Raw genomic sequence first — 144,179 nt, forward strand, 5'->3', positions numbered from 1 at the left:
AAGATCACATCTGAGTCCAACTCCATCACACTCAGGAACACAAATTCCAAAGTAGGGCCAACTGACATTGCACTGAACTCCATCTGCCATGACCATAGAACCTGTGGGTCTCTGTAGCCCTCAAAAGAACCAATACCTGGGGTTGTACTTACTTTAGCTGTCTCTGGGACTCTGCTGAGGTGTGCATAAGGGTGACCCCTCTGATGATCTCCTGGCTCTTTTTTGGAGGCTCATAGCCATATAAACTCATTTGTTCTTTCCATTTCCTCCTTTTATTCAAGGTCAAAAAGCATTTTTAACTCCTGATATTAAATGTAAGCTGAGATATTCTGCTTGTCTGAGTTGACCCTTTTATTCAAGGTCATTTTCTAGTTACATCATCAGCTGGTACTTGGTAGTAATCCCTCAGTATCAGGGAGGCTCATCCCTGGGAGTCATGTTCCACGCTGGGGGAAGGCAATGCATTCACATGCTGAGTTTGACTTTGAGACTGGCCACATTTGAGCCACATGGAGGCTCTCAGGAGGTCACTCTTAGGCAGCCTGCAACTCCAGGCCTAGTTCTTATTTCAGGCACACAGGCTCACAAGAATAGTCATTAGTATCAAGGGCTCATTGTGGGACCATCCTTCTTTTTTGGTCTTTGCTATTGCACTGGGGGATTGTTGCTGTTCCATTAGGAAATGTGATAGAGCTCCCCTGGCTAGGAACTCAGCACTCCCTCGGTTGTCATTTTTAACTGTAACCACTATGAAAATATCCAAACATTTTTATGTACCCTGTATATATGCCCTGGAGAACTCCCTCCCAACCATGAGCCCCCTATCAATAACATTCCACACCAGTATTACTCCTCTGCCATTGCTGAACCTCTCTGTGGTCCAAAACTTCTTCAAAAATGAAGCCTAATATATTGTGAGGTTCCATTAATAGTAAAATGGAATATAGTGATGGGTTTAAAGGTTAGACATAGAATACATACTAATTTAGAAAAATTAAAGTAAAAATAAATTGGGGTATCAAAAAATTTAATGAAAAAGCTTAGTTTTTGATGTTTTGCCTTCCATCACCGCAGTAAGTGTTGCCCTGTATGCCCATTGGCAAGACAACTTCTTCCATCTCTTCCTCAGTGTTTATGTCCTTTCTTTTTCTTTTTTCTTTTTTTTCTAATTATTAAGCTTGTCTTCACTAAAGTTTTAGATCACAGTAATTCATATATACAATATACGGTACTCCCACATATTCAACATAAGACACTTTGTCTCTTCCCAGCAATAATCTTTTTACATGTTCACACTATATTTGTTGCAACTGATGTATAGATATTGAGACAATAGCTTTCAAACAAGGTTACACTTGGGTTTACATAATGGTTTATATTTTAGACTAAACTATTTTCTAAATTTTTACTTATCTTATGTTTTATATTATGATTTACATTTAGCCTATAGGCCCCTATACATTTTTGGTGTAATTTAACATGTCCTATATCCATCCTTGCATCATCTAGTGGAACACTTCCATTGTCCCACAGTTACACTGATTCCATCTATTCAATACCTCTTTTCCCCTCCCCTCAGGGCCCACAGTGACAATCAATCTTCATTGCTTGACAGGCCATGTTCAGAGATACTTGAAACGATGTTGAGGGCTTGACATGATCGACTGCCCTAATGCATTGGGAGTCACATTTTCTCTCGAGAGATACAGTTCCCTCTATTTGAGAACATCAATCCTCCCCAGGATGTGAGTATACCTTCACTTTCATTGTATGGGTCTCCATCCAATGACATAACCCACTATGAAAAAATGAGCACTCACACACTCCCTGGAAGCCTGTCCTGTGTCAGATTCTCCCCTTTAAGCATCTTAAACAGGTAACTTTCCTTATAATATTTTTTAAAAAGTTTTTTCAACATTATACTCTCAATCACATACCTGACAATCTCCTATGTTCATATGTTCCCCCACCCTCTCCCCCAATTTTTTGGGCCATATTAAACATCCTCCTGTCCCTATCCCCCCTCAAGCCCACAAAGCACACCCAAATGTATCCCTATGCTCCCATTTTATCCCTTCCCTGTAAAAATACTTACCTCCAGCTTATCATAGATTTCACCCAGGTAGGTGTCAGCTCACAACCTTCCTCTACCCCCCAAATCCAGTCTCTAGCGCTCCAAGGCAGCTTGGTTTACTTATTTCATATCACTGAGGTCATGTAATATCTGTCCTTCAATGCTTGGGTTGCTTCACTCAACATAAGGTTCTCAAGATTCATCTATGTTATTAATGTGTTTGTAGTGTATTCATTTTTTAAAGCTGAGTAGTATTCCATTGTATGTATATACCACATTTTATTTATCCATTCATTTGTTGATGGGCATTTGGGTTGATTCCAGCTCTTGGCAATAGTGAACAATGCTGCTGTGAATATTGGTGTGCATATATTGGTTTGTGTTCTTGTTTTCAGTTCCTCTGGGTATATACCCAGCAGTGGAATTGCTGGGTCATATGGTGCGGTCACCCCTCAGGCTGAAGTGTGGTTTGCTGGCCTGGCGAGGGGAGCGGCCGCGGTAGGCCTAATTCCGCTGCCCCCATAATAGGGTGGCTGGTCGGACTCACCGCCACCCCTGAAGGAAGCTCGGCATGGGCGCAGAGTGCCCTCAGGTCTCCCCTTCTCGGCAGCCATGCTTCCACGGCCACCCCTCCTCCCGGATGGCGCCAAACGATGCCTTGTGGGGCGGCACCCTTCTTCTTCTTTCTCCCTGCGCAGGCGCAGGGCGGAAAATTCCAGTCTGCCCTTTTCCCCTCCCCCGACAGCAGCAACAGCCAGGTGTGGGCGGAAAAATCCAGTCTGCCCTTTTCCCTCCCCCCACAGCAGCAACAGCCAGGCATGGGCGGGAAACTCCAGTCTGCCCTCCACCCCAGCAACAGCAGCCACCAATCCCTAAACCCTGCCCCTTCCCCCAGCAACAGCGACAGCCAATCCCTAACCACCACCCCTCCCCCGTCCGGTACCGCCCACTGACCTTTCGCCAGCAACCAATCAGAACAGGGCGTGGCTTCGACCAATCAGCCTTCCCCAGCCCCTATAAAACTGTTGCCTCTCCCTCAATAAAGTGGACTTGCGTGTTTACCTTGTCTCCGCGGTAGTTCTTCTGCCGTGCGCCCTCCAGTCCTGAGAGCCCCCGACAAGGGCCTGGCCTCCCTTGTCCCCAGTTCATCGCCTGCTTCTCCGGGCGACCCCCTCATCGCCAGCTTCGCCGGGCGACCCCGTCAGCCGAACCGCGCAACCCCTTGTGAGACCGATCCCTCGTCTGCTGCCGGACCGACCCCTCGTCCCAAGCGGGACCGACCCCTCGTCCAGAGCTGGACCGACCCCTCGTCCGCAGCCAGACCCCACCTCTACCGACCGAGCAAGCCGTCGCAATATGGCAAATCTATAGCTAGTTTTTTGAAAGACTGTCAAACTATCCTCCAGAATGGCTGGATCCTTCTGCATTCCCACCAGCAGTGGATGAGTGTTCTCATTCCTCCACATCCTCTCCAGCACTTGTAGTCTTCTGTTTTTTTCATTGCTGCCAATCTTATGGGAGTAAGATGGTATTTCATTGTAGTTTTGATTTGCATTTCCCTAATAGCTAGAGATCTGGAGCATTTTTTCATGTGCTTTTTAGCCATTTGTATTTCTTCTTTGGAGAAGTGTCTGTTTAACTCTTTTTCCCATTTTTTAAATGGGTTGTCTTTTAATTTTCAAGATATAGGAGTTCTTTATATATGCAGGATATAAGTCTCCTATCAGATATATGGTTACCAAATATTTTCTCCCATTATGTAGGCTCTCTTTGCACTTTCTTGACATACTCCTTTGAGGTGCAGAACATTTAATTTTGAGGAAGTTCCATTTATCTATTTATTCTTTTGCTGCTCATGCTTTGGGTGTGAAGTTCATGAAACCATTTCCTATTACAAGGTCCTGTAAATGGTTCCCTACATTGCTTTCCAAAGTCTTTATGGTCTTGGCTCTTATATTTAGGTCTTTGATCCACCTTGAGTTGATTTTTGTATAAGGTGTAAGTTGGTAATCCTCTTTCATTCTTTTACATATAGATACCCAGTTCTCCAGGCACCATTTGTTGAAGAGGCCATTCTCTCCCATTTGAGAGGGTTTGGTGGCCTTATTGAATATTATATGACTGTATATATGAGGATCTATATCAGAACTCTCAATTCGGTTCCACTGGTCAGTGTGCCTATCCTTGTGCCAATACCATGCTGTTTTCACTACTGTAGCTTTGTAGTATGTTTTGAAGTCAGGTAGCGTGATTCCTCCAATTCCATTTTTCTTTTTCAATATGACTTTGGCTATTCGGGGCCTCTTTCCTTTCCAAATAAATTTCATAGCTAGTTTTTCTAGTTCCTTAAAGAATGCTGTGTTGATTTTTATTGGGATTGCATTGAATATGTAGATCAATTTTGGTAGGATAGACATCTTAATAATATTTAGTCTTCCTTTCCATGAGCAGGGAATAGTCTTCCATTTATTTAGGTCTTCTTTGATTTCCTTGAACAGTGTTGTGTAGTTCTCTGTGTATAAGTTTTTTACATCTTTAGTTAAATTTATTCCTAGTTATTTGATTTTTTAATTTACTATTGTAAATGGTATTTGTTTCTTGATTTCCTCCTGAGATTGCTCATTATTGGTGTACAGAAATGCTACTGATTTTTGCACATTGATCTTATAACCTGTGACTTTACTGAACTCATTTATGAGTTCTAGAAGCTTTCTTGTATACCTCTCAGGGTTTTCTATGTATGGGATCGTGTCATCTGCAAGTAATGAAATTATGACTTCTTCCTTCCCAATTTGGATGCCTTTTATATCTGGTTCTTGTCTCAGTGCTCAAGCAAGTACTTTTAAGGCATTGTTAAATAGAATGGGTGATAGTGGGCATCCTTGTCTTGTTCCTGATCTTAGAGGGAAAGATTTTAGGATTTCACCATTGTAAATGATGTTAGCTGTGGGTTTTTCATATATACCCTTTATCATGTTCAGAAAATTTTCTTGTATTCCTATCTTTTGCAGTGTTTTTATCTTTTTCTGCATCTATAGATATGATCATGTGATTTTTTTCCTTCAATCTGTTTATATGGTGTATTACATTGATTGATTTTCTTATGTTGAACCATCCTTGCATATCTGGAATGAATCCCACTTGGACATAGTGTATAATTTGCTTAATGTGTCATTGAATATGATTAGCAAGTATTTTGTTGAGGATTTTTGTGTCTAGGTTCATTAGAGAAATTGGTCTGTAATATTTCTTTCCTGCAGTGTCTTTGTTTGGCTTTGATACTAGGGTAATGTTGGCATCATAGAATGAGTTAGGCAATGTTCCTTCTATTTTGATTTTTTGGAAGAGTTTCAGCAAGATTGGCGTTAGTTCTTTCTGGAATGTTTTGTAGAATTCACCTGTAAAGCCATCTGGCCCAGGGATCTTCTTAGTTAGGAGGTTTTTAAATACTGATTCTATCTCTTTACTTGTGATTGGTTTGTTGAGATTGTCAATTTCTTCTTTCATCAATATAGGCTGCTTATGTGTTTCTAGGAATTTGTTCATTTCTTCTAAATGGTCATTTTTGTTGGAATATAGTTTGTCAAAGTATCCTCTTATGATAGTCTTTATTTCTGTGGGGTCAGTGGTGATGTCTCCTTTCTCATTTCTTATTTTGTGTATTTGTATCGTCTATCTTTTTTTCTTTGTTAGTCTAGTGAAGAATTTGTCAATTTTATTGATCTTCTCAAAGAACCAGCTCTTGGTTTTGTTTATATTTTCAAATGCTTTCTTATTTTATATTTCATTTAGTTCTGCTCTTATCTTTGTTATTTTCTTCTTTCCTCTTCCTTTGGGGTTACTTTGTTTTTGTTTTTTTCCAGTTCCTCCAAGTGTGCAGTTGGTTCTTCAATTTTAGCTCTTTCTTCTTTTTTGATGTATGAATTTATGGCTATAAATTTCCTCTCAGTACAGCTTTTGCTGCATCCCATAATTTTCAGTATGTTGTGTTATCATTTTCATTAGTATCAAGGTAGTTATTCATTTCTTTTGAGATTTCCTCCTTGACCCACTGTTTTTCTAAGAGTGTGCTGTTTGATTTCCATATCTTGGTGTGAAATATGGGCCTCTGGCCCTTGCAGATTTCCAGCCTCACTCCACTGTAATCAGAGAAATTATTTTGTACGATTTTGATTTTTCTGAATTCATTGAGACTTTCTTTGTGGCCTAGCATATGGTCTATCTTGGAGAATGATCATGTGCACTTGAGAAAAATGTATACCCTCCTGTATTCGGGTGTAATGTTCTGTATATATCTATTAGGTCCTGCTCCTCTAATATACTGTTCAAAGTTGTTTTTACTTTATTGATTCTCTGTTGAGATGTTCTGTCCAAAGTTGATAGTGGTGTATTAAAGTCCCCCACTATAATTGTAGAGGCATCTATTCTTTCACTTAGTTTTTCCAGTTTTTGCCTCATGTATTTGGAGGTGCCCTTGTTAGGAGAATAAATGTTTATGATTGTTCATTCTTTTTGAAAGATTATTCCTTTCACTAATATGTAGTGTCCATCTTTGTCTCTCACAATTGTTTTGCATTTAATGTCTATTTTGTCTGATATTAATATAGCTACTCCTGTCCTTTTTTGGTTATTGTTTGCTTGTAAGATTGTTTTCCAGCCATTCACTTTCAACCTCCTTGAATCCCTGGGTCTAAGATGTGTTTCTTGTAGACAGCATATAGATGAGTCTTATTCCTTATCCAATCTTCCAATCTGAATCTTTTGACAGGTGAGTTTAATCCATTGACATTCAGTGTAATTACTTTCAAGGAATTTATATTAACCATATTTTCTTTGGACTTGTGTTTGTCTTTTTTTTTTTTCTTCCTTTTGTCTTTTTAGTTGCTCTTACACTCTCTTCAAACTCTGCCTCTCCTGTTTTCTTCTTTCTTCCTGCAGAACTCCCTTTAGTATTTCTTGAAGGGCAGGATTCTTGTTGGCATACTATCTTTGTTCCTGTTTATCTGTGAATATTTTGAACTCTCCATCATTTTTGAATGCTAGTTTAGCTGGGTAGATTATTCTTGGTTGGAAATTTTTTTCTTTTAGTACCTTGACTATATCATACCACTGCTTTCTTACCTCCATGGTTTCAGATGAGAAATCAGCACTTATTCTTATGGAGCCTCCTTTGTATGTGATGGTTCTCTTTTCTCTTGCTGCTTTTAGAATTTTCTCTTTGTCTTGACCATTGAATAATTTTACCAGTATATGTCTTGGGGTAGGCCTGTTAGGATTTATGCTGTTTGGGGCGCATTGTGTTTCCTGGACATATACATCCATCTCCCTCAGTAGATTTGGGAAGTTTTCAGCTATTATTTCCTCCAACACTCCTCCTGTATCCTTTCCCTTCTCTTCTCCTTCTGGGATGTTTATAATCCTTATGCTTGTGCATTTTGCATTGTCATTCAGGTCCCTAAGTCCCAGCTGGATTTTTTCTATCTTTTTATCAATCAGTTCTACTATCTCTTTGATTTCAGATGTACTGTCTTCCACATCACTAATTCTCTCTTCTGCCTCTTCTAATCTGCTGTTATTTGCTGAGAGTATATTTTTTATTTCTTGAATTGTGCTGTTCATCACCATTATAACTGTATCTTTTCGTGTATGATTGCTATTTCTTCTGTATTCTCTCCAAGTGTTTTCTTCACATTTTTAATCTCTTCCTTTACTTTATTAAATTGGTCTCTAATATATGTTTGATGTTCTGCTCCTCTTCCTGGTTTTTAGTTTGTTCACTGGATTGGGCCATGTTTCCCTGATTATTGATTTGATTTGTAGTTTTTTGTTGCTGTCTGGTCATCATTTTATCTTGATGTGTTTAATGAGTTCCTTAGCTTCTTTGTCTAGTCTTGAGGCTTAATTAGTTGTTGTTTTATGTCTTTTCTTTTTCACTTTGTTCTTCTTATTCTATTTTCTTGTTGCTGGCTATGTTCATTTTGAAGGAAAATATTAAGGCCAGGGAAAGCAAAATGAATAAGAAAAGAAAATGTATAATGGTAGTACTGATAATAAATGTTAACCGAGGAAAAAAGTGAGATCTAGGAAAATGGATATTAGACTCATGTAAGGTGTGTAGAGTTTTAACAGTAATTAGAGTACCTATAATAAGACAGTCAACTAAACATGGGGAGGAATATAGTATGAATTAAAAGGCCAGTGTTTTCATGAGAGAGGGAAAGAGAAAAGAAAGACAATAATATAAAGAGTGAATAAAAGACAGAAAACAGAACAAAGGTATTAGATATAAAAAAAGTCAGACAATTTGGGGGCCAAACAAAGGGAGGTGGAATGTAAAAGAAACAATAAATGATGGAGGATAGAAAGATGTAGAGGAAAGGGAATAGTGTTGGTGGCCAAAATCAATACACACAGAAAAGAGGAAATGGAGGATGAGGAAACAAAGGGAAATGTGAAGCACTCCCTGTACCACCTATTATATTTAAAAAATAAAAATAAAAAAGAAGAGAAAGGAAGAAAAAGAGAAAAAAAGAGGAAGGACAAAAAAAGGGGTGGGAGCAAGCAAAAGAAAGAGAGAAAAAAAGAAAAGAAAAAGGGCCTTGGGGGGATAAAGAGGAAGAAAAAACCAGAAGACAATGCAGCAATAACAACAACAACAACAACAAAAAAAAAAAAAACACTGAAATTTCAAGCTAGGAATCCTCTTTGCAGTTAAATAAAATGCTTAGGAATCTGATGTTCCCCCTTTCTCCCTTCCTCACTTCCCTCTCTCCTAGGGCAGCAGGAAAGCTGCATGAGGGGTCCATTAGGAGATTCAAGTGGGTCCTTAGTGAACTAACTCAACACAGAAGACAATGACTCTTTATTTCCAATGAGAGAGCACCTATACCTCACCAGAAACCCCCAATATGCTATTGGATGCTTGGAAAGCATATTCTACAGTCCCTCCCCCTTAGGTGTGCTAGGGGAGGGCTAATTGATTTTCTGACTCCACCTTCTCCCAGACCAAGTTTCCTATGCCAGGGCATTTAGGTAAATTGGGCTTTCTCAGCAGATCCGCCTCTCCTTTCTTCCCAGGCTCTCCCTAAGCCAGCTGGTATGCTCCTCCAAGCTCAAAGAAAAAAAAAGTGGACCTCAGGGCACACTGGATTCGGGAATGGGAAATCCGGGATATTGTGGACTCAAGTTATGTGAGTCTGTGGAGCATGGGCTACAGAGATTTAGGGGATACGGACCTGGGAACCACACATCCAGTAAACATGGGGATTGGGAACACCACAGCACAATCAACGGTTTTCAGGGATCACCGCAGCTCCAGCCCTAGGGGGAAGGGTCCCACCCACAACTTCTGACCTCCGTGTCAGAAACCCAAAATTCTACCTCTTGTAAGAAACTTTTCTGTCACTGTCTCACCAAATCGACCTCCAGACACCTCCTGCCCTGCAAGCCCCCAAAACAGTCCACTCCAGCAGGATTCTGATGTTACTCAGCCGCTTCTTTGCAGAAGAGATTATGAGGTACAGTCACTCAGATGCCATCTTGCCACCATGGCTTTTTAATGAGTTTTAATATTGGGAAGTGTGAGTTCTTGTTTTTCGAGATAGCTTTGGCTATTCAGTGTCCCTTATCCTTCCATATTAACTTGATGATTGGCTTTTCCATTTCTGCAAAGAACGTATTTGGAACTGGGGGTTGGGGGAGGCTGGGGGATTGCATTGAATCTATAAATCACTCTAGGTAGGATTGATGTCTTAACAATACTTAGTCTTTCAATCCATGAACACAGAGTGTACTCCACTTATTTATGTCTTCTTTGATTCCTTTTAGCAATGTTTTATAGTTTTCCACATACAAGTCCTTTACATCCTTGGTTAGATTTATTCCTGATGTGTGATTTTTTTAGTTGTTATGGTAAATGGAATTTTTTCTTGATTTCTATTTTATACACTGTTAATAGGTTAAATTTTCTGGAACATAACTCTGGTCGCACATGCCCAGAAATGCTCAGAAATTTTCATTGGCTCCCAAGTGCTTACAGAGTCCCAAGGATCTCTAACATCTGGCTTCAGTCCATCTGACCAACTTTCCACAACTGCTCTTCACCCAGTTTATGCTCTAGCTAACCTGAACCATGGGCTGTTCCTTTATGCTTTCTTACTTCCATGATTTGACTTATACTCTCACATCCACCTAGGATATCTTCCCCCCTACTCCATATGTCTGTTTATGACTAGCTCAAGTAGTGTTTTTCCATTAAGTCTTCTCTTTTATCCTCATTTAAAATAATATTTCCTATCACCCAATTCCCATTGCTACATATTTGAATCTCTGTTAAGACTCTTTCAATTATTTCTTCTTTAGAAGTTATTTTTATAAAAGTATTTTTCCTTCTGCTAGACTACAACCCTTAATTGTAGGGTAGGGGTCATATTTGATTTAAGTCATTTACTTCACAAAGTCTTAAATACAGTTAGTATTGCTTAATGAACAATTCTTTCCAAGAGAAGCTCAATCTTGCCCTCCTACAGGGCTGCAATCTGTGGGAAGAAGAATTTGAGTCTTTGCCCCAATGTCTGCTAGTTCTGTGTCCAAGGGCAAGCCACTTAGTTTCATCCATCTAATCTATTTACCAGGTCATTATGATGAGCTAATCAGATAATGTATTGAAAGTGCTTTGAAAACTGCAAATTCCTACACTAGACTTTCATTCCTCAAAGTCACTGTGTGCCATAAGCTTTTGAAATACATACAATTTAATACATTGTCACTAAAAGTATTAGATACATAGAACCATCATAAAATTAGGGTAGCTCAGTACCATCTCATCCAATACTCTTAAAAGCAGACAAGGTTTTATTCCTAAATAGTATCAAAGATATAACTACAAGGACTTAGTCTTGTCCTATTTCCATTAACAAGCCTTGTATAGTAGACATTCAAAAATACTTTGCTGAACTAAATAGATTCTGTGACGTTTTGCCTTAAAATTTTTAAAAAGCACTATATCTTAGGGTTCCCTGTAGAATTTTCCTAAAAAGATAATATTGAAACCTAGTGGTGGGAGCACATGCTCTGTGAACCACCATCCAATACCTGCAAAATATTAGACAATATCGCAAAACCTGTCTGAGCTGCCACTAGAATGTAAACCCTAGGAATCTGGGGACTTTTTATCTTTGTTCATTGCTGTTTCCCCAAGCTTAGATCAGTGCCTGGTACATAGTATGTGTTCAACAAATATTTGTTAAAGAATGAAGGAGCCTCAGTTTTCTCTAAAGTAAAATAATAATCTTATAAGGTTCTACTGTGATTTAAATGAAGAGAAGCATTAAAACTCTTCAGAGTGTCTGGAGACACTTTTACTATCTCGAAAACAAACCTGTCCAGATCTCTTCCAATAGGCTCTAGGGGTGGGGATGGTCCAAAAGGATGGGTTTTCTAATCTGAAAACCCAATTTTCATTACTGTGGATTACAATCCTAGAAATAATTAGAAAGTGCATTCTGACAAAGTTGGTTTTCCAGAGATGTCTTTACCAAAACAAGCATTATCACTAAAGATCCGAACTTTGAACATCTAAAAAAGAGGGCTAGCTAGTGCCATTTTTTTTCTTAAAGCAAAGAAATATTTTTCCTACCAGTTGCCTCCAAAATTTAAGATGAAAGTGAACATATAAATAAGGCAATAGTAGGGCATGTAAAGGTACATTTCTTTTATACTCGAGGATGTTTTATTAAATGCAACATTTACACTCACACCTGAAGATCACATGAAATTAAATGTATATACTAACTCCCTTTTACACAAATATTTACACATAGCAAATTAAAGCAATAGTTAATTTAATATTTAGGTCAAAGGAGAATAACAATGTATAACACAGGGATTGCCAATATTCAAATAATACGGTAAAATAAAATTGAATAAAGAATATGGGGTTTGGTTTTGTGAGATATGAATATAATTAAACATTTTTTTCTCTTCATTGTTCTCATTTACAAGGAGACCTTGACTATTTCATTTAAATAATTGTATTCATCCGTGCATCTTTCTGAACACTGGAGGAACAATTGATTTGGTTGTTGGAATTATATGAACTAAAATTGCCTGGATATACAGAATATCATTCAGCTGTAAGAAGGGATGAAGTATTGGCACAAGCAACAACAGGGATGAACCTCGAAAACCTTATGTTGAGTGAAGTAAGGCAGTGAGTAAAGGACAAATATTGCATGATCTCACTGATATTAACTAAGGATACAGAGGAGACTCAGAGGTAGAGTCTGGAAGATAAGTTACCAGGAGACAGAAAGGGAATAGAGAGTGGTGAACTGATTATCAATCTGGTCAGAATTTATAAGGTTGATGGTGGTGGTGTGGCAGTGGACAGGGGTGGTGGTGGTGCAGTGGTATGAGTGTGGTCAACAGTGCTGGAGTGTGAGCATGTTTGGGGGGGGATGGCTATACAGAGAGCTGGCAGAGAGCTGAAGGAACAGGTGGATGTGTGACTCAGTGAACTCTGGGAGGCCAAGGAGTGTGGTTGAGAATACAATCGTGGGAGTGTTCTTTTAGTATCTGTGGCAGGGGAGGGTCACTGGTACTTGGTGTTGGTGGTGGGGGAATGTGTGGGGAGGGGTGCAAATGGGGCATGCCTCTATGGAATATGAATGTTAAAGTTGTCATTGAGTATTTTCTCACTGGGTGGAAACCCAGACAATAACCAACAAAATATTAAACTCCCATCCTGAAGAGTCCCGCTAATTTCTCAAATAGAGTGCCAGAAATCTCTGGAGTATATAGGCAGTGCTTAATAAAAGAAAACAGGCCAATATGCTAAGGCTTCATTATTAATTCTTACACTTATGAACTTTATTCCTTGAAACTTAGCCTAATAATAACTAATGCCTGAGAGTTACCTCATGAAAACTTCCTGGTTACTCAATTGTGGCCTTTCTGTAAGCCAAATTCAGCAAATAAACTCACTACCTTCTTCCTAATGTGGGACATGACTCCCAGGAATGAACTTACCCTGGCACGAAGGGATTAATACCAAGGGCCAACCAGCAATGCATTTGGAAAAAAAGACATTGACCAAAAGGAGGAAACATTAAATACAAAGTGTTTTTGTGAATAAGAGATTTCAAAGTCAGTCAGGAGGTCATTTCAGAAGTTATACTTACGCATGCCTCTGGCAGATCTCACTAACGGCTGGAGTAAACAAAGCCTCAAATGGGGATGCTCTTGAGGACTCTAGAGACATCTGGATACTAAAAGCAAGGCACACAAGCCCATGAAATCAGCACCTCATTGGCGGGCCTTATCTTGGAATATATGATAATCTATTTCCCCAATGTAAAAAAGGTAGATTCATTTATAATTTTCCCACTTATGATTCTTCTACCTCTTTTATTTGAACCTATAATTAGCACTATACCCATTATTTACATGCCCCGAGACTTGTATCCTCAGTCTGTTCACGTCAGTTGATCCCTGAATCTCAGCAAGCTGCAATCAATACCTATTGTCCAGTTCATCAGACTCATCCAGGAAAACTGATAAAATGATGATGATGGACGATTTCCAACCCAAAAAAAAAGAGTATCTGTAACTTCAGGCAAAACAGTTCCTTGCACCTGCCCCATAAGATCCAAGTCCACTCTCAATCTTAAGTAGAGTGAACAACGTCATCCCCAAATCCTCAAGACAGGGGAATGAACAAACATGGGGGGAATGCAACCACAGACCAACGTAGACTTATTGTTATTACAGTAAGAGAAGAATTTGCAACACTGATATAAAGAGAGTGGTTACCAGAGGTTCTGATGGGGAAGGAGAGGGAAAAATTAGTGGAACATGGGTCATTGTAATTGTTCTGCATGGTATTGCAATGGCAGATACAGGCCATTACACATTTTGTCAAAAACTATAAAACTATACTGTGTGAAGTAAACATAATGTAAACTACAGATTTTGGTTAGTAGCAATGCTCCAATATTGGTTCATCAATTGTAACAATGTACCAAACCAATGTAAGATATTAATAGGGAAAAATGTGGAGGAGGATGAGTGGATTATATGGGAATTCCCTGTACCATAAAAGTAATTTTTCAGTAACCTAAAACTTCTCTAAAATGAAGTTTATTGTTCTAAAAAACACACCTGGACAGAACTTTTTAGGAGTGATGCTGCCATAATTTTTTTTTTTAAGATTTACTTTTTTGTCTCCCCCTCCCTCCCCTCCCCACTCCCGTTGTCTGTTCTCTGTGCCCATTCACTGTGTGTTCTTCTGCATCCGCTTGTATTATCAGGTGGCACTGGGAAACTGCATCTCTTTTTTGTTGTGTCATCTTGCTGTGTCAGCTCTCTGTGTGTGCAGCGCTGCTCCTGGGCAGGCTGTGTCCCCGCCCCCCCCCCCCCCCCGCCATTTGGTGGCTTCCTTGTGGTGCGCACTCCTTGCACATGGGGCTCCCCTACACGGGGGCATCCCTGTGTGGCACAGCACTCCTTGTGCACAGCAGCACTGCACATGGACCAGCTCACCACATGGGTCAGGAAGCCCTGGGTATGGAACCCTGGATCCTCCACATGGTAGGCGGACACTCTATCAGTTGAGCCACATCCACTTCCCCCATAATATGCTGAGCTGCCTTTTTGTCTGTTATTTCATATTTTAAATTTAAAATAAAGATTGAATAAAAAATGGAAAATATCAAGGGTTGGCAAGGATGCAGAAAAATTGGAATGCTTGTGCACTGTTAGTGAATGTAAAATGCTGCAGCCACTGTAGAAAGCAGTATGGCAGTTCCTCAAAGAGTTAAATATAAAATTACCACGTGACCTGGAAGCATATTCGTAAATACCTGAAGAAATTGAAAACAAGGACTCAAAAAGATATTTGTAAACCAAAGTTCATAGCAAGATTATTCTTAATAGCTGAAAGATGAAAGCAACCATACTGTCCATCAGTGGATGAATGGATATATAAAATAAGGTATATATACACAAACACACACACACACAATGGAATACTTTTCAGCTTCAAAAAGGAATGAAGTTCTGATGCATGCTACAACACGGAAGAACCTTGAAGACATCATGCTGAGTTAACAGAACGAAAAAGACAAAATGTATGATCTCACTTATATGAAATATCTAGAAGCCAATTTCATCAAGACAGATGGTGGTGTATAGGTTGCCAGGCTTGAGAGGTGGGGGCATAAGCCAGGAGAGGGAGATACAGATGAATAGGTTAACACTTTCTGTTTGAAGCATTGAGAATGTTGGGATAATGGATATCAGTGATGGTAGGATAATAATTGTGAATATATTAATACTACTAATTTGTACACTTGAATATGGTTAAAAGGGGATTTTGTACTGTATTTTTGTTAAAGTAAAAAGTTTAAAATTCAAAAGAAAATATATAATACTGATCTTGACATAATTTAAGACATCCTTGAGTATCCCAGAGGCATGTGAAGATCCCTAAGGGGCCCAGAATCTCCAGTAAAAGTTCCAATGATATTTGTGTAGTATTGATATTGGCTATCTGAGCTTTCTGGTTTGTTTGAATTCTGGATAGTAGATATTTGTTATGTAGGTATATGAAGGCAGATGTGTGTGTTTACACATACAGCATAACTAGTGTGAATAAAGAATGTATATATTTCTTTCCTGCCTTGCCTTCCTTTTCTAGAACAATGCCTCCATTTTTCCCTAAAAAACCATAGCATATTCTAAATAAAACATTTTTACCAGTTTTGAAAAGGGCTCAAGGCAGTAATTTTGAAATTCAGCATGTACTTTGACTCATAGACTTCACTTTATACTTCTAAATGTTTATTTTAAAACAATAATGTTTTATCCCTTGCAGATCCATCCAAATAACGGTAAAAATGACAAAACAAATGCAGAACTACTCAAATGACAATGAATTTAATTTTTAAAAATTTTAACTTAATCCCCCATGTCCTCCCCGCCCCGCCCCCCCCATCATTTGTGCTTGCTGTCTGCTCTGTTCTTTTTTTTTTTTTTTTAATAGAAGGCACCAGAAACTGAATGTGGGAACTCTCATGTGGGAGAGAGGCACCCAAACACTTGAACCACCTCTGCTCCCTGCTTGTAATGTCTCTCATTGTGTTTCCTCACTATGTCTCCACTATGTCTCTTCATGTGTTTTATCAGTTTGCTGTCTCCCTCATCTTCTTTAGGGGGCACTGGGAACCAAACCTGGGACCTCACATGTGGTAGGCAGGTCCAACTGCTTGAGCCACATCTGCTCCCCTCAACATTTATTTTCAATTGTATCCTGTTTTCAGTCAACAAGATTGTATCTTCTGGTGATTACCTGTCCATTATCCACCAACTGCATCAGTTTTTTTTATGTGCATTAACACTGTAAAACTGAGCTCCTTTATTTCATTACTTTTAGGATAGATCTTAAATAAAGGAACCACTGTCCTTCATTGGAAGGTTTGCATGTCGAAGTACACTATAATTTTGTTTTTCCTAAATTAAATTCTTGAAACAAAACAATACTGATTTTAATCCAGTCAGCTTTTCCCAAAACTTAAATTTTTGTGGCAAATATAAACCTAATAGTTTGGAAAGTATTAATTCTTTCAAGCAATGAATATCAGCTTACAATCACAACACTGAATCTTCAACAAACCTAAAAAATATGATGATTGTGGTCTAACCTCCATCTTGTTGTCCAAGCCAAAAATCCTGGAATAATCCCCAACTCCCCTTTTCCTACCTCATAACTAAACTCTTATTCACATCTTGCCAAGAAAAGGTACTCTCACCCTGCTGGTTCCTCTGCACATGCGGCTGTCTCTGTTCTGAAGGGCCTTGCTGTCCTCTACAGCTGATAGGAAATCTAACCATCAGAATGAGAACATTTACAGAAAAACAGGATGGGAAAACTTACCTGATTCTGCTCCTGAAAGAGACTCTCTCTTCAGCATCCCCACAGCACAGTGCAGAGCTCATGTCTGCCCCAGAGTAAGTGTTCATTAAGTGTCGACTATTATGGCTATATCTGATGGAGTTTTAAACATATTTATAGCCCCAGAGTGATTCAAGCTCTTTGAGGGCAGACACTGTGTCTCACTCTGTTTAATATCCTCCAGGTGTAATACACGGTTCCTGGAACATAATGCATGGTTGACAAATGACTGTTGAATGACCAGCCACTGGAATACGAGTCAGAAAACCTATTTATGACATTTAATAGCTCTGTAGTTGTGCTACCTCTCTGAACCTCAATTTCCTGAACTATAAAACAGGGAGTATGACAGGCTATCGATCAGGGTTGTGAGGAACACATAGTACACACACTGTGAAATGTTTGCTGGGCCAAACCACCATTCTCATTCAGCTGCTTTTTGCAGCTATGCTAGTAGGAGCTGAAGAATGAGATGATGACAAAAGTCAGACCTTTTCCTTTGGATTCCCCTCAGGTTTGCAAAGCCAGAGCAGTGAGCTTGAGACTATTTCTTGAAATGAAGTTTTTAACTTTATGCTTTGATGGAGGAGCAAAAGGAGGAGGGAATGGAAACTGGGAGGGAAGTATTCATCAAAGCACCTCTGAGTTGGTAAAATACCTTCTTGATTAGGGTGAGAGGATGGGGGACTGAAAAACACATTCCATCCAAGTTTTACATTTATCACATGACTTAAATTTTGGCTGTTAGCATTATCTTAAAAAGAATGTATAGTTCATCATAGAGGCACAGTGATAATATTCCATCATGTGGCCTGAACATATATATTAAGATAGTTCTCAAGCCTTTTAATATGATCTACAGTAAGAAATCCGTTTACATTCCAATACAGCACAAAACAGTAATTACCATAATCATATGCACTGAAATATGTTATTTTCTGTTCCATTCTATTCTATTTAAAGTTTCTTAACATGTTGGTTGCAACCAAGACAGATGGAGGTGAGGGTACAGAGATGCGGGAAAATGGAAAAAATCAGTAGAAATTATGTAAGTCCTGTGGGCCCAAAAGAGTTCAGACACAAATCCCATGTAAAATTTTTCAGCTTGCCCACCATTGCTAGGGGATGAGAGGGTGAAGTTTTTACACCTGAAACTGCTCTTAGTTGTCCTGGTCTTCACCCACAAATTGATTTCACGACCCACTAATGGGCATATGACCCATGGGTTGAAAGAAGAGCGCACACAAAAACAAAACAAAACATTACAAGACAATGTTGCCTGGAGTATCCCAGGAATTAATATTTTATGATGAATTCTATAATTATCTTGGGCAGTGTGAAAATAATTATATTGCATTGTATGTTTGCACTAAAGGAATTAATCAAAAGTAAATTTTCAAAATACACCACAATATTTGTAATACTGTATTAGCGTTTTTCATTTTAAAATATACTGGGGATCTTAGAAAACAATAATAATAAAAAAACAAAGTGGTTAAGGCCTCCTGACCTCTGAAAGGTCCTTCTCATACCTGTAGGTGATAAAGAGTTACTCCTAATGACTTGAAACAAAAGAAAAAAGATTGACCTCTTAAAGTTAAACATGCACATTTACTGAAAGAGAGCAGACTAGGTTCACAGGAGCAGAAGTTGGCTGCAGGTAATCAGTAATAATGGCATATCTAAAAAACAAGCAGGTTATCAAAGGGGCACAGAATCCCAGCTGGCAGGATACCTGTGCCCAACCTGCTCAAGTAGGGAACATCTCTGACCTCAAAGATCAGAGAGGAGACGTTTTCTTGGCAGCATCTCTCTATGATTTTCCATAGCCTGGGAACAAGTTACCTCCAAACTCTCCACTTTCATTTTCCCCAAAAATACCATCATCAAATGAAAGAAGATACCCTGGGTAGGCTCACTTTAGATGCAAGTGACTGGAAAGGGATTTCCCTCTTTGAAAATCCATGAATTCACAGTCTTATTTCAGTATCAGTCATTGGCTAGTGTTTTAGTTTCCTAGGATTGCCATACAAAGTACACAAAGTAGATGGCTTAAAACAATATAAATTTATTGTCTCAAGTTCAGAAGGCTAGAGATCCAAAATCAAGGTGTTGGTAGGGCCATGCTTCCTCTGTATTCTGTAGGGAAGAATCTGTTCCATGCCTCTCTCCTGGCCTCACAATCCATGGCATTCTCCCCTTGGTCTGTGTCCAGATTTCCTCTTCTTTATAAGAAGAAACCAATCATATTGCATTAAGGGTCCACGCTACTCCAGTATGACCTTAATTTTAACTTCCTTAATTCCATCTGAAATGAGTCTATTTCTTCAAAAGGCCATGTGCTGAGGTACTGCAGAGAAGGACTTCCACATAACTTTTTGGGGGACACAAATCAATTCAATCCACAACAGTGAGTCTAATTAAGGTGAGTGTGAGGAATATGGACTGTACTGACATTTCCATTGTCCAGAATTTCAAGGGTGAGATCAGAACCTTAAAGCAAGTTAAGGTGGCCAAATAATAGCACCTATGAAGCCTTGTGACAGACTATTCATTTTGTTCCCCTGGCACTTCTATTCATTTTGAAAATCACTTGAGTGCCCCATCAGCATTTCCTTAGCCACATACACCCTCCCTAAAACCATGAGGAATTTATCTAATAATTATTTCTATGCAATAATTAGATTTAGCAATTAGACCCAATTTTTTAGACTTTTTGAGACCCCAAAGACTCTTCAGAAATTATTTTGTCCAATTGTCCTTGCATACCAATGAGCGAACCAAGACCCAGAGGTCAAAAGGACTTACTCAAGGTCATGCAGACAGCTATGTGCAGTGCCAGGATTAGCATCTACCCCCGTGACTCCAGGGCAGTCATCTCTGAGATTACTGTGAATTAAATGTGTGGACAATCATCTCTTGGTAAAATACCTTTAGATTGTGCCAATGTAGGGGTCGGAGAGAGAATATATAAAGAGGGGTAGGATATTTCAATGAAAAGAAGAACATGGGAAAGGAAAGTTATGAGTTTAAGTGCTGCCAGGCCCACCTAGCAAAGCCCAGTGTCAAACATGTTTATGTGGAATCTGCGGCAGTGGGAGAGGAAAGAACTTCAAGTTGGAAATTATCCTCAGTTCTCAATCTCTCTCTCTTCCTCCTTTCTTTCCTTTCTGTTGTTGTTGTTTTTTTCTTAAATCCAGTGATGTCTTCATAGAATTATTAGGGAGGGTCCTTGAAACCAGGAACAGATACACAGATAATTAAACATACATGCCCATTCATACACACACACACACACCATACACACCTCTCTTTCTTTAAAGATAGATATGTTGTCACAGGTTAAAGTCTCTGGAAAAAGAAACTGAGTTGAGTGTGCGGGTTTGTCGGGAAGTGCCGTGGTGATCACCACCTGTGGAAGGAAGTAGGCTTGGGCAAATGAAGAAGTCAGGCTAGGATGCAGGTCCATCAACTTCTCAGTAGAACCCAGGGGGAGCTCTGGAGCTAAACTGGCCCTTCAGAGTCATCCTGTATTGGTCTGAAATGGCAGATTTTAATGTCCCTGCCATGTCACTGGATATGAGCCACTTTAGGAAGGAAATGACATTGGTTGAGACAGGTCTCTGTAGTTGAGGCAATCCCTGAGGGGCTGAGAGCCAAAACTGTCTGCTGACAATACTTCTAACAACGGGGCAACAAGATCCCCCAAAAAAGACATCTGATTGTTTTATCTATGTGTCCACCACACATATATTCCCAAGTAAGGGCTAACCTGTATTGTATTACAGATAAACATTCACTCACATACACACTCACACACATTCACACAAAATGAGTACTTAAGAGGGCAGGGATGTTGTATCATGAGGATGGGCTAGGATTAGCGGCTATTAAAAAAACAAAAACAACACTCGACAGTCTCAGTGGCTTTTAAGAACAAGTAAAGTCATGTATAAGGTCCGTGCAGGTAGTCTGAGGCTCTCTCTCCCTTGTCTTCACCCCGGGACCCAGGCTAACAGAGCAGCCACCACTGAACCTTCCAGTACTCAGAGCAAAAGCAAAAGAGACACAATAAAGCAAACACTGACTCTTAAAGCTTCTTCATGGAAGAGAATTATGTTACTTCTGCTCATATTTCACTGGCAACAGAATGTCACATGATCAAGCCTCAGTTCAATGAAAGAGTAAAAAGTATAATCCTCTTCCAGGAAGAAAAAGGAGAGAAGATATTGGTGAACAATAATACAATTCACCACAGTTACATTAACTGCAAGGAACGCTCTAAGAACAATTGTGCAAGTCACAATTTTTAGTTCCTAAAGGACTGTCAGTTTTGTTTATCAAAGTACAGAAATGGTGAGTGTTATAATTAAAAGCGAGAAATTTGAGTGAGGCCCTTCTGGAAAGCAGCTGTTAAGAGCTGCGGCTAAACAGAGCCGGCCCTCAATACATTTCTATGAAGTTGAACTGAATTGAAGTTTTCATGTGAGTTTCTTTTGAATCTAGTTCATTGCAAAGATAACTTAGGTAGTGCAGCCACTAAAATATATGGTATAATGACCCAGGCTTTGAAAGCTGATTTCGTTTAATGTTAAAACTTTTATGATTATAGAGGTATTTTTTAAGTTTAAGAAAATCAGTAAAGTAAAATAAGAAAAAAGTATAATTTAAAAAAGTATAAATGAGTACCAATAAGAAAAAAGTATAAATAATTTTTAAAAGATAAAAACATTAATAAAAGAAAAATAAATCATAACTCTAAAACTCATATCAGTCAAGAGAGGCCAGGTTATGCTATGGTAACACATCCTAGCAGTGTATAATAACAAGGATTTATTTCTTATTCAGTCTATTACCCATCAAGAGTCCACTTCACTCTTAGGGAGCAGGAACCATCTTAATATTATTGGTCACCAAAGCAGAGGGAAAGAGAGCTCTAGACAATCTCAAACAGGCAATGGAATTCTCCAGCCAAGAAGTGAGCGCATTACTTCTGTTCACTCCTTATTCACCACCTTGAGCCCCACCAGAGGCAGAAGGGCCAGGCAGGGTAGAGAGCTGGATATAATTATGAACAGTACGGATACCTACCAGAGTAACTAGCTTGCCACAAGAAGTTGAGGTGACATGCAACTATGGACTAAAGTAGACATTATTCTTCTAACAATGGAAGAACTTATAACATTGAAATAAAGGCAGGGACCATGAGAGGTTCTGAGGGGAGGGAGAGGGAAGAATAGCTATACCATGGGGCACTGTTGGGACATTAGATATGTCTTGCATGACACTGCAAAGACAGAAACAGGCCATTATACATTTTGTCAAAGCCTCTAAAAATGTGTAGTGGAAAGTATAAACTATAATGTAACTACTGACCATGGTTAATAGCAATGCTTCAATATGTGTTCATCAAATGTAACAAAAGTATCACACTAATCTAAAATGTTAATGAAGAAAAGTGTGGGAGGGGGAAGGCAGTGGGGTATATGGGAATCCCCTATATTTCTGATGTATCATTTACGTAATCTAAAGCTTCTTTAAAAATAAAATTTTAGGAAAAATCAGATTATGGGAAGCGGACCTGGCCCAATGGATAGGGCGTCTGCCTATTATATGGGAGGTCCATGGTTCAAACCTGAGGCCTCCTTGACCCGTGTGGAGCTGGCCCATGTGCAGTGCTGATGCGCGCAAGGAGTGCCGCGCCATGCAGGGGTGTCCCCTGCGTAGGGGAGCCCCACGTGCAAGGAGTGCACCCCGTAAAGAGAGCCGCCCGGCGCGAAATAAAGTGCGCCTGCCTAGGAGTGGTGCCACACACACAGAGAGCTGATACAACAGGATGATGCAACAAAAAGAAACACAGATTCCCAGTGCCGCTGATAAGGATAGAAGCGGTCACAGAAGAACACACAGCGAATGGACACAGAGAGCAGACAACAGGGGTCAGGGGGGGAAGGGGAGAGAAATAAGTAAAAAATAAATCTTTTTTAAAAAAATCAGATTATACCATTAATTTATGGTATAGAAGACTGTGTTTGCCCATGCCCTTGTTCACACCAGGTATTATCCTGTCTAGAGACAAAAGTTATATTCTAACAAACAGCCATGCCTTCACTAAACCATGCCTGAGGAATGGAAGAACTATGAATTTGAGTTCCCAGATAACTATGATTTAACCATTAAATTATCACTCCTTCAAAATTGCTTTCTGTAGGAGGCAGTTCTAAAGTGATCACGTAATTTTATGCTTTAATGGCAAAGCAACTTGGAGGAACTCCATTGGCATTGTGGGGGCTACTTCAATTTTCTAGGAATGGAAGGACAGCAATCTCTAAGGGAGGTGAATAAAGACAGTGGAAGTAGTTGGTGGAGGAAGAGGAAAAGAAAGGCTCTTTATATGTGATGAGCCCCTAGCTGTTCTCTAAGAAAATATAATTCATTACTTACTCTGTTATGTGGATGAACCTTTTCTTCTAAATTGAATTTAATTGCTATATAGCAGACGAGGCCATTTTCCTAGCCTACTCTGCAGGACTCTTCCCCATGACTTTGTGATTCTGAGCTAAAGATACAGAGATGATAGATTACTAATCGATTAATCATTACTTACTGAGATCCACTATGGACTTGGCACTCTATCAGGCATGTATAATGTTGGATTTCCCATGCTCAGAGATCTTTGGTCTGCTTTGGGGGAGATTTTTTAAAATGTAGAGAACAATAGAAGGTGTATAAGCCTCTGCACATGGCTGAGTTAGGTGCTCTCACTCTCCACTCCTGCAGAAATTAACTCACTGTATAATTGTTATCTACTAATATATCAGCCTTCTTGAGCTAGACAGTAACCTTCACCAGGACAGGGTTGGACTTGTTCAACTTTTTAGCTTTAGCATTGATCGTAGTGCTTGGCCCTAGTTTACGTTAAACAAATGTTTCTAAAATAAATGCATGATGTAAAAAAAAAATAAAGATTTGAAAGGCCAGGGAATTTTGAGGAAGGTGGAACAGACAGGATAAGCATCATGAAAGAGATGAAACAGACCAGTCAAAAATGAATGGTGTGAAGTGAAAAGATCAAAGAGTTGAGGAGGTGATCTGGGGAAATTAATCCATACCTTAAATAGCACTTGTAATAAATGATTTTGCTTCTAAAACAATTGCTGGATGTGTTGAGAGTTTAAAAGAGGTATTGGGCCCTTTATCCAGGTGTGGTGGTTTGAAGCTATATGAGTCCCAGAAAAACATGTTCTTAAATTTAATCCATTCCTGTGGGTGTGCACTCATTATATGTGGGACCTAACAATGAACCTGCTTCAGTTTGGGTGTGACCCACCTCAGTCAGGACTGGTTTTAATACTAGTAGGAGTTCTTTATAAGCAGAATGAAACTGAGATGGAGAGAGCCACAGGAAGCAAAAGGTGGGTATCAATGGAACCTGAAAGAGAAGGGAGAGACCAGGAGACCACCATGAACCTTACCATGGGACAGAGGAGCAAGGATCCCTGGCAGTCAGTCCCAGAATGCAGTCTTTGAGAATAAAGCATTGCCTTGTGGTAACTTGATTTGGACTTTCTCCTAGTTCACATCGTGACTTAGTAAGTTACCATTGTTTAAGTCAACCTATTTCATGGCTATTTGCTTGAGCAGCCTAGGAGTAAAACAACTTGAAACAACTTGGCAAGACTCCAGACAGCGGCTGAGGGCGCCAGGGCCAAGCTCAGGATGCTTTTGAGGGAGAGATACCTCTCATAGAATGCATTTATTTGTAGGGCTTCAGTAAATAGGGTGAAACATTAGCTATATTTAAAGGACCTAGCTTTGGGTTCCTGTGTGTGTGTGTGGGGGGGGTGTCTCACTTTGGAATGTATGCTCACACCTAATGTAAGGGCAGGAAGAAAATGAAGGTGCTCTCTGAAAAAAAAGCAGTTAAGAATCTCAGAGCTGGATTCCCTATTCTGCTGCTTTGGTAAGTCCCATAACTTCTGTGTATTTGTGATATTTCCTTTATTTATTCTCTAGCATTCCACAAACATTTGTGAAGCACCACCTAGCCATAGGTGGGATAAAACATTATTTTAAAAATTACCTAATATAAAATAATCACCCAATTTGAAACATTTTAAAATATTTAAAATCATAACTTAGTATGTCACAATGGCCACATGCTACCTAACAATAAGACCTTCCAGAAGAGAACTTACTATAGAAATAGGCATTTTATGATGGAATAGGAGAGTCAGACTCAGTTGTTCCATTTATAAAGTGGCTCACTAATAGTACCGTGGCTGGTACATAATTGGTAGTCAATAAAATATTTGTTAAAAAAAATAAGTGGAGGCATTTATTTTTTTGCCTTGTCTGATTCACAGCTGTATACCCAGTTCTTAGACCAGTGCCTGGCACATAAAAAATTAAATATTGGAGGAATGAAAAAACAACTAGTTAAATTTATATATTAACTATGCAATCATTTGTATTGTGATTATACACTAACTTGATGTGCAGGTTCATTACTAAAACCTCTACTGCTACTCAAGAGGCAAAGATTTGAGACCTGGCCAGTGCAGCAAAACTTTCCCACTAGAACAGAAACTCTTTGAGAGGGAACTTTGTCTGGGTTAGTTGTTCATTAACATATTTTAATAAAAATATATTTTAGTAGTTTGATATCATTTATGAATTCCAAAAAAGATAATGTTTGTAAACTGGTCTGTTCCTCTGGGCCTGATACCCTTTGATTGTATTAAATTCAGCTGAGATGTCTTTGATTAACTTATGTTAAGATTAGGGCTTTGATTCAACCAAGTCAGTACAGTGTAACTCAGTTTAAGTCCCTTTACGATGCTCATGCAAGAAGACATATGGAAGAAGACAGAAGAGGAATGAACTTTGGTCCTGCCATGTGATAGAAAGAAGGCTCAAACAGCTAAAGCCCCAGGGAGAGCTGAGCCATTCACCTGACTGTTTGTAGCTGAAGAGACCAAAGCACTGAGCAGCTGAAAAGCCCCAGAAAGAAATGAGTGTTGCAGCCTACAGCTGAGATCAGAAGTTGGGCCCATGGAGCTTTAAGAAGAAGGCTGAACCCGTGAAGACACTGGCAACCATCTTGCATCAACACGTGGCAACAGACTTTGGTGAGAAAACACCTCTTATGCTAACATGAGTTGGACTCTTTAGGGCCTTATAACTACTACTGGTACTCTGCATCAGCACCCCTTTGGCCGACTGATAATACATTAAATGAATGAATGTTAACTTCCAGCTGTTTCACACTGAAAGTATCAATCTATTCTAGAAAAACCATTGTGCAAGACAAACCCTAGTTCCTTGCTATAGCTGAGATGCATCTGTCATGCTACCATCTTGGACATTTGAGCTCTGAATTCCCACCTCCTGCCCGTCAGAGGATGGTGCCATGCCTGATGTCCACACTGGGCCAGCACCTCTGATTAATTTTTAATACAACTTTTTAGGAGTTTTCTCAGTGTTAACCACAATCCAGGTGGGGGCATATAAATTTAAAACAAAAAAGATTGTCTTTCAGAAATGAAAAATAAATGTAATCTGAGATCAATATTTATGAAGTTGTGATTAATTGACTGATGACCAAATGATTACAAAACGTCTGTCTGAAACATCTACTCAAATTTATTAGCTTTGACCAAAAAGTTAAAAAACAATCTGAACTGGGTCAATGAAAGAATAATGCATTCCTAATCAATTTTTAATAGCACTTAAGATTTTATATTTTTTTAAACTTGCTTTTAAATAATTTATCATAAAAATGAATCTGATTTAAACAAGGGGTAAAAGGTGTTCCATAGCTATTTGACGGTTTTCTTAGCAATGAAATTCAATTATGACTGACTTTTTATTACCAAACTACTTTATTAATAATAATACATCTTGCACTTACACAACGGCATTGGGCCAACATTCTCAGAGACTTGATCAACTGAGATTAAGGATTTAGCTCCAACTCTACCATTATCTACTTTATCCAGGCCTCAATTTCCTCATTTGGGGGGTGGGGGGGGGGAGCCTTTGTAACAACTGTAAGATCCTTTCCACCTCTACAATTTTATGGTTCTAAAGATCTAGGAAGTTTTAACCCAAACCAAGTGCTATATCTGAAAGTATTCCTCAGATCACAGGGCCTCCAATAAAGCTAGTAAGAAAGTGAGAATGAAATTGAGTAGAAAGTCAATGAGCCATTTAATCTTTGTTTTTCTATTGGAGTAATGTAGCATCATTTAATGACTGGAACTATATAAAATGTATTTAGAATATGATTTGATTAAAAAAAAAAAAAGAAAGAAAGAGAAATGGGAAATGCTCTTCACAGAAGAAAGAATAGTTCCTGACCTAAAACCACCTGCATTATTTAAAGCAAAGCTTGAAACTGGTCTGTAATCAACCTAGACCTAGAGAGTCTTAATTATCCTGCACTGCTATAGAATATTATTTGGATATAAACTGAATATAATCTTTGATTTGGATATACAAAATCTACACAAAACACTATATGAACAAGGCAGGTATGTTAAGATCCTTTTTGTACTTATGCTTATGATAATATATGAATTAAAATGCTTGTAAAGATATGCTCTAGAATATCAAAAATGCTTACTTCATGGGGTAGTATAGAGAAACTTTTCTTATTATTTTATTTTTGTCACAGTTTAATATTTTTAAGATGAGCCTTTATTTTTATAATTAGCAGAAAGCAATACAACCTTCCATTCTGAAGTGAAAATCAAGTCAAGACAATGTTTAAAATAAAACAGCCTGGGTCTATAATAAACTTAGACTATAGCTAAAGAAAAGATTATTATTTGTGGAATGAGATACTAGATAAATTAGAAACATTCCCTGACCTCAAGAAACAGGCAGTCTGACTTGTATCTGGGATATTCAAAGAACTCTTACAACTCAATAACAAAAGACAACAATTAAAAATGAACAAAGGACCTGAAAAAAAAAAAAAGACATACAAATGGCCAATAAGCATATAAAAAGATGCTCAACATCATTAAGTTTTCCAAGAAATGTAAATCAAAACCACAGTGAGATATCACTTCATACCCAGTAAGATGGTCAGAATCCAAGTGTCAGATAATAAGTGTTGGTGGGACTGTGTCAAAATAGGAACCCTTATACACTGCTGGTGGGAATTTAAAATAGCGCAGCTGCTTTGGAAAAGAGCCTAGCAGTTCCTCATATGTTTAAACAGAGTTACCGTATGACCCAGCAATTCTTCTCATAGATATGAGAGTAATGAAATATATGTTCAAAAGAATACTTGTATGCTAATGTTCATAGCAGCATTATTCATCATAGACAGAAGGTGGAAACAACCCCAATATCTATTAATTGATGAGTGGATGAACAAAATGTGGTATAGCCATACAATAGAATATTATTTGGCCATAAAAAGGAATGCAGTACTGATATATGCTATAACATGGATGAACCTTGAAAACATCGTACTGAGTGAAAGGAAAAAAGTCACAAAAGACCAGGCATTATATGACTCCATTTATAAGAAAACTCTCATAATAGGCAAATCTATAGAGATAGAAAGTAGATTAGGGATTGGCTAGGGCTGGGGGAATGGAGGTTTAAAAAAAAAGTGTGGGGTGGGGAGGGAGTGATAGCTAAAGGGTATGGGTTTCTTTATGAGGAGATGAAAAGTTCTAAAATCGAATGTGGTAATGGCTGCACACATCTGTGAATATACTAAAACCTACTGAATTTACAGTTTAAATGACGGCAATTGTATGGCAGGTAAAATTATAAGCTATTAAAACAGTTAAAAGAAAAGAAACATATAGTCTATTGTATGGGCAGCACATAAACAATGGATTATAATACAATATGAACAGTGCAGAAATAGCCACATAGACAAAGCACTGAAGCAACACTGAGAAGCTGCTCTAAAGACAATGATAGTAAATGTAGAAAAAGATGTTGGAAATAGACTACATTTTAATATTCTACTTAAATTGCAGGTCATGATGTTTAAAATTTACTTTGTGACTAGGCACTGGCACCAATCATCAGGAGCATTTATAAGAAATGGACTTGCCCCAGTAAGTAATGGAAAAGTCTTAAAAGGATTTTCAACATGTCTTCCTGCCACACTGTTTCCAGAGATTGATGTGAGAAACAGAACATTCTCAGTCCTACACTCCAGAGGGTAGGAATGACAAGCCCTAAAATATCATAGTGGGGATAAGCCTGGGCAAAGTGAGAAGAGGGAAGAAAACAGTGGGGTGGGAAAAAGGCAAAGGAAGAATGACAGGGATAGCTTTCTCACTCTGACAGCCTGAGGTCTACAGGCAGGAGCATAAAAGATGCATTAGCAAAACATGTACATTCTAGACCCCATATAAATATGACCTTGTCTTCCAACATCCAGGAAATAGCCAACCAAGATGACTTTTATACCTGGTATTTTGGAAAGGGGGCCATTTAACAGAAAATTATAATATGGTTCTTTTGCCCAGTTCCTAGGAAAAGCAGTAAGAATTCTCCCTGTCAACTGTGAGCAAAGTGTGAACTTGACTTGGACTTCAAGTGAACTACTGAATGCTCGAATCTCATTATTGCCTGGTCCTTTTATAAACATGTTAGTATAAATACATTGACCTCATTTAATCCTCACAAAAAACATTTTACCAATGCGGAAGCTAAGAAGCAGAGAGGTTAAATAACTTGACTATTACCACACAGCTAGTAAGCTGTTGGGACTGGGATTTCTACCGCAGCTGTCCCAGTCGGGAACGCTTGCTCTTAACCAAGAGGCTGCCTGTCTTTTCGAAAGAATAATAAAAGTATTTCCATTAGTTTTGTTTCTGCATTTCCCAGCTCAGACAGTTTCAGTTAGCAAAAATTTATTACATCAGTTCTCCCTAACTTAAAGCAAGTTGCAGTTAAATTCCAAGTCTGATATATTTAAGATTCATTTAGGAATTTTAAAAGTGTCTCTTTCGTTAGTTTAGGAAACGCTATTTTATAACCTTACAAATTCCCCATTTGAGTTCAAGAGCACAGTGTTACACTGCATATCCAACCATGCACCCAGAAACGAAGACGTTAAAACGCATTGTGCAAGTGTTTTCAGAGAGCGTGGTTGGTTCACACAACCTGCAGCTTCATCTCGTCTACGGGTGGAAATGAGTCCGTGCTCCCACCCTTAAAAGTCTCCGTTAAGGTAGAAACCATAGAAGGGTCAACAGAGAAAGCGTGTCTTCAGGGAAAGCTGTGATTAAATATATCCAGACTGTCTCGGAAATAGAGAAGATCATCGTTTTTCAAGTGAATAAACGCGCCCTCTTGAAGCATATTACATCACCGAAGAATGAAAGGGAGCCAGAAAGAGGAGAAAAGCTGTTGTGAAAAACTAAAATGGAAAGATAACGTCTTTTCTCCAAGTTTTCTACTGCTCTGTTTAAAGACTGTCCAGGGCTTAACTTTTAGGTGATAAACTCTCTTCCCACCCCACCCTACCCACCGGAAAGATCCGGAGATTTTAAATCACATTTCTATGTCTTCCTCTCCTTCTCCACTAAGTACGCTTTCCTTTAAACTCGCCAGATCCTCAGTGCTTGTAGTAAACTACCTTCCTTCCCATTCTATGGAATCTTCCCAACCGAGGAAACTTTAAAAATGGAAAGGAAAGGAAAAAACCCTCGGCGTTCGGGACTTTCGAGAGCGCGTTTTCGTTTCCTCTCCCTGGCGGACTGTGGCCCTACCGAGCCTCCGTAGCCGGCCTCGCGCGGCCCCAGTCGCAACGAGGAGCCGAGGTCGGCGGGACTTCCGTGTTGGCGGGATTCTGAACGCTGCCATGGCTCAGACCGTGCAGAACGTTACATTGTCGCTCACTCTGCCCATCACGTGCCACATTTGCTTGGGGAAGGTAATGGGTAATTCGGAGCACAACTAGGAAACAGGGTCTGGTAGGAAGTCGCCCGCCAAAGTCGACAGCGGTTTCCGTGCGGGGCGGGGAAGGGGCGTGAGGCGCCGAGATGGGAGAAGACCGTCACCCGCGTTCTCACGGGATGGGAGGCTGCGTTCTGGGGGGTCGGAACCAGTACGCGGTGATTATTGGGTTCCTCTGGACGCCTTTAGGTTGAAGATGACAGAGACCGGGTGTCTGCAGGGAAGGCATCGACTGCTCTTCTGCCACGGCCGGTGGCCTCGCGCGGGCCGGCGCCGGCGTAGAAGGAGGCGCAGTCAGAAAGGAATCGTGACTTTTTTCTTTTTTTTTTGCCCCTATGCAACCCAGTATGGTATATAGGGAGTGCACTAAAGCACATTTCCTGGGAGCATTAACTTAATGGTTCTCCGCCCACTACACCAGTGTTTATGTTATTGGGCCTACGGTGCTAATTGGGGCGTCATTTTCATTTCCAGCATCCTTTCCTTTTAACTGGGCCTTGAGGATAGCCTTTGTTCTGGGTTTGGGTTCTCAAGGTGAAAAGTAAATACTACGTGCCCCAAAGTGGTGTTTACAATAAGAGGTGCGGTCCTTAATTCCAAGGTCGGATCAGTGTGGAGATAGAATATCCTATCTTTGCGGGGCAAGAGGTGCTTAATGTGTTTGTAAAACAAGGTGGAGAAAGTAGTTTTGAATGTTCCAATGCATTGGCCTCCAGTCTTTTATTTCCCTTCGAGCCTCGATTCGCTTTCTTATAGAGCATTTCTTTAAGGCGAGATCAAGGAGAGAGGAGATAATGAGTACGTGCAGATTTTTGTCCACCCTGATTTGTTTTTACGTTTGTTGTGTGTGTGTGTGTGTGTGTTTACTCCCAAAGTGCAGATTGTGAAACCACAGCTGGAGGCTTAGACTTGATATATACAAACTTCATGGAGCACTTAGTTCCAGCCAGTAGGAGCATCTGTCTTATGTGTTGGGGTCTGTGTGAATTTACTGAGTTCAAGAAGTAGTAGGAAGCCAGGCTTGGGAGCAGTTGATAACTCTTAAAGCAGTCGGAAAGAAATGCCAGCGAGATAAATGTCTGTGAGAGCGTATAAGAGATGGCTTAATCACTAGAGAGATCATGGGAAGCCTCCTGGAGGGTGGTACTGGAGCTGACACTTGATATTGCTACTTATATACCTGCTAATGGGGGTAGGGATGTGGGAAGGAGGTGATGGTTCTGTTTGCTACAGTGCTCTACATTGGATTCCTGACGTGAAGTTCCCAGAAGTATTTTTTAGTTCTGAGTTAATCTCCTCCACCACTAACCTTAAAGACTGACAAAAAAATATCCTTGGGCAATAATTTTCTCATGCCCTAATTTCCATTACTCACTGGTGTGTCTTTTGCAATTGTGTTGAAAATGTATTCATTTGCACAAAAGAGCAAAGGTATTTCCCAAAACCTTTGCCCTTTTTACTTAACAAAAATGATGCTTAATAGGAGGTAGTGCTGAACAGATTACAGAATGCTTTTGTACTTATTAAATTATTTCATTACTGTTCATCTCAGTCCCATGAGATAGGTCGTCAATTTTAAATTTCAAGGATACTAAGGCTTAGAGTCTATGATGGTTGAACTTACATGGTTATCATTTATGTCTTCGGTAGATTACTTTCTGAAACACTCACTTGAACTCATTCATGACAGCAGAGACTGTACCAGACCTTCAATCTCAAAGGATAGATAAATTTCAGTGCAGGAGACAAAGTGGATGCCAGTATATCCTTAGACCATCCCTGGGTGTGGATGAGGGTAGGACAGGGGAAATGTATTCTCTCTCCTTTGCCTAGATAAGAATGAAGACCCAGTCCAATAGGCATTAAGTAATGTTGTACTCAGGATCATGTGGTTTTAATGTTCTAGGACCTAACTCTGACCCAGAAGGAGAGGTTTCTTATAAAAAGGAGCCCTGACCAAGATGATGGAGTAAGACTCTACAGGGCTCTGTCCCTCCACACAAATTTTGAACAACCAGCAAGAACTGGCAGAAACATCTTTCTAAAAGCTCTCGAAAACAGTTAAAGCATTTCAGTAACAGGTCAAGCACCGAATCAAGAAAAAGTCCACTTACAAGCAGTAGGATCTATTAATAATAGCATCCTGTTTGGCCCTTCCTCAGTACCATCACCAGCCAGGCTTGGAGCTGGCCTGTGCTCCCAGTATGGATCCCTGGTCCTGGTTCTGGAGGGAGCAGAGTAATAACCATTTTGCACATATTGGGGGAGTATATACGCCTGGCCCTATCTGTCTGATGTTGGCCTGGGGGACTCTTTATCCCAGAACTTGCCCTGTGTGTAGACGGTGGCTCACCAAGCTCTACTACAAAATGCTGTGGGAGAGCAGTCAATTTGTGTTGCCTGGGATTGGTGACTGTAGAATATACAGTGCAGTAGTCCAGACCATGAAGAAACTGTTTCCTAGGGAAGAGGGGACAAGTTATCCCTGTAAATGGGGTAATTCCTAGTACCACAAGTATATGCCCAAGACAAGGGACATGCACAGAAAGGAAAGACTGGGAAAGGTGTTTTCTATTCTTTAATGCTACCTGTGTACAAGATTAAGGAACAGGCACTTCAGAGTCTAAATTCCAGCAATAATACAATAAAATGTCAGAATGTCCATATTTCAACAATAGAGTATCACAGTAACAAATAAGAAATTCCCTAGAGCAGATTGAAGTTGGTAGAAGAAAGAATCAAAGAACTTGAAGATAAGACAGTTGAAATCATCCAATCCGAGGGGGAGAATGAGGGAAAAATGAAGAAAAGTAAACAGAGACCAAGGAACCTGTGGGACACAATTAAGTGTACTAATATATGCATTGTGGGAGTTGTAGAAGGAGAGAAAGGGACAGAGAGAATATTCCAAGAAATAATGATTGAAAGCTTCCCAAATTTAATGAAAGACGTGAATATACACATCCCAGATGTTCAGTGAATTCCAAACAGAGTAAACCCAAATAGACTCACATCATGCCATGTTATACTCAAACTGTCCAATGACAAAGATAGAGAATTCTGTAAGCCACAAAGGAGAAGCAACATGTTACATACAAGGGAACCTTGATAAAATTAAGTGCCAACTTGTCATTGGAAACCACAGAAGCAAGAAGGCAGTGGGAAAACATATTGAAAGTGCTGAAAGCCAAAAAAAAGTCAACCAAGAATTCTGTATTCAGCAAAACTGTCTTTCAAAAATGAGGGAGAAATTAAGACTTTCTCAGATAAACAAAAGCTGAGAGACTTCGTCACCACTAGACTGACCCTAGAAGACATGCTAAAGGGAGTTCTGCAGGTTGAAAGGAAAGGACACCAGACAATTGACTAAACCCACATGAAGAAATAAAGATCTCTGGTAAAGATAATGACATGGGTAAATATAAATACCATTATGTTGTATTTTTTATTTGTATCTCCACCTTTTACTTTCTATAGGACATAAGAGGCAAATACGTAAAATATAATGGTTTTGAACTAATGATGCATAAGTATGTAATTTGTGACAAGAACTATATAAAGGTGGAGAAGAAATGGAGGGGTATAGGAACATAGTTTATGTATGCCATTGAAATTAAGTTGGTTTAAAAGTAAATGAGATTGTTAGAGATTAAGGATAAAAGTTTAAGCCCCATGGTAACCACAAAGAAAATGTCAGAGAATAGGCAAACTCATAGAGACAGAAAGTGGAGTACAGATTACCAGGGCTGGGGCAGGGGCAATGAGGAGTTAATGCAAAATATAACATTTCTGTTTGAGGTGAAAAGTGATAGTAATGGATGTTGTTGAGAGTACTGCAATATTATGAATGTGATTAATCGCATTGAATGATATGCTTGGGAAGGGTTGGGATGGGAATGTTTTGTTGTATTTGCTTCCCCAATTAAAAGAAAGAGAAATGTAGTACATGAGCCTGGATGGTATCTCAGAATGGAGGACAAAAGAGTCAAAACAATATTATTGGGACATAAAATTGGAATATAAAATGTAGGTTTTATATCAGTGCTAAGTTTCTTGAACTTGATAGCTACACTTAAGGTGATTACGTTGGTGATTATTCTTGTTTGTAGGAAATACACGTGGAAGTATTATATATTTAGGCAGTGTGATATGTGTACCTGTTCTCAGAGGTGGAGGTGGCAAAATGTTAAAATTGGTGGATCTGGGTATCTGTGGAAGGGGGTTATTAGAATTCTCTGTGTGGTATGTGCTATTTTTGCAACTGTCCTGTAAGTATGAAGTAATTTTCAAAATAAAAATTCAAAACAAAAGAAGACAACAACCAACAACCAACAGCAAGGACTATCCAGGAATTTTATTTTGAATAATTTTGAAATTCCCAAGGTGAAGTAGTAGACTCTTGGTACTAAGTCATTTCTGCATTGCACCTAAATTCTTTTTCACAGTCCTTCTAGTCCTTCACTAGGCAGCAAAGTTTTAACACAGGTGCAAGAAAGATTATTATTCTTTCAAGAAAAAGGACTGGCTATTGACTCTAGCAAGGGTACCAAAAGGGCAGAGGAGTTGATTTTAAGTGTAATTGCCAGGCAAGTTGGTGAAGTTGGTCTATAGCCTCTTTCGTCCATGGTCTCCATCAGTTCCACTTTTCTTCAGCCCTGCCCATCCCAGCCTCTTGCTTCTTTCAGACATGTGTCCTCTATAGCTGTCTTACTCCAAGATGATTCTTAACTAACTCTTTTCTGAGGAAGAAAGAACTCTTAGTTTAAAGAGCAACTTGATTTGCGGTTGAATCACATTGAATGTAGATGTTGGCTATGCCACTTATAAACTCTTTTATAATTTCCTTGAGTCTCAGTTTCCACAGCTGAAACTAGATTTGTTACTACCAATATCACTGGATTGTTGGGAAGATTCATGTGACTAGCCTAGGCATAGTGGTTCTCATGGAGTGAGGGTGGGGGATTATAGGGAGGATTTTGCCGCCGCCCTCTCCCACCTGCCCCCCGGAGATATTTGCCAAGTCCTGAGACATTTCTGATTGTCTTCAGGGGAATGCTACTGGCATCTAGTGGGTAGAGGCATGGGATGCTGCTTTGCATCCCACAATATACAGGACTATCTTCTACAATAAAAAAATTATTCTGTCTGAAATATCAGTAGTATCAAAATTGAGAAGCCCTGTCCTAACCAATATAAAACTCTTAAGTAGGTGAGTGTAGGATGATATGAATATTAATGGACAGTAGCCTTCGGATTTTATACCTTATGGTATATTTACTAATGGATAATATCCTCCCAACTACATTTACTTTTTTAAGAAAGGAGTTTTGGAAGTAAAGTCAAGTTTTTTAAGCCTGAAATAGCTTCATAAAAAACAAATTAAACTATATGGTAGAATAACAGATTACGGGACTAATTTTTCTGCACTAAGAACTGCCTTTACAGGCCCATATCAGTAAGAAGAAACTTCCTTTTCAAATCTTTCTCTTTTCCCCTTTTTCCTTCTTCTCTTCACCAGCATCAATGAGCATTACTCTAGGACATCACTTCAACATGCTTACTCCAGATGAGTTGGGAATTGTATATGTCATTTATCCTTGTCATTGTTGTCTTAGAATTATATTTCATGAGTACTGTTTTATTGCCACAGATCTTGTTTAAGAGTAGATTGGATATATACAATAATAATTTAGGCAAATTATGACCTTTTCTGTGTCTTGGGAAGATTTTATTAAAGAAAATTAATGTGTGTGTTTCAGTTTTGTATTATAGCAGGATCTGGGTAGAGAGGATGGGTGGACAAGAATCGAGGGAAGGCTGGATTCTTTATATTTTACTCCTGCAGGTTATAGCGAAATAATTAACAAGCTATTTCTTTTAGAACATATAGTTCTTTCTCTTTTTTGGATTTCTGTTCTCCTAAATCAAATTGAGAATGCTATTGAGAAATCATCATCATATGATAAATACTAGGGCCAAAGAAATGAATTAGTAAACATTTTAAAAATCCAACACAATGACAGTGATAGTACTAGGTATCGAACAGTGAAAATGATTCTCTAGTGGGTGACATTGACAGTGGCTCTTAACAGACAGAGCCAAGGTATCTGCCTGTGGTTGTTCTTCTGTATCCTTTTGGCAGTTTAAATGGAGAAGTTAAACTTTTGCTTTTTCACAGTTTGGCAGTGGCCATTGACCTTTTGCTTCTTGAGATGCTTGTGGGAACATTACCTCCACCTTTCATTTTAGCACTTCAAAATTCACTTTTATTAATCTTACAGTATGCCATTGTACATGTGCTCTAGGTAGATACAAAGATGAACAGGACATAGTGCCCGTGCTTCCATGGAGCCTGACATCTAATAGGGAAGACAGGATATAAACAATTTTCTAAATACAGCACAATGCAGAAAGGAGTGAACATTAAGTGTCAAGGAGTGCCTTATGAGAATCAAAGACACTAATTCTAGAAAGAATTAGTGAAGACCCTGTACAGGTGGTAGCATTTGATTTACATGTTAAAAGATGGGAAACATTTGATTTTGATTATCTGGGAGGGTAGAGAGGCCAGCGAGATATATCGAGCTAAGAGATGAGAGCAGGTAAACAGAGAGGCCCCCATTTTCCATGTCCTTTTTGGTCAACATCAAGTAGATCATTGTGGCTGAAATATAGGTTTTGTCAAATTAAAATGGGAGATCAAGGGAAATGGCTGATTAATAACCAGATTATGTTGTTGTTTGAATGCTACACTTAGAACTGTGAGCAGGGAAAAAAACTATTGCTGCTTAGTAGGAGAGTTGTGAAACTGCTGATGCATATTTTAGGAAGATAGCTCTGGCTTCAATATGAAAGGTGGATAGGAGAAGAAAACATTTGGAAGCAAGGAAACTTGGGAGGAGGTTATTGCAATATATAAGGAGTAAAAGAATGAGAACCTAAACTCATTAGTGGGGTAAGGATGAGAAAGGAAGGGATAGATAATAGGTGAAGGAATATTTGAAGGTAGATTTGCCATATTTCTGCTATTTTGAGATGCATATACTTTTTTCATATTATAACATCTCTGAAATCTGGTTGCATCTTACAAGTGATGGCATCTTAAAATTGTAATTAGAAGTGTTTTTCATTCTTTTTCCTTAGCGATATATAAAATATTGGTTCATCTTAAAATCTGTGGCTTCTTAGACTTGATATACAATATCAGGGTTTGGTGACAGATTGGATGGTGAGAATAAGTAAAAAAGGGTGAGTCAGAGATAGCTCTTAGTGTTCTAGCCAAGTGGTGAGATGGTGGTACCATTTACTTAGACCAGAGGGAGGGTAGGAGGAAGCGCAGATATGTGGAGGAGGCCCAGTTTGGTTTGGGACATGTTATGGTGACAATTACAGAATCCCCATGTAGAGTGTAGAGATGATTCCAGGGCACTAAGATATGGAATGCTGGTGCTGCTGTTTTGAGGGATTACTGTATGGAAGTCACTATGCTAACATCCATTTTCTTAATTAATCTTACCTGTAATTTTCAATTCAGTAACAGTTTTCAGAGGAAGTTGACAGCCAGGGAAATCAAATGGCTTGCCCAAGGTCCAACAGCTCAATAAATAGCAGAGCTGGAATTGACCCTAGGTCTGTCTGTTGAAGTCTAAACTTTGCTACTTACTGAGTTCCAGTTGCAGAGGGAGATTCAAGTGTCCTCAGTATAGAACCGAAATTAATATCATATGACACATGAGATTCAGAGAGAAAGTAGAGCTAGATCAGACAAGATGGACCAAGAGAAAAGGTTAGAGAAAGCAGTCATGCCACCTCCAGGGTTTTGACCCTAAGCATGTCACTCTGATCATATTTCCTTCATACTTACTCTCCACCAGTACCTCAGTCTCATCGAGACCCATCCATTTATTCACTTTTCCACTACCATCATAACCACTCATGTCTACATTTCCCTTATTAGCCATAGTCATTTATTATCACCAGTCTCTTGTCTTTCTCTTCATCTGGCAAAACCCCAACTCTGAGTAAACCCAACCAACTCTTCTTCCTATACCTAAGCAGTTAAATACTACCAAGAAAAATACACACCTACATTAATTAGTCTTTCTTTAAGTTCAAAACCACAGACCTCATACAGGAACTCAACAATGTCTGACAATCATACTACATGTCCCTAGTAAAATTACTTTTTCACTTCTCAGAATAACTGCTTTATTCCTCTGTTTTATCAAATCTATATCCCTTCCCTTTCTCATTTTCAGCTAATAACCTCACCTCATACTCAATGACAAAAATATAATTGACTAAAACAGTGGAACCTCATCCTTCCATCAACAGATCCTCCAACTTCCCTGTATTTGTTCCTAGACTCTTTGCCTTCCCTTCTGTTTCAAAGGTAGGCCAGTTCTCACTCCTAAGTCAAACCCTCCCCTTGTGCTTTGGATCCCATATTCTCCTTGACTTCTTAGGGACTTTGCTGTCTGTGGCTATTACCCCTCTCCTCTTCACTGTTTCATTAATAGCCCCCTCTTTATTGTATCATTTCCATTGGCATTCCTAGCCATGATCTCATTTTTATGCTCCCTCCTTTATAGCAAAACATGAAGGAATTGTCAGTATTCTGTCTTCACTTCTTCATCTCCCATGGTTTCTTAATCTCTAGTCAAGTTTGCATCCCCCACTATTTATTGAAATTGTGCTTGTCAGTAATAGATCACAGTGACTTCCATGCAGTCATATCCCATAACCACATTTCTGTCAACATCAAATTCAGTCTCTCACCAACATCTGGCAAACCTGGCCACTCTCTCCCTCTTGAAAAACTTGGCCCTTTCCAAATCAGTTTCCTCTGCTGGTTCCTCCTCGTCGTCTTCTGCTTGATTTCTACATATTGGAACAACCTAGGTCATGGCACTAGAACACTTTTATTTTTTCCTCCAAGTCTTCAGGCTGGGTGGGGATCTCATCCAATCCAGTGACTTTAAATGACATTATCTTTTTTTTTTTTTGAGTTATTTATTTCTCCCCCCTCTCCATTGTCTGCTCTCTGTGTCCATTCGCTGTGTATTTGTCTGTGTCTGCTTGTATTCTCATTAGACGGCTCCAGGAACCTATCCTGGGACCTTCCAGAGTGGGAGAGAGGCATTCATTCTCTTGCACCAACCTAGCTTCCTGGTATGCTGTGTCTCTTATTGTCTCTCCTCTGTGTCTGTTTTTGTTACATCATCTTGCTGCACCAGCTTTCTGTGTGGGCCAGCACTTCTGCATAGGGCAGCACTCCACGTGGGCCAGCTTACCACACGGGTCAGCTTGCCTTCACCAGGAGGCCCTGGGTATTAAACCCTGGACCTCCTATATGGTAGACGGGAGCCCAGTTGCTTGAGCCACATTGCTTCCTGCCATTATCTTTTATGCCTTTGACTCTCAGACCCTTCCGTGCTTGATTTGTCTATTTGAAAGTATCTGCTTGAGATCACAAAGTTAATATGACCAAAACAGTATTCTTGAATTCCACAGTGTGTGAAACCTGCTCCTCCCCTGCTGTCCCCACATCAGTAAATGATAGAGCCAACCACTGAGTTCCTCAAAACATTCTTTTATATTGGGGAGATATTTAACCTTTGTTTTGGGAGCAAATACTTGGAAAATGTAGATTATCTTTAAATGTGCTTCCAATGGAAGAAGCCTGTAGTAGGTGGGAGAGCACCTTAAATTCCCTTAAATAATATGCACGGCTTTATGTTTTAAGCATTGGCCTTCATTTACTTTCAAACAAGGTTATGCCTTAAAAAAAAATAAAGTCACTGTTCAAAAAGTAGATACCAGTACAGGTAGATAGCCCTTTTTTTCTTAAGCTGAGTTTTGTTTTTTTTTAACTTGTGTTTTACATCTTTTAGGAATATTGCAGGAATATGGTTGGTATGTGTGTGTTTAGGGGAAGCTACAGAATAGATACAGCAGTATCTTCTTGGTTCTTAGGGATTTTTATGGCCTTAAAAGTTTTCATGACTTAGATTTGCTTAAAACACACACTGATATATTATGGTCTGGACTTGAGAATCTCATGAATTTTTAAGGAAAAAACAACCTGCAAAGAAATTTCAGACTTTGCTGCTTGAAACTCTGACAGGAATACCATAGAGATAAGCATTCACTTCTTGATTCTGGTAGAAGCACTTTGGAGTAAGGGTTTGAGGAGTTGTACGTCTTATTTTTTTTTAATCAATCCTTTGTGTACCAGTTGCAATGAATGAATTTGATATAGATTTCTCCAAGGCTAAGTCTAAATAAATCCATCCTGTACTATCTTCTCTGTTTGGTTTTCTTGTATTAGTATTTGTAATCAAGGGAGCACCAAAATGTTTAGAAAGCCAGGCTGAGACTAGAAAGTTTGCTGCTGTGAGACTGAAATGATTACCTGCCTGTCATGGATAGCCATACATCTGTGATTTCTTTGAGGGTAAGGACTTGTATTAGGGTTCTCTAGGAAAACAGAACCTACAGGAGGTATCTGTAAATAGTATGAGATTATTATGAAATTGTCTCATGTGACTGTGGGGATGCACAAGTCCAAATTCTGAAGGGCAGGCTGTGAGCCAGGGACTCTAATGAAGGTCCTCAGTGAGTTCCTTGGGAGATGCTGTCTGTCAAGTAGAGATGGAAAATTCTCTAAATGCTGAAATCACTTCTCGATTTGTCCACCAGTTGGATGAGATGTCACTCATTGCTGACAGGCAGTCTCCTCATTCGATTGCAGATGTAACCAGCCATTTATGCGACCACCTCACTGAGGATTAAAGTCCATGCAATGCCCTTGTAGTATGATTATGCCAGTGCTTGCTTTAACAAATAACTGGGTACCATAACCTAGCCAAACTGACACATTAGCCTCACCATCACAGACCTCTTTCGCATTAACGGATGAATATTCACTGTGTTCTTCTGAGGCAGACATAAAGCAGCGCAAGTGTTTCTCTGTGAAAAATGGTTTGTGGTGGTCCTGTGTCTTCATTCTCATTCTGCTTCCTCTGTTCCCCCCTTGATAGTCTAGTTTTCTAGTCCCCATTGCAAAAGGGCTGTGCACTAGTATTGTTAATAATATTGGAATGAGAAAAATATTAAAAATGGCTATAAAGTGTTTTGAGTCCTACAGCAAAAGTCCCCAGCAAATCACATGAAAACCTAAGTATTTCTTTGCTTGTTTTGGTTGTTGTTGTCAAATGTGTGCTTTTTGAAGAAGATTAAGCCATTATTCACTCTGACAAGTTTCCCTGTTAAGTGAATATGAACTAGCAATTAATTCATTCAACAAATATTTATTGAGTATCTACTATGTACCAGGTTCTCTTTTAGGTCCAGGGGTTTAGGAATGAACAAGAGTAAAGAACTTCATGCTGTCATAGAGTTTACACTCTGGTTGGGGAGATGGCCAATATGGAAACAAGCAAACATAATATCAGGTAGTATAAATGCCATGAAGAAAACCAAAGGAACTTTTCTCTTTTCCCCTTGAAAAAAACAACTACCCACAATTAAAACATCAAACAAGCCACTTCATTTCTTCTAGTTTTCTTCATTTGTAAACCATAACTACACTGTTTGTCTCACAGGGTGGTTGTTGTACGCACTCACACACACACACACACACAGAACAACTGGGAGAAAGAGAGAGAGAAAGCATGTGAAAGTCTTCATAATACATAAGATTCTACATAAATATAAGGCATTATTTCTATTTTTAAAACGGAGTCGAAGTTTTGTGTATTTGGTGTATGTCAATATTTCTGTCAGCACCATTTGACATTTAGATTATAAAACACTTAAGATTGGGGCCCATGCCTTTTGGGATTGTTTTGACTTTCATGCCTTATAGGCTTTTTGAAATTGGTATAAGATGTCAATGCTTAATGGCTGGTTGCTGTTATTCCATAATATGGTAGAATGAATTGAAGGAAGGATTCAAGTATTCTTGAGCTAATAGTCTATAAAGAATCCTCTAGGGAAGTGGACTTGGCCCAATGGATAGGGCGTCCGCCTACCACACGGGAGGTCCGTGGTTTAAACCCCAGGCCTCCTTGACCTGTGTGGAGCTAGCTCATGCGCAGTGCTGATGCGCACAAGGAGTGCCCTGCCGTGCAGGGGTGTCTCCTACGCAGGGGTGTCTCCAGCGTAGGGGAGCCCCACACGCAAAGGAGTGCGCCCCGTAAGGAGAGCCGCCCAGTAAGAAAGAAGGTGCAGCCTGCCCAAGAATGGCGCCGCACACACGGAGAGCTGACACAACAAGATGACGCAACAAAAAGAAACACAGATGCCTGGTGCCGCTGATAAGGATCGAAGTGGTTACCGAAGAACACACAGCGAATAGACACAGAGAGCAGACAACGGGGGGAAGGGGAGAGAAATAAATAAAAATAAATCTTTAAAAAAAAAAAAGAATCCTCTAATCTCAATGTTTAATAATTTTAAAATAATGTAACTTGAGGAAAACCGTCCTGGCCTCAGTGGAAGAAAAAGCGCTTTCTTTTTGGTAAAGAGTGTGGTTGTTTACAAAATAAAGTGTTTAATAATATATCAAAAATTTCAGTCTTCATGGCCAGCTCTCTCTGCTAGTGTCTCAGTTATAGGTATATAAGAAATATTCTAGTCAGCAGAAGCAGCATTTTTATAAATCACAAACTTTTTGTATTCTCTTTTACAGCACCTACTTAGCTGTACGTGAGAGAAGCAGTTTGTTTGCTCTAAACTAAACCATGTTGGGATTCTTGTTATAACTGTTTCACACTTTCTAAAATTTACGTTTCTTTTTTTCAAAGGTACGCCAGCCTGTCATATGCATCAACAATCATGTATTTTGTTCAATTTGTATTGATTTATGGTTGAAGAATAATAGCCAGTGTCCAGCTTGCAGAGTCCCCATCACTCCTGAAAATCCTTGTAAAGAGATAATTGGTAAGGTCCTGTTTTATACAAACATAGCAGCAGACTTGAAACTGTCTCCACATAATGTTTATTTGGGAGAAGACTGAAAAAGACCATTTTCAATAATGTTATTTGGCCAACATCCTACTGGGTGAATTAGTCATTATATAGTGTATATGAAGAGCAACCGAGGGGTAGTGGGCAATATGAAAGATGCTAAGAGAAGTAAACCTTAAAGAGCTTCATGGAACTTATGGTCTGGTAGAGGCTATGCATGTGGACCAAAATATTAATGGTGTCAAGTGGCAGATAGTAAGGACCAGAAAAGCCCCAGAGAGCATAGGTAGTTCAGGCAAGGAAATTCAGCAAGGAACACTGAGAAAGGCTACGTATCTTTTAAACTGGACTTTAATAATGGATAAAATTTTAACTGGTAAAGATTAGGGAAGGTATTTCATGCAGAGGGAATATCATGTTCTAAAGTTTATAAGCAGGAAACCACAGGGCATATTTTTGGGAATGAGTAGTCTAGGTTGTATCTGACTACTGAAATAAGACTAAAAAGGTACATTAACACTTTAATGCATGATGGTTTTTAGAGAGGTAGTGGCATACATTTCTCAGATGGTGACACATGGTTTGGATTGTAAGGGAATGACAGGATGTGAGTAGGTCAGTTGGGAGACTCTTGCCCAGGTGAGGGAGAATGGGAGTCTAGTTAAGGATAGAAAAGAACAGTCAGTGCCACACTAATGGGCACAAGAGGGGAGATAAAACTTGATTTAGAGGATCTTTGAAAAAGAAAACATTTAAAGAGTCTTTTGGTGTTTGGTTTTGATTCTGCTCATAACATAAAGGTTATTTTTCCTAGATGGCAAAAATTGAAATGGTTTTCAGTTTTTGTTTTTGGAGAAATCGAAAGTGAATCTATAATTAGCCATATATTGCAAAAACCTTTCAGAAAACTTAAGTCATTGTAATAATAGCAGATGGAATTAAATAACATTTTTACAATGGAAATGGAAAGGGAAGACTATGTATGTAAAGGAAAGGTTGAACTAACAAGTGGGGTTTCAGAACTAAGAGGTCCGAAGGAGGAATCAGAGAGGGCCCTACATTTTCTTCCTTAGGTAATTAGGTGAAGACTGACAGAATAAGCCTCTTCTCTGTTGCATGATGCACTGTTATGTTAACCTTTTTATCTCTAATTTTACTATCTGTACTGAATTTCACCAAGGAGCCAAGTCTTTTTTTTGTAGAATTTGTGCTTTGATGAAAAAACTTGTTTTTCCCAGCTTTTCTTTAAACCACTTCTCATGCCTTCATTCATTCATATCTAAATGATACTCCATAAAGTCTTTCAGGTGAAATAGTTCATCTGTCCTTGCATTTGGCTAGAAGGTCCTGAAAAAGAACATCTATAAAATGCCTTTGCTATCATGATACTAAAAATTATAAAGAAAAATAGAATAATCATGACACAAGTGAAGAATTTTGAGGAAGTATTCATTATGAGTGTATTTGTAACAAGTTGTTATGGGTATACAATTAATGCTGTAACTCATAATCCATTGTAACTGGGTTGTTAGAATTAGTGAAAAGAGACATTAATTTTTTCAGTTGTTTTACCAGTAACCAGGCACGTTTGAACAGCTAATTGGTTTTTATCATTATTTAACAATTGTCTGGTATTCAGAGTATACGGTAGTCCAAATATGATACATTAATAAAATATAGACCTTGCCTTAATGGAGTTTACAATAATAAGATACAGAAGTAAGTAAACACACGTACGATATTTTAGTGAAAGTATTTCTTATGGTGTTATTTGTTCTGAGGATTGGGATAGAGAAAAGGCCTAGATGCCAGCCCCAAGTGTGTGTATAAAGGAAAGAGTACAAATTAAGTTGGACCACTATATTAAACAATAAGAAAAGAGTTCTTTTACATTTTCACTCTGCCCAAATCACAATGAAAAATTAGGATTTTTTTTTCTGTAGGAGGAACAAGTGAAAGTGAACTTATGCTAAGCCATACAGTCAGAAAGCACCTTCGGAAAACTAGACTTGAGTTACTCCACAAAGAATATGAGGTAAATAATTATAATTTACTGGCAGCAGTAAACACAGGTAAAAGTGAAATACCACAGTCCCTGGACTGTTTAGAATAAACATCCTATGATATATTAATTTAAATGCCAATTTTAAAAAATCATGTTTGATAAATTCTTTTTCTTTTTTCTCCTTCACCATTTCAAATAGAGAAAATGGGTTTGTTTTTTGTTTGTTTGTTTGTTTGTTTTGCTTTTTCTTTTTTTTTTTTTTCATTTAAATACCAAAGGAAGGATTCTAGAGAAAAGGAACAAGTGGAAGCATATTTTTCTTTTTTAATACAAACTTTGTACCTCAAGAGGCCTATCATTTTATAAGTATTTACTCCTTCAGGAAGTTGGGAGATAAAAGAAACTCTCTTGCGAAGGTCAAACTTTTGCCCCTGCAAAGCCTTATGAATGCTCTGGTAAACAGTAACTACAACCTTCATTCCATTTTTCCCTCTACCTTTAAATTCATTGATTGTAAGCCTGATCAATTCTGGTCAAGAAAACTTACTTTATGTCAACTACCAGCAAAGAGAGTTTAGCGTGAAATGTGCTATTTCCTAATTCTTATCTAAAGGTGAATGAGCAGGCTAATTTAATATGGCCGTAGAATTTTTCTAAATAACTTAATGGTAATAGAATAAATGTACTTTTGAATAGTAGACTTTAAGCCAGTTGTGTAGACTTTGAGCTATTTTATGTTGAGGAAAGGGGAAGTATTATTGATCTCCTCTTTAAACACAGAATGTCTATAAGTTAAACTGTATACATGGGAACTATCTTAGCCAAAGTAGGGCATAAATAAATAACTGAATAAGTGTTCATTCATATATGTGTTTTCCTGTTACAGTTGTTTATTCATTAACCAAACAAAGTGATTATCTTATTTTATATACTGTTTATCTTGAAATGAATTGTAATTTAAAATTGTAAATAGTGCTATCTGTGTTAATTTTGCTAACTCCAAAATGTATCCTTTTATACGTAAATGATCATTTATCATTCTCAGGTCCTAATCAAATTATATCTTTGGAAGTTTACTGGCATATTGAGCTATTAGGAGTTTATTTTCTAACAACACAATTTCTAACACACTCAATTTAAGGTGAAATACCCATTATAAATAAATAAATGGTATAACAAGGGTTCTAGCACAAATGTCTGGTGATTAGATTTAAGGTAATATCTAATTCCAGAATGAGGTAACTAATACTTAGAATAGTCATGGTGGTAATTGAAGAATGAGAATCCAGAAAATTTAAAAAATAGCCACAGGTATTATTCTGAAATGTAAAGTGGAAGGAAATGGTGTATGTTTTCATTCTTTCTTCAAGTACAGAAGCAAAAATGTAAGCAACAATTATACATACCTCAAAATTTTCTTCAGAAATGGAAGCTAATTCTCTGTTGGAATTCATGCGACTTTTCTAGTTTTCTGGATATCTTTAATAGAATCAAAGATTTGACATTTTCATTTTTTATATTGAATTATACTAAAAGCAGCATATACATATTGAGTTATACAAAAACTGCACAAATGCCAAATTTTATCAGCATCAGAATACATACATTTCAAGAATTTCAACTGTATGTGACTTTCTGGCTAAAAAGGTATTCTGATGGAAAAAGAGTCTAGGTATCTACAGAATTTTGCATATCAATTTTTTTAAAAAACCCATCGGCTATAGTTTAGCATACTAATTTTAATGTCTGTGTCTGCCTAATTGCTATACATCCTTTTACAGGATGAAATAGATTGTCTGCAGAAAGAGGTAGAAGAACTTAAGAGTAAAAATCTCAGCTTGGAGTCACAGATCAAGACCATTCTGGATCCTTTAACCTTGATGCAAGGCAACCAAAATGAAGACAAACATCCAATTGCAGATAACCCAAGTAAAATTGACCCAGAAACCATAGCAGAGTGGAAGAAAAAACTCAGAACAGCTAATGACATCTATGAAAAAGTGAAAGATGATGTGGATAAGTTAAAGGAGGTAAGTAGCCATATTATCTTGACTTATCATTAGATGATTTGTGGGGAAGGACAAAACCACTGGATGAGCATTTATATGTAACAGGAGAACTTAGTTTTCCCCCTTAAATGTCATTAGCTACCAAAAAGATCAAGTGCTTCCATTTTTTCACTATAATTAGAGACTCTTTAGTGTTTCTGTGCATTTGCATCTTCTTCCTAGAAGAGTGGTATTCACTTTAAAGGTTATGTTTCTATTTTTCCTTCTCTGTGATTTGCCTTAATTTTAACACATACCCAAACTATAAAATGAAAGTTTGGGTCATATCTTTTCTAGCACTAACATTCTCTGAGTCTTAAGATTGTAAATAGATGGTTAAAAGCTTAATGAGCAATTCCAAGAGAGCTGTGAGCAACTACTTTAGACTACTCCATGCAAAAGAATATTGTAGTTTAAGAGGCTGGTTAATTGTTTCAATTGTTTACCATCAATCCATCCATCCAACAAAATAGAGAATGCCTAGGACAATGTATACTAGGATTATCTAGTCTAGGAAGTGATGAGATTCATGGCATTAGCACTAGAGGCTACGTTCAAATGCTGTAGAGTTCTGTTGAACAAAGGCCAACCTTTGGCATGAGTTCAGATTAACAGTAGAGTCCTGATTTGCTGAATGGAGGTGGTTTTTTGGTATCCAGGTCCACAGACACCCACTCAACCTATCAACAGTCCCCTAAAATTCTTCCTCTACTGAATTACTAAATCCTACCTCCTGATATTATTAATGAGCTCCATATGATATTTGAAAGAAGTACCAGTATGTTCTGGCTCTCAGATCTTCAATGAGATTCAGTAGCAGAGAAGTGTTTGCCACTTAGTGTGTATACTAAACTTTTCCTACATCCATATATAAAATAAATGCTCTTTGGGTTCAGAGAAGGTCACAGTGAAAGGAAGAAGGGAACTTAATGCTTTCGGATACAAGAAACTATAGCTATAACTGCACCAAGCTTGTTACAACTTTAGAGGAAGTGTGTAATCTCTAGGTATTGAAGGTCAGAGTTAGCATGATGGTTTGTGTAAGGAGGGAAAAGAACAAAAAAAGGAACGAGAGCTGGAAGCTGACATTTATCAATCCACCATGTCCTCTTTAACATTTCTGCCTTTTTGTAAACTATCTGTAAGACCTATATGGTCTCCTTTGGCATTATTAAACTTCATTAAATGCTTCTTTATTAGAGCATAAGGTTCTGTAAGAAAATTTTACTCTGGACTTATAAGGATGGTGTGGAGGATATATTTAAAAGGAAAAGAATATGAAGCACAGTTAGTGTCTCTTTGCTCTTTTAATTTTCAGATGTTAAATTCTATACCCAAATTCTATATGCCCACTACTCAGAACTACTTAGGATATTTAATAAGCCCATTTTGGATGCTTAGTGGTGGTATCAGGTACTAGGCTATAAGCCAGGGCATAAATGAATTTAAAAATATGAAATGCAGAGACAAAACTTGTATGTGAAGTACAGAATAGTAACAAACTAAATCAAATACAGGAATACAAAACAATTCAGCATAAAAGATCTCTTGGAATGGGAGAAATGGACTTGTTTTCTGAAATTTTCTGGACTACGTGAGTTTTGAACTGTCATGAGGCCAGTTTTGTTACCCAATCAGTGTTGAGTATGCAGAATAGTTAGCTGAAGTCTTCTGACTCTTTTAGTGACAGCAAATAGGTAGAACTCTGCCTCTGTAACCTGAACTCAACTAAGGTTCCTGAACTTGAAAATATCCCTGATAGCTAAGGAACTAGCCAGCCTATAATGAGATGTATTAGAGAACTGTAGAACTGGTGAGAAACCTTGAAATATAGAGGTATGATATGGTATCAGGGATGGGGAAAGGAAAACAAATAAGTTTCTTATTTAAGCTTGTCATCATCAAAAAGCATTCACTAAGTGCCTCTACTTACAGTGCTATCCTTAAGAGCTTAATTCATTGTGTGTATGAGGAAGTAAATGGCTTTCCTTATATCTTCAGAGGGGCAGTAATGGTGTTTATCAGTCTCTTAAAGAATTAACTCTTGAGAATCCTGGTTGGTGAGCAGAAATGAAAATAAGCAGGTACCAAGAGCCAAAAAGGAACATAGATTAATCTAAATATGAGAGTTAAGATTTAGGCCCCCAAAGAGTGTCCTCTGCTTGCTTCTTTTGATCATCCTGGGGCATTTGTGTGGGGGTGGACAAGTGGTACAATCAGAAGTTCTGGAAATTAATAAAAAATGTTGGTTAAATCTTGACTTCTCTTTTTAAGGCTTTCTTGAATTAGCTTTTTTTATTTATTTTATTTTATTTTATTTTATTTTATTTATTCTTAAGTAAGATCATGCTTTATTTGACTGTTTCTGTCTGGCTAGTTCCACTCAACACAATGTCTTCAGTGTTCATCCATGCTGTAGCATGCATCAGAACTTCATTCCTTTTTGTGGTGCTTTTTGATTGACAATTCTTGTGATCCACTCAGAATATATAAGGTTTTAGTCAAACAAAGAATTTCTCCTACCAAGTTAGTGAGGCTGGTTTCTACTCTAGGAAATTTTATTTTCTTTGGTATTCACAAATGCAGTAACTAGGGAATTTAAATGAGGTAGTTTTTAAGAAGACTCTAAAATTTAGGCACACTATTTTTCTGACTATCAGGAATCAATATTAAGCCTCCAGATTTTCTAGCAATTAGTCATATATTAAGTAATTTTGTTGTTGTTTTTTGTCTTTTTATCTTTTTTTTAAAGATACATAGATCATACAAAATGTTACATAAAAAAATATAAAAGGTTCTCAATACCCCCCTCCCCACCACCCCCTTCTCCCACATCAACAACCTCTTTCATTAGTGTGGCATATTTGTTGCATTTGATGAATACATTTTGGAACACTGCTATACAGCATGGATTATAGTTTACATTGTAGTTTACACTCTCTCCCAGTCCATTCATTGGGTTATGGCAGGATATATAATGTCCTGCATCTGTCCCTGCAATATCATTTAGGACAACTCCAAGTCCTGAAAATGCCCCCATATCATACCTCTTCTTCCCCTTCCCCTATCCCTACCCTCAGCACCTCCCGTGGCCACTGTCTGCACATCAGTGATAAAGTTTCTTCCATTGCTAGAGTCACAATAATTTTATAGTAGAATACCAGTAAGGCCACTGTAATCCATATTTTATTCCTCCATCCTGAGTACCCTGGGTTGGTGATGTCCACTCCACCTCTAAATCAAGAGAGGGTTAGGTCCCACATGACTGATGGTTGGGATTCTCCTACTTGCAGTTGTAGACTCTCTCACTTCCCTGGTGTGGTGGTTGACCATCCTTATCTCCCTGAGCTAACCTGAGTAAGTCCAATCAACTGAAGAGTAGGTGTTACAACTCTGCTGAGGCTCAGGGCCTAGCTGGCACATGGACAGTCCAGAGATTCAAGTCTCCTGAGCATACAACAACCCCAGCGTCAACCATAGGTTCAATAAAAGTAACAGAAGAGGTATGGGTAGGGAGTTCACATCTGAGTCCAACTCCATCACACTCAGGAGCACAAATTCCAAAGTAGGACCCACTGGCAAGGCACTGAACTCCAGAGCCATCTGTCATGACCATAGGACCTGGGTGTCTCTGTAGTCCTCAGGAGCACAACTACCTGGGGTTGTATCTACTTCGGCTGTCTCTGAGATCCTGCTGAGACATGAGACATTTTGAAGTCTCTTAGCCATATAAACTCATTTTTCTTTACCATTTCCCCCATTTATTCAAGATCTTTTTCTAGTTGCATCACCAGCTGGTGGTTTAGTAATCCCTTGGCTCCAGGGAGGCTCATCTCCAGGAGTCATGTACCACACTGGGGAGAAGGTAATACATTTACATGCTGAGTTTGGCTTAGAGAGTGGCCACATTTGAGCAACATGGAGGCTCTCAGAGGTAACTCTTAGGCACCTTGCAGCTCTAGGCCTAGTTGAAATTTCAAGCACACAGCCTCATAAGCATAGTCATCAGTATCCAGGGCCCATCATTGGACCATCCTTATTCACTTGTCTTTGCCTTTGTACTTCAGGGATTGTTGCTGTTCCATTGGGGAGTGTGACAGAGTTCCATTGAATGGGAACTCAGCACTCAGTTGTTGTGTGAAACTCTACCCACTATGTCAATACCCAATGGACTCTACCCACTATGTCAATACCCAATGGACATACAGACATATCTGTATACCCTATATGCATGACCTGGAGAACTCCCTCCCACCCATGCATCCCCCATCAATGACACCCCACATCAGTGCTCCTCCCCTGTCATAGATGAACCCCTCTGATTCAAAACTTCTTCAAAAAGGAAGTCTAATGTATTGTAAAATTCAGTTAATAGGAAAATGAAATAGTAATGATAGGTTTAAAGATTAGAAATAGAATACATAATTTAGGAAAACTAAAATAAAGTAAAAAATAAGTTGGGGTTTTAATGAAAAATATCATTAAATAATGTTCTTTGATGTTTTGCCTTTCATCACTGATTAATAGGTATTGGCCTGTATGTGCAGTGGGAAGGCAATCTTGTCCATTTTTTCCTCAGTGTCTACGTCCTTTTTTTTTTCAACGTCTTTAAAAAATTTTATGTCACAGTAAAGTCACATATAGAATTTAAGGGGACTCCCATATACCCAACATCAAACGCTTTTCCCCTTCCCCTGCAGTGATCTTTTTACTTGTGGATGTTACATTTGCTGTAACTGATGTACAGATATTGAAATATAGCTACTAACCATGATTCCATTCTGGTTTATATTTTAGACTGTACGCTTTTATGAATTTTTGGTTACATTATGGTTTACATTTTAGACTATTCTCTTGTATAAATTTTTGGTGAAATTTAACATGTCCTGTATCCATCTCTGCAGGATCATGCAGAACACTTCCATTGCCCCCCAGTTACCCCCTCTTCCATCTATTCTGTTCCTCTTTCCTCCTCTCCTCGGGGCCCACAGTGACAACCAAGCTTCACTACTTGAAGGATGAGATTCATAGATACTTGCGACAATGTTGAGGGCTTAACACGGTAGTCTGTCCTCCCCCATTGGGAGCCACCCATGCTTTCAAGAGACACTCTCCGCTCTATTTGAAAACATCAGGCCTCCCCAGGATGGGGGCATAACACCTTCCTGCTCATTGTGTGGGTCTCCACCCACTGATATAAGACACTATGACAAATTTTTAGATAAAATACAATTCAAGGAAGAATGGGATTTTTAAAAAAAATCAAAGGTGAGTCATGGAATTTATGAGAAAATATTAACCTAATTTTGAGGGTTCCAGAATTTGTGAGCTAAGGCTTTGGGAAAACCTTTTTGAAGAAAGGAATCTTATGATTTAGTTATATTAGATTTGTTATCACTAGACATGCATTTTTAAATAATAACCAAAAAAATCAATCTAATAGCTTAAAGAATTTACTCTTCAGCATTATTTTTGCTAATAATTTCATGTAGTATAATTAAAGTGCTTAAAGTATTCAGTTATGTGAAAAAGAAAAAAGAGCATGTATTTATACCATTAGTATAGTCTCTTACTGGATCTGTATTAACTAACATAACTCTGTTTATTTTCTCAGATAGGAGATTTGCAAAAGTGCTTGGGGAATATGAATTAAAAATGCCTGGTTGTGTTCCTGGTTTTACAAGTCATTCCCAGTAGTGATTTTAAGTTTCTTAAGACCATGCTCTAGTATTTGGTTTTCTGATACTATTGCTCTAAAAAATATAGGTGGCTCATGTCATAATTTTATATCACTTTTGTTTTAGCTTGTGCTTAATTATTTTCAACTTTTTTTTTCAGACAAATAAAAAATTGAAATTGGAAAATGGTGGTCTCGTGAGGGAGAATTTACGACTCAAGGCTGAAGTTGATAACAGATCACCCCAGAAGTATGTATTTTGCTCACAGAGCAGTGTTTCAGATCATGTCAGTGTTTTAAATAGGCTACTGTGATAATGTGATTTTCATTTGATTCTTTATTGAAACATGTAGGCTTAGGGTTAGGTAGAATGTTTGCTTCTAATAGTCAAATATATAATTGTGTTATTGGTAAAATCTTAGCCTAGTTAAGGCTAATTTTGAAGAAAGGATTTCATTCTTAATATTTTCAACCTTTTCTTTATCAGATTTGCAAGAGGTTATTTTATGTGACCTTTTATGTAACCTTCACTTGACTTTACATGTAACTGTTTAATAGTATTGATAAGTAGTAAGCAGATTGACATATTGCCTTTTGGCTGGTTTTTTTTTTTTTTTTTTTTTGAGGTAATTATAATAAGGGTTAACATTTTGTGCCTGGCACAAACCCATGATGTAGACCTATTATTATTTTCTGTTTAAGCATAAGAAAACAAAGGCATTGAGAGATTAAATTAATTTACCTAAATCTGCCCAGCTAGTAAGTGGTAGAAATAAAGAGTATGAACTCAGGTAGCCTGGCCCCAGAGTCTGTGCTTTTAACCATTACACTAAAAAGCCTAAAATAGAATTTAAAGTCTCACACGCTGAATTTTGGACTGATTTAAAACTAAAACAATTAAGTGCATTTATTCTTTGTTGATGGGATGGTTTTCATTCCATTCCAGAGATAAGAGATGGCAAGTATTGATCCCTTTAACAGTTAGTTTGCCTGCTTAAAATTATTAAAAAGAATTGGGGGAGACAGGAAGTGGACTTGGCCCAACAGATAGGGTGTCCGCCTACCACATGGGAGGTCTGAGGTGCAAATCCCAGGACTCCTTGACCCGTGTGGAACTGGCCCATGCACAGTGCTGATGCGCACAAGGAGTGCCGTGCCACGCAGGGGTGTCCCCCGCATAGGGGAGCCCCATGTGCAAGGAGTGCTCCCCGTAAGGAGAGCCACCCAGCGTGAAAGGAAGTGCAGCCTGCCCAAGAATGGCACTGCACACACGGAGAGCTGATATAACAAGATGATGCAACAAAAAGAAACAGATTCCCAGTGCCACTGATAAGGGTAGAAGTGGTCACAAAAGTACACACAGCAAATGGACACAGAAAGCAGACAACTCAGGGAGGGGGGGAGGGGGAGAGAAATTAAAAAAAAAAAAGAATTGGGAATTGTGATTTGAAGATGGAGAGAAAATGGAAGTTAGTGCTGGAGATTCTTTTTTTAGGACAAGTGAGAAAATAATATGGTCACCAAGGTCAGGCAGAGTCTGAGGAACAACATGTCAGGACTATACACTCTTTTCTCATTCAACCACTAGACTTCATTTCTTTTTATTGGAAAAAAACAAGGCAAGCATAAGCAAACAATAGAAAATATCCTACCAAAAATAGTTCCGTGCTTATCATTTGAAAAGGAAAAAACATCACCTTCATTAAAACCAAGTATGCTATCAAGAATTGGTAGAAGTGAGCCATATTCAGAACAGAGATGGCTAATGAAGAGAGAGAGAAGCCTAGCTTTTACTGTTAAGTAGTTCCTTCCCCTCTCCTTTCCGACCCTCTTTTTCTTTCACTTGGTTTAGGTAATGTCCTACTTTGACAAATTAGTGAAATAAGCTTAGGAAGTGTTGTTATGCGGCGGTTTGAATCTCTGTTCCTCTCATATATTGGCAGCTCTCTTTGCCAGCCATGGTAATGCTTGTCCATTAGCCATTTCCCACAGCAGACTGAATGGAACTATAAAGCTATTTTGTTTGTAGCTTTTATTTCTTGAAAAGATGCCCACCAGATTTCAGATTTGATGCCAGCCACAAGGATATGTGTTTTTAAATATCCATGACTCCAGCTTGATAAATTACCAAGAACTGAAGAATCTCACCTAAGGAAACCTGGCTTAGTTCTACTCTGAAAGAAAAAGACACACATCTGGATCTGATAAAACTTTAGGAGTTGCTATCCTTTCTTTCCTTCCCCTTCCCTCACCTTTAATGTACAAAGTTTCACTTGAAAAGTGATTTGAGCTGACCCCTTTTCTAGATCAATTTGCAGTGCATTGAGGTATTAAATGCATCCCATTTGATTTATAACCTTGTTTACTCTGCATCACCAAACCCTAGTGGAATTCAGAGAGAATCTGACCGCAGCTGAAAATACTCAGATCTGGTTCATCTGAGGAGGGCTCCTATCTTGTATGAAAAAGAGTATGAAATTCCAGAAGTATAAAAGTAAATGCAGGCAAAGAAACACCACCTATTCCATTTCATTCCTTTGGTTTAGGAAGTGTCTTGACCAATTATTTTTCTCTTGTCCACTTGGTTAGGTGTCAAGTCATGTTTTTTATATGCATGACCTTAGTTTCTGATAAATCCTAACAGTTGAGCAGATATTCTATAATCATATGGAAAAGACACCTTTAAAATTGAAACACTAAAGAAGGAAAAAATTAGGAGGATCTTTTTTCCTAAGAGTCTCAAACAGATGTGCTGTTGCCCCAAAATTAGATTAACATCTAATGTGACTGTTTTAGTTTGCTAAATACTGCCAGAGCAACATACAAGAAATGAGTTGGCTTTTCCAGTGGGCTTAACTTAATGAGCTTACAGTTCTGAGACCGTGAAAGTGTCCATATCAAGGCATCATCAAAGATGCTTTTTCCCGAGCTGCAGCTGTGGGTGATCCGGCACATGGCAATGTTGGCTGCCTCTCCCCTCTCCTCTGGGCCTCATTGCTTTCAGCTTCTGGATAGAGTGGCTTCCTCTCAGCTTCTGGGTTCCATTGATTTCAGATTCTGTCTCCCGGGACCTTCTCTCTTGGCTTCTGGGTTTCTCCTGGTCTCTGCAGCGTTTTTTGTGTGTCTGAGGCTTTTTAATCCTCTGTTTATAAAGGACTCCAGTAGGAGGATTAAGACCTACCTTGAGGGAAGTGGATTTGGCTCAACAGATAGAGCATCCGCCTACCACATGGGAGGTCCAGGATTCAAACCCAGGGCCCATGTGATGAGCTGGCCCGTGCGCATCGCTGATGTGTGCAAGGAGTGCCGTGCCACACGGGTGTCCCCCGCCTAGGGGAGCCCCACACACAAGGAATGCGCCCTGTAAGGAGAGCCCCCCAGCGCGAGAAAAGTGCAGCCTGCCCAGGAATGGTGCCACACACACAAAGAGCTGACGCAGCAAGATGACACAACAAAAAGATACACGGATTCCCCGTGTCACTGACAAGAATACAGGTGGACACAGAAGGGCGCACAGTGAATGGACAGAGAGCAGACAGCTTGGGAGAGGGGGGGTGGGGAAGGGGAGAGATATAAATAAAAAATTAATTAAAAAAAAAAATACCTACTTTGGGTTACACAATCTATTCTGAGGCCCTTAACTTAAGTAATATAATCAAAAGGTCCCACCTACAATAGGTGTACATGCCCAGGAATGGATTAACTTTAAGAACACATTTTCTGGGGTCCACAAAAGACTCAAACCACAGTGACCAAGGGGGTCTTAAACATTTCTGTTAATCTCAACTCAATAGCATTATATAAAGGTAATAGTGTTGTTGAACAGTGCTGTAATCCTTTAAAATGGAAATTTGGATTATCATTTACTTTTTCTGCTAGTTTAAAAAAAAATTTTTTTTATTCTATCTCCTCCCCTCCATTATGTCTTTTTTTTTTTTAAAGATTTATTTATTTCTCTCCCCTTCCCCCCACCCCCTAATGTCTGCTCTCTGTAACTGCTTCTATCCTTATCAGTGGCACTGGGAATCTGTGTTTCTTTCTGTTGCGTCATCTTGTTGTATCAGCTCTCCGTGTGTGCGCCATTCTTGGGCAGGCTGCACTTCCTTTCGCCCTGGGCAGCTCTCCTTACGGGGCTCACTCCTTGTGCGTGGGGCTCCCCTACGCGGGGGACACCCCTGCGTGGCACGGCACTCCTTGTGTGCATCAGCACTGCGCATGGGCCAACTCCACACAGGTCATGGAGTCCCAGGGTTTGAACCGCGGACCTCCCATGTGGTAGGCAGATGTCCAATCCATTGGGCCAAGTCCCCTTCCCCCTCCATTATATCTTATCTTGAAGTGTGCCTGTCTATTTTCCTTTAGTAGGATATGCCACATATATCTTACTAAGCATGCTATTTTGGGTTTTGATTATTTCATTCTATTCCTTACCAAAAACTAATTGTTCTAATATCTAAGCTAAACTTGTAGTCCGGAAAAAATGCAATCTTTTTATTATTTTTATTATCATTATTATAATTACTTTATATAGCCTCTTCCTGAATTATTCTTTCTTTGCTAAAATACTTTACTTCACCTGGAGGAAAACCAATAGTTTGCTCCTTCAGTTTTCTCTTATATGTACTCCTAAATGCATCAAATCTGATAATAAGAGCTCAAATGGTTTGTTCTTATCTTAGCATTTAAGAAGTTTTTGAAAAGGCAAGGAAAAAAGCTCCAAGTAGTTAGTGGCAATATTAATTCTTATCCATATAGACACATGGAAAGTAGCTGAGGTACAGACAGTCCCAAACATTGGGTGATCCTAATATCTTTTGTTACTGTACTTGAAAATTTGGGGCAGATTGGCCTTTAGTTAGTGGGTTCTGTGTTACTTAATGTCAGGATTTGTGGTTTAAGTAACCTTATAGACGCTAAAGAAAGCTTTGAACCTCCTTCCTAGAAAATGCATACATCTCTTCTTGTATTCACACCCACACATATCATAATTTTGCATACAATTTGAGAGAATATTTGGTTTGCTGAGTGTGTCCATAGGCTCCGAACTAGATTTTCTGCTCAATATTCTAATTTAAAATTGAAACTCAGCTATTTTAAGGGGTGTGATACATCCTTTTGTTTACAATACCTGAAGAAAACTCCTCCCAGCAACCCAAAAATATTGAATGTTTGTTTAGTTTAACACTGTACTAGGTGCTTTAAATTATGCAATGTAAATTCCTTCCCTTGACCCCTAACACAGGTTATGATCCCTTTTTTATGCTCTCTTGTGCTTTTCCTTCTTAGCACATATAACAAATGCTAATAATTATTGTTCTCTCTCTACTTCTGTGAATGTTTGAAAATTTTTATAATAAAAAATTAAAATTAGCAAAACATGATCCCTGACCCCAGGAAGTTCATAGTCTAATGAAAGCAAGAGACTAAAACCAGTTGAATGCTATAGTAATTCTAAGCCAAACAGCAGAGACAGCAATATGAATTTGGAGAATGGCAAGAGGACTATGGATGGCACCAATAAGGAGAGTCTTAATGAAAGAGACTATACTTGAGCTCAGCTTTGAAGGATGGTGATAACATTTTGAATGAGAGGAAACAGTTTGAGCTACCCCAGTCCCTTGTAACCACATATCATTATCAAGAAACATGGTGCGGGAAGTGGACTTGGCCCAATGGATAGGGCGTCCGCCTACCACATGGCGCCTACCACGGGAGGACCCTTGTGGAGCTGGCCCAAGTGCAGTGCTGATGTGCGCAAGGAGTGCCGTGACACACAGGGGTGTCCCCCACGTAGGGGAGCCCCACGTGCAAGGAATGTGCCCCGTAAGGAGCACCACCCAGTGCTAAAGAAAATGCAGCCTGCCCAAGAATAGCATAGCACACACAGAGAGCTGACACAACAACAAGATGACACAACAAAAAGAAACAGATTCCCAGTGCCGCTGATAAGGATAGAAGCGGTCACAGAAGAACACACAGCAAATGGACACAGAGAGCAGACAACTGGGGGGGGGAATAAATTAAAAATCTTAAAAAAAAAAAAAGAAACGTGGTTTCCTTTTCATACTCTTCAGAGTGAAACTCTTCTATATGATTTTCACAGCTCTCTATTATGATCATCATCACCCTACTTAGACAACTGGTTAGCATGACTTCTCTGATCCACCACCCTCTGCAGACAGGACTAGTCTCACTCTCGTATTTAGTGGTAATTTCCAAGAATGTCATACTTGCATGTGTTAAGAAATATCAAGAATGGGAAGAAGCTGAAGGGGACACTTTAGTATTGTATTTCTTTTATTCCTAAATTATCTTGGCTTCAATAACTACTCCTAAGCTATACAGGAACTGTGGATACATTTGTCCTTGAGGGAGTAAGATAGTCCTTAGTGTTTCTCTAGCTTGAAGAGGGGTGAAGAATTGACTTGTAAGGCATTTTAAGGTTCCCTGCCTTCTCTAATAGGTCTTTCTAGTCAGTTGTGCTGTTTTTTCACTCTCATCATGCCAGGCAGGGATTGTGTCTTGCCTCCAGCTATATGAGGCTGTAGAAGAGCACCTGTTCTTCCCCTCAGGAACAAACTCACCTTAATTATATGGGAAATAAAGCTACATGTACAGCCCCCCTAGGACATTTTTATCAAACTTGCTTATAATTGGATGAATGGCTTTATTTTCTATAAACATATATTCAGGAATGGTATGTGTTCTTGTCATTTGTCTTGAGTGAGATATATGGGTTTGATAATGTCTCTCTGCACGCAGCTCATTTTACTGCACAGCAATCCCAAGGCTTGACATTAAGGACCAATCTTCACCCATGTGCCAACTCCTTTGGGGGCAGGATAAAAGCTCTAGACACACTGTGGACAGTGAGCAGTATTTCCTGTTATTAGTATATGAAAAGAAGCGCCCTGAAAAGGAAAGTATAGGCTTTGTAGGTTATAACCTCGGCTTTGTTTCCCTGTTTGCTGTATTTGTGTTCTTTGAGCTATCTCATCTACTCCCATGACCTAATAATCATCTGCCTATATGTCAGAGATTACAAAATAAAATCTAAAGTCTTTGGCTTCAGCTTCTCTTCTGAACTTTAGATTTATATTTCTGTCCATTTCATACCTTTGCCTGAGGCCTGATCTTCGCTCTTCAGATAGACTGCCTGGATTCAAATTTCCCTGCTTCCACTCTGCCCCTTTCTTCCACCCAGTTCATTTTTCACCCTAGTCAAAATTATCTTTTTACAAATATAAATCAAATTATTTAAATCTCCTGCCTAAAACTATCCAGTGCCTTCCTAAAATGAAATCCAAACTCTTTACCGTGGTCTAAACTCCTGCCTCTTCTACTTCATCTCATTCTAGCTCCCCTTGGCTCATCCTGCTCCAGCCATTATGGCCTTTATCTCTTTGTAAAACAAGCTGAATTTGTTCCCTTTGCTTAGAATGTTCTGCTTTGAGATCTTTGCATAGCTGTCTCCTTCTGTCATCAGGCCTTTCTTGATCCTGCCTTTTAGAGTAGAAGTCCCCTTTAATGCCTTCTACTTCCTTACTCTGTCCTATTATAACACGATAATAATAAAATCAGGTATAATCAGGCAGTATAGCATGGTGATTATGAGCACAGGTTTTGGAGCCAGAATCCCTAGGCCTGAACACTGGCTCTATCAACTTACTAGCTCTGTGGTATTAGAAAGTTATTTAACCTTTCTATATCTGTTTTAGTCTTACTATAAAATGAGACCAACACATTTTATAATCTTATAGGTGTAGTGAGAATTCAGTGGATTAAAACATGTAATATCCTTCAAATAGAGCCCATAGTTAATGCTCAGTAAATGTTAGTTAATATTATTATCTTCATAATCCTTATCACTGTCTAAAATTATCTTGTTCATTTAATTGCTTGACCTGTAAACCACAAGAGTAAGGCCGTTGCTGCCTTCTTAACTTCCAAAACCCCATCACCTAGGGGACACCTAGGTGTCACTTGAATAATTGAAAAAAATAAATCCATGACACTGGTTAAATTACTTCTTTGAGCTTCCTTCTTAGGGGTTGAATTGTATCCCACCAAAAAAAACATATTGGTACCTGACACCTGATACCTTTGAGTGTGACCTTATTGGGAAATAGGGTCATTGCAAATGGAACTAATTAAGATAAAATGAGATCATACTGGAAGTAGGATGGGCTCTTACAAGAAGGGGAGAATGCCATGTGATGGCTGCAGAAGAGTTGAGGCTATTCTCTTCATCAGAAGGCAAGAGAGAGGCATGGAATGATCTTCCTATAGATTTCCTGGGACTGCTCTAACAAAGTACCACAAACTGGGTGATTTACAACAACAGAAATTGGTTGTAATGGATGTGTCATGATGATGGGAACGAGTGTTGTTGGGGGGGGGGAGAGGGGGGGTGGGGGGGTGGGGTTGAATGGGACCTCACATATATATTTTTAATGTAATATTATTACAAAGTCAATAAAAAATTAAAAAAAAAAAAAAAAAAAAAGAAATTGGTTGTCTCACAGTTCTGGAAGGTAGAGGTTCAAGAGCAAGATTTCAGAAGGGCCATGTTCCCCCCGAGTTCATAGGGAAGAATCTGTTCCTTGCCTTTCTCCAGGCTTGTGGTGGCTGATAGTCCTTGGTATTCCTTAACTGGTTACATAACGCAGTCTCTGGTTGACACAGAGGCAGTCTTCTCTCTCCTTGTGTATCCTCTTCCTTCTTATAAAGCCTCCAGTTACGTTAGGCCCTGATCCCCATCTTTCAAAGACTGTTTCCAAATAAGGTCGCCTTGACTGGGATTAGGACTTGAACACTTCTCCTTAGAGGATACAGTTCAACCCATAACATGCTGTTTTCTTTATGTAAAATATGGGTAATAGGTCTTTGTCTCTCTTGTGGAGTTGTGAGGATTAAAGGATATAATCTGTATATAATTGGTACAATATGTAGTACAAAGAACAAGTGAAGGTAGGTTGGGAGTAGGAAGGGTTTGAATATGTATCTAAATAATTGTCTCCCTTACACCCCAACCCCCACCCATCCCACAAAAGATTGTTTATCCTCTTGCTTTGTCCCTGTCCTCTTTAATGGCTTTATGCTCATCTAGTTACTTAAGATAAAAACCTCAATCTTATGTTCCTCCACCCGTTCTCCTCATCCCATACCTAATTATTCAGTATGTTTATAAATTCTACCTATTATATGCCTCTGTAATAATCCATCTTCTTACTGTTCGCACTAGTTTAGGTCCCACATTATTTCTTGCTTAGTGTATGGTAACAATCGTACAATTACTTGCTCTTTTTTTTCTTCCCCAAACCCTCAAGCATCTGCTTTATTGTTGTCTGAATTCTAGAATATAAATTTAGTCATTTCATTCCCCTGCTTAATAGTGATTCCCCACTGCCTGCTCCTAAAGCCCAAATTTCTTAGTAGATAGAGTGTAGGAATGAGGCTTCTTTCTTAGTGACTCCAGCTTATCCTCCTCGCCTCTTCTCTTGCCTCCATTTTCTTGTACTGTGCCTAGGCCATGGTGCATATCTCACTGGGGCCGGTTTCCCTGTGTCATGGCATGCCTATATACCTTTGCTCATGCCTTTTCACTTGTCTTGTTGGGCACTTTCCTTTTGCCTTCTCCTTTAAAATTTTGCTGGTAAATTTCTATCATCCATCATTTGAGATTTAACCTTCTTGTTGGTTTATCTGTGAGGCCCTTCATAATTTGTCCAGACAGAAGAAACACTTTCCCATGCTTTGCCAATTATTATGCCCTATTGTTTTAATAATCACATTGTATTGTAACCAGTTCCATGTTCAGTTAATCTGTCAGTTTGGAGCTAATACGTTTAAACACATATACACAGATTTATATTTATACAAGTATGTACATGGATACATATATGTGTGCATGTGTGGGTACTTCCTTCTTTGGGGCCTGGTGGAAGGAAGGTACCTTTTTACTTTGTACTACCACTTGGAGGACACTGATCAGGGATTAAGGTTTTAAGCTTGAAATATAAGGGTTTAAGAGGGCAGGAAATCAAATTCCTGGCATTCTCTCCCAATGAGGAGGGCAGAGGGATTTCCTGGAGGTTTTCTTTCTAAATTGTACCAAAGGTTGAGGGTTAAAAGGAAAGGAGGAAGAAATATTAGCAGTTGCCTGTCTCTGGACCAGGATTTCTGGTCTAAATCTTATTTGAACCAGTTTTTTTCTGTCCTTCCGTATTGACTCTGAGCCGAGCCGCGGCAGCACCTCTCTGCTTCATAGGACATTTCTGTCTATCCTGTGTCCCAAGACATGCTAGTACCACTTGGACTACTCCGGGCTTTCTGCTTCCTCATCAGCACCCCTGGTCTCGCTGGCCTTGCCGGTTGTCCCTTCTTGACCTGTTCTGGCTTTTTCTGTATTTCATGATTCTGCTCTCACAAATGCTGTGATTCCTGGTATTTGACCCCAGCCTGATCTGATAACTGATTCTGCTGTGCCCTTTGGTTTTCCCTGAAGGGTAACTTGTAGACTGTCAGGGGAGCCTAATGATACCCTCGGGCCAGACTGTGACAGCCTGGGTGAGCTCAGGCCCCTTAGCCGCTTGAGGGGCCCTTTTCTGGCTCTTCAGCTAATTGGGGATGGGCATTTATTGCTGTTTTCTGTGGGCTTCTCTTTATTGTAGTGATAAGATATTTTAGGAGCCTGCGCTGCATGCTAATGATTAAGCAATAAGGTTGTCAGGCATTATAAACTACATGTGAACAGGGATGGTATCTTCCACTTTTTTTGTTTTCCTTCCTCATTAGCCCCTCAGCACAAATTAGTCCTCAATAATTGTTATCTGAGTAATAATTACAGGGTGTCTGGATCAGAGATTTTTGTTTTGTTTCTGATTGTTCCCTATGTTGAAACAGAGAGAGAGAGAATTTAGCTAAGGTGAAAAATGTTTAGATACTAACCCAGAGATTTAGGTATGCTGTTTTCCTCCCAGGATAGTTACAAACGTTTTTTCGTAAGTACTGAGATTTTGTTCTTGCCACTGTTATTATATTTTAGGTGTATAATAAGTCCTTTATTCCTCTTAGAACTGTAAAAAGATATGAAATAGCATGTCTTATTGTTCCCCTTAAAGTTTAGGATCCCCATTGATGCCACGTAAACTTTAATGCTAATATTTTCTTTTCTTTTGGGGCAGAAAATTGGGGCATTTTTGGATAGAGTTGAAATGAAATATGTTTGTCAAATAAAATGCAATTTATTCCAAAGTAGAAAGACTAGTCTGTCTTCACACAATGCAGAGAAAGTGCATTCTCTTTTGAGTAAGTCTACCCAGTTCGCTGCCAAGAGATACAGAAAGCAGCTTTGGAAATGGAAGCTAACTAGATATGATTTCCAAGCAAAGGGTCAGGGATCAAGTCCCAGGCAACACAGGGCAGGGAAGAAAAGTGGCCAGCATGAAACACAGTTTAATTTTGTTTCTTTTTAAAACCCCTGCTGTCCCTGTCTGTGGACCAGCCCTTTTAAGAAATTTACCAAAAGAAAGACTAACTAGTGCATTCCTTTTCAATTCGTATACACTGCCTATACTTGGTAATTTCTGTAAAGAATCTCTAGGTATCTCAGCAGGAATTTTCTACACCATAATTTTCAACTAACAATGTATGGTTGCTTTAATAAAACAAAGCACACATTTAAAAAAAAAACCTTCCTTTAACAAATTATGTTAAAATAATATGAGCTATTACTTTAAAACTCTGCATTCTATTTGAAAACTTGCAAAGCAGACCCTACCTAAATTTTTAAACAGTACTTTTGGGAGTTGTAGGAAAAAGAAGGATTTACCGTAAGAGACTTAAGTCTGTCTGGTGCCACTGTCCATGTAATGCTTTGTCTTTAAGGGGGAAATTGTGGCCTTTTAAAATTTTTGCAAATATTTAAGCACCTTTTTTTATGATAAAACTATGATGCAACTTAACATAGCTTGTATTTTTTTCTTCCTCAAAATAAGACCCTGCGAAAAGAACCACTGTAGTGTTTAGATTTAAAAATTTGCATATAAATTTTGCTTATTTCACATAAATAACTTATTTTCCTTATAGTTGAAGATACCTGCTGATGATGCACAAGGTAGACAAGATGAGCATGTATACCTTCTGTACTTAACACATTTAAAAACTGCTTTTAGTTCATGATTCTGGTTTAGATTTATTCTTCTTTTATCTGGTTAAAATAGTTAACCTGCTTTGAACCGGCAAATGCCAAGGTATTGTGTCTACATGGAGTGGATAACTGCCACTTTAATAAATGATTTTAGGTAGTTCCAAAATATTCTTGGACTTGTGCCTTGCACATAATAAGTATTTGATAAATATTTATTGACTTAGTGCATAAATATAAGAATGTATTCCCACATCTTATTTTACTTCTTCTCTGTGTTTTGATATGTAAATGTCAGTATTAATAAATACAATAACAATGCCATTCACTTGACTGTATATACAGACTTTGCACACAGTAAACCTAGCTTATATTTTGATGTGAAGTGATAAATCAGTATTGCTGTTATTTGACACAAGGGATTTTGTGTCAAATACTTGGGTTTTGGCTTCACACATGGTGTCTGGAGTCAGACAGGCTTGGATTTAACCTGGTCCCAGCCACTTAAATGCTCTGTGATTTTGAACAAGATATTTAACCCTTTTAAGCTTCTTGTTTCCCAGCTTTAAAATAAGAATTAAGAACTTGCTTCATAAAGTGAACATGACAAATTAAATGAGAAAATACATGTCAACATATAGCATTGTACTTGGCATCAAATAAATCCTCAGTAAAATGTGACTGCTGTTCTTATTGTCATCATCGTTAATAATGGTCACTTATACTACTGTTAAAGATTTATTTCTTACACTTACTCTTGGTATCTTCAGTTAAGTATAAAATGTGATGTTATGGTGCTCTTTTGATTGTGTCGACCAAATTTCTAACCTAGTCACCTTGTGAGAAAATTAAAAATGAGGAAATATCAACTTCAGTTAATTACCTATTTGTGAGGAGGGAGAATACTTGGATAGAGAATGATAAACATCTTTAGAAACTCAAAGTTACTTTTCTTCAGGGTTTGATTGCCTATTTGAACTGTTGTAACTTTTCAAGATATTTATGCATCTCATAAATTCATATTATAAATTTGAAAATTTTTCTAAATCCTGGTTCATTTTTATTTTTACAAATAAAGGAAAATGTACAGCTAATATATAGCCCTATTTGAGGAAGTACTTTATTATATTATAGAGTATTTTTCATAATTTTTTTATTTTAAAGCTTTAGATTACATTACCTAAAAAATATAGGGGATTCCCATATACCCACTCCCTCTCCACACACATACTTTCCCACATTAACAATATCCTTCATTAGTGTGGTACATTTGTTACAATTGATGAACCCCTATTGAAGCATTGCTATTAATCATGGACTACACAATTTATAATTTATGACAAAATATACAATGGCTTGTGTGCATCACTGCAGTGACATGCAGGACAAATTCAGTGTGCAGAAATATTGCACCTAGTCTGCCCTCTCCCATCCCTCAGAACCTCTGGTGGCCACTGCCTTTACATCAATGATAAGAGTTCTTCCATTGCTAGCATAAGTCTATAGTAGAATAATAATGAGTGTACATTAGTAGTCTATTGTTCATTCCCAATCTTGAGGATTTTGGTGTTACAACTCTACTGAAATTCAGGGCTCAACTGGCACATGGATGGACCAAAGATTTTAGTCTCTGGGACATACATTTATCAAGTAGAGTGCTAATTATGGGTTCAAATAAAAGGGGCAGAGAGGCATGTGTAGAGAACCTATAAATAAGTCTAATTCCAAAGTAAGGCCCCTGACAGGGTGCTGAATTCCTGACCTGTCTGCCCTGCTTATATTATCTGGATATCTCTACAGCCTTCCCTCAAATACCAGTCCCTGTATTTGAGGCATTGTTTACTGTGGTGGTCAGTGAGATCCTGCTGAGACTTGCATAAGTGTAACCTCTGGAATGAACTCCAGACTCATTTTGAAATCTCTTAGCCATAAAAACTCATTTGTATTTACCATTTTCCCTCTCGGTCAAGGCCTTTTTCCAGATGCACTGCTAGTTAGTGCTTGATGATAATCCCTCAGTGCCAGGGAGGCTCATCCCTGACCCAAGTCTGTGCTCTTAACCATTACACTAAAAAGCCTGAACTAGAATTTAAAGTATCACAAGTTGAATTTTAGACTGATTTGAAACTAAGCAATTAAGTGCTTTTATTCTTCCTTTATGATGGAGGCTCATCCCTGGGAGTCATGTCCCACGCTGAGGGAAAGGTAGTGTATTTATATGCTGAGTTTGGCTTAGAGAGAAGCCGTATTTGAGCAACAAGGAAGCTTTCAGGAGGTAACTCTTAGGCAAATATAATACTAGGCTAAGTTTCAATTTCACAAGAGAAGGTTCTGAAGTACAGTTATCACTGTCCAGGGCCTGGCATAATGGTCTGTCTTCCTTCACTAGACCTTGCTAGTGCACTTAGGGGATTCTTGCTGTCCTATTAGAGAATGTAACAGAACTCCCCAAGATGGGAATTCAGTATTCTTTGAGTTATTGTGTTGGATCTCCACTCACTGAGACAATGTCCCATGAACATTTGAACATATTCATATGTCTCAGAGGCATGCCGCAGGTGAGTCCCTTCCTGTGCATCCCCACATCACTAACACCCCACACCAGTGATTCTCCACCACCAGGGATTCTCCACCACCATTGCTGTGACCCTTTTGTGATCCAAAACCTCTCCAAAAATGAAGCCAACAAAAGAACTGAATAAAATTAATAATGAAATCGTATTAATAATTTTTAAAATAACCAATAAAATACAAAAAAACTAAAACAATTAGAAATAATAAATAATTTTAGACATTGTATCTTTCATTCATCACTGTAAGATTTGTTGTCTTGTATGTACAGTGACATTTCTTCCATATACTCCCACAGCCTTTTTTTTTTTTTTTTTTTTTTTTTCATTTTATCTTCGAAGGAGCTTTAGGGTACCAAAAAGTCGTATAGAGAATACCGGTAATTCTCATATACCCAACGTCCTCCCCTTTTCCTCCTTTCCCTTACTAATAACATTTTACATGTGGATAGTACATTTGTTAAAATTGATGTACAAATATTGAAGCATTGCTATTAACCATCATCAATGGTATACATTATGGTTTATATTTTGGATTGTACACTTTTATAGGTTTGACAAAATTTGAAGTGCTCTATACCCATTATTGCAAGATCATGCCGAACAATTCTAATGCCCTAAAATGCTCTAAAATACCCTGCGTTCCATCTATTCTATTCTTCCCTTCCTCTCTTCTCATAACCTATGGTAATCACTGAGTTTCAGTTTTTGAAGAATAAGATTCATAGTTACTTGCAGTAATATTGAGGCCTTGAATATCGTTTTTTTTTCTTTTATTAGGGACTGCCTATGTTCTGGAAGGATTCTTGTCCCTCTAATTGAGAACATAGCAGGACTTCCAGGATGGGAGTTTAATATTTTCTTGTTTATTGTGTGGGGTTCCACACAATAATTCTAGGACAAGATAAACACTTAGGTATTCCATAGAAGCCTCCCCCAGGTGCACCCTATCCCATGTAACACCGCACACTTGGCACCCTACACCAATAACCCTCCCCTGCCATTTTTGCCAGAAGAATGTTTCCAACATTATAGGTTTAACCACAGACCTACAATCCTCAGAGTTCATCTGCTCCTTCCCTCGACCCTCATCCCAATCCCATGGATAGTCCAAACCAACCCCCACACACACACTCCCCTGAACAGACCAGCACCACTGAAACCAGTTATGTCACTGCACCACTGTCAGACCCATCCACTGCCCAACCACACCCTTCCACCTTATAGATTTCACCCTTAAGGGCATCTGCTCACCACCCTCTACTCCCTTTCTGTCTCCTATAAAACTGTCTTCCAGACTCTAGCTCTGTGAGTCTGCTCAATTTGCTTAATTCCTATCAATGAGATCATGTAATTGTCCTTCAGTACCTGGCTTATTTCACTCAACATAAGGTCTTGAAGATTCATACATGTTATCCCATGTGTAATACTGCATTCCATTTTACAGCTGAGTAATATTCCATTATATGTATATACAACAGTTTGCTTATCCATCATCTATCTGTTCATGGACATTTGTGTTGCTTCCAACTTTTGGCAATAGTGAATAATGCCACTATGAGCATTGTGTCCATATATCTGTTTATGTCCCTGCTTTCAGTTCTTCTGGGTATATACCAGCAGTGGGATTGCTGGATCATATGGCATTTCTATAGTTACTTCCTGAAGAACCACCAAACTGTCCTCCACAATGGCTGTACCATTCTACATTCCTGCCAACAGTGGATAAGCATTCCCTTTCCGTCACATCCTCTCCAACACTTCTAGTCCTCTGTTTTTCCTAATAGCCACCAGTCTAAGGGGGTGTTAAGATGCTATGTCATTGTAGTTTTGATTTGTATTCCTTAGTAGCTAATGATGTTGAGCATCTTTTCTTGTGCTTTTTTAGCCATTTGTATTTCTTCTTTGGAAAAGTGTGTATGCAAATCTCTTGCCCATTTTTTAAATGAGTTGTTTCTTTTTATTTTCAAGATGTAGGGTTTCCTTATATATGCTGGATATTAGGCCCCTATCAGATAGTTGGTTACCAAATATATTCTCCCATTGAGTAGACTACCTTTTTACTTTCTTCACAGACTCCTTTAATGCACAAAAGTTTTTAATTTTGAGGAGGTCCCATTTATCTATTTCTTTCTTTGCTCGTGCTTTGGGTATAAAGTTTATGAAACGATTTCCTACTACAAGATCTTGTAGATGCTTCCCTACATTATCTTCTAGGAGTTTATGGACTTGGCTCTTATATTTAGATCTTTGATCAATCTTGAGTTAATTTTTGTATAGGTTGTGAGATGGTGGTCCTGTCTCATTCTTTTGGATATGGATATCCAGTTTTCTAAGCACCATTTATTGAAGAGGCTATTTTCTCCCAGTTAAGTGGGCTGGGTGGCCTTCTCGAATATCAGTTGACTGCGAAGATCTATTAATATATCAGACTCTCAATTCGTTTGCAGTTTTGACCACCATAGCTTTGTAGTATTTTTTAAAGTCAGTGTAATTCCTCCAATTTCATTTTTATTTTTCAATTTGTCTTTGGCTATTTGGGGCCCCTTGCCCTTCCAAGTTCATAGTTAGTTTTTCCAACATAGTTCACTTTTCCAACTCAGTAAAAAAAATACTGTTGTAATTTTTATTTTGATTGTGTTAAATTTGTAAATCAGTTTGGGTAGGACAGGCATCTTATTGATGTTCAGACTTCCAGTCCACACATAGGGAATAGTCTTCCATTTATTTAGGTCTTCTTTGATTTACTTTAATAATATTGTATAGTTTTCTGTATACAAGTCCATTACATCTTTAGTTAGGTTTATTCCTAGATATTTGATTCTTTTGATTGCTATTGTAAGTGAAACTTTTTTCTTGATTTCTTTATTATTTGTGTACAGAAATGCTGATTGTTGCATGTTGTTCTTTTATCCTGCCATTTTACTGAACTCATTTATTAGCTCTAGAAGCTTTATTGTAGATTTCCCAGGTCTTTCTATGTATAGGATCATGTCATCTGCAAATAGGAAATTTTTACTTCTTCCTTTCCAATTTGGATGCCTTTTATATCTTTTTATTGCCTAAGTGCTGGAGCAAGTACTTCTAACACAGTGTTAAGTAAGAGCACTGACAGTAGGCATCCTTGTCTTGTACCAGATCTTAGAGGGAAAGTTTTTAGCATTTCACCATTGAATATAATATTAGTTGTGCGTTTTTCATATATACCCTTTATCACATTGAGAAAGTTTCCTTCTATTCCTATTTTTTGAAGTGTCTTTATAAGGAAAGGGTGCTATGTTTTGTCAAATGTTTTTTTTCATCAGTAGAGGTGATTGTATGATTTTTTTCTTTTGATCTGTTAATGTGATGTGTTACATTGATTTTCTTATGTCAAACCATCCTTGCATACCAGGGATTAAATCCACTTGGTCACAGTGTATAATTTGTTTGGTGTGTTGTTGGATACGATTAGCAAGTATTTTGTTGAGGATTTTAGCATCCACATTCATCAGAGAGATTGATCTATAGTTTTCCTTTCTTGTAGAGTCTTTATGTGGCTTTCGTATTAGGGTAAGGGTGACATCATAGAACGGGTTAGCCAGTGTTCCCTCCACTTCTGTTTTTTAATAGAAGAGTTTAGGCAGGATTAGTGTTAATTAGTTCTAGAATGTTTGATGGAATTCACTTGTGAAGCCATCTGGTCCTGGGCTCTTGTTTAGTTGGTAGGTTTTTGATAACTAATTCAATCTCTTTATTTGTATTGGTCTGTTGAGGTCATCAATTTCTTCTTTCATCAATGTAAGCTGCTTGTATGTTTCTAGAAATTTGTCTATTTCATCTAAGTTATCCATCTTGTTGGTATACAGTTTTTCAAAGTACCCTCTTAGGATACTCTTATTTCTTTGGGATCAGTGGTGATATCCTCTTCCTCATTTCTTATTTTATGCATTTGCATCTTCTCTCTGTTTTTCTTTACTAGTCTAGCTAAGGGTTTGTCAGTTTTATTTATCTTCTCAAAGAACCAATTTTTGATTTTGTTAAGTTTTTTCTAGTGTTTTCTTATTTTCAGTTTCATTTAGCTCTGCTCTAATCTTCGTTATTTCCTTCTTTTTACTTGCTTTGGGATTAGTTTGTTGTTTTTCTAATTCCTCCAGGTGTGCAGTTAGGTCTTTGATTTTAGCACTTTCTTTTTAATGCAGGCATTTATGGCTATAAATTTCCCTCTCAGCACTACTTTTCCTGCATCCCATTGATTCTGATGTGTTGTTATTTTTATTCATTTCAAGGTAGTTACTGATTTCTTTTTCAGTTTTGTCCTTCACCCACTGATTGTCTAAGAGAGTATTGTTTAACGTTCATACCTTTGTGCCTCATCTGGTTCACTTCCCCTTACTGATTTCCAGCTTCATTCCATTGTGGTCAGAGAAATTCGTTTTTATAATTTCAGTCTTTCTGAATTCGTTGAGAGTTGTTTTGTGGCCTAGCATGTGGTCTATCCTGGAGATGATTCATGTGCGATCAAGAAGAATGTATATCCCGTATATCCCACTGTGTTTGGGTATAATGTTAGAGGTCTAGATCCTCTAACATGTTATTCAAGGACTCTGTTTCTTTAATTGATCCTCTGCTGAGATGTTCTGTCTCATTGTGATAATGGTGCATTAAAATCCCCCACTATAATTGTAGAGGCATCTGTTTCTCCACTTAGTTTTTCCAGTGTACTTCATGTATTTTGAGGCACCTGGGTTAGGTTCATAAATGTTTATGGTTGTTCTTTCCTCTTGATAGCTTACCCCTTTCATTACTATATAGTGTCCTTCTTTGTCTCTTACAGTAGTTTTGCATTTAAAGTCTCTTTTATCCACTGTTAGTATAGCTACTCCCACCCTTTTTTGGTTATTGTTTGCATATAAAATTATTTTCCAGCCTTGACTTTCAACCTCCTTGCTTCCCAGGGTTTAAGGTGCATTTCTTGTAGACAGTATATAAATGGTTTATATTTCCTTATCCATTCTGCCAATCTGGGTCTCTGGATTGGAGAATTTAATCCATTAACATTCAGTGTTATTACTGTCAAGGCATTACTTACATGAGCTATATTTTCTTTAGGATTATGTATTTTGTATGTTGTTTTTATTTTTCTCTTTATATTTATAGTTATTCTTACCAATAATCTTCCTATACTGTCCTCAAATCCTTTTTCTCCTTTTTTTTTCCTTTCAGCCTGCAGAACTCTCTTTAGTATATTTCTTGAAGGGTAGGCTTCTTGTTAACATACTCTCTTAATTTCTGTTTATCTGTAAATATTTCTAACTCTCCCTCATTTTTGAATGCCAGCTTTGATGAATACAGAATTCTTGACTGACTTTTTTTTTTTTTAGCACCTTATGCGATACCAATGACTTCTTGGTATCTTAATCTTACTGAGCTTCCCTTGTATATGATGGATCTCTTCTCTCTTACTGCTTTCAATATTCTCTTTTTGTCTTGAACATTGGGGCAATTTGATAATATGTCTTGGTAGGCCTGTTAGGATTTATAATGTTTGGGATGCTCTACGCTTCCTGGACATGTACATCCATGTCCCTCAAAAGAGTTGGGAAATGTTCAGCCATTATTTCCTCTAACACTCCTTTTTCTCCCTTTTCCTTCTCTTCTCCCTCTGGAATGCTTATAATGCGTATATTTGTGCATTTCATGTTGTCATTTAAATCCATAAGTTCCTGCTGAAGTTTTTTTCTATTTATCTATTGTTCTCCTATCTGTCTGATTTTAGATGAACAATCTTCAACATCACTGATTCTTTTCTCTGCCTTTTCAAATCTGCTGTGTGCTTCCAGTGTATTTTTGATTTCTTGCATTGTGCCATTCATCACATATACAACATATTTTTGTATGTGTTTACAATTTCTTCAATATGTTCCCCTGTATTGTCTTAATATCCTTTATCTCTTCCTTCACTTCATTAAGTTGATTCATGATATTTGTTTGGACATCCTTGATTAGTAGTTTCATATTCTGCATCTCCTCCTGTTTCTTAGTTTGGCTTGTAATTTTTTGTTGGTGTCTAGGCATCTGTTTACCTTGATAGACTTAGTTGGTTTGTTAGCTTCTCTTTCTACTCTAGGGTTTTATTTTGTTGTTTCTTTGTGTGTGGTAAAGTTTCTTTTTGATACGTGGTTCCTGTTATTCTGTATTCTTGCAATTGTCTGTGTTCCCTTGGGGAAAAAAATTCTTAGGACCAGAGAAAAGGAAAAAGATAAGATTAGAGAACAAGAATAATAGTAATAGTAATAATTTTTTAAAAGGTAGAAGAGGAACCGTGTAAGAGCTAAGAAACAAAATATGTAATTCAAGTAAAAAATCATAAAAAGTACAAAGAAATAGGAATAAAAAAGATGGAATAGAAAACATGAAACAAGAAACAAAATAGAGAGAAAAAAAAAATAGAATGACTTAAAAGGCCAGACAGATGAAAAGAGAATAAAAGAGAAAAAGTTGGGAGAGTGAGGGGGAGAGAAAAAATGAAGACTAAACAAGAAGAGGTGGAATGAAAGAAAAGGAACAGAAGTCAGAAGATAGAAAAATGTAGTAAAGAAAAGGTATAGAATAGGTTGAAAAAATAAGTAAAAGAAAAAAGAGGAAAAACAACAAGCAAAACAGCAACCAAAAAAACAACCCAGGCCTCTCTACCCCATGCCCCAACCCAAGCATTCCTCTCTGCCTGGAGGATGCCTGCATCCACATCTCAGCCAAGAACTTAGAGGACCCAGCACATTCCGACACTTATGAGTGTATAGAATAGCTGTACATCGTAAAACTCCTGTAAGTTCTCTTCCAGCAGCAGAAAACAGCTACAGTACCAAACATGCAGCACCACCTAAGAGGCACAACCACCAGCTGGCTCCATGATAGAGTACCAATGACACCATGGTCTTTTCAGAGAACACCAGCCTCATAGCAACTCTCCCACAGAAGTCTGAACACTAGCCAAGTGACAACTTTCTTAGAGATCCACACAACAGTCCCATCACATTCATCACTTTGAGGTGAAAACATTGGCCACATTGAGCTCCCTTTTGAACTCCTAGGTTTACTAGTTCCCTTTTGTTCCCTCAGCTTTATGGGATAGTAGCTTCTTTCTGTGGATACTAATAGTGGCCTTTCCTCAGTATTCATTTTCTATTCTTTCAGCTTTCCAATACCAGTGTATGACAGTTTTAAAATTTGCCACTTTGACATATTTTGAATGACAAAATTCTTTGACATTCTCCAAAAGATGTAGCCTAATTCACCTACCCTTGATAGTTGGCTGGACTTAGTGACTTGCTTCTGATAAGCAGAATATGATAGAAATGATGGTGTGAGGCTGGTTTACAAAAGGTATCACAGCTTCCTCCTCACTCTCTCGGATCACTGTCTCTGAGGGAAGCCAACTGCCATGTTGTGAGGACACTCAGACAGCCCTGTGGAGAGGTCCATGTTGTGAGGACCTGAGGCCTCCTGACAATAGTGAGTGAGCCATGTTGGAAGCAGATCTTCCAGCTCCAGCCAAGCCTTCAGACCACTACAGTCCTATTCAACAGCTTGACTGTAACCATATAAGAGACTCTAAGCTGTTTCTGGAATCCTGAACCTCAGAAACTGCAAGATAATTAAGTGTTTTCTGTTTTAAGGCAAAAAAAAAACAAAACAGGAAAAACAACCTTCTCTCTTAGGCCCCTAGGGACCTTCGCAGGCTGCTGGTGTGCATCAATTAATCACCCTGCAGCCTGTCCTCTACAGGTGATTTGCCCAGTTTTAGCAAATAAAATAAAGGAAACAGAAAAAAAAGGAAAACTGATAAAAAATAAAATAACAAGATCCAAAAAACCTAAAACAAAAGAACGCAGTCTCATTCTATACATACCCTATCATATGGTGCTAGCTGTGTGCCTGATAACTCAGTGGATCACTCCCTGGATCCCTTCTCTTAGGAGATATCTGGACTCGATCTACATGCAAGGTAGGAATTCCTCCACTGAACTACATAGGCTCTATAGGTTAAATAGGCTTCTGAAAGCTTATCTGACTCTTTCTGCCCAAGTTTCCCTCAGGCAAGTTGAACTTAACAGTTTTCAGGGGCCAGACTAGTTAGGAGTCTGTCTCCACCCCCTCCCCGACCTAGTGACCTAGTTCTTCTGCACTTTGGTGTGACAGCCGGGCCTGATCAGATCCCTCCTCCCCTCTCCCTGGGGCCACCTCAGTGCTGGCTGGTGTCCTCCCCCAGATTTAAAGAGGGCTTCTGTTGCCAAACCTACTGAAACAAAACCACTTTCCACCCTCTGCCAGACACCTCTTTCTCCCAGAGAGCGCTCCCTCCTTCTCAGCTGTCTAGTGAGACCTAGGGATTCCATAGGAGGCTATTTGCCTTGAGGGTGGGGTTTAACATGCCCCCTTTTTTCCAGCCACAGAGGTGAGCAGCTCATGACTTCCCTTGGCTTCTTAGTCTCTTTGTCCTGCTCCCTCCAGGATGATGCCCTGCAGCCTCCTGTTGTGTAGATTGCCAAAGCAGCTCCCTCGGGTAGGTTTTTGCCCTTTCTCCGCTGTTTTTTGTGCAAGAGCTGAGCAATGCCGACCTACATCATCACCATTTTCCTAGAAGCCCTATATTATAGAGTTTTAAGTCCATCTGCTACCACCTCTGTGTCCATAATACAACCACCTGTATTCACGAAAATAGTATATAAAAGAATTTCTTTCAGTCTAAGTGCTGGACAGGCCAGATTCCACGTAAAGATGAAGTGTCTTTGTAGTATTTCTGACATATTTTATATCTCATTATTTCATCATTTTCTTAGAACTTAAAAATAAATAATCATGTTATTCCTTAAAAAAATGATTTTAAATGTTGTGGAATGGATCTCTTTCACAATAGTAACAAAAAAAAAAATTCCATAGGAGGCAAATCATAAAGCTTTTGAGTGGAAAATTTGAAGGTACTGTCACTTAGGAAGAGAAGCCCAACAGCAATCCAGGCCACAGAACACAAAGCTTGGATCAAAATGCTTTCCTAAGGAAAGTTCCTTTTCTTATTTTTTTAGCCCTTACCTTTTCTTTTTTTTTTAACCCTCCCTCCCCCCCTCCCTTGTGACTTGCTTGCTGTCTGCTCTCTGTGTCCATTCACTGTGCATTCTGTGTTTGCTTATCTCCCTTGTTGTGTCATTTTCCCGCATCAGCTCTCCGGGCTGCGTGGGCCAGCTTGCCTGTGCACAAGGAGGCCCCAGAACGTGAACCCAGGGCCTCCCATATGGTAGATAGGAGCCCAATTGATTGAGCCACAGCCACTTCCCGTTCCTTTTCCTTTTCTACTTGCTATCCCAAAATACATGTTACTTTTTTTTTTTCTTTCCCAAAGATGGTTCCGCCTTGAGTCTTCAGGAAGAATTAATTTCTTCTCTCAGTATACTTCATATTGTCTTATATTTTTGAAGAACCAATTTATATTACTCAGATGGGTCATAGACAGTACTTTTATGATTAACAAATTTTTAGGAATGTATTATTTTAATAACTGAGTGTTTCATTTTAGAAAGGAAAAACTCTCTTGAGGAAGCTCTGCCAAGTCATGTGGCTCAGCAGTGGGTAAAAAAATATGGCTCACTTCCCAAAGCTTTACTAGTAGGTTAAAGATAGAATCTCCTTTCTCCTCTTGATAGAGACACACACACACACACACAGTTGAGGTAGGTATGGTTAACACATGACCAAAAGAAAGGAAGCAGGTGAGAAAGAAAGGATGCCAGAGTTTTGAGCTACCACTATCACTAAATATGGTTTTGACTTCCCTACTGTTGTGGTTTTACCTGTCTTCTTTCCCTAAAAGAGGCTCCTTTACTCACCCCGTACATATACACACAAGACAAAGGACCTTTCCCTTTTCTTGCTAACTTCTATTAAAACTCAGATTCCTCAAGATCTCATGTTACAGACTCTTGCTTGAGTTATATATAGACAAAAGGAGGAGTTTATAAACTCAAGGAATCTCAAATCTAATGTACTTTCCTTCAAGACAGGGTCCTAGGGAAAGGAAATGGAGCCCTGTAAAGCTCTTCCCTCTGAAACTCCACCTATCCATGTTTAAAATAAGGTGGCACTTTATTTTGAAAGTTGGGGAATGAAAAGACAAGCAACTACAGCTATGTAGATAGGCAACTCTAAAATAAAACCTACTCTATGCTAGGGCTATTTCATTAGTTAAGGGTGGGAGTTCTTTAAAATAAAAATAAAATTTTAAAAATGAGACTCACAGTTTATTTGATTTTCTTGCACATAAACCATTATTTTAGTACAGGCAATCCTTGTTTTGCACGGTGGTGCAGGATCATAGAAATGGCCATGTGAGCTTAAACCATATAAAGAAATCTTGATAATCAGTAGGAAAAAATCACAGTTGTTCTGTGACCCTTAAAAATTTTTGTCAAAACATTAAAACTCTGTCAGTTATAATTTTGTATATGGAAATGAAAAAGATGTAAAACTAATATATACTATAATTTAAAACACTGGAAACTTTGAGAATTAAAGTGTTCTACTTCTTTGTAAAAAACATATCGAGAATAGGCTGAATAGGTTTTTCTTCTCATTGAGCATCTTTACCCTTTCCATCATAACCGCTTTCCTCATTTATAGCATTAAGTTTGCCTCTGCTAGGTTTCTCTGGCTTATATCTATTGTCTCTTTAACAGTAGCAATTTCAACATTCCCATGGTCAGCTATGTTTTTGGAACTACAGTTACATTTGATTCTAGTTTTACTTCCAGTGTGATCACATCATTTTCTGCTGCATCTTTAATTTTGTTGGTAAAATGTCATGGAGTTTTATCACTGAAAGACAAGGAGGCAACACAACTGCATACTCTTCTGTCTGTGTATGAACTGAATCAAAGATTCTCAGTGACCAATCCCAAAAATACTGAAAGAAGTGGCAATATTGATACTAGATTATGATGCACACTGCTATTAATATTTACACAGTGATTTCCATACTGAAGACTAGCAGCAATGTTTGTACTTTGTGCAATTAGTCTGTTAATATAATGTAACAAGTTGGAACCTTGTTGTTGGATAGTAACTTTATTGGTGTTATTTAACTAAATCGTGCTAACTGAAATTTGTACCTATCGAAACCATGCAAAGTGAGGATATCAACATTGGAAACTGTTAGGTAGGCTAAACCACAGAAAAACTGTGGTCCAAAGATTGCTGTCACTTTGTTTCACTATCAGCTAGGGAGTAAGATAATAGTAAATTGAAAGAATCATGAAAGGGCCTGTGGGCTCTCCTCTCCAGTGTCCCTTTTGTTCCTCAGGAAGTGTAGTGGTTTATCAACCTGCTGGACTTGCTGCATTTATCCCTTTTGTTGGCGCAAGGGCAAGAGTAGGGAGGATATATTAACCAGTCACAAAAACTTCATGTCCAAGTACTGGGTTCATAACTTCTTCCTATGATAATTACATAACCTAGTTACTTACATTCTAGGATTCTTCAGGGTCTCAGCATAGCAGGCCTGGCCTATTACTCTCACCTTATTAGTTCAGAGAACTATGTTAGACTTTGAGGAGAAACAAAAATACAGTTGTGAATACTTTCATGAACTTTCAGTGCAACATGAAAGAGAAGTTTTCCATTTAAATAACTAATGAAAATTAGTGAAAAATGGAAAACACTCAGAGGAGCACAGATAAGGTATAATGTGTGTTCACAAGAGATTCCTTTTGACCAATATCGAAACATATCACAGAACAGAGAAAGCTAAACTTAGAAGGGACATAAAGGTCATCTAGGGCAGGGGGTTGGCGAATTTTTTTCTGTAAAATGCCGGATAGTAAATATTTTAGGCTTTCCACGCTGTATGTTCTCTGTTACTCTTCAGCTTTACTGTTGTAGCAAGAAAGCAGCCAGAGACAATATGTAAACATGTACATGGCTATGTTCCAATTAAAACTTTATTGATAAGAACAGTCAATGAGCCATACCTTGCCAGCCCTTGATCTAGTTCAATCTTCTAGTTTTATTAAAGATGGCATTGAAGCCAGAGAGGCAAAGAAATGTTCAGGGTTCTACAATTAGTTAAATGCTGCACAGCACTAGAGCTTAGTTTGTTTTATACTTGGTTCTGGAATTTATTCTCTTACCACATTTGTTTTCTTTTAATCCCTAACATTCCTGTATTTTGGGCTATAATGATTTTGAAGAGAAAATGTGATATTGAGAACTACATCCTTTTTGTTTTTAGAGATGCTGTTACTCTAGGAATAATGCCTCAAAGGTCAAACCCATAGGAATTTCATTTCCCTTCTTGTGGGGATAGGAACAGTCTTAGCACTATAGCTGTTTGGACAGGGGAGCATTTGTCCTTTTTCTCTCATCCAGAATATATACATTGGTTAACATTGCAAGCTAAAAAAAAAATACTTTAAGCATCTCCACGATTCTGGCAGAATATACTTCCGATATCATTTTCAGTTCCCATACTGCTCTACAGTGTTTCTCTGGCATAATGAAGCCTTTGGCCATCACTACTACTTTGAAAATCAAAGCCTTTTGGTCTCTAATGGAATGTTATAAAAATACTCCATTTTGAAATTTGCTCAGGAAAAGGAAGTATGGTAAATGATGTTAGAAGTCCCTCTGGCTTGCCTTGGCATTGATTCATTAATGTTGTGTACTCTGGAAATGTTTAGAGGTAGTGTGAATAAGAGCGCATTAAGACCTGCAAATAAGCTCTTGTCCTCATTGTTCTTTTTTCCACAGAAGTGTCATATGGATCTCTATCCCTAACTGTTGGTATTTCTTTATGATAAAATAAATTGTCCTTTGCTGAAATTAATGTAGGTATTTAGGGTAAGATAAAAGTCTCCCTAACACCTCTGTCAAAGTCTCATCTATTTACATTATTTGAATAAGGTGAAAATGGAAGTTCTTTTGGATGGGGCAATGTACAGTGGCAAGCCTATAGCGAAAGAAGTACACTTCGTGTCACTCTCTTGCTTTTCTTGGTGTCAGGGTAAAAAATAAACAGTCAAGTTTATGATTCACATTTTGTTTGGTAGTGTAGTAACTTTTATAGTACTTAACATTGTAAGAGACCCAAGGACCATAAGCTTATCCCATGGTGTTGGCTCAGTCTTGATGTAAAGGCATTGAAATATCTCAAGTAAGAAAATCACATTTATTCAACAAATATTTAAGGAAGGACTATGGTATACCAGAAATTTTGCAAGAGATCTTGTAGTGATAATAAGGCAGTCAAAATCCCTGCTTTTCTGGAGCTTATACTGTAATGGGGTTGAGCTCAGAAAACAAGTAAATTACATGGATTAATTAATTGATCAGTTCCATGCATTCACTGTACGAGCATGGATCCCTTATTAACATGGTAAAAAGGTCTGATCACTCAAAGTATTATAGACTTGTAAAGTATTGAAATGGAACTTTGGGGAATTGAGGGCAGTGACCTTTTACAGAACAGCCTAACTCATCAGTGACTTCTCATGCTTGCCTGTCCTTGTGTGTAGCTCCATTCTGGCTTTTGTTGTGTTTTCGTGGTGCTAATGCACACAGAAATATGGTTAATGCTGTCCTTAATTCAGAACCATGTGTTAACTTAATTCTTTTTAAAACATGATTTTTAAAAAATGAGGGCAAATATAGAGTGTTAAAATGATGTGCAAAATGTTAATAATAGGGGAAACTATTGGGATACATTTTGGAACTCTACTTTCTGCATGATTTTTCTGTAAACCTATAAATCTAATAAATAAATGACATTATGTTTGAAATGTACATGAGTTAAAACATGGATGTTCCTTATTTGTCACTGTTTTTTTTCATTACATAAGCTTCTGACTTCCCAGGGACACCCTTTGGCAGGAGCTGACTTATTACCTAGTAACATTGCTTGATTTTAAGTCATTTGATTTTGCATCTGAGAATACCTTTATTATAAAAATTACCCTTGAAAAAAGCAAGTTTTATGTTAGTAAGCAAATTTAAGGCTGTCACTTTTGCTATTAAAGAAAAACTCCTATCATTCAATTTAACCAAATACTCATAGTAATAAATTTTGTCCTTAAAATGGGGAGGTTTATTGTTGTATTTGATTTCGTTTTGGTTATCACTGTAGTTTTTGCTTTGTTTTTTAGAAGTTGAAAGGAGTGTGCTCTCTCTCTGGGAGTTCAGTTAATTGCTGTGAGTAGATCAATATTTTGCAATTGAGTCTTCTAATGCTGAAATTTTATGATTCTTTATTTACTTTGGGCCCTGTTTTTTCCTTCAGTGACAAGAGAGTACAGGGTTCATGTCAAGAGTGATCTGGCAAGTGTGATTGGGTTGGAGTTTAGAAAGAGACAGCGTTAAGTGGGAGTTGTAGAACATGCTCTGTTGGCTCTGAGAGGTGGAATTACTGTCTCTTGCTCCGTTAATAGTTTGGTTTTTTTTAAAACTTAGTACATTTCCTTAAATATAGTTATTTTTATAAGTAGGATAAAGAAAGAAAAAGATTAACCCATAGATTAAAAACAGTTTTTAGAAGTCAGCTTCTCCAAGTACCCTTGTCCAGGTGGCAACCCCTGAATTTTTCAATGAGCCAATATTTAAGTCATCAAAAAGATGATTTAGAAAAGACTTTTTAAAAAATAACTTTGGGATAGAGAGCTCTTCATGGGATTAGACTATAAAGCTTATGTTTATTGGCTCAAAAGAAGCAGTTTCTTTAAAAATGGAATTTTCCTTGTGATCAGAGGGAACGAAAGACATTTTATGTTTTTCAGGGCTAGGACTGTCTTATTCATGTTTGTATTCCCACCCCAAGTATACTGCTGAACCCCATACCCACTCTTGAAGGAATAATGAAAACAAGATGATCCCAGTAAAAGGGGTGAATATTTTATGTGGTCTTTTTCAGTCACTCTCCAAAAAGGTCCCTTTCAGAAAACGTGAAAATGGCTTTGTGTGTAGTGTATTGGAACCACAAGCACTAACTTTGTATTTCAGACTGGGAAGAAATGAGATTGATGTCCCACATGGTTGTAAATGCCAAAAATAAGTAGAGCTGAAATGAATGGAAGCCTAGGACTTAGAAAGGCTAAGTAAAAGCATCAAATCAAGGGTGGCTGTAATTGAAAGGGGCCAAATAAGTATTTAAAACCACCTCCTTGAACTGCTAAGGTTTTTGAATTTCAGATTGGCATTTTATGTTTGACAAGGTGACATTGTATAAGAAATGTATTGTAAAACACTGCTGTACCATAGGAAAATGATTGAATGTAAATATTTCAAGATGTGGACCACTGTTCAAATGTTATCATAAATCTCTGCCATTGTTTTAGGGGATAACTCTTCATGCATATATGAGCTGAATTGATAGAGCCAGCTCTTAGAAGGGAAATCATGAGCAAATTTCTCCATCTGGACTACCATTAGTCTGATTTTGACCACAAAAGTATTCATTAGATCGTTGCCATTATTATCATTTGCTTATAATGACATAAAAGGGGAAATCTTTTTTTGAAGATAATATATCTGCATGCTTTTGTCTTGTTCACTCTTCTGAAACGTCACCATTTTCTATGTGAAATTAGAATGAGCTGGGACAATTTGTGCTCTTAAACTTTGAAAAGGAAAGAAAAAAACTTGAGCTATAAAGATTAACTATCCTTTCATTCCTTGCAGGTTTGGAAGGTTTACAATTGCTGCTCTTCAGTCCAAGGTAGAACAGTATGAACGTGAAACCAGTCGCCTCAAGAAAGCCCTGGAACGAAGTGATAAATATATAGAGGAACTGGAATCTCAAGTTGCGCAGCTTAAAAATTCAAGTGAAGAGAAGGAAGTTATGAATTCCATTTGCCAGAGAGCACTTTCTACAGATAGCAAGGGGAACAAAAGCAGTGAGGAGGATGTGGCATTAGAGAACCAAGGTGATGGTGCCAGAAAGCAGCCTGGCTCATCCACCCCAAGTTCTTCTCACCTGATAAAGCCTTCTAGCAGCATGCTCTCTGATACCAGTTCTGCCAGGAAAGAAAGCACCAGCAAAACAGAACCAAATTGTTCTAAGAACAAAGAACTTTATCAAAAACAGGTAGAAATAATGTTAGATGTGACAGATACAAGTATGGACACTTTTTTGGAAAGAGAATGGGGTAATAAAACAAGTGATTGCGTACCTTACAAAGATGAAGAACTTTATGATCTTCCAGCTCCTTGTACTCCTTTGTCCCTTAGTTGCCTTCAGCTCAGTACTCCAGAAAATAGAGAAAACTCTGTGGTCAAGGCTGGAGGTTCCAAAACACACTCAAACCATCTCAGAAAACTGGTGTTTGATGATTTTTGTGATTCTCCAAATGTTTGTAATAAAGATTTTTCAGAGGATGATATAAGTAGAAATGAAAATGAAAAGAAATCAGAATGCTTTACTTCCTCCAAGACAGGGTTTTGGGATTGTTGCTCTACAAGCTATGCCCAAAATTTGGATTTTGAAAGTACAGAGGGGAACACAATGGCAAATTCTGTTGTAGAAATATCTTCAAAATCAAGTGAGAAATCAGGCTCATGTTTATCCAAGAGATTGAATTCTATTCGCTCTTTTGAAATGAATCGGACAAGAACCTCCAGTGAAGCATCAATGGATGCAGCTTACCTAGACAAAATCTCTGAGTTGGATTCAATGATGTCAGAGTCAGACAACAGCAAGAGCCCCTGTAATAATGGTTTTAAGTCAGTGGATTTGGATGGGTTGTCAAAACCATCTCAAGGTGGTGAATTTCTTGATGAACCTGGTAAGTTGGAAGAAAGAACTAAGCCAGACCTTTCCAAAGGTTCTCTAACTACTGATCAGTTAGAAAATGGAAATGAATGGAAACCCTCTTCTTTTTTTCTTCTCTCTCCGTCTGACCAAGAAATGAGTGAAGATTTTTCACTCCATCCCAGTTCCAATCCAGGAACTAATGAAATCAAACCTCCAAGTTGTTTGTTTCAGACGGAGTTTTCCCAGGGTATTTTATTAAGTAGTTCACACCGGCTCTTTGAAGATCAAAGGTTTGGGTCATCTTTGTTTAAGATGTCCTCAGAGATGCATGGTCTTCATAATCACCTTCACTCTCCTTGGTCTACTTCCTTTGTGCCTGAAAAGAGAAATAAAAATGTGAATCAATCAACAAAAAGAAAAATTCAGAGCAGTCTTTCCAATGCCAGCCCATCAAAAGCAACTAAAAGTTGACTCAATAGAAAGATGTCATTTGTGTTTTGTCCTCAGAGGAATATAGAGATTCTTTTACATTGTTTTTTTCCCCTTCAAATAAGTTCTGTACAATTTTGGTTTGATAACCTTTAGTCAAGTGTCAACTCAGAATGGTAGATTAATCTTTACTCAGAATACTTTTGGTCATTTTGGAAGGAGTTTGATCTTTTGATTACATTTTCATTTGGGGAGTTTTTGACTGGAGACGGTAGGGAGAGAGGGTTTTTTTTTTGTTTTGTTTTTAATGAATATAATATTTGTCTGGGTCAGGTGTATTTTGTTTTCTTGACTTTTGATTTCAATGTTAGATACAGTGGCCTCTTGATAAGCCTAAGTCTTAAATGTCTTCAGAACTTGGGTTTCTTAAATAAAACTTAGTGCTATCTACACAACTGCCCATAAGACACTTGAGTTTCTTTAAAGCTTTTCCTAGGGTGGAAATTATTTTACCTGTCCCTTTTTATTTATGTTTAGTGATGGCCTAATTTTATGTAAGGCCATGATGGAGAAATAGCACTCTAACCATAGCACAATATTCATTTACTTTTTAAATGTTTTTACATGTATGTTTGCATTTTTTAACATTGTGTTTTTTCCAGGTTTTGTGGAAATGTTCTGCTAGTATGAGAAGAAACATTTTCTATTTGAAAATAGTAAGTTTTGTATCAGAGGTTACATGTGTCCATCTTTTTGTGTGTACGGAAAATTAGAAATTGAGCCAACTTTGGAAAAAGGACATGGAAGAATGGGTTCAGAGGACCCTAAACCTGGTATCTTCATTTTTCTGTATGTGCAGATGCAAAACATTTGTTGTCAAGTTCTTGATCCATTGACATCCCAGGGGAGCTTTTGGAGTAACAAAGTTCTTGTTTGCATGTTACTGTTCTTTACGGAAACTCTGTATGCATGGTAGCAGTCTTGCTTGCTCTATTTTCCATATTAAGAAAAATAAGTTTCAATTCACTAATAGCATATCTTTTATGTCAGGCGAATTCTTTTTTTTTCCATGAAGAATGTTGAGGAAGTGAGGCTAGGTAAGAGCTAAGCACAATTTTTAATGTAGGCTCTAAAAAAAAGATACTATTATTCCAAACATGTTTCATATGCCTGTGTAGGCCTTTAAAAAACGGTTCTGTATGCTAATAATTTGTTTTTCTGATGTGCACTGAACATTTTACATTAATACTGCATGCTTTTTTATGTAAATTGAATAAAAGATGTCATAAGCACTGTAATCCTTGATGTTGTCTGAGATATTGAATTAATTCAGTGTGTAAAGACCAGGAAAACTTATTTTTAATCACTCTTATAGTACAGGGGTTAACAGATCTGGCCCGCCACCTGTTTTTGTAAGGCCTGCACGTTAAAAATGGTTTTTACATTTTTAAATGGTTGAAAAAAGTCAAAAGAATATCTCGTGACATATGAAAATTATATGATATTGAAGTGTTAATGTCTCTAAATAAAGTCTTGTTGGAACACAGCCACTCTCATTTGTTTACATATTACCTATGGCTGCTTTTGCACTACACTAGCAAGAGTTAAATAATTGTGACAGAGACCATATGGCCCACAAAGCTTAAAAGATTTATTCTCTGGCCTTTCAGAGAAAAATTTGCCAGCCCCTGTTGATTTTGAGGATTCAAAAAAAAGTATAACGGTATAATGAATCGCTTTCATAATTTAGAGACTATACCCTCCACTTTTAGAAGTAGTAAGAGCCAGGAAAAAAGTTGACATAAAGCATAAGTTTTGTTTTATCACTTATCTTTCCAGTAGTTATTACTTTATCTTTCTGATAAGTTAAAGGTAGAGCATACTTTCAGAGATACTAGCAGTTTATCTTTCACAATGTGTTTTTAAATTAGAAACTCAAATAAAGAAGTCTAAGAATTTCCCGAACTAGTAGTCACAGAGTAAATTTGGGGGTAAGCCTTGCTCTAATTTTGTCTATAGTTTTTTGCCAAGAGTGTGTTTGGTTTTGGTTTTGGTTTTTTGAAGGAGAACTTTTATTTTTATGTACAGAAAAGTTGTGTTTGTTTTTAATCCACTGACACTGCTATGAAAACCGGGAGTTTGTAGCATGATTTACTAAAGTAGTCTAATAAAGGATAAGTGCTCCATATTGGACCCAGCGTTTCCCAGCTGCTTACCTTCAGAAACCCTGCTCCATCCTCCCCCAAACAATATTTCATATATTAATCGAATCTGATTTGTGACATTCCTCAGTTGAAGAGAATAATCTGTGCAGAATTTGGTTTTAGTCACACATTCTAATCTACACTCCCCATCTTTACCATATCTGATGTCATGATGAATATGATGTCACGAATTTTAGAATATTACACATATTCCCAGAAAACAAAACAAACAACTTTTATTGAGACCAAGTGCTGTGCTAACCTCTCTCTCATTCTGACCCTCCTTCCAAAACTTGTGAGCTAAGTAATATCTCAAAATCACAGAGAAGTGAATTGAGGATTTGTGATAACACAACTGGAGTGGGGTGGAGACATGTCTTGGAGCTGCCTGTGACTCCAGAGCTCTTTCCTCTTTATGATAGTACACATTTGTTGGCCAATGGATAAATAAATGGGAAGAGAGATTTGAAATTTCCTAAGGATTCTTTTTTTAAAAGTAATATTTTTGAAGTACTAGCATGTTTGTTTTCAAGTAACATTTAATCCCTCTTTAATTCCTGGGTCTAACTCTACTACTAAGTAGGTCAATGAGAGTTTCCAAAGATTCACTGTAGGCTATGACATTTAACCTCATCTTTTGGTTAAATTTCACTAAAGCTATGTTAGAAAAAGATCTAATGATAAAGGAAGCAGACTCCAACCAGTTCATGTCTATTAAAAAACAGTACCTTTTGACTGTTGCATCTTTCTAAAAGGCCGTAGGGATGTGACAGTATGCTAGATATTTTTTCCTTATGACTTTGTGTTCGTCTTTTAATTGTCAAGATCTTCACCCCATCCAAAAGTAATGTCTTTTCCTTCAACTGAGATTAAAACTGAAAATGGTAGACTTTAAGATTTACAGCCCCTTAATTTCAAATCTGTCAAATTTGCCTATCATCTCTCTGGTGGCTACGTTGGTTTGAAACAATTACAAGTGCCACTGAACAAGGATGGAACCTTGATTTTGTACCATAAGATATTTCAGGAACGGTGGTTTCTGTATACTTGAATGGTTTTCCATTATTCACGCGTAATAGATGCCATAGAATTTTTTCTCTTGCTTTTGTACCTGCACTTGATACTTGCAGAGAGCATCAAACTGACATTAGCAGTTTAACCTTATGGAGTGTGGCCTATTAAATTAGAAAGGCTTCCCAAAGTCTGTAAGAAAGTGTCGTTCCTATTTGTGGGAGTCCTACAATGTAGCCTTTGCTTATCCTGATGTAACTTGATCTTTTTAGTAATACTTGGCAGAGAGAAAACCTTTTAAGCAATGATCTCAGAGTACAAAGTGAGCATTTAATGCTGAATTCCCGGAACCCCACTCTGAGTGAGGAAGCATCTATTAAGATGCAGATTTCTTTTAAGAACTCATCTGATGTGCAGGCTATGGTGATCTTCAGTTTTATACCGCTCACGCGGTCTAAAATACCTTGAGGTGCAGCTACAGTTCTTGAAACTAGATTCCCAGTCTTCAGGGCTTCAAGAGGGAGTAGAGCTCCCTAGTAAATGTTGATTGGATTAAACAAGTGTGTGGAAGCTTGCGTCTTGTGTAGCACAACTTGGGGGCCGTGAAAATCTAGTCGTCGGGGATAAGGATTTCAGTTAAGCATTTACTGAGACTTGCTGTGAGGAGGGAAGGCCTAATTCTCATTCATTTGGATTCCTTTTACAACGGAGGTGAGTAGGGAAATGTACGTGTTGGGGATAGCGTAAAGCAGATAAGAGATCAGGCGGCTTCACAGGGATAACTAAGACTGGGCCCTGAAGGATGAGCACGAGTTCAGCGCGGAAGAGGACATCTCTTACACGTGTCCCCTAAGCTCGAGCAGGCGCCTCTCAGTGGCCCTCTCCGAAAAGGTGTGGAAGGAACCATGCCCTAACGTCAGGGCTACTTAATGGAAAAGGTTTACGGGATTGCTCCAGCCTGAGCTTGCACATTTGGCCTTGCTCCGCCCACTCAGAGCGTCCTGGGAGGATGAGTTCGCCCTCGCCGCCTGCACCGGCGGCCTGATGGCGAGACGGCGTTTCCCTGGGAGCTGGGAGGCCCAGGACGTGGCAGGTCTGACCCATCATCTGTCTGTTAAGCGAAGCCTGGGCCCGCGGGGACCAGAAAGGGCGGACCCCTCCCTCCCTCCCTCACGGGGTCATTCTCATGCTGGGGGTGGGGAGGTGGGTCTGATCCGCTGTCTTGGCTCCGAGTCCCTCTTCCCTCCCTCGGACTCCAGCGAACCGGGCCGTGCCGGATTCCAGTTCCAGGGTGTCTCCCCTCCCCACTCGCTTCACTTCCCGCGCGCCCCCACCACCGCCATCGCGCACACAGTCTCCTGGGGGCACAGTTCCGCCCGTGCCGCTCGGGTCGGAGTTCCCCGCGCTCTCCCGGGCGCTCTCAGCTCGTCCTGCCCCAGACCCCACCCGAAGAAACAGCTTTGCGGTTTCCTTGCATTTTATTACCGCTCCCGAAACCTAGCGATTAAGACGCGCGAAACCAACAAAGAGTTTTCCTTCCACCTTAACCTTGCACACAATCCTTTAACAAATTAATTAATCCTAATGAATTAACACTTCATTTATTTAAACGCTCTACAGTCCATGAATTAAATTTTCATGCAGTGATTAAAGGCTGTTAAAATATGCATGATTTCGTTAAAATTTTATAATAAATCAGGGCAATGTGTTACATGACAAGGCAACTATTTCCCAGTCCCTCGCAAGGGGCTTTGATTTGTACGGGCGGCGGAAAGGAGGGGCGACTGGCGGCGGCGCCGGCGAGCGTTAGAGCCGGGCGGCAGGACTCAGGTCCGCCCTCACGGGTTTGAACTCGCTGCATCGCGGTTACCTCCACCGCTTCTAGACCCTCTTGGGAGTCTTGCTCCTGGGGGCAGAACGGAGCCTGCAATGGGTGAAGGGCGCCCGCCTTTTGGTCCTTGGAACGGAATTGCTTGGGGGGTGGCGGGGCGGGGTAGGGCTGTCCACTGCGGTCCATTTAAGCCCGCGGAGCTGCCTCCCACCAAGGCGCGCGTGCGTCCGGGTCCCAGCGCCTTCAGAGAGGGAAGGCGTCGGAACTTCCGTTTCGCCGCGTGGGATCACAAGCGGGTGTGTCTTGTAGAGTTTTGTGTGTTTTATTTAGTTATTTATTTTAGCTCGGGACCCTAGTAAGCCCCTTCTCTGACTAGCCCTCTCTCCCAGGCTTAGCAGGGGCCAGGGTGGAATAGGGGCGCCCCTGCTTGTCTTGGGACCTGAATGACAGGGGCGCGTGGCCATGTTCAGTGAGTGGTGCAATATTGTTCACTCTGGCTGCGAAAGTGGCTCTTGTAACTAGCAGGCGGGGAGCCGTGTGTGTGCGTGTGTGTGTGTGCATGCAGCGAGCGCCTGTTAGGACCTGGACATAGTTGCCATGCTTTGTCCGTAGGGTCTCCACTGGATAGGTGGGTTTTATATCCGCAGAAGGACCAGAATGAAGATACAGAGAGATATCACAGAGATCATCTCTGTCTCTGTCTTTCCATACCTATGTATGTAACGCCAAGAGTGAGAATGACAGTCAGTGAACTTTGTTGGGACACCATCCAGGTCGCAAGGGCATCAGCGACATCTCGGGGTGGGGTAGTCGACATCCATGGAAATGTTCCCAACGGAAGGTGCTTTTGAATTAAAGGGCCAGAGGAAGGAAAGCAGTGTTTCGCTGTCCCCTCCACCTCCACACCCCCGCCACCCGGCAGACGGAATTCTCGCCTTCCGCCCTAGCTGGAGACCAGCCTGAACGCCAGGCTGAGGCTCTCTTTTCTAATCCGGAAGGTGCCCCGTCCTTAGGGAGCCTCAGAAGAGGAGATCAAAATGAGCCCCAATAACACACCCAGCCTAGGCTTTAAGAACTTGAGGATGCGAGCGGCTGCGGGTGGCAGGCAGCGCGGGAAGTGGGGGTTGGGGAGAGGAGGCCAGTGGCTTCCCTGTAAGGAAAAGCCTGGTGCCTCGGAGCTGGCCTGGGTCCCTGGCGAGCCGTGGAGGACAGGTCGGGATCGGCGCCACAGCGTCGGGAGCTGCAGGGCGAGGTCCAATAGCCCCCAGTCGGGGCGGCCAGGGGTCCAGTCTCCGTCGCGCTAGAGGGACGGGGCCCGGATGCCTGACCGGTAGGGCTAAGAGACAGGATCAAAGCAGCGAAGGCATGGCCCTCGGAAGACAGCCGGGAGGCAGAACTAAGGTATCGCACCAGTCCCTGTTTCACACCACCCTCCGGAAATCGATTTCCGAGGGCGACCTCTGGGCAGTCAGTCTGCGGCCCCTCTTTGAGAACCGAAGTCCCCACCCGGAGCCTGCTTCTCGATCCCTGTCTGCCTCTTCACACTGCTCAAAACAACGCAAAAGACCCAAGAAGTCCCGCAGACTCTGGGCCCTGAGGAGGTATCCCCAGCACGCTGCTCGCCGAGCAGAGAAATGTGCCTCATCTCAACTGGGCAACTGTGCCTGAGGGACACGTACGCCCCGGAATCAGGGAGGAGCAGAGCTTGTGCTTGCGCTGTCGGAACTCGCGGTGGCTTGACGTGCAGGTGGGGCCAGAGCCCCGGGTGCGTGCAGAAGCGTGGGGCTCAACACCCTTCCCTGGATACACGCAGTTCCGTTAACATTTCCCAGGACAGAACCTCTCCCTCTACACCCAGACAATTAAATCGATTATAGCCTCCGAGGGCGGGAGGAGGCGTGCAGGTTGTGGCTGCGGAGTCAAGCGCTAACTTTCTCTGCGCCGCTTCGGAAGTGGAGAGCAGTGCGGGGCAGGCAGCAGCTGTCAGGCGCGCTCTCCCCGAGCTGGGGAAGGGGGTGGGGCAGGGGTTAAAGGCGAGGAGAGGTCACCCCCAACAGTGCCGGTCCTTGCTTTCCGCCCTTTCTGCAGATGCTCATTCTAACCAACAAATATCTGCTCCTGAGCTCGATGGCTCCTGGGCGCTGCCAAAGGAAATGTGAAGCGGGGCCTGCCAAAGGAGGAGGAGAAAATTAATTAATGAGGGAAAGAAATGTGTCTGTGATCCAGACGATAGACTCCCTTTCCCTGGGGGCGGAAATTTCTTGGAAATCAATAGCTGTCCATTTGTTAGCCCTTCTTGATAAAATGCAAAGCTATGAAATGGGAGTTGGGATGGAGTCTGTGTTGGTCACTGAAGAAGGAGGAGGAGAAGAAGATGAAGAAGGAAATCAATTGCCCAGGAATTTATGCCAAAGATCAGACCCCGTGTGGGCATCATTAGCACAGGCAGGGGCCAGCTAGTTTCAGTGGTTGCCAAATTGGGAAAACAAAGTAGTGACATATTTGGTGAGCTAAGCCCAGGCTCACCATCCCATCCTTTCATCCAGGCCACTGGGTAGGTGGGAAGAGGCTTGATACTTTTCAAGGAACTGCCTGCAGTTACCCCAGCATGCCCCATTCCCTAGCCTGGGGCCAAGGCCTGGCAGCCATGTGCCAGATAAGTTCATAAGCATCATTCCACCCCTATATTTCTGACCAATTCCCTCTCACTGCACCAGTCACATTGTACCATAAACACCTCTTTCCTCTGTGGCTGGCCCCTTCATATACTGTCATGTCCTGGAGGGCAGGTACTCATATTTTATACCTCATTTTATCTCCAGTCTCTTACACTGGCCGAAACTGACGTCCAGCAAGCACTTTAGGAAAGAACATAAAATAAAAGGAAATGAGAGAGGAGCAAACTAATTGGCCTCTGAAAAAGAACATGCTGGAATTCAGATTTACAGCTCTGCCTGGGAAAAGCACAACCCTCCTGTCCAGTCTTCATCTCCTGTTCAGAGAGAGGTAGACTCCTTCCAGGGATCTTCCTGCTTACCCCCAGTCAGTCCTGGCTTGTTGAACTCTCTTTTACTTTTTCTCTTGGTCCCCTCGAGCTGGCTTTTCTTTCTCCCCACATCTGTCTGTTGATTTATGGAGCACTAACTAGCATGGTGGAAGACAGATGGGCCCCAATGGTGGGGTAGGGGAAGAGGATTGTACTCACAGTCCTTATATTTCTGGCCCCACCAAAAAGCAAGAGATTCTAGGCAAAGGTTTGGCCTCACTCCAAAGGAAACAGGGACTCCAGTTGTCTAAAGAGAGGTGAACTGAGAGGGGTCTCTAGGCTGGATGGTGAACTCTTGACCTCAGGTCTGGCAGGTGCCTCCCTGCTGAGCTTCCTGCCGCCCTCCCAGCTTCCTAGGGTAAACCCAGATGTGCTTAGGCTATACAGGGCTCAAGGCAAGGTCCGTCCAGCTCTGTTGATCCACTGGCCCCAAACCTTTGCTGTTTTGTGTTTTTTGTCCGCCTTTCACCCTACAGGGTCCCTAAAGGCCACCGTTTCCTCAAGAGAGGGCAGGCTCCTGGTGCTGGTCCTCTGCAGCGCCCTCCCCTCTCCCCGCGGGGGAGCTCAGGGAAGCGCCATGGTGGGTGTTAGGAAGGATTAGGTTAAGCCTGGACACCTGGTGCGACGACTCCCATAGAACTCACTATCTCCCTCCAGCGATGTCCCGCTCCGCGTCCATTCCCCGTCGAGATAATGTTGCATTCAGCGTTCCCTGGGGACCACATAATGGATGGAGACTCGGTTCTTCGCACCAGCAAGTGAACATCCTTCTCACTTCTCTCTCAGGCCAGAAGGATGGGGGAGGAGGGAGGGTGGGCAGAGAAGAAAAGAACGATAAAACCACCGTGACGCCTGTGGGCTCTTGGAATTTGAGTAGGTGAGTGTGTATGCTAAATACACCCGCGTATATGCAAAGGAAAGATATCCACAGGAACGCAAATTTAGGTTATAGAAATGAGATCTGCTCTTCGGTGGAAACACAGACTTCCTTAGTGTGGGAGACACCAAAAAGATTATCTGATCTCTGCTTCCCATAGGCAGCTCCTTGCTGTTCTCCAGCTCTCTCCGCACAGAGGTGATAACATCTGGGCCGTTATTATCACCTCAGGGCAAGCTCTGTGTCCCAGGGGACTCTGGCACCTGAGCTGTGGTTCCCCCAGGGGGAGAGTCTTTATCTTCCTGCCACTTAAGGGCCTTACAACATATTTCTGGGTAATTGATTTATTCTTCTTGTTAGGTTTTTTTCTTTTTTTTTTAAGATTTATTTATCCCCCCCTTCTTACTAGGTTTGATTTCACGATAATATAAAGAAAGGAGAGGAAGGAAGGAAGGAAGGAAGGAAGGAAGGAAGGAAGGAAGGAAGGAAGGAAGGAAGGAAGGAAGGAAGGAATTGAGGGAGGAAGGAAGGAATTGAGGGAGGAAGGAAGGAATTGAGGGAGGAAGGACAGATCAGAGTTTGGGCACCTTCTTTCAACTTGGTTTGAATTAATTTTCAATCAAATTTCCTATAAGCTGGCTTGATTCTGTTACCAATTGGGAAAAAATTACATAAGCAAGCAGAGATAAGAGGCAAAAACAATGGAAGAGAAAAGAAAGTTCTCTTTTCAACATCTTATTCCCTTTTCTCTGCAGCGATTTCCTTTCCTTGGAGTTTCCAGTATAGTGCGTGTGTGTTTGTGTGCCCACGCTGAGGAGTGGAAGGGATCCCAACTATACCCTGTTAACTATTTTTTCTTTTGATTACTAGAACCCTTGGATCACTCGGAGCTCGTTTGAAATGCTGACTTGTACACTGTTAAAGGAGATAAACAATAAGAGGAATGCACAATTTCATTTCAACATCCGTTCCCGAGTAGAAAGCACATGCTCCTTGTGGCTCCTAAGTGGCTGTCACTGGCAAGCCTGACACAGTGATATTCACAACAACAACAAAGTATGCGGAGGAAATTAAATTATATGGAAATCAATAGTGTCTGACTGCTTCAAACAAATGTCTGTCACCGCGATTATTCTCCAGGAACCTATTTATAAACCTTGAAAGAAGCAGGTTCTTGCAGCAAAAGACAGCACTTCTGCATTTCTGTGTTGTTATTTATACTGGATGCCAAGGAATGTGCAGGAATAATTTAACATACAAATGCCCAACTGTATACATTATATAACAGCTTGTTAGACATCCTGGAGAGGAGATGTGACTAAGTAATGCGCATATATTCAGGGCCTGCGATGGGCAGATGAGGAGGGGGTAATCCAGAGGGGCGTACAAGCATCTTATTTTTCTCCCCCTAAAAGGAGCGTACCGTCAGACAATAGCTGGTCCTTCAGATCTTTCTAGACCCGCAGTGGAAAAGGTGAGACGTGCAGTGCGCATGTCCGGGCAGCTACAGGTGCATCACCTGCGCTGTCCTTGCCGGTGGTCACTATAAGAGCGGCTCCCACGCGCCGGTCGCGGCGCGGTGAGCGCGCGCGCGCGCAGACGCACGGAGCCGCGGAGAGGGAGAGCGCGCGCCAACAGACGAAGACAGCTGATGCTTGTCAGCACGGCGGGGCCGCGAGCTCTCGCGAGAGCTCCCCGGACGGGCCGCGAGAAGTGGGGCTCAGGTGTAAGAGGAGCGCATCCCGTCGGCGCGCCGGGCTAGAGCTCTCGGAGAAGCCGGACCGCGAAGCCGGAGCGCGGCGCTCTGCGCGGTCACCGGGAGCGCCGGGCGGCAGCGGCGGCAGCGGCAGCAGCAGCCACCGGCGCGGCCGCTCCTCCGCCTAGCCAGCCGCTGCGGCTGCAGCCTCTGCGAAGAGGCCCGGGAAGCCGGCGTGCGCACTTTGCCGAGGACTTTCGGAGTGTTTGTGGATTTACATGCCAAGCTTTCAAGATGATGTCCATGAACAGCAAGCAGCCTCACTTTGCCATGCATCCCACCCTCCCTGAGCACAAGTACCCGTCGCTGCACTCCAGCTCCGAGGCCATCCGGAGGGCCTGTCTACCCACGCCGCCGGTAAGCGCCCCAAGCCTGCGGCCCCGACCCGCGCGCCCGCCCCCTCAGACGCTGCATGTCGAGTGCCGGTGTGTGCCCCCGTCCCCGTGTGGGGATGTGCGTGCAGGGCTTTGTAGAGGAATCCCGCTGCGAGGCACAGTCTGTCCAGTGGCGCTTCATGTCATGCTCCCGTCCGCCTTTGCCTGCGCGTCGGGCGCCTGCGATCGGCGTCGGGAGCGCTGGGGCAGTGACTCTCGACTTCCCTCCACTTTCTCTGTTAATTCCGTGCCTGGGAAAGGCGGTTTCTCTGTGTGCTCGGGTGCGTGACATGGTTCACCGGCTGCTATTACATCTCCATTTCTTCTTTCCCCCCTCCTTTTTCGTTCCCCCACCTCCATCCCCGGAACGTGTTCCCGTGTCCCCATTCTCCCCTGCATTTGCCTCCCTCCTCACGCACCGGTCCCTGCTCGTCTCGCCCCTGGCCTCGTCCCCAATGTGTTCCTATTCCGTCTTTCCCGTTCTCCACCCGCCCCCATCCCCCGACCCCGTCGTTGTTATTTTGGTTGCTTTGTGTTTGCCCTTTGCTTGCTGTGCTTTTCGGCTTGTGTTTCTTTTGCTTTTTTTTTTTTTTTTGGTTTTGTGGTGTTTTTGGTTTGGTTTGTGTCGCCTGCAGCTGCAGAGCAACCTCTTCGCCAGCCTGGACGAGACGCTGCTGGCGCGGGCCGAGGCGCTGGCGGCCGTGGACATCGCCGTGTCCCAGGGCAAGAGCCACCCGTTCAAGCCGGATGCCACGTACCACACGATGAACAGCGTGCCGTGCACGTCCACGTCCACCGTGCCGCTGGCGCACCACCACCACCACCACCACCACCACCAGGCGCTCGAGCCCGGCGACCTGCTGGACCACATCTCGTCGCCGTCGCTCGCGCTGATGGCCGGCGCGGGCGGCGCGGGCGCGGCGGGCGGCGGCGGCGGCGCCCACGACGGCCCGGGGGGCGGCGGCGGCCCGGGCGGCGGCGGCGGCCCCGGGGGCGGCGGCGGCCCCGGGGGCGGCGGCGGCGGCGGCCCGGGGGGCGGCGGCGGCCCGGGCGGCGGGCTGCTCGGCGGCTCGGCGCACCCGCACCCGCACATGCACGGCCTGGGCCACCTGTCGCACCCCGCGGCGGCGGCCGCCATGAACATGCCGTCGGGGCTGCCGCACCCGGGGCTGGTGGCGGCCGCGGCGCACCACGGCGCGGCGGCGGCGGCGGCGGCGGCGGCGGCCGGGCAGGTGGCGGCGGCGTCGGCGGCGGCGGCCGTGGTGGGCGCGGCGGGCCTGGCGTCCATCTGCGACTCGGACACGGACCCGCGCGAGCTCGAGGCGTTCGCGGAGCGCTTCAAGCAGCGGCGCATCAAGCTGGGCGTGACGCAGGCCGACGTGGGCTCGGCGCTGGCCAACCTCAAAATCCCGGGCGTGGGCTCGCTCAGCCAGAGCACCATCTGCAGGTTCGAGTCGCTCACGCTCTCTCACAACAACATGATCGCGCTCAAGCCCATCCTGCAGGCGTGGCTGGAGGAGGCCGAGGGCGCGCAGCGCGAGAAAATGAACAAGCCTGAGCTCTTCAACGGCGGCGAGAAGAAACGCAAGCGGACTTCCATCGCCGCCCCGGAGAAGCGCTCCCTCGAGGCCTACTTCGCGGTGCAGCCTCGGCCTTCGTCCGAGAAGATCGCCGCCATCGCCGAGAAACTGGACCTCAAAAAGAATGTGGTGCGGGTGTGGTTTTGCAACCAGAGACAGAAGCAGAAGCGAATGAAATTTTCTGCCACTTACTGAGGGGGTGTGGGGGTAGGGGATGCCGGGCAGGGCAGAAAGGGGAGCGAAGAGGGAGTTGGGGGGGGTTCCTTGTCTCCGCGCACACACCCCCATCTGCATTTCCAAGTTTGGAGTGTCCGTTATGCTCACATCTGGGGGAGATCCTCTCGGCGCTGTTCTTAACCGCCCCCTGCCCTTTCTTCCTGCCTGCACCCTCCCCAGTCTAGAGGGCTGAGATGCTGGGTGTGGAGTCTGGAGGGGTGATGGAGGGGGGCGGCATAAAAGGGGGAGCCTAGGGATGAAAGAGTGGGGCGAAGGAGAGTGGACACTGGAGCAGGGGTTTTGAGGAGCAGAGTGGGTCTGGGGGTTAGGGTGGGGGGAGACGCGGGACGGGTAGGGAAATGGGCGATTTTTGACCAGAGACATACTAAAATCTCCTGGGGACCAAGGAAATATGTATAGAAACAAATCTACCAACCACTAAAAAAACTAGACGAATAAAAACAAGCTAAAACAAAAGAGAATAAAAGCAAAGAAAAAATGCTTTAGAAATTTAACTCCGGAGAGCCGTAATCTGCAGCTTCATTTCCCCTCAAGGAAGATTTGAAAAAGAGCACCATCATTATTACCACCGCCCCAACCCTGCATACAGGAACTGAGTCAATAACGAAAACCAAACGAACCGGAAGGTAAAATTCTGGGTAGCTAAGCTAGTTGATTTGACTGTGTGTTTAATTTAATTCCCCTCTCAAAGTCTCACCTCCACCCCATCCATGTTCGCTTTGATTTATTTCCTCCGATTCATTGAGACTCTGGCGGCTGCTCTCCTTCGCCAGGAAGTGAGTGGAGATAGAGCTGAAGGGGGGACTTGCTGCTTGCTTAGGTGGGGGGTCCAAGTTCTCCTGGATTGGATAGGAGCCCTTAGGGATAGAGGCACAGTCTTTGAGATGACCCAAAGGCAGAATTTAGGAGTTTTCAAATAAATATTTTAATATTTTATTCTAGGAAAATAAAACAATTTTAACAAGGGTTTTATTTTCCTTTTTTTGCTTACTTTTCCACCGAGTTCTAGGAAACATTTCAAAATAAGCTTTTTTCTCCAGTAATAGAACTTTACTTTGGCTTAACCTTTCATTTCTTTTTCTGAGTGTGGTTTATTTTTACAATACATACAGAAAATTATTTTCTGCCGATTCAAATATACTGATTGGTTTGGAAGATACCAGGAGAGATACTCTCACGTTTTCCCCCACCAAGCAAGATCCATGTTGCTCTTCTAGGTCCCCTTTCCCCCTCTCTTGGAGAACATGTGATTAAGAAAATATTGAGAACTTTCTGCTTTCAGTTGGGGCAGGACTTAGTTGTGAGAAAATCAACTAAATTCTAGATGAGAAGATGACAGGTTTAAAGCCCTCCATTTGTTTCAAAGAAATTTGCATGTTGGTAAAGCAGAACAACTGTTTACTTATGATTAATAATTATTATCATTATTATTCAAGAGTCATTTATTGTTGGGGATAAATGTTGGGTAGCAAGAACTTTAATTTGCACTATCAGTCTCCCAAATAGAAAATCATATATAGTACGTCATAGTAATAATCAAGGAACCTATAAACTGCTGATGGGTTGAAAAAAATGAGAAAGTTAGTTGAAGGTGGTTAGGTAAAATGCCTGCTTTGTGCACCAGATATTCTTTGGATCTCATGTGGAGATAGTTTATTACCATACTTTATAATAATGAAAGAAAAAAAAAAGGAAACAGACAAGAAAAGAAAACAAACCTTTCATTTAACAAGACTGAAATCATGCATGATCTGAAAGGTGCAGAAAGAAACACAATTAGGTCTCACTCTGGTTAGTCATTATTTATTTAATTGTGTTGTATATCATTGTTTGCAGCGCAAACATTCTATGCATTTGAAACTGAGCACTAAATTTGGACTAGCTTTCTGGTAGACCCTTTTGTGGATGGTGTGATTTCACAGTCTACTGCCTGTTTTCACCGAAAACACATTTTTGTCATATTCTTGTATTTAGAAGAAAAAGAAAAAGGGAAGATTATTGTAAATATTTTCTTTATTGCACACTGCACAGTGGTTACAAACTGCCAGTGTTAATCCTGAAATGTCTCACAATTGAGCTACCTGGCCTTGTATACCTGCTGAGCTTTCTCCTTGGTTATGCCTTTGCTCTATTACCTTTTACCACTGAACTTCTATCAGAACCATTTCTGTGCGCCAAAATACAATAGGGGAATGTGTCCCAGCACACTTACAAATAAAACATAACTTAAAAAGGAGCAATTTTATGATTTGGGTGCATTTTTGTTTCTATACTGGGCTAAGTTCTGGTAGAGCTGTTCAACAAGTGAGACACAATCCAACCCCCCCTCCCCCCCCACCAAACACACACCAAAACAAAAACAGAAAATAAACCTTGGGAAGTGGAGGATGTTGAAGAGGTTGAAAAGTGGGGTAAGAAAGATGTATTTTTCTGCTGAATCAGAATTCATTTCAGATAGCTCTATGTGAAAACTGGTGCTCTGAATAAAATGAATTCTATATTAGTTCCCTGTGTTTATTAAAGTTTTTTAACTGCAGAAACTCTGAAATCACAGCAGTCTCTTCAGAGTGGCGGAAGGTAATAAATAACCAAGCGTCTGCAAAACAAATTTAAATTGAGAGGGACAGAGGCATTTGGGGGTTCGCATGTGTTGTTCTAGCTGAAAATCATATCTATAATAACTGTTGAACTTAATGACTTTTCTTTGAAGGTTGATAATTATAAAAAGCATCCACTGATCTATCCACAAACCTTTTCAAATGCCTCTGTTCATTTGGAACTTTTAGTGTGCCACCTACTGCTCCAAAAGTGACCAGAGACTATTTCCTGCGAACCAGGACTAGATCAGATGCCAAATGTACAAAGTTTCTTAATAGCTGGGATTATATCTTCTGAAGACATCCTATTTTAGCCAAGTCTTTTTAATTTCACCGGCAAATCTGTGAAACAAAACACTTAATGTTCAGAAAAGAATAGCGCATTTAAAAAGCTGTGATTTTAAACAGTTGTTAATGTTTAAAAAAAACATTAGACGTATTTTTAAAAATAGATTTCTTCCATCAATATTGATTTGTTTCTGTTACTGACTTGAATTGTCATCGAAGTTTTTAATAAAATGCGTTTGTAAAAAAAAAAAAAGTTATTTTGTAGAAAAGTATGACCGGATTTCATTGTTGGAGAACCAGGAATGAACAAAAGAAAAGATTTACAAAGGTTGTTTAAAAAAAAAAATCCACCAAAAACGGAAATGTTGCAGGCAAATGCATTTGTATTATACAGTAATGACCAATGTATGTATTAAGAACTTAACCATTTTTTGTATTAAGTAAAATCCTCACTAAGTAAAAAGAAAACAATATTATGTTAATAAAATATCATGAAAATACATGCTTTGCAGAGTTTCCTATTTATGTAGTAGGAAACTGTGCAAAACAAAAAATGCTTTGCTCTCTGGTCAATCAATCTGTATGGCCAATAATAAGACTATCCTAAAAGGTCTTTACCTGTCAATCCAAGAAGACACAAAAAATATCCTTCTGTAGAGAGTGCAAAGGCTTACCACTCAGCTATAGTTTGTCCTTTTAAAGTTTTATGGTTCTGAAGAGCTAAACTTCACTCTAAGCAGATTCCCCCACCAGTCAGTGTGTGAAAATAGCAAAGTATGTGGCTCGGGTTCTTTTAAAGAATAATAGTAAGTTGGAGAGAGTGGAAGAACTGGGCCCTGTTTGCATTTCAACCTCTCAGGAAATCCAAGTGGCAATGGAGTAGGAAAGTCGAAAGAAAAATAAGTATAAAATGCACCTGCCACGTTTTTGTGATCCGTTCCTTCTTCAGTCTCCCTTGTTTCCCTGGTCCTAACTCGGGGTGCTGCTCCTTCTGTAGGTTTAAGAGATGGTTTTCTCAAGACCTACTAACTACTGAATAGATTTTTGTTGAATGCGTGTTCTGCACTTGCTTTCAGCTTCGATTACAGTCTCATAAATAAACCGTGGCACCCGCTGCCATGATTGTATCGATTGATTTTTACTTTCTTGTAATATTAAGACCACTTCGGCCCGGTTCACTCTGGGTATTCTGGCACCAGTCAGTGGGTGGAAAGAGCGATCCCATTCTGTGCTGAGGAGAATGCGACCTACCCCCAGGGTTCACCTAGCCAGGTCCCGGCCCCCTGCCCTGTCACTCAGGCCTCTCCAGACGACCCAGCGTGAAGCCATCTCTGTTAGAGTTTTCGCGTTGATGGGCTTTCACAGTTTTGCCCATGAAGTTGAAATTGTTCCTTTTGACCCTGGCTAAAACCAGCGTCTCTCAGCCCATTCCAATTGCCTTGGTGGCCAGCGGGATGATAAAGGTTATGACTGCAATTACTATTATCTATCATCGGGTGCGGTTCTGCTCTCCTTGCTGCTGCTGCAGCAGCCTTAGCCCCACGGCGCAGTACTCTGCGGGCTGTTTCAAAGGCGACTGCAAGCTTAATTGATTTTTAAAATAGCAGCCGAATTCCAGTTCCTACGGGGACATCTTCCCACCTGCGAGATAAGCCTTGTTGCAATAATTACGTTATTTAATATTTGATAAAACCCCCGCTCGGCCGCGGCTGCGGTTGCCGGGTCGGCTCACGCGGTCCCCGGGAGCGGGCGAGAGGCGTGGTCCAAGTCCAGCCCGAAACGTGCCCCACGCCGGCTGGATTGCCTTTTGAATAATTGATGGCCTGAGATTTCTGGAAATTAGTAAAATGTATGATAACAAGGGGCTAATTAAAAACTTTCGTAATTGTTGTCAAGTCCGTGTTTGCAGGGAGACGGGGAGCACCCTCCCCCAAATCTGGCGAATTGATTTGGCAGGTGCGGGCTGGCGGACGGCTTCAAAATTTGAGCGGCCAAAGGCTCTTCAGACTCCGGGAGTTATCTCGAGGCGGTCTCTTGGAGCTGCACCCTCTCCTCCGGCGGCGGTCGGCCTCTTGCTTGTCTGCGGCTTGACTTTCGGATTCTGGGGCGGGTGGGTTGGCTTGTGCCTTTTCAAACCACAGGCAGAGCTGATTGGGTCAGAATTGACAGCTAGGAAGGGATCCGCCCTCACCCGACCGAGCCGAGCTCTCGCTCTCCCAAGCAAACACCCACTCCTCCTGGGCTGTCCTGCGGAAGCCCCAACGCCCCAAGCGCCCCGAGCGCCCGAGGACCAGTGCTCGCTCTCACGGTCTGGGACACCGCGCAGGGACCGCGCGCGCCCTGTCTGCGTCCTCCGTCGCCCTTCCTGAGGCTCGCGGCCCGGAGGTTTCCAGCGGCCTGAAGCCTCGGCTCCGTTCGGCCGACGGGACAGCCCGCAGCCCCAGACCCCAGCGGGGATTCCGCGGAGCGGAGGAGCCTAGAGAGGGTTAATGGCCCGAGGCCACGGCGCGCGTGCGCAAGGCTAGCCTGCGGGGTGCGGACAGCAGGGAGCGCGCCGAGCCCGCACATGCGCGCTGCGCGGAGCGAGTCTCGGAGAGGCGAGCGGGAATTGCGCGGCTCGAAATTAGGCACTCGGTGAGGTCCACTCCCACCCCGTATTATGCCTTTAGGGACATCCGGAGAGGAAAGGGGGTGGGACATTTTTCCACACAGGGTAAAAATATTTCTCCTTCCCCCAGTTTGCCTAAATCAACAAAAATCTTCAACTGCACAAAACTTTTAACAGCTGATTTACTTTTTTTTTTTTTTTTTTAAGAATTGGGAGGAATACACTTCGCTGTTTGAATTTAATAAGGATCTATATTGGTTGCAGGAGGAAGGCTGGCCGGTGTGATTTCGACTTGGGAAATTCAGTGAAATCTTGCATTGTAAAATTAAGAATGAAAATCTCGGGTCTGGAAGAATCCCGCAAAACCTAAATAGTAAGATTAGTGTCTCGGGCCAATGAACGCGACACCTCTCCCCTACGGTCCCACGTCCTGTCCCCAAGACCGCATCCTCGGGAGATCTCGTCTCTCATCTTAGAAAGGGATAGGAACTGGAGGAGGGAGAAGGAGTGGCTGAGAGAGCATAGAAGGAGAGGAGGCAAAAGGAGGGGAGGGGGAGGAGAGAGAGAATGAGAATGAATCCCTGCATTGGTTAGGTACAACGAATTTCAAACAAAAGTTTGGTAACTGACGCCTGGCCTCAGTCCCGTATAATGTATACAAAATTTTGTAGGCGTGGTTCAGAATAAAACAAAGTGTTGACAATTTCCAGCCGTGGAAATTCACTTTCGCACCCCCCCCCCCCAAGTGTTGACAATAAACATTTAATGAAGGCAGAGACACTGGCTGTCTCTAGACAGTGTCAGAATACTTTAAACAGACCATTAGCACGGCTTCTTCCACTTCAAACATCGTGTGCTACAATCCAACATTATGAAAAAATACAAAGTGTGAGACAAATAATGCATTTACACGGATGTCTTAAGTGGTCTGCAGTAGTTTTGATATCCCCTATACTTACTAATAGAAACTAACTCATTGTAGATTACTCGCGCTTAAAAATGTTAAATACAGTTAATGCAATATTAATCGCCCTTTGGTGATATAAAATGCAATATTTTCAGGCAGCTATCGAGCTTTTCTAGAGGAAGAGCTGATGAAAAGAGTCACAGCTGAATAGTGGAGAGAAAAAGCCCGGTATTTATTGCTTTTGTTTGGCTTTTGGCTACAGAGACAGGAACCTTCTAATGGGGTAAGGACATTTATTTTATCTGCAATCTATTGCTGCGAGAGCAGGGGCGGCAGATGGGGCTGGTGTGATATTCACAAAGTAATTTAGAGCAAATCCTAATAACTAATAATGATTTATGTTAATTTTGATCATTTATGCGACTTTACCAAAGCGTTGTGATGAAAGAAAGAGAAAGATGGGAGGAATGTGGCAGGGAATTCTGAGGCTGGGCTTGGAGCTCAACTGCCTGCACTTCACGCAATGTTAAAATGTGCCTTATGAGTTAGCAATGGAAATGCAGGATTTTAAAATGCAGGTAGGATCCATTTGACTCTGGGCAGAGGTTTCTCCCGGGAGCTTGCATGTCTTCTGAAAATGTACCTAGATAAGATGGACTGTGATGCTTTTTAGCAGGAGACGCTTTCATCTTAGTTTAAAAGGAAACAGATTTATTTCAATTGTTTCATTTGTTTATATTTAACCGCCGGGTCCTGTGTGTGGCGGAGTTAAGGGCAGAAATCAAAAGTGCTCAAGGCGTGCTTGCGTGCGCGCCGGGGTCTTCGCTCCAAAGTGTAATATGAGCCTGAGGTTTGAAAGGAGCTCTAGCCTTAGCGCCTATGCACAGTCTCTCCAGTACCACTGCCACGCCTTATGCAAAAGTTTTATTACTGGCTGCTTAAAAGAGTTGCCCTGTCTTAATCTTCACCTCCTACCTGATATTTGCTTGCTTTGAATCAACTTTTGGAAAGCTTTTCGGTCTTTACATCCACCCGCCACCCCCACCCCCCAAGGGATTTCAGTGCTTTTAAATGTCAAAGCGCCTCTTCTCCCCTTGCTCCACCCCTGGTAACGTGCCATCAGCTCAGAACCTCCCCGGCTGCCAACTCGATGTAGTTGTGCACAGTAACAGGGCAATTTTCGGCTGCCATGCAGTGCACTGGAGAGAGTACGAGAGATTTTGTAAGGGAGGGTGAGCTTTGCTCTTGGCAATTTACTTTTCCGGTTACCTTTTTGTGCGTTTTAACGCCTCGAGGCTATAGTTTAAAAGTGGAACAGCATCAAAGCACCTCCTTATTAGTTCTATATTTGAGAAATCCGAAGATGAAGCTACCGAAAAGGTTTAATAGGGCGGAACAGCATTTATTTGCCAAGCAAACAACCAGAGTACAGTTCAAAAGTGGTACAGTGGTTTATCAGCAGGAGGCTGCAAGAAGAATGTGGGCAAAGCAAATTTCAAGCTTCAGTTATGACGTTAAAGTGAATTAAATAAGCTTCAAGTGGAATGTCCACTTTAATTTTGAACATTCTCCCTCTCTCTTTGACGTTTAATCTAGAGGCTTTTTCCACCTTTCTGAGTTGTCAAGGCTTTTTTTTTTTCGTTTGTAAACTTTCATAATTGTGAAGAATGGCTACCTCTCTAGGGATTTGATCTGCAAATTCATTTAAGATACGATCACAATTTGTAAAGTTAAATTTTTCATTATTTTCTTTCTCTTTTCCTTGTTTTAACGCTGCTGATGTAACCATGTGCTTAATTTTTAGGAAAAAAAAGACAAGCTACTTGGTTTAAAACAGTTTCTTTCTTGAACGTTATTTTGTTGCGTTTTGTTTTGCTTTTTAAATCATCTCAATCAGTAACTGATTAACCGTACTGCTACTGTAAGGTTGGTATTCCCGGCATATAGAAGACGTTAACCAAAACAAGTCTTTAAACAAAATAAATCCGGGCAGCTGGCATTGCCTGTTTACTAATAATACTCAGGAGCTGCTGCGTGTTTGTGAGCTTGAAGCTGCGCCGCCACGTGCATATCCATATACAAACAGATATAAGCACATTTATACTGTTGTTGTTGAATGTAACTGAGTCTAATTTCTAAACTTTATTCCGCTCCTGTACCAATGTTTCACTTGAGAAGCAACTCCCTTAAATTTGAAGAGTGATTGAAGCATTATTGAGACGCTCTTTCAAACAGCTCTAGGGTGCAAGCTTTCTGAAAACGCTGGGTTCTCCATGAGGTCTGACTGTCTGACTGCACATAAGCCCCTAATATGTTAATGGCCGTAGGGGATGCCTAAGGTACCATCTCAAGCTGCTTCGCACACCATATGTCAGGCCGTTAGCCACATGGATCTATTAATCAAAAAGAGCTGGAGAGAGAGGAGAGGGTCTTTTAAGGGAAGAATGAGAGATGGGGGAGGGGTTAAGAACATTAGAAAGTATTTTAAACACCCATTTTCTCATTTCTTTTATATTAAAAAGCAACTGATTAAAAAATATCTAAATAAGACTCAACCAACACAGATTTCCTGTCAAGTTAAAGACTGTTCATAAATGTCTACTAAAGAATTTGACTAGTATCGAGTTCTGTTTTAATAGAAGGTCATTTTATCTGGAAGGTCGTGTTTGGGTACCTTTATTGCAAAAATTTATAGGGTCGGTTCCCTTGGTGCAAAAACAAAAAAGTTGTTTTTCTTAAGTATGTGTGTTGTTTTGTAAAGTTTTCTTAAAGTAATAGGGGAGGGGAAAATGTGTATTTATGGGATGTAAGAGGGTTATGGAAGGAGGTGCCTGGAGGATTTGTAATGAATATATAATTTATTAATATATAGCTGCATGGACATAAGAGTTTTACCACCTTAGTTCTTCTGACAGTAAATGTAAAGTATTTACATATGAATTCCTTCCCTTAAGCTAACTTTATGATAAACGAAATGACAGTATAATGCATGGCAGAAACTATTTAGGTAATTCTTTTAGGGTGAGAAGGAAAGAGAAAACATCAAAAATACCTATCTTTCTTATTTCTTCTTTGTTTAGAAGTATCTCTTGTCTTTGAAGATTAAATATAATTTTCAGTTAGATGAATAGGTAAATAAAGTTTGCATAATCTTAGACATAACTATATACTCAGCATGCAGACAGTATGAGTAAGTACACCAAGTCTATACACAAAAATTAAATACTTTCTTGAAATGGTCAATATAATTATCATGTGTCATGTGCCTTAAATTAATCATTTTAGGGAAATCAAATGAAAGAGCAGATTTTAAAATGTCAAAAACTATAGCAGAAACAGAGAAGTGAAACTTAACTACATAGGTACTTAGATTTAAAAGTTGCATTATTCTCATGTGGGATGCTCCTTGATGACAGAGAAAATATAAAATCAGAGGTAGATTCAGGCATACTTGTTTTAATCGGTAGCCAATGAAGATGAACCACATGAAGACTTAATTGCTGGATTATCAATTTTAAGATTTAAAACCTGTAATTAATGGCAGAATTTAGAAAGAATGCTCTGAAAATGTTCTTTAAATTAAACTCATTATATTAGGAATATAGTGCAGTAGTTAATTTATAGGAAAATGGAATCACTGAAAAGTTTATTAATCTTAGGTTTTTAAGTATATATGCAAATAACTGGCTACTTATATATATTTGAGAACACAAATTATTCACCCACACCACGAGCCCTGTTTCATTAACATAGGCTCATACTCTTCTATTATATTGAACGTGTGAAAGAAAGAGACAGCGGAATGTTCTTGTTTATGATTTATAAATATATTAAAATGTAAAAACAGGAGATAATTGTGAAATTGTCCTCAGTGATAAGAAACAAAATATTATGTAAATGATATCTATTATATTGTTTGTATTATATGAATATGGAGTACTTTGTACTGTTTATTAGATAGGACGTATTAAATATTCTTTATTTTCACAAAGGCACCTATCTTTTTTATTTAGAAGTAAGTTTTCAGTTACAGGGAAAGGTTAACATTTCTAGGTGCCTTTTATTAAAAACTCACTGCATCAGATTATTTGGTTTGGCTGAAAACTCACCCTGGACTCCTTTAATAAAAAAGCATTTTAAAAATAGAGAATTACATATAACTCTGCAGTCAGTCTGTCCATAGGAGGGATTTTAAAGTACTATATTTCATCCAGGGGAGAGGAATACATAAAGAAAGAATCATCCTGAATTTCAAGAGTAGCTGGATAGAAAGAAAAACTTATTATCTTTAAATTTTGGTGCATGCCACTAGGCTTCATTTCTTTCCCTGTAGTTAAAAGGTAGCCCATATATCTGTCGCTTTGGGTTTCCAAAGACTCGTAACTTAATTCCTTCAGGCTATTCATCAGCACAGTAATTAAACTAGCAAATGGATGTAAATAAAGTGAAATTGGTTTCATGACAGATGAGGCAAAGAGGCCTCTGACATGAAACAAGGCAGGACAATAATGATTTCAGCAGCATCAGGCTATGGAAGGAACACCAGCTGGATTTATTAGGTGCTGCAAGTGATTTGCTGGAAGCGGGCAAGACATGAGCACTCTTTAATTTGACAGGAATTTTGCATCCTAAAGAGCATGTTGAAATATAAATCCAGAAACATGTTCAAGGCAAACTGTAAACAGACACATTACTGGAATGATGGTACTACTCAGCATCAAAAAAGAAGGAAGAAAAAAATAACTACACTCCCCTCTCCAGTAGAAAGGCTTCATTTGCACAACCTATTTAATTCAGGAAGTGGCAAAATAAAGTGAAACATTCTTTTATATTTAGTGGATTCTATTGCTATTATTAAGTTAGTAACTTTGGATTTCCAAGGAAGACAACTAATACAACAGTTGACTTAAAGACAGCATGATGAAATCATTTGTAGAAATATGGGTACATGTATATGTGAGAAGGGAATATGACAATTTGGGAGAGAAGCCCAGACTGGTAATTTATTTATAGAATGGAATTATTCCTGCACGATAAAAAACAAAACAAAACAAAAAAAACAAACCTGGGTTAAAAATCTGGCATCAGTTCATTGCCTCTAAAGGTCTGTGCCTGGATACTCAGAAAGCAAATTTCTATCTATAAAGAGAAATTGTCTCAAACTCTTGATTAGATAAACGTTTAAAATTAAAGGCAATTCGCTTCTGTGAAAGAAGCAGTTCCATAAACTAGGGAGTACCAAACTACAACTGAAAATCACAGAATAAGGAAAAGAGAGGATGGGAAGTGTGAGTTCTTGGTTGCCTTCAACAAAACTCAAACGGAAAGTGTCACCAATTCCACCACAATATGGAAATCACCTATAGAATAAACATTTTCACAGGAGCAGACTAGTCTTGTTCTTCATGAAAATATGAGAACTGAACTGCTTCGTGTATAAATGAAGCCTCAATTATTTAAGCCCCTTTCGTGAGGAACAAAGATAATTCCTCCAAAGCCTTGGTGTGTTGTACCTCTCCACCAGATTCACGCAGGATTTTCAGCACCATGGCCAGCTCACCCCGGGGGTGAGGTGGGCTCCCAGCCTTGACCCAAACATAAAAGAAGTGAAATTTAAGTATTCCTGAAATTCTCCGGACAGTTCAATTATTTAATAGTGGATTCAGACCCACAAGTGGGATACTAATGTGGCCCAAGTACTCAGATCTTTCAGAAAGCGGCATTTTAAAAGAAAGGGGGAGTAGAGTAGCTTATCACAACTCTTAATGAAAATAAGATCTTAAAAACCTATCCCTCTGACTGTATATTACCTCCCTCCTGATGGTGCTTGACTTTCAGGCCACGAAGGAATTTATAATAGAACTCAATTGGCTCTCTCCATGAGTCTGTCTTTTTTTTTTTTTTTTAAACACACACAAAAAATATGCCTAATTATTTTAAAGTTCTTTTTCCAATGGCAAAGCACAGACAAGTCCTTTAATTATAATACAGTATGAATAAGGGGAGCATATGGAGGAGAATGTCAAGAAGAGGGTGCCAGGGGCAGAGCCTCAGAAATCTGTATTCATTTCTGGCTCTTATTTGTTCTGTAATCTCTACCATCATAACTAAATCTTGAAGCACTGATGTAGTTCGAGTTGTTGTTGACTTAACGTCAAAATTCAATCACTGGGGGTTTTGCATCAGCCGGGCTACTTATTTGTCTAATAAATCCGTCATTTTGTAAGAAAAATATTTGAGCAGCCGCACTTGACCTCTTGGTATCCACAAGTCACATTTATTTCTCCCAGTTTACAAATGCAAAATCGAGATGATCATCTAATGCCTGGAGGAACTGTGTTGATTTCTGATTGGATTTTAGATGGAAATGTCTATTTTAAATACCTTGTGATTAAATTGTACATATAATAGAATCCATGCATTTTAAGCTGATTCCTGCTTGGAAATTTAACAACCTGGACTGCCTGTCACACATTCCAATGCCAAAAAAAAAAAAAAAAAAAAAAAAAAAAAAAAAATCCTTCCAAACAAACACTGAAATTCAGCGGCAATTGTTAGACTTTATTAAAGCCTGAAACTTTTTTTTCCCTTAAAATAGTTCCTTCATTGCTGTTTTTTTTTTTTAAACCAGAAAATGTTCTCATTCCTGGAAGATAGAGCTTCATTACCCCATTCCCAGGGACAGCACGCAGAGGAAAATTCATTGCAGGCACATCCTATCTCAGGGCTGCAGTGTTGAGTTTATTGCCAAACTGTGACTCAAGCGAGTCCAAGAAAATCCCTATCACCACCTCCAAGTATTATTAATTAGGGAAAATAAAGCGTTATATTTTATTGAGTTGATTTTATTCTTCAGACTAGCAACGTGCTTTGAGAAAGCTTGAAAATATTTGTTCCACCCTTCCACTCCGCCTTTCAGCACCTTTTAGTGAAAAAGACTCCTTCAGGATTCAAGAATCCTTCCAAAATCTGGCTAAGGCACGACGGTCCATTCGGAAATTTCTATGCGTAGTGTTGGGGAGAATGAAATGCTACCGGGGCCCATCAGTTGCAGCAAAGCCCCTGACTAAGAAGAGTGTTGACGTCTTCAAAAGTCAGACAGGGGAACTGATTCGTCAGTTGATGACGAGACTGAGCAAAATGGGCCTTGGAAACCTAGAGCAACAGAACGGATCCTGCATATAACAGTGTGGATGCAACCCTGCCCGCTGGGCAAGGGTGCTGCGGGTGTAGACTGGTCCACTTGGGCTAGGGAGGAGCAGGGCCCAGAAATCCGCTTAAGTTTTGGACACCCTTTTGCTTTCTTGCTCGGGGCCGGTTGTGTGTGTGTGTGTGTGTGTAAAGTGTTGCTCTAGCCCTTGGTATCCGAAACCATCGCGGTGGTTCGGCCCCAAATGCAAGAGATTTCGGGACAAACGTAGCCTTAAGGGGAAGGGTCACTGATTGCCCACTGCCTCCAGCTCCGCTCTGCTCTGGATTTCCAGCCTCTTGTAGCGCTCTCCCGCCCACCGCCGGCTCTGGCTGAATATGGGGTTCGTGCGTTCTTCCTCGGACCTTCTTCTCCGGCCGAGTTTACGCTCGTGCCCTCCGAGACCTCGGATTCTCGACGGTGGTGTTGAGGGGCCCTCGCGGCTCGCCCCGCACGCACTCGCCTGGGCCGCGGGAGGCTTGTCCCCCGCGCGAGGCGCTGGCGCCGCTTCTCAGCTGGGCAGCGCCGGCGGCGCGGAGACTTTGGCGCTGGCGGCTTGCAGACCCCATTGGGGCCGTGGGCTGGAGGAGACGCTCACCGAAGGGAGCTCGGCTGCCCGCCGCGAGTGCAGAGTCTGGCTTGAGCTTCTGCGGCCCTGCTCTTTCCCCCTCAAACCTGGAGGGGGCGCCAGTGAGCAAAAACAGCCCCGCGCGGGGCGCCCGGGGTTTAGGAGACTTCCTGCCCCGACTCGCTTTGAGCGCGGCCTGGCACAGGTGAGCTGGCGCGGTTACTGCGCCGTCCTGTGGCGAGGCTCCTGGGATCCAGGAAACTGCGAGGGTCATTTCTGTGTTGTTCTCATAAGCATTTCTCTTCCGTTTCCAAGCCGTCCCTCCCAAATCTGATTACTTCATTTTCCTCTAGTAGGACTTTAATGCGTTTGGAGAAAGGCTTTGAGGAAAAAAAATCATAACTCTATGCTCCCCTTTCCATGTGAGAGCAACAATCTACATAGGCCCTACTCTCAGTTCCAAGGCTTGTGGGAAGTGGAAGGACCAGAAGTCTCTTTGTGGTGTACGCCACGTGTCTGTATTTACAGTTCAAGGAGGGAGAGGTGAAGAAATACTTATTTCAGTATGTGACAAAACTGGTCATACTAAAATGGCAAATTTATCCAGTATTTGCTTATGTAACAAAAACACGCTGGACGGGGCTTTCGGAGTGGTTAATCCATCCTGCTTTGTTGTCACATTCCCTTCCTTCCTCCATCTTCACCTACCGTCCTTGTGAGAAACAGGAAGGGGAAGGTGTCCCTGGATTTCCTGCACTGATTGCCCACTCGTCGATTCTCCACTTTGCCCTTTATGTGGGCATTTTGAGGGAACTTTATTTCTTGAACATGGGTGGGATGGGAGAAAAGGAAAGTATCTGGGAAAGCCTAACTCCGTGGGCTTTGTTTCCTCCCTTTCTGTAGGGAAAAGGTGTTCTGCATTTTGCTTTGGTTTCCTTCAGGTTCACAACAAGCCAGTCACTCAACCAGGACTTAACTGTACTAGCCAGTGTGGTAGTAACCAGCTGTGAATCAGCTGTGGCAGGTGGAATAGTTAGGAGATGGAGAAGGGCAAGGTGTTTCTGAGATAAATAATATGTTTAAATGTAGGTGATCCTAAATTTACAATGTCTTAGGTATCATTTCTCAAACTTTACTCAAAACTTCTACCTACAGGGCTTTGAAGTTAGCGCTCATCTGTATAAAGTAGCTACAAGTCTGTGAACTTTTTAATGAGTACAAAGCTGGAGGAAAAAGGAGGAAGTGCTTTGGTAGTTTGAAAATATTAAATGTTAGCTTGTGGAAATAGATGTACTGGAGTGTAGTTATTAACAACTTATAAAATCTTAAATCAATATAAATTAATTTAATCATGATATGTAATTGCATTATGCATGATCAATTTGAAACACTACATTAAAGATAATTAGAGCTGGGCACTGTCAATTGTCACTCCCCTAATAGCTTAATGAAAAGGAATGTCATGTACCACCTTTGGGTTAAACCTGTAAATTAGGATAAATGCTTATTTTCCAATAAAAATGGGGTAAAATAATTGTACATTTAATAGACATTTTTATGACTCAATTGTAAATGTGTAATGGTTTTTTTTTTTGGGGGGGGGGGAATTGTATTATTATTTTTTCCGTGGACTTAGTTAAGTATTTATTAGGGTTGATTGAGCTGTCAGTTTTTTTTTTTCCCCAGGATCAGACCTCCAGGATTTGAATGAAGACTAACTTTTATGTAAAAATATCATGCTGCCCTCGAAGCTTGTGCCAAGAGGTCACTGCAGATGGAGGTCCTAACTTAGCATAATGGGTTTAACATTTCCATGACATCATCAGGGAATCTGAAAGGAGTCTAAGGATAATCAGAGTGGTCATTCAGAAGAACAGTAAATATTTTATGAGGATATATAGAAGACAGGAAAGATGGTCAGAAAGGTGATTTTGAGCTCCTTAGTGTTCTGTGAAGGAGGCTTTTCAGTTACTCCCAGAATTAAAAGTGCCACTGCACATTCTTATATTAGTAAGACACATTCCAGAGGCCTAGAATTGGACCCAAACTAGTTTATATAAGATAATTTTTATTTCCTGAACTCTTCCTATGTTGTCAAAGCACTTGTATGTATCTTTTCTCTGCTTGCAAACAGGAATATATATCCATTATTCCTGGGATTATTTTGTTGATCTCTCAATATTAACTAGTACTGCAAGACAACAGGGTCTTTACTTTTGAGATAATAATTGAAATTGTCAGAAGTATAACAGAAGTACTTTTGACTTAGATAAATTCAGTAAGCTCTAGTAATTGTTTTAGTTTCCTTCCTTTATTAAATAATTTAATTCTTGTATTACCCCAGGTGTTTGTTTATCTACCACCAAATTTCCACCTCCATTCCCAGGCAGGCATTGAAAAACATATAGTGAGAAGAAACAAAAAAGTCCATGAAACTATATGATTCAGATTTTTAGATATTTTCGTTAAATTATGAATATTTTTGTTTCTAGCCAGACTTTACATGAATAGAAATAAACTTATTTTTATTTATTTGAAAAGTGACACCTTTCCCCCCCAGAATATGCTTAAATATACTTCCTCAGGTTTGTTGTTGGTTTGTTTTTGAATCTCACTTTGGATTATATGAATTAAATGTCTAGCATTAATGGTTAAAATGGTTATTTTAGGTTCAATTTCAGAAATACCATCTGGAATGAGCCTGGAGTCTTCTTGAATTTATCTATCTTTATAACAAATTCTTTTGACACTTTTGAAAATAAAATAACTCTTAGTCTTCTCTGTAGGGGATACACAAAATGCAGTAAATGTTAGGAAGGATATAAAAAATATTTTAAACTGGAAAATATTTTAAACTGGAAAATTTAATCTTCTCTCTCCCAATTTGACCTTTCCACATTTTATCCATCCTTCAACACACAGGTGTCATCATTGCCATGAAGTCTTCCATGGTCCTCTAGGCAGGGATACATCTACTTGTGAATTCTCAGACATGTTTTCCCTTACTTTTGTCACTTACCTCATATTACTTTGTATTGTAGTGATATGTTTTTTTTTCTTGTCTTTTCTACAAGAGCAAAAGCTTCTCAAGGGAAGAGAGTTTATCTTTTTTATCTTTATATTCCCAGAAATTCTAACACAATGCCACAACATATAGTAGATAAAATTCCATGAATATATGAATGCACACATTTTTAAAATTCCTGATAATCATAATGAACATGTAAATAATGCAGTTACTTGTTACTTTTTCATTCAATTGTATCTTACCCTTGTGATTTCACATGGAAAACTGGACAAATGGCAATACTGACCTTTTCAAGATGCAGTATTGTTACATTCATATTTTATCTTATAATTATGTTGCCTCAACCAGAATTCAGTTATACCAAAAAATAATCATAGTTTTATTTTAAAGCAACTTAAAAGAGGTTAATACAGCAAATACTGTATTTTATATAATTTGTGGAAAAATTGTACAATTGCATCATATTATTGCAATAGGTTGGGGACTGTTTTCATGACCAAAAATCTCAATTCCCTTGTCAAAACCCCAAACATACCCTATTATTGCCCCCATTATGGGCAAATCTAGTCTTAAAATTTGACATTCCATGGTTCCCAGATATTAACTTGAGACTGTCTCTCATGATTTATCCTTTCTTTCCCCTTTGCACAGTCACTGAATATTGCAATGTAATGATTTCTGCAAGTGGACCAGTCAAAAGCCAAATAAATCATTCCTTTATAAGATGCAAAGTTTAAAGCACCAGTTAGCAGGTTTTGCTTCTTGGTAATGGGGCTCAGCAAATTTTACTTTCTGACACATTTTATAACCCTTCAGAGCAGGTACAGTAATTACAAACGACTCTACCTCTACCCCCTCACCCCCTTGGTGCCAAGCTCTGCTCTAAGTCTCTCTGAGAATGTTTTTGATTACAACTGAATACTTTTTAATGATTGATAATATGACCTGATCAGCATATCAAATATTACAGTGGTATTTTATGGGACCATGATACCTATTGGTTTCCAATAAGAGAAGGGACTTTTTAATGCTCTTACAGGGGGAAGCATTCTAAAGGTGGATCTCAGTAAAGAAATATAGGTGAGGTTTATCATTTCTGTTTTTAAATATAAATCTCATCTTGCATTTTAAAACACCAAGGAAACTGCTATTTACAATGATTATTTTAATTTTAGCTCTTGAACAGATATCTCCCATGCTGCAAGTCTCTCTTTTTGTCTATGAGAGACAGGGAAATGTGATGTTTCTAGGTCCAATCCTATCCCCATTAAACAAACCCTAAAAAGGAAAATAAACTGGTTCTGGGTTTTTACATTAAATTTCATGAATTGAAGCCATAGTGAAGAAGTATTTTACTAATCAAAATCCACATATTCGTTGTGTTTTGAGCTGTTTGACAAACAAAGAGAAGGCGAGAACTCCATACATATATTTCTGCATTAGATGTAGAAACATTAAAAAAATTAGATTAGGAAATAGATGAATATAATGACCTTACTCTCAATCATATGCTGTCAGCTAAGTGTGTGAGACTGAAAAGTTGCACTAATGAAGCTATTTGAAGGCTTTTGTGGACAACTGCGTCCTCTTTGAAGATTAAATGAATGATGTTGATGTGATTAATCTTAGTACAGGGAGTGATGCAGCAGCTAGAAAATACCTTGGTGATTTTCATAATTAAACTGAATCAACATTTCAAAGAAATGCCAGTGTTATCACTTGTATATTAGAATTACATTCATTAGACAGAAGAAACAAATAATTTGAGCAAACAAGATTTTCCTGTTGGTGTACTGAGACTTCTGTCATGTCTCAGAGTATCTTACTATAAATCATCATTACTGTTTAATTTTGTCCTAGCCTTTTTAGCTGCGTTTGTATCTCTCTGTGCATGTTTAGTGCTGTTAATGATTCAAAGCATCTTGATTCCCCCTTACTTATTTCAAACCTTTGAATTTGATTTTTCTTAGCCACACTTCTACTTCCAAGGTGGTCATCTGCTCACTATGTTCTTAGATAGATAATATTTAAGAAGTTTGATTTCTAATAAAATAAGACTTATGGAAATTACTTTAGTTACCATGCAAGAAATTCAAGAAATCATAGTTCTAGTATTTTCACTTCTCTTTCATGTGTTTAGATCTCCCAGTGCAAAGTTATCTTGACCCATTTATTAGCTGTAAATAATTTCCAAAAAATATGGTTTTCTTTTTTTATCATAGAAAGAAAATTCCAGAAAATTCACAGTTTTAGTGCTGTGTGGATAATTTAAATGAGAAAATCTTCAGCACCATTCCCATTCAATCAAACTATGGGAAATTGCCTTTGGTAGTTCGACTAGAGTCAGTTCTACTGACTTCTTAGTGCTAGTACAAGTCAGGTTCAAGGGTTAAGGATTACTGCATCAATAGAAGCACAGTGTGTTACTTGTTCTATCACCATTTTAAATTATTTTAAAGGTTTCTGGGTGACTCCCGGTAACCCTGATATTTTCAGTGCTCTTCCAGTTGTTGCACAATCTTTCCTTTCCTGGTTGCTTAATAGAAGTAAGAAATGCTTTCTTTAATGTACTGGATAAAGGGCTGGTCTTCGGCTTCAGGGACTCCAATTTGAGTTCAGCCTATGATCTTAGGAAAAATGAGTTTGGAACCTGTCACTGAGTCACTGGTGATTGAAAATACTCAGCTCCAAACCTGTTTTTCTCTTGGACTTTGTATTGAAGAAAGTGCTGGTAGGATCAGGTGTCAAGTGGCCAGGAACAAAACTTCTAAAAAAATCAATGTGCCAAAATTGACCTAAGATGCTGGTACATTTTTACTGCTAAAAGGACTCAGCTAATACATGACTGGGTGATTCTGGAATCTGTTAAACTTCCTCATGTAATTGTCTTCATGTGTGTGCCTGAGATGGCAGACTGCCACTCCATGCCTGAAGTTGCCAGTTAACCGTGACAGCAGATGAAAAATGAGACAGGCTAAACACATTTAAGTCTGTAGTATGCTCTGTTAAAGAGACTTTTCAGCACTCTTAGGCTACCCAACTCAAATCTGAGTGATTACTGATTCAAAAGTATAATTTTCTTTCTGATCCTTCTCCCATGCTTGTCAGTGGTAACAACAGCGGTCACAGGAGGCAGGGAAGGACAAGAGTGAGTGCAGACTCAAGATAATGGGACATGAAGCCAGAAGAAACCTACTGGGGGAAGACAGATCAGAAAACCTGCCTTCTGCAGGGCATTTGCCAAGAGGCAGATGGGGAAGCTAGAAGGGCACTCCTGGAGGAGGATGGAAGGATGATGGAGCAGCACGTGGAGGGATCTGATTTGCCTGGGGAGCAGATGGTCCAGTCTAGAACCAGTAGGAAGGACTGATGTTAGAGGAGCAAGGGCTTTGGGGAGAGGGAATGAACAAAATGCCTATAGTGGGAGAGTAAGCAATCCGAAATCAGTAGGGGATGAGCATAGACTGAGAAAGAGACAGAGAAGTGCATGCTGAAATTCTAGAAGCAGACCTGATTAAATAAAGAGGAGTCCCATTTTGCTTGTGATGCTGCCTTGTGACTGACTGGAAAATTGTGCATCTTGAGAGGAAGCTCTTCCAGAGAACTCCACAAATATAATTCACCAGACTTGTCTGCTGCCCAGTTTCAGAGAGCTGAGGGCAGAAAGAGATAATTGCTCAATAAATCATTCTTATCAAGCACACTTTTTCTTTCCTGGAGCACTGTAAGGAGTTGGAAATGACTGAGAGTTTATGAAATAGCTCTCTGTTCGCCTTCCAATATTCTGGCAATGTTCCTGGCGAGCCTGCTTCACCCTGATTCTTAACTTTTCTCATGACATATTTAGACGCCCCTGTCTTCTTCAGCTCCACTGTTTTGGACAGTTCATCTTGTCACCTTTCCCCAGGTGTGATTTAGATGTGTTTCCATTTATCCTCCTTCATCTCCCTTTCTTCCTTTTTCTGGGAAGACAAAACTCTTGGCCTCTTAGCTGATTTTCCTTTAAGAATGATTTTCCAGAGAGAAGGTAGCATTGAAAAAATTTCCTGTAGCCTGCTTTTCCTCCAGGCAGGCCTCCTGGCTTTCACCACCTTTCAGCTTAAATATAACTTTCATATATCTGTAGTTGGCAGAGATCACAAAGACTGGGTTTAAATTGAAATAGACTGTAAGTCAGTATTGCAAACTCTGACTCTTTGGCTGCTATTCTCCCATGTTACTAAAAATAAACATGCATTGATCCTTACCCCCAGTCTGCATTTTCTCTTATTCACTTTGTCAACAACGAAACAACCATTTAGGGATCTCTACCTCAAGAGAAGCTTTGTTTCTCTTGGAATAGAACCAAATATGCTTTTGAGATAATGCCTTTTAACCCAATTTGAACTTCACCCTTTTAGGAATTCAATTTTCCCTGTACATTTTATGGATTTCCATAATCTGTCCCATCCTAATTATCTCATCTAACATCTCCTTGTTCATGCCCACTCTCGTCTGAATGACCTCCTCACACCCCCATAATTTTAGTAGCAGAAATGTGTTGGCTTTTATAAAGGGTATTGATTTGGGGTAAAAGCTTACAGTTCCAGGCCGTTAAAAGTCCAACTCAAGGGACCATAAGAGGCGCTTTCTTACCCAAGTCAGCTGCCACATATTGAAGCAAGATGCAAGATGGAGACAATCTCTGCCTGGTCTCTGCCTTCCCCTCCAGGCTGTCCTGTGAACTGGAGCTCCGCTGAGGACAACCAGGCATAGGGCTTTTTTCTCGTACTGAGTCTCCTCTCTCAGGCTTGGCTGCCCCACTTTCTGATTTCAGCTGTGAGCTATCGGGCAAATGGTTCATCTCTCCCTGGGGCCTCTGCTTTTTTGAGCCTCTCCTTTCTGTCACATGGCAGGATCAAAAATGGCAGAGCTCTCTTTTCTGGTGTGTCTCCATTTTTTAATTTTTAAAAAAATTTTATAAGACTCTGTAAGAGGGTGGAGACTAAACCTGAGTCATGCCTCACTGACATAGTCCAATTGCAAAGGTTGCTCACACCCACAGGAGTGGACCAGCTTTCAAACATAATCTTTCTGTTTTGGGGATTCATAAAATAATTTCAGACTGCCACACCCATGGACAACCCATGCTCATTTTTCATTCTCTTGCCAGAATTCCTTGCTCCTCACCTAGTCATGGTTTCTTTGTCAAGTTCCAGATCTATCCCACTGTCTCCATGGAGCTTGTTGTAATCGCTCCAGATCTCATTTATCTTCTTTCTCAGTGAAGTCATGGAACACTCAAATATTCTGAACTTCAGTATAGTATGTTGGTTAAGAGTGTAGACTGGGAAAAGATAATCAACAGAATGGGAGAAAATATTTGAAAACCATGCATCATATATTAATATAAACCATGTATCATATATTAATATCCAAAATATTAAAAAAACTCTTATCACTCAACAACAAAAGTACAAACATCCCAATTAAATAAAGGCAAAGTACCTGAATAGACATTTCTCCAAGGAAGGTATATGAATTTCCAACCAGTACATGAAAGGATGCTCAACATTATTACCCTTTAGGGAAATGAAAATCAAAGCCACAATGAGTTGCCAATTCACACCCACTAGAATGGTTATTATTTTTTTTTTAAAGGAAAATTATGAGCACTGGTGAGAATGCTTAACATATTTCAGCCACCGTGGAAAACAGTTTAGTGGTTCCTCAAAAAATTAAGAACAGAACTACCATATGATCCAGCAATCCCACTCCTAGGTATAGACCCAAAAGAAATGAAAGCAAAGTCTCAGATGGATATTAATATACCTAGTTCAGAGCGGCATTATTCACAAAAGCCAAGAGGTAGAAGGAACTCACTAACAGATGAATGGATAAGTAAAATGTGGTAAGGTATATACATACAATGGTATATTACTCAGCCTTAAAAGAAGTAAAATTTGGATACATGTCATTATGTGAATGAACCTTGAAGACATCATGTTGAGTGAAATAAGTCTGATACAGAGGGATGGATATAATATGATTCCACTTTTATGAAATAGAATATATGCAGTCAATAGAGACAGATTACCAAGGAGGGGAATGGGGTGTTAATGTATACTAGGTGCAGGGTACAACATTATGAATGTGATTAATTCCAATGAAAGTTATGCTTGGAAGTGATTGAAATGGGAAACTTTGTGTTGAATATATGTTTCCACAACTTTAAAACAAGGAGCAACTAAAGAGACAATTCTTATAAATGTGTTACATGATCCTGAACTGGATCTAATAATTGAGGAGAAAATGCCCAAAAGGACATTATTGGGATAAAAAATTGGAATATAAGACTATAAGATTTATATCAATGTTAAATTTCTTGAACTTGACTACTGTGTGTAAGGTTACATAATTGAACATCCTTATCTTTAGGAAATGTACATAGAAGCATTAGGTGTTCAAGGAGCATGATATACACAATCTACTCTCAAATATTTAGAAAAGAGATAAATAGATGGATGACACATAGATGGGTTGAAAGATGGATAGACAAATGATTCAGCTAATGGGGCACAATGTTAAAAATTGGTAGATCTAGGTATCTGGGTGGGGGGTAAGTTAGAGTTCTCTGTATGGGTTTTGTATTTTTTGTGCAACTGTCCTGCAAGTTTGAAATTATTTTAAAATGAAAAATTTAAGAATGGGAAAAAAAGATATAGACTGGGAAATCAGAATGCCTAGATTTGAATTCTGAATCCACAATTTATTATATGTATCACCATGGTCAGGTTATATAAGTTCTCCAGGTTATATAAGTTATATAAGTTTTCCTAGTCAGTGAACAATAATAATATATTCTATCTCAAGGGGTGGGGTGAGAATTTAATTGGTTAATATAACCGAAACCCTTAGGATGGGGCTATGTGTTTGCCATAATTTGTGTTTTTGTGTTTTTGTTCAGCCATATGTCACAATGGAAAGCAAGGGCCATGCTGTTCTCTTAGACATCCCCAAAAGTGCCAAGGAAGGACTAAGTTTGAAGAGGTGTTTAACCACTTAATTGTGGATTAATTGTATCAATTAAGTTAAAATGTATCTTCTAATGTGTTAGTGGCAAGCACAATTTACCATGAATGTCAGCCCAGGAGTTAGTTCCATAAGAAGAGTGTTATTCTTTCTGAACCTCCTCTTGACATAGAGGTGCAACGGACACAACCAATCCAAGGTCCACAGAGAAAAGGTGGCATTGGAGTGGGAAAAGTGGACATGGTGGCTGATGGGTATGGGGAATGGCAGGAAGAGATGAGATGTGGAGGCGCCTTTGGGACTTGGAGTTGCCCTGGATGGTGCTTCAGGGGCAATCACCGGACATTGTAAATCCTCCCAGGGCCCACTGGATGGAATGGGGGAGAGTGTGGGCCATGATGTGGACCAATGACCATGAGGTGCAGAGATACCCAGAGATGTACTTACCAAATGCAATGAATGTGTCATGATGATGGGAGTGAGTGTTGCTGGGGGGGGGGAGGGGTGAGGTGGAGGTGGTGGGGTTGAATGGGACCTCATATTTTTTTAATGTAATATTTTTACAAAATCAATAAAAAAAAAAAAGAAGAGTGTTATTCCTTTTCAAATAAGCCCAAATCTTGAAAACATCTCTGACTTTAAATAAAGGACAATAGGAAAATGAGCTGTAGTCTCTTTTGAACACTTAGAGCTTATATCCACAGCCCACACTGCTGCCACCAGGTGGGTGAGGTAGCACCCAGTTGTCTATGGTTTAGTCTTTGTGCTTTCTTCTTATTATCAAATAAAAGAAAATAATTTGTAAAGTAGATCAGCAAAATGTGTAAACTAGAACCATGAAAGGGGGTTGAAATAAAAGTAAAAAAACTTTGTGTTTGGTAGGAATAATTTTTTCCTTTTATTCTCCCTTAAATGTTCAAGGGTTTTGTGGTCCTCAGCTTTATGTTTCAAATATGAAAATTCCGTACTTTAAACTTTATAGGTATGATGTGTTCTTGGTTGCCAGTCTCTTTTAAAAATTAAAAAAAAAAACTAAGTTGGTAATCTGATTATGACAAAGAAGTATAAGCAGGACTTCTTGAATATTATTTTTACATAATCACTTTTATACTTTAAAGATATATTAAATGATTCTTCATCTTCTTGAATTCCATGGTTTCAAGTGCAGGGATAGAAATGAGATCTACATGTGTAAACATACTTTCAGTATTCTCATAACGCTTCAAGTACAGTAACGGCATTTTGATATTCAGAAGCTACACTTTGGTGTACTATTCAGAAACAAGAAGAAATAACCCAGGCTGAGCCCAGTACATGGGTCTCCCTTGGTAGGAGGCCCAATACTGTGGAATTGGTTCTAACTAACAGCAAACCCCTCTTTGACAAGACCATCCAAAAGTGGAGGAGAGAATGAGTGAAAGTATGAGTTGATCCTCCTTGTCTATTACCAAGAAGTTGAATGAATCCTCTCCTATGGGAGGACAACTAACACCATTTTTACTTTCTCTTTATGCTGTACGTAGAATGGGGTAGTATAGACTCTAGAAATACAATCATTATGCATTTCTTGAATGATTTTTAGAAGCCAAGCACAGTCCAGGTAGGTGATCAGGCCTGGAGTGGTATGTGTGTGTGGGGAGATGGGTGGGTGGGTAGGTCAGATGTTGGAAGAGAAGGCAATGGGGGCAAGGAAGTGATATGCTGGGAGAAAGGAAAAAAAGAAGGAAATTTGATAATGTGGATACTTACATCATAGCTGAAATTATTCTGTTATCTAGAGAGAGCTCTTATACAAGTCAGTTTCCTTCTAGATGGGGTAGCAAGATTATATCTAGGATGCAGACAAAATTTACATAAGATTATACTATTATATCCCTGATTCCCATTGAAGAATTAAAACTAATTTTAGTATATAAAGGTATATAATCATGCCAATATGACATATGTTTCTATTGAGTATGTAAATTTCTATATTTTTATATGTATGTAAGAAGGAGGATATGAAGAACAATTAAAATGACTGTTCTAAGAAAGTTTAATTTAATTGAATGATCCAAAACAAGCCTCATTTTAAAAATCACACTTCCCTTTGGCCCTTTGGTGCATTTGAAAAACAAAATTTGTTTTCTCTGAGCTCTCTCATAGAATCTTCAAATATGACAGCATTTTCTACATACTTCCAACATTTCTGATGTTTGTGTAACTGTAGTTCAGAACTAATCTCATATCTTCTTTAGAAAGCATGTATCAAGACAATGTTCTGTTGAAACTGCTTCTAGAGGTCACACAACAAATTCTGTTTCTACTCTTTCTTTCCTTGTGCAACCTTATTCCTTGACCTAAGTACACTCCTGTTGGATTCTCAGATTCAGAACATCTGTCTACAACCTTTTGCAGAGTCCCTCCAGAGGCCTAGTTTTGCTCTTTATTGTATATTACTAACCACAGTAGAAGCCATGGACATATTTAGTTTTCCTATAGATCCCAGATTGCCTAACTGTCAGTGACAGCAATTTATGCTCCCATGACCACTCACTGCTACAGCACATTTAGATTTTAAGTATCAGCTCATGGATCCAGTAATGTTTATTTAATTCAACTGGGTGAGAACTGTCTTCATTGTATAATCCTTTCTTCAGAAAGATTTTTTCCCCTTTATGTTTTTCAGAGTTACAGATCCTTGAAAGTCACAATGCTTGTTATTCCTGTCTATTCATAAGAATTAAAGTTGCAATGTCACAAGGTTAGGCAGATGTGGTGTCAAACATGATATATTCATCCTGTATGGCATTTTATATCACCATATAAATGTTGAATAAATAGCAATATGAATGGACTAGTTCTTTTTTAACTTTGCTCTGTAAACTTCACCTTGCCATACTGAAATATGCCAGAAACATACATGAATTTCTTTTTATGTACCTGGATGATTAGCACCTTGTGCTGATAAAATTATCTTTAAATTACTTTAGAAAAAGAGCCAACACTAAACTAGAACTGAGTATCTCGCCTCTCTGACTGTTACCTCATCTACAGACTATCCCATTTTCTGAATTCAGACAAGGAAAAAAACTCTGGAGAAAGTGAAACTTCTAATGTGAACTGTTGGAATAGGAATGATTTGGTTTGGTGCATGGGAATGCATATCAGGTCCTTTAGTAGGGGAAGAGCTGTTGTCAACTAAGGGAGACAATCAAAGCCCAGCTGATTACAGATCCTCACAACAACAAGAATTACAAAAAGCAAAAGTTACCTGATGTGACTTTTTGAAGGTACGGTCAAAGATTTGTGGTAAAGCACGGTCTGTTTGGAATGAAAGAGAGAAGGTGTGGAACAACTATGTAGTGTAATAATTAAAGGCTTAAGGCAAAGACAAGGACAGGGAAAAGCTGAATGGGGTAATGCTGACAGAGTTGCAGAGTGCAAGGACTTTTGTGATTACAGTAAACCAAGGGATAAAGAGGTTAAAGAGAGAGACTGGACTATATGAGTAGGTTTGTGAAATTAATGATGATTCTCAACTGTCTGGCTTGTTGAGCTCAGAGAGATACAGTAATACCTAGTGAATAGGAAAGTGGGTAGACACTCAAGTAAGATGGATTCTTCTTTTTTTCTCTCCCATTATCTACTCTTACCTTTATGGCATAGGGCTAGCAACTTAATTCTTTTAAGTCTTAATCTGTATAACTGTAAATTGGGTCTCCACCTACTTTTTTAGGGGTCTAATGTCCAGTGAGATGTTGACAGTTAAGTTTGAAGCTCTTTGGAAGGGCACATGTAAGTGCTTATTCATTTAGTGGAGTAATATTCCTTGTTGTAACCAAACAAATAAAAATTCCAATGACTAAATCATCAACAAGAATTTGCAAAGATTTGGAAATAAATAAAATTCAAAATCATAAGCACCTTGAAGGCAGAGGCTTTCTCTTTGTACTGCCAGCACTGAGCGCAGTACCTGGCATAATATGTTAGGCACTTTGTAGTCTTTAGGGGTTTGATGAGCAACATTTTTGAAAATGAATAAATTAGATTCTTTTTGGAAAAATCCAGAACTATCAAAGACATTTTTCGGAGTGGAGTTAGTAATGTTGAATATGTTAATTTTGTTTCATCTCATCAGAAATGAATTAAATGATCACTGTCTTACATTGTTTTGATGAACTGTAAGTCTGATAATATGCAATACTATTTGTAGCATGCAGGCATTAAGAGGGCCCCTGATGAGTCCTACATCCTGGTGGTCATGCTCTTGTCTAGTCCTCTCCCTTTGTGTGTACGCTGCACCTAATGACTTGCTTCTAGTGAATAGAATGTGGCAAGAGTGATGTCCTTTCTAAGATTAGGTTAAAAAAGACCATGACTTCCCTTGTGGGTACTTTCTCGAGCTCTGTCTTAGATCGCTCATCCTTGAGAAAGCAAGGTGCCATGTTGTAAGCAGCCCTATGGAGAGACCCATGAGACATATAGAGGAACTGATGGCCTCAGTCCAACAGCCATGAAAATCTTCTATTAGGCAATGACTAGTGAGCAAACTTAAAAGTAAATCCGTCAGTCCTGGCTGAGTGTTAAGATGACCACAGCCAGGGTAGTCCAGCTAATAAGCCTCACCCAAATGCCGGACCCACAGAAATGGTGAGAAAATAAATACGTGCTGTTTTAAAGAGCTAAGTGTTTGTTATGCAGCAATAGATAGCTAATATACTATTAGTAAAACTTAAGAAATCCCTTGAATAAAAGGCTTGAAATATAATATCTGTTTTTTTCCTAACATTTTGTTATTGTTGGCAGTGAGGGCAGGGGATGAGCAGGGAGGAGAGAGGGAAATATGATTCTGTCTTTTTTTCAACTCCATCAGTGACTCTAACTTTATATCTCCCCTATATCATAAGATAGTCCTCGGAGAACTTTTTGGAGTGTATATTTGCTTCCAAACATGTTCAAATATATAAAGGATGCTTATATAGAATAATAAAAAAATTAATATATGACATCTGTGTACAGAATAGGAGGAAACAGGTTTGTAAAACAAAATAAACCAGTAATAGATGGTCCATGAACAGTTTTAGAAGTGTTCAGAAAGAAAATGAAAAAAAAATATATTTATTTAAAAGAAGTGAGATGAAGACTACATTTACATTGTCATAAAATATAGTGCATATAATTTCACTCTTAATGTCACCTTAATATCTTATATTAATTTGTTTATACTAGTAATTGAAAGTATTTGATAACATATTCAAACTTGTTTCATGACTATTTCAGAAATCCTTGTTGCCTTTTACCTATGTATATACCCATTTGTTATATCTTGTCAAGTTTCTCATCATAGTCAGTTACAGTAGTCTATAGGCTTTCATGCTACCAGGGAGTTAAAGTATCTTCAAAATGATATTCTACTAGTGAGTATATGCTCTCAATATACTGAGAACATATTGAATTTTATTAACTATGACTCTGGAATTCTGAAACTTCTTGGGATAGAAAGAAATGTTTTGTTTTTTTCTTTATTCTTTTCATATATGGTAATTTTCTGAATCCATTATTTTTATAGATGCTATTTAAATGTGAATATTTTAGAAGTTAATTGCAAAGATCATAAATGTAATGGCTGTGGAAAGCACAGTAAAGCCAGTTATATCTTTTAATCAAAGACAGTATCTGAAGAAAATACTTTTTCAATTTTTCTCTTTATGTTAATCAATGCATATTTATTACCACCGCCAGGCACTGTACTAATATCTGTATACCTTTTATATTCATTCAATAAAGGGCCTCCAAATGCACTATTACATGAAGGTTTAATAGAAGTAATCATTACCATCATCATCATCATCCCTTAAACTTTTAGAGTGCTTTTTAGTTCACAAAGTGTTTTCACATAGAACATCTCATTAGTGATCCACAATGACCCTGGAAGTCAGAAGGAAATTTATTATTGTCCTTATTTTATGAAAGAGGAAATTCAGTCTATGAGGATACAAGTGACTTGCCCAAAGTCACTGGGTTAGAAATTGAGAAAGTGATATGCTTGGGTCCCAAATCTATCAATTTACTCCTATCCCAGTCCTCATTCCATCTGGAGGTTTTATTTTACAAATCCCTGACAGGTACAATCATCCCAAGTTTATGAGGGATAATTGGTTTGAGATGTTGAATGACTCAGATAAGTCTATTAACTCTTGAACATCTCAGATTAAGTGTGAAAAAATTATAGCCATTTTAACTAAGTATTTGTATTTTACTCTTCCTGCAACTATTAATTAAACCTAATGAAAATTTGCAAGGCCCACTGATGATGGGTTAGTTCCTGGCACTTATTTCCACTTACATTTATGACCCAACTTACTCAACAAGTGATAAAGGAAGTATCTTTGGTTTCAGCTTAAAGTGCATTTAGTGTTAGAGGGAAGGGCGCGCTTATTATGCTTAAGTGTCCAGTTTAATTCCAATCCAGGACTTGGTTGATTGTTTTTTCTTTAATAAAGTGTACTTTTACGAAAATGTATTTGACAGTAATTGCTTTGAGAGATCGGATATCCGTGCAAAGTCCTGCACCCAGGGAAGACTTGTCCTTTTGTGTGACTCCATCCTCACCACCACCGGTCCTTTCTATGGGCTATAGATGTCTGTAATATGACAGCCTGGCTTTAAGACTGTGCTTTAATTCTCTAGCAAGGATCATTGGCCCCAAAGTCTTTTTGATCTAGGAGTCTTACTGTCTGTACTATAAAGAATTTTCATTCTAATGTCCACACTTTAGAAGTTCAACATGTATTTGTTCAAAAAAAATTAATACATACTTTTATAGTTGAAAACTTTCACAAACCCAGAGAAGATATGGTTCTCAAGTCACTGGGGCTGGACCTCTTATTTTCTTAGAATTTCCTTTGAGTTCAGGTATCTGTTAAGTACAACTTGAATACCCTACACATTGGGCTTCCTATTTCGGATGTGGTGGAAAGCAGGTGCAGCATGGTGACAGGGCCATGAAGGGGCTCCCAGTGGGTCTCTGGAGGAGGCATGTATATTGTGTGAGGGGTAATTTCTGAACTCAGAGGCACCTGGGTCAGTCAGCAGTTTTGATCATTTACCCAGGAGGGAGTGCTTGAGTGGGAAGCACCAAGGTTAATTTGTTGATTAAAATTATATTTCAGCATTTACATATTCAAAGTCCTTTGTAATTGCTAATGAGTTCTTCCTCAAAGTGGGCATGTGAGGAAGGTCAGTGTTGTTGTCCCCATTATACAAATGAGGAAACTGAGACGCTGGAGCTGATAAGTGACTCTGTCAAGGTTGCACAGCAAGTTCACTGAGGAGAAGGCTGTGACTGTACTTCAAAACATGTCTTTCAACAGCTGGGCTCAGTGTCTCGGAGTCTTTCTCAAGGGAAGTTAATTTATACTGGGGCTCTGTGGTCCAAATCTGGTTTGATGTGGGTCTGAGGATCTCCTATTAATCCACTGTTTATACTCTCATTTAAATAAAATAAACAGGATACATCTGTCCTCATTTTTTCCCCCGTTACAGGGAAATGAAGAAAATTCTCAGCCCTAATCAATGCTTTTGGGAGAGAGAGGCCTTCACTGGCTCTTTGTGCCATGTTGCTGAGGATGTTTCTTCCTCTGAGCTCCCAAGCCTCTGCGCTAACGCTAATTTTTTTTTTTTCATTTATAACCTTATAACAGATATAACAGATACTTTCTCTGCCCCTTTCTTGGAAAACTTACTTCAGATCTTGTATCATTCCTGTCTAATCAGAGGCATTTATTATTAAATTCTTGTTAACACAAAGAATAAATTCAGGCCATTATTATTATTATTTTTTTATAAGTAGTCAAACTTTTAGTTTCATTTGAGTAGGAGTGGTAGAAATAAAATGAGAGAGAAGAAAAGCAGAGTAAAGAAAAAAGAGACTGAAATAAGAAGTCGTGCCAGTTTGTTGTCTGGAAGCTATTATATGTACTGTCTTATATAACTTCATATGTTCTTATTAATAACTCCTTTTTATAGATGAAGAAGTAAGAGGAGGTAAAGAAAAGGGGAAAGAAATAGGAAAATGGAGACTGCCCAGGTGTAATATGGCCACCATTAATAGGTCTAAATATTACAGAAATTTTTAGCTTCATGTTGGAAAAATCACCTCTCTCCCTGCCAAGGATTGAGAAAGCCAATAAAAGAATTATTTGGAAATTGTATAAGTGCTGATTTCAACGGACTTGGTCTAAAAACGGAATGAGTCAATATCCCCCTGCCCCCTTTTTTTTCCCCCTTCAAGAGCTTCCCAGAATTTTTAGTGTGAATTTTATTATTGGAGTGTAGGGTGAGGAAAGTCATCTCAATTCCTGGTCAACACAGCTCACATTTCCTATTTTTCATTATGATAGGCCAAACCAGAGAGCCTACTGCAAATATTTCATTAGATATCTGTACTTGGAATTTTCCAAGGGTAGGCCTAAGCACAGTTCGACAATTGAAAACTTTCTTCAGAAGAAAATCTTGGTTATTGAGAGGCTAGGTAGATTTGTCGTATCAATGAGGCTGTATATTTTGATGTGACTGTGATATATTGACAACTCAATGAGAATTGGAACAAAGAATCTGAGTTCTACATCTATATCTGCCACTTAATAGCAATGCTGAGCAAATTTCTGAGCTTCTTTGTGCCTCATTTTCTTAATTTATAAAACAGAGATGATCTTACTTACATTAGAGAAGTTGTGAAGTTTAGAAGGAAAAATATTAATAATGGAATCGAGTGATGTGGTGGGGAAACAAAACCAATCTTACATGTGCAGTATGAAGCCTGATACTTTCTCTACTGAAAAGAAAGAAAAGGAGAAATTGAAGAGATTTGTGCCTCAAATATTTAAGCAGAAATCCATTTAAAATTTTAGCTGTCATTTATTTTTAAAGTGACAACACTGTCAGTGTTTTTAGCAATTGTATTAGACTATTGTACCTCAGGGAGGGGTTTGCTAAATGTTTTTATTTCTGTGTATTTCTCTCCTTCCTTTCTACTCTTGTTTTCCTTTCCATTAGTTGAGGGCAATGCAGGGCAAAAATGTACTATGGATATGTCTATGGAAAAAAGTTTTATGTTTTATGTATTAAATTTTTGGAAGTGATAAGTGAAATATATGTATATTAAATAAATGACTAAAACAAATCTAAAGTATATGCAGATGTCTTGAATTTCTTTTTTTCTGTGCCACTAACATTCAATAGAATAAACTGTGTTTACTGGTATTTATTCTAATTGGTACACTACAATTATTTTAGAAAATCATTAATCTGAAAGTCAGAACTTCTCAAAGCAAAACTCTTTCAAATAATTATTGTCAGAAACATCTTAAAAATTGAAAGATGTGCACATTTATCCACAATCATCAGGAATGAGCACTTCCACATAAGTGAGTTTTCCAGAAAAAGTTTTTAAATGTCTGAAATCTTTAAAGCAGATTTCCTATTTAAATGGTATACTTAAAAATATTTTGTGTATCTTCCTTCATGTAAAAACTTAGTATGGAGACTATAATCTAATATTTAGTTGATTTAGAGTTATCATTTTGAACTGGATACCTTGAATTCATATAACATTCTATAGGTTATGGATAATCTTCACATGCATGACTTCTCATTTGATATTCCCCCCAACTTTATGCAGTAGGTGGAATAGATATCAATATTTTCATTTTACAGAGGGGGAAACTGAATCTCAGAGTGCCTCAATGACTTCCCCAAAGATGCCTGGTAAGTGCAAGCACAAGAAAGAAAGCAGGGTCTTCTGGCTTCAAGTCTAGTGTTCTTTTCCATAAACAGCACTGCCTCTCTGGACCAGTGATTTCACAGTGGTGCTTGCAAAGATAATTTGTGTGAGCATGGACTGTTTTTCTTTACTCTAAAAGCCCTCAGACTCCTAAGATTTTGCATTTTTGCATTTGCTTTTTGTACTTTTTAGTGTGCTGTGTCTGGCATATAATGAGCAGTTGGCCATTGTTTTGTGCCTGTCAGCTGTCAGTTGTGGCATACCTGGCACTAGAGGCTTATTCTCTTATTAATATTCATTCATTCATTCATTCTTGTATTCACTCATTCATATATTCAACAACTACTTACTGAGAACATACTATGTGCCAGGCTTCTGTATTAGATGTGGGGATAAATGCAGAATCATAAAGAACTTTCAACTCAGGAGTTTACATCAATCAATGGTCACTCAAATGGCAGACTTCTGCTCCCCCTCATACTCTGCTACTACTTAGATGGCAGTGGCCATAGAATTACTTTGCACCAAGGGCCTACTGTGGGTCAGCACAGTCTCTGAGCATGCCCATTAACATTAATCCTAACAATAGTGCTATATGTTAGGGTATAGTTAAAAAGACATACTCAGGGTAGTAAAATAACTTGTGTAAAATACAGCCCATACAAGGCTGTGCCTGCATTTGAGCCTAGTCAGTCTGACCTGACTTCTTTGCTATTTATTTGACAGTTTAGGAGTCTTTTTTTCAACCATCTCTCATCTTTCTGGATAGGTGAAATCATAGGATATATGAGTAAGTGTTATACTGCAGAATATTACTATACATTTACTTAAATTGCCAATTTCACCTTTTTTTGTTTTCTTTCTGGCTGAATATTTTTCTTGTTTCTTTTACTTAACACTGGACCTCATTTCAGTTATTAGATGCTACAGAATCACTCAGAGATTTCTCAATTGTATATTACTACCAGGCATGCTCATGTTTAAAAATTATTTTGGTCTCTGATTAGGAATAACTGTAGTACTATTTAACACCTATAAATATTTGATGATTAACTTTGACCAAGTTGATAACATAAAGTCAGGAAGGGAAGGACTATCATGGGCAAAATAGTCTGAGATGTGAACAGAAATAACCTAAAATGTTTATTTTATACTACATAATGCAAATGTAAGCTAGTTAAATTATCTAAGGTTTGAAAAAAATCAATAAACATTTTGAATTCAGGGAGAATGTTAATACATCATTTTATGTTGTTGGATAATGTGAAATCAAATATGCATTGCTATTTTCGGGAATCCTTGCCTGATCTCCTCAGAAGGACCTTGGTTATTCTGGTCTGATGGGTGGACTCTATAGGAAACAGTTAGTAATTGGCTAGTGGCCAGTTGTATCTGCTCAAGCATCTTCCACCCCTCATAAGCATTTCTCCAATGTAACTACATAGTAAATAGAAACTAGTTGTCCATCACTTTAAGAGAAGCTGTCTTCTCAAGGAACACTTCCGATCATCTTCTCTCCTCTTTCTATCTTGATACTGATTTGAATATTACTGGATTTAATAATTAGAGGCTTAAAGTTAGGTAAGCTTCTCTGGTAACTACCTGGATATTTTCTTAGTTGTTTATTAGCAAGCCACTTAAGTATACATCAGACATTACAGTGGAACCTCAATAAACTATAATGTTCAGGGAATGGGTAATTGATTTAACCTGAGAGTAAAACAGAAACTCCTAACCCCTTCAAATATCTGTTGTTGTTTTTTACATAGTATTTAAAATATTTGTATAAATTTCCCATTTATTATTATTCTAATTATTTTAAAGATGTTAGGCCAGTAGTTTATTAAGGAAATGAGAGAAGGGAATAGATATAGGAGAGAATAAGAGATTAAATGTTCCCAGGTATACTTGTGGGCTGGTCCAGGCAGAGAAAGGAGAGACTGCATTTATGGTTAACATAATACATTTATAGTACTTATATATGATACACATGCATAGCATATGATATAATCCAATAAATATAATGGATTTGTCTATTCAGTATCTTTGTTCTAACAGTCTAAACATGAATTCTTAATAAATAACTATGTACTTACTGACAAGGTAATGAGTGAAAGTATGAGGTATAATAATATAATTGGATTTATACTACCCTGAGACTACAGTATAGATAGATATGTTTTGGATTGTTTGTTCTATTTATATTCCCCCCCCCCCCATGTTCCTCCTGTTGTCTGCTGTGTCCATTCACTGTGTTCTTCTGTGTCTGTTTATATTCTCATTAGGCAGTTCCAGGAACCAGTTGGGACCTTCTGGAGTGGGAGAGAGGTGATTACTCTCTTGTGCCCCTCAGCTCCCTGTTCTGCTATGTCTTCTTATTTTCTCTCCTCTGCGTCATCTTGCTGTGCCAGCTCTCCGCATCGGCTGGCCCTCCTGTGCTTTCGCCGCGTGGCTTTCCTGTGTGGACTGGCATTCCTATGCAGGGCAGCACTCCTGCGTGGGGCAGCATACCCGCATGGGCCGGCACTCCATGTGGGCCAGCTCACCACATGTGCCAGCTTGCCCTCACCAGGAGGCTCTGGACATTGAACCATGGACCTCCTGTATAGTAGACAGAAGCCTAATTGGTTGAGACACATCCGTTTCCCTGTTTTGGTTTGTTTTTAAAGTTAAATCTCTATTATCTTATGATTTCATTTGGTTACTTGAATATAACTAAAGATCAGAAAAAAAGTTTGATTGATTGGGTAGTTGGGTTACTTGGATTTAGATGTTAGTATCTGAGATTAGAGCTTGAAATATAAATGGCTGAGGTCTGAATTACAGCTTTGACACATACTATATGACCTTGCATAAAATACTTCATTTCTCTGAGCCTTCTTTGAGTGTTGCTCTTCCCGGGATCAGACACATGAATTTCTGAGCTCCTCCCACTGAATCTCATACTTCCTGTAGAAAGGAATTTTGGTTGGAGAGGCCTGCTTGATTTAAGTTATCCTAGTAGTGCAGGAACTTGACGTACAAAGTAGAAATTTTCCAGATGGCAAAGGGGTAAAGATATGAAGTTATCTGCATTCCTCCTACTTTAATTTAATGTCAGCTCTTATTCCAACGGATAGAAAAATGTAAAAAACTAATTCTATAGAGTCCATAGACTATTTCTTTTACATTCTCAGCTTTCCTGAGCATTTCTCAGCAATTCTATTTTTAATTCCCCATTTGTGCTGCCCGTCTCCTCCTATCAGTTTCCCTTTCCAGCTTAAGATACTAGTATTCTAAATGTCCGAGTAATTTCTGTTGTAAGGGAGGATCTCTTGTGTTGTCCACAAAGATAGTGCCTTCATGAGGATAAGTCTAAACTAGACTGTATCGGGAGTTGACCATACAACCCACAGGACTAGTGTCATGCTCCCTTAGCCTGTTCCTGGTTATTCCACATGCATTAGAGCTAGGACATGAAGAGGAGAATGGCCTTTCTGGTACTGGGAGTACTGTGGAGCTCCTTGGTGATCTGAAAGTTAATCCCTTGCACCTATCTGTAATACTACTAGGATCAGATTCTGGCCCATTAAGGTTTAATTCCTCTAGTTTTCTGAGGCAGTATTCCAATGTGTGTTATGAATGGCAGTAGAATAAATGTAACATGCATGAACATGGATTTTGGAATCGAAAAGCCTGGGGTGTGATTATTACCTCCTTCACATATTGTTTTCCATTTCCTCATCTGTAAAACCAGCATAACAATAGCACTTGCCTTACAGGGTTATGAGAATTAAATAAAACAATGCCTGGCCCTTTGAGTTCATCTGCTCATCCATCCATCTCTCCATTTGTCCACCTGTCATTCCATCATTTACTCAATCCACATTTTTGTGACTCTACCATGTGCCAGGTACTGGTTATAGTGACCAAAAGTATTGAATGACAGGGAGTCAATACAGGTCAGTTTCCTTTCACCTGGCCTTGAATTTCTGTGACTAAATTCCAAAGGTCTCGTCAGAGAAGTGAAGCTTCTAACCCTGGAAATAATCTCTGTCTCCACCTTGCCCTATGTCTCTGATAATGCTGGGCCTGACTGGCAAGCCTTCCTGGTTTTAGTCAGGAATAGAAAGTTTCATGTGTTACTAACAAATTCCCTTTCCAAATATCATCATCCATAGGAAGCCAAAGAATGGAAGTGTAATTGAATGGTATATCTGCTGGTGTTTACCTGGAAGGGTGAGCCTGGGGAAACAAGCATGCATTGACCCCTTGGAGAGCTGATAATCCTGGGGAGGAGCGATGTAAAGTGTGAAGCTTTTAGACAGATCTGGCCCTGGGGAAAAATAGAAATCTGACTGAGGCTCTCTTCTACCTGCTGACCTCAGAGCCTGGGATTCTTCTTTCTCTAGCAGAGTTTACCCTTCCTCCCAGGTCACACAAAGTGCTGCCTGCCATTCTTAATATTGCCCAGAAAAAGAAACTCAAATGTGACTCCTCTGGTACTGTGCATTTTTAGTAGGCTCCAGCCCCTTTCTGGGCCTGCACTCTCACCCTTTTGGGTGTACTGAATTGGAAGGTGACCTTTGAATGGCTCTTGGTGCAAAATAGTGACTGATTAATGTTTAGATGAATCACCCTGTAGTGCATTTACCTTTACCTCTGAAACAAAACATTCCATGAAATTCTAGCAAATGAACATTTAACATGATATGCCATATCCCAATGAGATCACTCAAGAATTTCCACTTCTTCTCTCAAACCCTCCTTCCTATACACTGGGAAGAAGGACAAGACAGCATTTGACTCTACATAAGATGGAAAGAGCAAACCAAAAGACCAAGAGCTGTGGGTTTTATATTCCCTTCTCTGTGCCAGGTAATGTCAATGTGTGATGATGCCTTTCCCTTGAAAGAATTTGATTAAAGTATATTAGTAGTTAAAAATATGAGAGTCTGAGAAAAGGAAATCTTTTTATGATAACTCGCCATGGTTTTGAAGTGTGCTTTAAATGGTAAAATCACAGTAAGTAATTTAGCTGAAGTGTAATAATTGGGATCCAAGTGTTATGATTGATACATTTCATTGAAAATAGCACCCTGAGGTTTTTCCAAATTAAAGAGGAAATCTAAGTAAAATCTTAAATAACCCTTGTGGAAATACTTTATTGTAGTTAATAACCAAGCAAAAATATGCTTATTTTGTCTGTAGACTCGTTCCAACAGAAATTTACCTATTGTTGATTCCATTTGAAAGGCATCACACTTGGCTTATGTAAAAATAATAGCATTCCTAACTATTAATAGCAAATAAGAGAGACATTTATGGAAATTCATACATCATTTATAAATGACCCTTATGAATAAAGTGTTACAATGATTTCCATTAGCATAAGTTCCACAGTCATGGCCTGCATAAGAGACACATTTTTCTTTCTTGAATGTCACGTAAAAATCTGTCATTTACTTGGTTGAAATTTTATCTATAATGCTTCAATACATTTGTATGCTGCTAAGTGATTATAAACCTAAAGATGTAGACATGATTGCATCCTATTGGATATGTGGAGATCCATGGGGCCCTGAAAAACTCACCTCATGTAGACTCAGGACACACGACCATGTCACGTGTCCTCCTTGGATAGTGCAGATTAGAACGAGCTTGGGCTTCTAAATCTACTTGGACACACTGCTGGGAAAATAAAGCCCCTGATGGAAATGTTAGCCTTGGTTTTCCCTTTCCTTGCATCTCTCAATCTAGGATCATAGGTACTAGTTTTCCCCTTTGTAAGGAATGTTCAACTTTGGAGTGAGTTTTCAAGATCATCTCTTCGCTTTAATGACATAGAGGGAGAAGCATATCTCTGAGGGAATGCAAAGCACAGGAGCTAATCATATGGAGCTCCTACTTGGTGACATTACTCTTAAGATGTACGCTGTACACACATTATCTTGCTTACTCTTCATCACCATCCTATGAAGTCATCTTGTCAGACAATTTTTCTAGATGAGGAAACCAGCGCTCTAAGATGTTCTGTAAATTGCCCACAACTGTGAAGAACATGGCAGTGTTCTTAGTAGTCTTAGACAATTCTACTATATAAATCTCCCATATATACCTAAGTCTACAACCTGCCAGGAATTACGGTCTCTTGAGCTCTCCTCACTAACGCCTGAAGACTTGGAGTTGCTTTGAACAAAGGTGCACTTTCTGTAGGAAATTAACATTAATTTAGTCTCACAATACCAGGGGGCTGCCTGGAATATGACTTAGAAAACCGGGTCCAAGCACGATGATAGAAAGTAAGTTACAGTGAAGCATGATGTCCTCCAGCTATTATTCACCATACATTGTTATTCCTTGTCCTAGTCCTGCATCTACTTAGTGAAGTAAATTTAAAGTGAGCACTGTATCCTAGCTGTGGCAGAAATCATTATCACCAGTTGCTGCCATGTCCCCTTTTGTCAAGATTCTCATCGGGTGGGCAGTGAGCCCACAGTGGGCCCTCTTCTCCACTTCCCCTGGTGACTTCACCATAGAGGCTCCTTCCTTCTCCTGTGGTGACTGTAAACATTTAGGAAATAATAAGGTAGCACTTCTTTTAAAAAAGTTGGGAAATTCTTTGCTTGGGAATATATATAAAAATGAGGAATGAGGGATTTTAGAAGTGGAAGGTAGCTATTTGTTCTGGCCTCAATATTTGTACAGAGGACACATATTCCTGGTGTGGTGGGTAAGAGTCAACCCCACCTGAGTTTCAAGCCCCTTGATTCTGCCACTTACTAGGTGTGCAACTTCAGACAAGTTATTTACCATTCTGTGCCTTACGTTCCTCATTTGCAAAATGGCAATAATCATAGGGTTCTTATGAAGATTAAATGAGATGGTTTCTAGGTCAAAGAAAACTTGCAATATATGGTAGCTCCCACTACTATTATTTTTATTATTATTTATTATTAGTGCATCTAAGATCATCCAGCTAGTTCATAGAACTTCCAGAACTGGCACTAGAACGCAGGTTTCCTTACTCTAACCAATTTTTTTCCCTCTCTATTTCTCCCCAAGACAGAGCATCCTATATTTACTTTTAATATCAACATTGGTATAGACTTTTAATATCAACACATAAAAAGTTTATGGCTGACCAGGAAAAAAAAAGGCTCAAATCATTATATTACTAATTTTGGCTCTATTAAATAACTCTAGTTGTTGCATTACGATAGGTTGTGATTTGCCAGTTTACTATTGATTACATGCTTTAGCTTTACACCAGCATTCAATCAACTCTAGCAGTTGCTACATTTATTTCCATTAAACAAATAAACAAAAATGATCAGTTTCTTTCCTTCTATTCTCCATTTTCATGCAACATGTCAGCTTGATCCACTATGTAATTTTTTGAGTTCTCCCCCCTAAAGTGATATTTTTCCCTTTGAGAACAGAAGCAAGTCAGATAATGACCTGTTCTGATGAAAACAATTGGAGCATATGAGTACTGATGTTGTAATTTGCAGTAAGAAAGCCTTGCTGATATTTATAAAATAAATATTAACTTTACAAATAATTTATCCCTGAATATTCTTTACATTTTTGAGATATCAGCCTTAACCCTAAAATTAATTCCAAGAAGATTGTAGTTTTAATGAGAGTAATTTTTTCTCCATGACATTTATTGATGAATAAAATAAGATCGTGAACAAAGAATCACTATTTTCCCCCATAAAATATAATGGTAACATACGTCTTTAGTGTCTTCAAAAAACCTTTAAGAGTAATGAGTTCTAAAGCAAAAATACCTCTTTTGTAAAGAAACAGGAATCAGAATAAAATTTTAAGGTTAACTGTGTTTATATGCATGAGTGATTATTGTGTAAGGATATTAATAATAAATTACAGAGATTTATAAATAAGTTATCTATGGTAAACTAAACCAGGATTTCTAATTTCCTCCTTTACTTTGCATACATCGGGCTATTATTTAACTATAAGCAATTTAGCAATTAACTACAGATGTTTCTGCAATTTTATGGATCTCCTCTGGAGATAAACAAAACTAGCTATCTGTTGGAGAAGATATTAACTCTATAGGCTTTATTTGATATTAAACTGTTCTTTAGGGATTGCTTGGTTGTTTGTTAAAAATTACTTTAGGAATACCTGTTTATGACCAGCCAATGTATCATAATAATAGTCAAATACTTGAATCAAGTAGTGTGAAAGCTCTTATTTTTAAAAATCAAGGTTAGCTGCATGTAAATCACAGCAGACCTTCAAATAGTTTTCAAAAATCACCAGACCTGAAAAAGACCATTTTTGCCACGTAATTGATATTGAACTGCCCCTGTTAACCTGAGCCTCTCTTTTTCTTACTTTGTTCCCATAAGAGAATGTAAAAGCCCACCTCTAGCATATCCTGTTAAATCAGGGTTTTATGAAAATGTCTTTAGAAAGGAATGGAAAATATAAAATGCTGTAATTATTTAAGTTCACTGATCTCTACCTTATTGGGTCTACTCTGACTTATTGTGCATAATAGAGACCAAAATTTCTTGTTCCACTTGGGTTCCTTTATGAGATCGAAGGTTGCCAATTTTGTAGTAAATGGAGTGTGTCAAAGACTTGGACAGGGGCCAGCACCAAAATGGGAACAGAAAATGTGTTCTTACTGCAAGTGAGATGAGACTAGACAAATTTGCATTGTTTCTGTCATCTCTATGATAATTAATTTCAACAATATTGTCAGAATTAAAGATGACAATTGTTTATTCCCTGAACTGATTTCCTAGAACTTTCCCATTTTTTCCTGCTCCATTTTGGAAGGAGCTCAGCAAAAATAGGAACAGATGGTTAAAGAATTCATGCCTATATGACACATATATCTATATAAAAGATGACACCTTTAAAACATGATTTTTAAACAACATTAGTAGAAAGGGTAGTGCCTATGAGAATGGACCATAACTCTCCCTGGCACAGCTGGAGTGCTGTATGATGAAAAATAAAAAGAGCGAACCATTAGCAGGTCTTTTGGGCCCGTGGTATGGATCTCCATTCTGCACAGGAACCTGTGTTGGCTCATTTGCTGATAGCTGTGATTGACTGTTGGGTGGTATTATCTCCTGCTGTCCCCCCTCCCTCACTTCTGGGATATCAACAGCAGGAATTGTCAGTCAGGGCTCGATTGATTATCCTCAAAATTTGCTCCTGCTATTGACCATAATGGAAAAAAAATCATGCCTCTGAATTATTCAGAATGAAAATATACACAGAAGAAATCGATATGGCACATCTGATATTAAAGACAAATTAAAATAGGCAGTAGAAGGGGGCTTGAGGCAGCCGCTACATACAAAGAAGAAAGCATTTTGGAGATAAAGGAAGAATTTTTTTTTGCTTTCTTAAAAAAAAAGAGATGTTACAGTTGTCAAAGCTTTTCAAAATTAATAGCTTTATTAATGGAAACATCAGGGCTTCCTTGCCAGCTAGTTCCTTCTAACTGCTGGAAATGTATTTGAGATTCTAGCTTTGTAATTTCTTCTTTATATTCCCAAAGTCGTTTTAACACAGCTAAAGCATGCCAGGCTGGAGGGATACAATTGTGGGAAAATGCCCAGGTCAAAATCAGAATGTTAACAAATATCTAAATGTTTAGAAGCAGGCATTAAGACCTGATGGAATTTGAAAGGAATTAGAAATTAAACAAGTGAGAAAAAATAATCTTCCTTTTCACTAATCACAGTTGTGTGACACACACCTAATTTTCATTGTAGACAAAGAAAAACAACTTGAAAAGCAAGGCTCCTGGAGGCTTTTATGTGCAGCTGTTATGTAAAAGTGGGCATGGGGGATATGTAGGGGATCCCTGCAGTGGAAACTTCACTGATTTTATCTGGATTTCTGAGGAGAGAGGAATCTATTCGGTTACTTCAATGGCATTGAGGTAGAAAACTTGCAATTATCCTGGAATCTGATTTCCTTACCAAGCCCCAAAGAATTTAAAATGCTCTTTTTCCTTCATTAACAGGTATGTTTAGTCCGAGTTATCAAAATAATTGCTTAGCTTCTCCGTCTTATCTTGCCATGAGGATTTATTCTTGGTTATTCCTCTGTTCTCTGCAGGAGACAAATTTAGGCACTAGCCCAGAGAAACTCTCCTTCTGCAAGGGTCAGGAACCAGCTTGAAGAACAAGAGCCTTTATTAGATAGGCAAGCAACAATCTCCCCTGACTCTTGGTTGAAATGTCACTCAATTAGGAGTCTTCCCCTGGACTACTGAGTGGGGAAAGAATTCTCCTGGGAGACCTCTCTTTCAAACCCTACTTTTGAGGTGAGGCATTAGCCTGATGTTTGGGGAAGCATTTCCTCTGAAGTTAGCAGGAACGCTGAATATCAGAGGGAAGCACTTGGCTTGCTGAAGATATATAACTTTTTCAATTTCTTCTTGGATTTCCTGTTAACCAATAAAGTCACTGCTTTAAAAACTGTATACTTTTAAAGTATACATTGAGATGCATATGCCTGTAAAATGTAACATGGTTATGGTAATTTGATCTGGCATCTGCTTCATAGTAGTTGAAATAGATGAGAGTTGTTTGCATTAGGTGTGTGAGGATTTTGTAGCCTTCTCTGGCAGGACTAAGGCTATAGAGGTCGGCTGTGCCCTTGCCTTAGGAGCTTTCCTTGGTATGGTATGTCTCTCCATTCAAAATATTACCATTGATAATGACCGAAAGTGAAGAGTAGAACATCAGCCAGCTCACCTTTGTGCTCCATGGTCGAAGGTTATCCTCCTTTTCTAGAATCTCAAAAGCTGTTAACTATTAACTCTCTCACTCACTAGGTAATTATTCCACTCCTTTTCTCCTTTTAAAACCCCCAACACTCCTACACGCCATCCTCACTCTTATCTGTGGGCTTGCTGCCTGCTTAGGTGGAAAGTACCAAGCCATCAGACAGGATTTGTAGAAGCATCATCAGTGTATCTCCTTGCATACAGCCAGTGGCCCCACAGGGCATAAGATGGCATCCCCTCTTTCCTCTTCAAGGACACTTCTTCAGCCGCCCCCTGATTCTCTTTTCATTCCTGCATCATCTATTTCCAACCTTTTTGGCATGCAAATGTAGTGCTATTTCTCTCATCTCAAAAAATAAAAACAAAGTAAATAACCTCACTTCCTTCTCGAGTTACCTTCTACTTTAATCTTACCTTTTCAGCAAAATTCCATGAAAGACTTGTTTATAGCACTGTCTTTAGTTTCACTCTTCTCATGTACTTTTTCCAGTGTTTTATTCTGAAATAATTTCACGTTTACAGGAAAGTTGCAAAGATAGTACAGAGAATTCCTGTCTGCCTTTCAGTTAGCTTTCTCTAATGCTGAATCTTACATAACCCTAGTACAGTTATAAAAACCAGGAATTCCCACTTACTGTTTTGTAACTTTTTATTTTGAGATACTTTCAAACTTTTAGGACAGTTACAAAAATAATACAAAAAACAGAGAACTCCAAAATACCCTCACTCAGATACCTAGATTTGCCGGTTTTAATATTTTTTCTACATTTACAATATCATTATATCTATCTATCTATCTATCTATCTATCTATCTATCTATCTATCTATCTATCTATCTATCCATCCATCCATCCAATTTCTGAACACTTACATGTTTCTTGAACACTTAATATTGCCATGCACACTTCCTAATAACAAGGATATTCACTTATGTAACCATCTTAAGT

The 144,179-nt window shown here is 39.4% G+C and overlaps 2 protein-coding genes across 2 annotated transcripts; both read left to right on the plus strand.

Annotated features, from left to right (window-relative positions):
• The first annotated feature begins 30,145 nt into the window (after nucleotides 1-30,145).
• Nucleotides 30,146-87,128, plus strand: OBI1 (ORC ubiquitin ligase 1). The gene is made up of 6 exons (XM_004448752.5): nucleotides 30,146-30,942; nucleotides 43,775-43,910; nucleotides 45,881-45,972; nucleotides 47,724-47,972; nucleotides 53,829-53,917; nucleotides 84,082-87,128. The coding sequence occupies exons 1-6, from the start codon at nucleotides 30,871-30,873 to the stop codon at nucleotides 85,622-85,624; spliced, it is 2,181 nt and encodes a 726-aa protein (XP_004448809.2). The 5' UTR covers nucleotides 30,146-30,870; the 3' UTR covers nucleotides 85,625-87,128.
• Nucleotides 87,129-96,493: 9,365 nt separating this feature from the next.
• On the plus strand, nucleotides 96,494-98,456 carry POU4F1 (POU class 4 homeobox 1). The gene is made up of 2 exons (XM_058276888.1): nucleotides 96,494-96,664; nucleotides 97,317-98,456. Exons 1-2 carry the CDS (start codon nucleotides 96,542-96,544, stop codon nucleotides 98,454-98,456), a joined length of 1,263 nt encoding a protein of 420 aa, XP_058132871.1. The 5' UTR covers nucleotides 96,494-96,541.
• Nucleotides 98,457-144,179: the final 45,723 nt, after the last annotated feature.

This window comes from Dasypus novemcinctus, chromosome 15 (genome assembly GCF_030445035.2).
Source record: "Dasypus novemcinctus isolate mDasNov1 chromosome 15, mDasNov1.1.hap2, whole genome shotgun sequence".
Taxonomy (NCBI): domain Eukaryota; kingdom Metazoa; phylum Chordata; class Mammalia; order Cingulata; family Dasypodidae; genus Dasypus; species Dasypus novemcinctus.

Excerpts from the sequence above, each read along its gene's own strand:
- POU4F1 (XM_058276888.1), top strand. The coding sequence starts at position 96,542 with ATGATGTCCATGAACAGCAAGCAGCCTCACTTTGCCATGCATCCCACC. Across the intron at positions 96,665-97,316 it reads CCTGTCTACCCACGCCGCCG|CTGCAGAGCAACCTCTTCGC; the intron begins GTAAGCGCCCCA and ends TGTCGCCTGCAG.
- OBI1 (XM_004448752.5), top strand. The coding sequence starts at position 30,871 with ATGGCTCAGACCGTGCAGAACGTTACATTGTCGCTCACTCTGCCCATC. Across the intron at positions 30,943-43,774 it reads GCCACATTTGCTTGGGGAAG|GTACGCCAGCCTGTCATATG; the intron begins GTAATGGGTAAT and ends TTTTTTTCAAAG. Across the intron at positions 47,973-53,828 it reads ATGTGGATAAGTTAAAGGAG|ACAAATAAAAAATTGAAATT; the intron begins GTAAGTAGCCAT and ends TTTTTTTTTCAG.